This window comes from Coregonus clupeaformis, chromosome 25 (assembly GCF_020615455.1).
Source record: "Coregonus clupeaformis isolate EN_2021a chromosome 25, ASM2061545v1, whole genome shotgun sequence".
NCBI classification, from domain to species: Eukaryota; Metazoa; Chordata; class Actinopteri; order Salmoniformes; family Salmonidae; genus Coregonus; species Coregonus clupeaformis.
This window is the reverse complement of record NC_059216.1, coordinates 31,639,912-31,784,090: the sequence shown is the minus strand read 5'-3', so window position 1 is coordinate 31,784,090 and position 144,179 is coordinate 31,639,912. Positions and strand designations below refer to the sequence as shown.

Sequence of the window (144,179 nt, the reverse complement as noted above, 5' to 3'; positions counted from 1 at the left end):
AAAGCAGAGAGTTAAATCTTCTGACTGAATCTTCCAGAACCTGGTATAATCTCCGGCCAATCTCCGTATTAACACCCAACTTCTGCCTGGCTCAGGCTCTGCCTGCCTTTATTCCCTGTTCCTGCCTGCTCCGCACGCACTCACACCTCACCGTTCACCATCCCGCCAGCCCGTCGCACTGCACAGCACAAAGGTTTTTATAACGGGATAAGCCGGTAAAATGGGGGCCTTGCACATCATTTCCCATCAAAGCCTCTTATTGCCCCCAAAGTGTAGCATTTGTCTTTTTAATTTTGGAAAAAGAAGAGGGGAAAGAGAAATGAAATGAAACTAGGCTGGTGGTGGCTGCTGGTGAACATGGGATGGGATGAGGGATGAATACTGTACTGGGTGGGGGGGCGTGAGATTTTGATACGGGGAATAAGAATGGGAATAATAAGGCGAGACGGGGGGCTCTGTCTGTGGTTTACTGCCCCCTCACAAATCCCTGAAATGTGGAGAAATGTATCGGCCGCGGCGTGCTAGCGTAAGCCCTTTACACCCATCGCTGTCTGATTATAACAGTACATTAAAACGCCTGAAAGTGTGCCAGAAAGACATTGAGTGTGTCCTAAACGGTACCCTATTCCCTATATAGTCCACTACTTTTGACCAGGGTCCATAGGGCAGCTATACCAAACTCTGGGTTATTTATTAGTTGGCCCAGCCTAACAGGCATTGTCCGGCAGTGAATTACAGAGTATTTTTTCTTCCTTCTATACCATAAATTATGTTTTTATAGTGACAGGACAGACAGAAAGACTGCTATGCAGTGTCACTATGCAGTGGCTTGTAATGACCTTATCTTTAGTAGGGAGAGATTAAGAGGCCACTAAGAGAGTCTGTAGACCTGTTCTGCTTTCAATTGTGGCAAGAAAAATACAGAAATACATTAGGTCCGGTCTTCCCGTTTAAGATAGCGTCTTCTTAAGAGAGGAAGAAATAAAAACAGGAAGGGTGTCGAGGTGGGAAGGAGATGGAGGGAGGGAGGAGAGGGAAGGAGGTATGATATCAAAATCCCATCACTTTGTGGTGACATTGCTCAATGTGGTGGTTTATAGACGTTGTGTGCCCAGTAAATCCATTAAACAAATCACGTTAAACAGACGCCCCATTGATCTTGAATTAGCGAGTTGTTAATCGCCTTTACGACGACAGTTCTATCTCTTAGGGGGAAAAAGGTGCAAAAGGGTTATTCGGCTGTCCCCATAGGAGAACCCTTTGAAGAACCCTTATTGGTTCCAGGTAAAACCCTTTTGGGTTCCATGTAGAACCCTTTCCATAGAGGGTTCTACCTGAAACCAAAAAGGGTTCTACCTAGAACCACAAAGGATTCTCCTATGGGGACTGCCGAAGAACCCTTTTGGAACCCTTTTTTCTAAGAGTGTATCTGCATAAGGGAATTACTACCACACTAAAGATATGTCCAAAATGGCACCCTTTTCCCTATATAATGCACTTATTTTGACCAGAGCCCAGGTGTCATGTCCACAATAGAGATACAAGGAGGGTGGGTGTCATCTTTTCTGAGTTCCAGTGGTCCATTACTCTTCTGGCCTTGACAAAAGTAGACAAATGTGTGCAAAATAATAATATATTTTCTTTGCTAAATTCAGTCCTTCTTCCGATGTTGACAACAGGCTACAACGAAATGATTCAACCTTTCTTGGTTATTCACTTGAGGAAGAATGCTGATTCACTGCTTTACTATTAAACTGTTGAGAACTACACGGCAAAACGCAGTAACCTTGCCAATAGTGAAACAGAGAGAAATGGCTTTAAAGTATTTTTGCAAGCCAGCCAAATATGTTGTAGATAGAAAAGTATAATTCACTGATGTATCATCTTATTATGAAGTAATTTTTACGCATATCAACCATGACCACTGATTTGACCTATGACCCCTAAAATGCAGATACAGCACTTTGTCTTTGTATGACCTTAAACAACTATATGTGTAATCCAAAGGCAAAGTGCTGTATCTACAATCTAAATGTGTTTATCCAACTTTCTTGTTGTTTTTCTGTTTGATGGAAACAGTTTGAAAGTTCTAAATATATTTTAACAGTATTTCATTATTTTATATAATTATGTTTTCATGTTTTGAATGTTTTTATTTTAGTAACCCTCAAACATTTTTTCTGCATAAGGTAAGCACTATTTCATCATGCAGAATGTTTATACTTAAAACATTTTTTGGACTTTGTGCAGTATCTACAATCTAAATGTGTTTATCCAACTCTCTTGTTGTTATTCTGTTTGACTTTGTATGGTCATTTATTTGACTTAGGTCAAATCAGTGGTCATGATTGATATGCATAAAAAAATTACTTCATAATAAGATAATACATCAGTGCATTATCACTTATCTACCTACAACAAATTTAGATGTTTGCGTACAGTCGTGGTCAAGAGTTTTGAGAATGACACAAGTATTGGTCTTCACAGAGTTCGCTGCTTCAGTGTTATGATATATTTTTGTCAGATGTTACTATGGTATACTGAAGTATAATTACAAGCATTCCATAAGTGTCAAAGGCTTTTATTGACAATTATATTAAGTTTATGCAAAGAGTCAATATTTGCAGTGTTGACCCTTCTTTTTCAAGACCTCTGCAATCCGCCCTGGCATGCTGTCAATTAACTTCTGGGCCACATCCTGACTGATGGCAGCCCATTCTTGCATAATCAATGCTTGGAGTTTGTCAGAATTTGTGGGTTTTTGTTTGTCCACCCGCCTCTTGAGGATCGACCACAAGTTCTCAATGGGATTAAGGTCTGGGGAGTTTCCTGGCCATGGACCCAAAATGTTGACGTTTTGTTCCCCGAGCCACATAGTTATCACTTTTGCATTATAGCAAGGTGCTCCACCATGCTGGAAAAGGCATTGGTCGTCAGCAAACTGTTCCTGGATGGTTGGGAGAAGTGGCTCTCGGAGGATGTGTTGGTACCATTCTTTATTCATGGCTGTGTTCTTAGGCAAAATTGTGAGTGAACCCACTCCCTTGGCTGAGAAGCAACCCCACACATGAATGGTCTCAGGATGCTTTACTGTTGGCATGACACAGGACTGATGGTAGCGCTCTCCTTGCCTTCTCCGGACAAGGTGTTTTCCGGATGCCCCAAACAATCGGAAAGGGGATTCATCAGAGAAAATGACTTTACCCCAGTCCTCAGCAATCCAATCCCTGTACCTTTTGCAGAATATCAGTCTGTCCCTGATGTTTTTCCTGGTGACACCAGACCATCCTCCAAAAGTATTCGCTTCACTGTGCGTGCAGATGCACTCACAGCTGCCTGTTGCCATTCCTGAGCAAGCTCTGCACTGGTGGTGCCCCGATCACGCAGCTGAATCAACTTTAGGAGACGGTCCTTGCGCTTGCTGGACTTTCTTGGGCGCCCTGACGCCTTCTTCACAACAATTGAACCTCTCTCCTTGAAGTTCTTGATGATCCGATAAATGGTTGATTTAGGTGCAATCTTAATAGCAGCAATATCCTTGCCTGTGAAGCCCTTTTTGTGCAAAGCAATGATGACGGCACGTGTTTCCTTGCAGGTAACCATGGTTAACAGAGGAAGAACAATGATTTCAAGCACCACCCTCCTTTTAAAGCTTCCAGTCTGTTATTCTAACTGAATCAGCATGACAGAGTGATCTCCAGCCTTGTCCTCATCAACACTCTCACCTGTGTTAACGAGAGAATCACTGACATGATAGCAGCTGGTCCTTTTGTGGCAGGGCTGAAACGCAGTGGAAATGTTTTTGGGGGATTAAGTTCATTTTCATGGCAAAGAGGGACTTTGCAATTAATTGCAATTCATCTGATCACTCTTCATGACATTCTGGAGTATATGCAAATTGCCATCATCAAAACTGAGGCAGCACACTTTGTGAAAATTAGTATTTGTGTCATTCTCAAAACTTTTGACCATGACTGTAGTTGCTGCTCTTTGTCTTTGTATGGCAGAGTGGGTAAACGCAGTCATAACACGGTGGAACAAAGCCAAATGTAGTAACTTCAGTTACTGCTGTTTGCCTTGGTTTTTACTTGGATTTTGTAGTTACTGCTAATTTCACACTCCATTTTCTCTGAAACGGAACATAATTGAACCAGGACACTTTCTCACAAGATAAAACAGATACTACAAAGCCTGATTTCAGTCTGCAAAATGTTTACCAAAAGTGTTGTTACTGTGTTTTGCCTTTGTAGGGCAGTACAGTATGTTAATGCTTTTGAAAACTAAAATTATGTTAAACACTCGCACCCTGTCAAACTGAATAGTTTGACCATGTGTTGGTACATATTGAACTTTAACAGTAGCAGTCTGGTGAAATCAATGAATTCACCATGGAAGTCTCTAAAGCCTGAATATAACACAGTGTGTATTCCATAGTGTACTCTACACTAGTAGCCGTTCCAGAGAAACTGACCCCTCCAGGCCTCCATCTGTTAGCACCCATCTACACTTCCTTAGCATTAGCGCTCCCGACAATATTTCTCAACAGAGGATCTGAGGTCAACGAAGAAGGCGCCGCTAAAACTTCAAGCTAGCGCTAAGCCACTAACTTTGTTTTCTGGGACTTAAGCCAGCCCATTTAGGCAGCCTGTGAGAGCGGTAGAGGTGAGGAGAACAAAGAGAGAACCTGATGTGTTTCTGTCCTCTCACTGTCCTCCCATATGGCAGGTAGTGGAGGAGTCGCTCGCTGGTGTTTGTCTGCCGATGTAGAGAGTCCACCGGCAGGCACCACTTGGCAGAGGCTCTGTGGGGACGGTAAGTACAGTGAAAGCTTTGTCTCAAATCGCTGTTGGGTTCTTCCCATGCTAAGGAAAGACACACAGCTATGGGGAACGATGCTTATTCTGTATTTGTCTAGAGGACTGAAGTTAGCTATAATGTCTTGTTAGCAAATGGTGCAATCGTGTGTGTTGTATTTTCTTTAATAAAAAATTGGTTAAGTAAGTCTGGATGTGAAATATGTCTGGGTTATTGTTACTTTTCCAACTTCAGAGGTGTAAAGTCACAATATACAATGTCTTACTGCATAGGAAGATAACACCTCAAATTACTGATGTCCTCAAGCACATACAGTGAGGGAAAAAAGTATTTGATCCCCTAAAGATTTTGTACGTTTGCCCACTGACAAAGAAATGATCAGTCTATAATTTTAATGGTAGGTTTATTTGAACAGTGAGAGACAGAATAACAACAAAAAAATCCAGAAAAACGCATGTCAAAAATGTTATAAATTGATTTGCATTTTAATGAGGGAAATAAGTATTTGACCCCTCTGCAAAACATGACTTAGTACTTGGTGGCAAAACCCTTGTCACCAGGTTTGCACACATCTCAGGAGGGATTTTGTCCCACTCCTCTTTGCAGATCTTCTCCAAGTCATTAAGGTTTCGAGGCTGACGTTTGGCAACTCGAACCTTCAGCTCCCTCCACAGATTTTCTATGGGCTTAAGGTCTGGAGACTGGCTAGGCCACTCCAGGACCTTAATGTGCTTCTTCTTGAGCCACTCCTTTGTTGCCTTGGCCGTGTGTTTTGGGTCATTGTCATGCTGGAATACCCATCCAGGACCCATTTTCAATGCCCTGGCTGAGGGAAGGAGGTTCTCACCCAAGATTTGACGGTACATGGCCCCGTCCATCGTCCCTTTGATGCGGTGAAGTTGTCCTGTCCCCTTAGCAGAAAAACACCCCCAAAGCATAATGTTTCCACCTCCATGTTTGACGGTGGGGATGGTGTTCTTGGGGTCATAGGCAGCATTCCTCCTCCTCCAAACACGGCAAGTTGAGTTGATGCCAAAGAGCTCCATTTTGGTCTCATCTGACCACAACACTTTCACCCAGTTCTCCTCTGAATCATTCAGATGTTCATTGGCAAACTTCAGACGGCCCTGTATATGTGCTTTCTTGAGCAGGGGGACCTTGCGGGCGCTGCAGGATTTCAGTCCTTCATGGCGTAGTGTGTTACCAATTGTTTTCTTGGTGACTATGATCCCAGCTGCCTTGCGATCATTGACAAGATCCTCCCATGTAGTTCTGGGCTGATTCCTCACCGTTCTCATGATCATTGCAACTCCACGAGGTGAGATCTTGCATGGAGCCCGAGGGAGATTGACAGTTCTTTTGTGTTTCTTCCATTTGCGAATAATCGCACTAACAGTTGTCACCTTCTCACCAAGCTGCTTGGCGATGGTCTTGTAGCCCATTCCAGCCTTGTGTAGGTCTACAATCTTGTCCCTGACATCCTTCGAGAGCTCTTTGATCTTGGCTATGGTGGAGAGTTTGGAATCTGATTGTTTGATTGCTTCTGTGGACAGGTGTATTTTATACAGGTAACAAACTGAGATTAGGAGCACTCCCTTTAAGAGTGTGCTCCTAATCTCAACTCGTTACCTGTATAAAAGACACCTGGGAGCCAGAAATCTTTCTGATTGAGAGGGGGTCAAATACTTATTTCCCACATTAAATGCGTTTTTCTGGATTTTTTGTTGTTATTCTGTCTCTCACTGTTCAAATAAACCTACCATTACAATTATAGACTGATCATTTCTTTGTCAGTGGGCAAACGTACAAAATCAGCTGGGGATCAAATACTTTTTTCCTTCACTGTAAGCATAAAGAAGGAGATGAGTACTTCAGTACTCCAGTTTGCAAGTATTTCTAAGAAGAGTGACACTTAACAAACCATTTCAAACCCACTCACTTGTATCCCACTGGAGGCAACAAGCACCTATTTAGTGACTAACTTCTTGGAAGAGAAGTTACTTTTTTTCCAAGCGTGAAAGGAAAGGGCAGTCTGCGTCGTTGTAAACATCCTTAATGTCACACGTACGTTCTAACTGACGAAATAATATGCACCCATCGCTTTTGCCAAAAAAGAAAAAAGAAAAAGGGAACATAAAGGAGAGGACACAGGCAGGGGTGCATTTGGGCTTTTTTCTGTTCCCTTTTTAATCAGCAGAAGAAGAGTGACATGTCCAATCATAACAAAACATCAGCTGTTAAATGGGCCTTCGCAATCACTGTCAACCAGCTTCCATTAGAGACGAGCCCTTCCTGGACATCAATCAGCATTTATAGTCCTGATTTATTTATTCATTATTTAATTATATACATAACTATTTATTTATTTATTGAATAATTGAAGTCTATGCACTTTGTGTTACGTGCGCTTGCTTAATCGTACATTGTTTGCAATCAAATTGCTGTTATGCACGTCAGTCGACGTGTTTTGTTGTTTATGTAGATCGTTTTGGGGAAATAACTTGAATTAAGTTGAGATGTTTTTTTGTTCTCTGATGAAGTATAAACACAACTATCTCAACTTGAAAGTGTAAATGCTCTGTTTTAGTAACTACAAAGAAACATTGGTCAAAGTAAAGTGTCATACAACTTGTCACTTGAACACATTCCAAAAAAATAAAAAATAAACGTAACCCACTTTGTAGTCCAACGTTGAAACAGACAAATATTTATCTGCTTTCTAATTTTACATTGGGTATATTTGATGAATAGCAAAACATTTTTTTAAAGAAATCCTGCTTAAAAGTGGCAACCCCACTGTATAAATTATGTGGCAAATAACTGTGAAAATCTTGAATTATTTTCTCAAATTAAGCGCATTAGCCATGAAATGATTTGCTTTCGTTTAAGAAGCCATGCAATCCAATTTGGGATGCTGCATACATACAGTACATCTCCTCCGATTTGCCAATGATCTGCTGGAACTGAACATGCAGGAAGAAAGTGAACAGGTCACCTAAGTATAGAAAAATAAGACACTTCCTACTGTGAGTGTGATTGGAATGGAAGATTAGCCAGCCTTACTCAAGATATCCATCAACAGCCAACATTCACACAACCAACCAACACTGACTGTATCTTGGAGAGAGTAGAGTTAGCAGTTATAGAAACTTGATAAAAACTGAATGTATGCACACGTGACTGAAGTCACTTTGCTTTAAAGTGTTTGCTAAATGGAAAATATAGCATAGCATTATCATGTAATCAGTGAGATGTTCGGTATCGTTAGATTAACTATGAAGACTTTACTACTTACTGGTTAAAGTCCAGAGACATTTTCTATCCAGTTGTATAACTCAATGACCACAGCTAAAAATCTTGCATTCTATCAATCAATATGTGATACATGTTATGCTATCTTGATGGCAGCAGATTATCACTGAGATATATTACTTACTTAATAAAATCCATCATGGCTATTATCTATGTATGGCAGGGATGGGCAACTGTGGGCCCCTTTCTTTGGGTGTGTGGGGGGGGGGGGAACGACTCAGTCAGGGTCTCAACTTACTGCTGAGAGTTAGAATAATAGAATACACAAGGTGCAATTTCTAAATTTGGTTGTGCATCAACAATCACTTATTTAGCCCATGTGAGCATTTTTAGATTGGTAAGTTAGTCTAGCAGCCAGCTATCTAAACTTGTAGTAAGCATGGTTGACTTACCAACCGGGGTGGGGCCCATTGATCATCAGTTATCATATTAAAAACTGCAAACATTTGCCTACGCACTATGGCAAAATGTGTACAATAGCAGCAAATTCGCTGTAAAACTGATAATTTTTCTCTCCGCCCCATGGCAAAATGAGTAGAATTGCATGAAATGAGTTACACTGACCCACGAGCCAGTGTGGCCCCTTATGATGAGTTTCTGATTTATGTGGACCCCACCTCCATCAAAGATTCCCATCCCAGATCTATGGGATCTTGGGTGTGACACATATTTGGGCACATACAGTGCCTTCGGAAAGTATTGACTTTTTCCACATTTTGTTACTTTACAGCCTTATTATAATTGTTATATAATTTTTTTTTCCTCAGCAATCTATACAAAATACCCCATAATTTCAAAGCAAAAACAGTTTTTTTGACATTTTTGCACAATTATAAAAATTACAAATAGAAATAACTTATTTACATTCAGTTGAAGTCAGAAGTTTACATACACATAGGTTGGAGTCATTAAAACTCGTTTTTCAACCACTCCACAAATTTCTTGTTAACAAACTATAGTTTTGGCAAGTCGGTTAGGACATCTAATTTGTGGATGACACAAGTAATTTTTCCAACAATTGTTTACAGACAGATTATTTCACATACAATTCACTGTATCACAATTCCAGTGGGTCAGAACTTTACATACACTAAGTTGACTGTGCCTTAAAACAGCTGGGAAAATTCCAGAAAATTATGTCATGGCTTTAGAAGCTTCTGATAGGCTAATTGACAACATTTGAGTCAATTGGAGGTGTACCTGTGGATGTATTTCAAGGCCTAACTTCAAACTCAGTGCCTCTTTGCTTGACATCATCGGGAAATCAAAAGAAATCAGTCAAGAAATTGTAGACCTCCACAAGTCTGGTTCTCCTTGGGAGCAATTTCCAAACGCCTGAAGGTACCACGTTCATCTGTACAAACAATAGTACACAAGTATAAACACCGTGGGACCACGCAGCCGTCATACCGCTCAGGAAGGAGACGCGTTCTGTCTCCTAGAGATGAACGTACTTTGGTGCGAAAAGTGCAAATCAATCCCAGAACAACAGCAAAGGACCTTGTGAAGATGCTAGAGGAAACAGGTACAAAAGTATCTATATCCACAGTAAAACGAGTCCTATATCGACATAACCTGAAAAGGTTGCTCAGCAAGGAAGAAGCCACTGCTCCAAAACCACCATAAAAAAGCCAGACTACTGTTTGCAGCTGCACATGAGGACAAAGATCGTGCTTTTTGGAGAAATGTCCTCTGGTCTGATGAAAATAGAACTGTTTGGCCATAATGACCATCGTTATGTTTGGAGGAAAAAGGGGGTTGCTTGCAAGCCGAAGAACACCATCCCAAACGTGAAGCACAGGGGTGGCAGCATCATGCTGTGGGGGTGCTTTGCTGCAGGAGGGACTGGTACACTTCACAAAATAGATGGCATCATGAGGAAGGGAAATTATGTGGATATATTGAAGCAACATCTCAAGACATCAGTCAGGAAGTTAAAGCTTGGTCGCAAATGGGTCTTCCAAATGGACAATGACCCAAAGCATACTTCCAAAGTTCTGGCAAAATGGCTTAAGGACAACAAAGTCAAGGTATTGGAGTGGCCATCACAAAGCCCTGACCTCAATCATATAGAAATTTGTGGGTAGAACTGAAAAAGTGTGCGCGAGCAAGGAGGCCTACAAAACTGACTCAGTTACACAAGCTCTGTCAGGAGGAATGGGCCAAAATTCACCCAATTTATTGTGGGAAGCTACCCGAAACGTTTGACCCAAGTTAAACAATTTAAAGGCAATGCTACCAAATACTAATTGAGTGTATGTAAACTTCTGACCCACTGGGAATGTGATAAAATAAATAAAACCTGAAATAAATAATTCTCTCTACTATTATTGTCACGCCCTGGCTCTGGGGACTCTAATATGTTGAGCCAGGGTGTGTAAAGTCTATGTGTTTTGTTCTAGGTTTCACTTTCTAGTATTGTTGTTCTATGTTGGCCAGTGTGGTTCTCAATCAGAGGCAACGTGATTCAGCTGTTGCTTGTTGTCTCTGATAAGAGAACCATACTTTAGCAGCCTGTTTCCCCACAGAGTTTGTGGGATCTTGTTTCTAGTCTGTTGGGTTAGACCGTGAACTGTCACGTTTTGTTGTTTTGATCGTGTCTCTAATAAAGAGTATGTTTGCCTGCAACGCTGCGCCTTGGTCCTCATCTCTGTTCGACGATCGTGACAATTATTCAGTCATTTCACATTCTTAAAATAACGTGGTGATCCTAACTGACCTAAGACAGGGAATTTTTACTAGGATTAAATGTCAGGAATTGTGAAAAACTGAGTTTAAATGTACAGTGAGGGAAAAAAGTATTTGATCCCCTGCTGATTTTGTACGTTTGCCCACTGACAAAGACATGATCAGTCTATAATTTGAATGGTAGGTTTATTTGAACAGTGAGAACAGAATAACAACAACAAAATCCAGAAAAACGCATGTCAAAAATGTTATAGATTGATTTGCATTTTAATGAGGGAAATAAGTATTTGACCCCTCTGCAAAACATGACTTAGTACTTGGTGGCAAAACCCTTGTTGGCAATCACAGAGGTCAGACGTTTCTTGTAGTTGGCCACCAAGTTTGCACACATCTTAGGAGGGATTTTGTCCCACTCCTCTTTGCAGATCTTCTCCAAGTCATTAAGGTTTCGAGGCTGACGTTTGGCAACTCAAACCTTCAGCTCCTTCCACAGATTTTCTATGGGATTAAGGTCTGGAGACTGGCTAGGCCACTCCAGGATCTTAATGTGCTTCTTCTTGAGCCACTCCTTTGTTGCCTTGGCCGTGTGTTTTGGGTCATTGTCATGCTGGAATACCCATCCACGACCCATTTTCAATGCCCTGGCTGAGGGAAGGAGGTTCTCACCCAAGATTTGACGGTACATGGCCCCGTCCATCGTCCCTTTGATGCGGTGAAGTTGTCCTGTCCCCTTAGCAGAAAAACACCCCCAAAGCATAATGTTTCCACCTCCATGTTTGACGGTGGGGATGGTGTTCTTGGGGTCATAGGCAGCATTCCTCCTCCTCCAAACACGGCAAGTTGAGTTGATGCCAAAGAGCTCCATTTTGGTCTCATCTGACCACAACACTTTCACCCAGTTCTCCTCTGAATCATTCAGATGTTCATTGGCAAACTTCAGACGGCCCTGTATATGTGCTTTCTTGAGCAGGGGGACCTTGCGGGCGCTGCAGGATTTCAGTCCTTCATGGCGTAGTGTGTTACCAATTGTTGATTTCTGGCTCCCTTTAAGAGTGTGCTCCTAATCTCAGCTCGTTACCTGTATAAAAGACACATGGGAGCCACAAATCTTTCTGATTGAGAGGGGGTCACATATCTATTTCCCTCATGAAAATGCAAATCAATTTATACAATTTTTGATATGTGTTTTTCTGGATTTTGTTGTTGTTATTCTGTCTCTCACTATTCAAATAAACCTACCATTAAAATTATAGACTGATCATGTCTTTGTCAGTGGGCAAACGTACAAAATCAGCAGGGGATCAAATACTTTTTTCCCTCACTGTATGTATTCAGACACTGTCACGCTCGTTGATAGACGGCTCGGACCAAGGTGCAGCGTGGTAGGCGAAGATATTAATTTATTAAATGAACACCGACAAAAACAACAAATTACAAAACGAACATAAAGTTCTGCAGGCTACACAGTACCTATACAAAAACAAGATCCCACAAACTAAGACGGGAAAAAGGCTGCCTAAGTATGATCCCCAAACAGAGACAACAATAGACAGCTGCCTCTGAGTGGGAACCATACCCGGCCAACAAAGAAATAGAAAAACTAGAATGCCCACCCAAATCACACCTTGACCTAACCAAATAGAGAATAAAAGGGATCTCTAAGGTCAGGGCATGACAGACACTTTGCTATGAAACTCGAAATTGTGATCAGGTACATCCTGTTTCCATTGATCATCCTTGAGATATTTCTACAACTTGATTGGAGTCCACCTGTGGTAAATTCAATTCATTGGACAATGATTTGGAAAGGCATACACCTTTCTATATAAGGTCCCACAGTTGACAGTGCATGTGATGGCAAAAACCAAGCCATGAGGTCAAAGGAATTGTCCATAGAGCTCCGAGACAGGATTGTGTCGAGGCACAGATCTGGGGAAGGGTACCAAAAAATGTCTGTAGTATTGAAGGTCCCCAAGAACACAGTGGCCTCCATCATTCTTAAATGGAAGAAGTTCGGAACCACCAAGACTCTTCCTAGAGCTGGTTGCCTGGCCAAACTGAACAATCACGGGAGAAGGGCCTTGGTCAGGGAGGTGACCAAGAACCCAATGGTCACTCTGACAGCACTCTGGAGTTCCTCTGTGGAGATGGGAGAACCTTCCAGAAGGACAACCATCTCTGCAGCACTCCACCAATCAGGCCTTTATGGTAGATTGGCCAGACGGAAGCCACTCCTCAGTAAAAGGCACATGACAGCTCACTTGGAGTTTGCCAAAAGGCACCTAAAGACTCTCAGACCATGAGAAACAAGATTATCTGGTCTGATGAAACCAAGATTCAACTCTTTGGCCTGAATGCCAAGCGTCACCTTTGGAGGGAACCTGGCACCATCCCTACGGTGAAGAATGGTGGTGGCAGCATCATGCTGTGGGGGTATATTTCAACGGCAGGGACTGGGAGACTAGTCAGGATCAAGGCAAAGATGAACGGAGCAAAGTACAGAGAGATCCTTGATGAAAACCTGCTCCAGAGCACTCAGGACCTGACTGGGGCGAAGGTTCACCTTCCAACAGGACAACAAGTGGCTTCGGGACAAGTCTCTGAATGTCCTTGAGTGGCCCAACCAGAGACCGGAGTTGAAACTGATTGAACATCTCTGGAGAGACCTGAAAATAAATGTGCAGCAACGCTCCCCATCCAACCTGACAGAGCTTGAGAGGATCTGCAGAGAAGAATGGGAGAAACTCTCCAAATACAGGTGTGCCAAGCTAGTAGCGTCATACCCAAGAAGACTCGAGGCTGTAATTGCTGCCAAAGGTGCTTCAACAAAGTACTGATTAAAGGGTCTGAATATTTATGTAAATGTAATATTTCCGGGGGGTTTTGGTAATAAATTAGCAAAAATGTCTAAAAATCTGTTTTTGCTTTGTCATTATGGGGTATTGTGTGTAGATTGATGAGAAGAAAAAAAAACACTTTAATCAATTTTAGAATAAGGCTGTAATGTAAACAAATATGGAAAAAGTCAAGGGGTCTGACTACTTTCCGAAGGCACTGTACATACAGAAACATTTCGCAGCTGATTCCCTTCAACCCTTGCACCCTACTGTCATAGGATGCTGGAGGCAGTCCAAGCAGGTACAGTTTAACCTGCAGGGCTTACCTGCATGTCATGTCAGAAGGAATCCAACCTGCAGGCCTCAGGTGCTCCAGGCCATAGTGCCTGCCTGACTGTTGCTGTGTTTTACAGTTTTGAGTCGGAGATGATTCAGTGACTCATTAATCAAATAAACCCTTGTATGCTCCTTGGACGACTGTCGCCATGTCTACCCCTACATCCTGGGTTGCATCTCAAATGGCACCCTATTCAATATATAGTGAACTATTTTTGATCAGGGCTCATAGGGTGCCATTTGGAACGCAATCTTGGTCACCATCACGACCTTGCTGACTCTAAAACTGGCTGTTTCCTGTCAGAACCCAATCATGATATCAGAGGTCAGGGAACTGCAGCCTGAACCCCCTGTCCATTAGAGGGATTGACTCTCCTCACAGTCTATAGTAGTATGGGATGGACAAGCTTCTCTCACTCTCTCTTTCTTTTTCTCTCACTATCTCCCTCTCTTTTACTCTTCTTTTTCTTTTATCCTCTCTCTCACTCCTCTCTTAATGTCAGTCTATCACAGGAGGTCAACGGTTCTCATCTCCAGTGACTGTTATCTCTTGCCATGCTCCTACACACACAGCTCTCTCTCTCACACACACACACACACACACACTCCCTTTCTTACACGCTGTGCTATTAAGCAAATTTAGATCCGGTCCGTTATGGCACTCTGAGCTGCATCTCATCCCATAACTCATCCAGGTAGCCCACACCCCACAGACCCCCAGGTCCTTCATGCACAGCCCGCCCTACTCACACACACACACACACACACAGCCCCCTCCGCTCATTTATTGATTAACCACCTTGTACCCTCTGTTGTCGCAGCAGGACCATGAACAAACAACCGCATGGTAAACAACGTTGGCTAGATACATTGTCTTCCATTGGTGTGAGGGTGGGAAGCGGATATGGCTTATGTAAGGGAGGAAACGTGGTGGTTCAGAAAATGTTCTTAAAATATGGTGTGTGTGTGTGTGTGTGTGTGTGTGTGTGTGTGTGCGTGCGAGTGTATATTTCATTTGAAAGTGTTTCCCTCTCCGCAGCTGGCATAGCCCTGTCTGTTAATCACTGCCAGGCCTGTCGCCATGACAGTGTCACTACTTTAATTTTGTTATCAGAGGCGGGCCAGGATGGAGGGCACCTTTAAACCAGATTAACATTTGCCTGAGTATTACATAAACAAACACAGGGCCTTGATCATGATTAAAAGAAAAAGAAAAAGATTATCGCTCCCAGCCTGCCTGCATGCCGCACGATGAGCCCTGAGCAATGAGAGAGAGCAGAGAAAAGGAGAGGGTGAGGAAGGATAGAGAGAGTGATGAGCGACAGAAAGGGAGAGAGAGAGATGTTTCTTTACTGTTTTCAGAGAAAATATTTTTCTTTATAGTTTCTTTGTTCTAAGAAATGTGGGTGACACCCGTGTGGATTCTTGGTGGCCATGTTTTGTGCGCTTGCTCGTAAGTACATTGAGTTTACTTTCCCATTCAAGGTCACAAGGTTTTATTACGGTTTCTTAACTTATCCCAGACACATTCTGTACACGGCTCCTTCGTCCCTCCTGCAATTCAGGAGCCTTTGTACATTTTAGTAATTTAGCAGATGCTCTTATTCAGAGCGATTTACAGTTAGTGAGTGCATACATTTTCATACTGGCCCCCCGTGGGAAACGAACCCACAACCCTGGCGTTGCAAGCGCCATGCTCTACCAACTGAGCTACGGGGGACCTACGTATGTGAACATACATTTAAAACCCACACCATACATACGGAGCAATTGAATGCACCATAATGCCTGGACCATAGTGCATGCTGAATCACAACAGCAGCCTCTTTATTCTGGGGTTTCTGTCCATAATATTACTGAATACCTAACAAACGACTCCCCGTGCTCTCACCTCACTGATGCTGCCTACAGCAGTGAGACTCCCCACTACCTTCCCTAGGCCCAAACCCTACCTTGCATTCCCCCACACAGACCCCACCATCCTAGACTGCTCCGGCAGACACTGCCCCCTCCCTCCATCCATCCATCCATCCATCCATCCATCCATCCCTCCATCATCCACGTTAATGATTACCCGCTAAGGCTCCCTCTTTGTGAATAAAGGGGATAAGTGGCTATCATTGTCTCCCCAGCCCTGGTGTTGTTTGGCGCTGCAATGGTGGAGGCAGTGGCCAGATGCCCGGCAATCACACTCGAAGCCCACTAATTAGAGTGAACCTGAGGACCAGAGCGCCACACAAAGCAGGAAAAGGGCAATTAGTGCTAAAGCCCCCCCTTCCTTCTTTCTCTCTCTCCTTCTCTCTTGATCCCCTTTCTCTCTCTGTCCATCTGTCAGAATGTGCAGGTGAAAGGATGGCCAAGGAGGCTGATCTCCTTTTTCTCACACGAGAGCAAGCACACACACAAAACACAAAGAGAGGTCCATATGGAGAACCTTATGGACAACAGCCCATCTCCACCCTTTGTCACACACACACCGTACACCTAACCACAGCTTAAATGCATTATAAGGTATTAATGTCCCATATCTTTCTAACGTATATACCACATCTCTATCCCATCCTAAATACCCCTTCTGAGAAATCTAACCCGGTGCTTCCTCACTAGTCCCATTTCACAGTATACGTGCTGATATAATTGCTTGGTCAACTCACAAATATGAATTTTGGATGAGTGTGTTACCTGTGTTTGATCTGTTCTAAATCATTTCTAAACATTTAATATAAATTACAGAAGAAATGACCAGTAAATCAGATAACATTTATTAGTTATGTTGCTAGTCTGAAGCATTACTTACAAATGTTTGTGTGTGAGCTCTGTCATGTAGCATGTGGAGGGGCGAGGCCATCAAGCACACTGGTGACCATGGTCTGCTCATTAAGAAGGGATACTCCATTACTAATTGAGGAGAAAGAGTTTCTGCTCTAGTCCAGCTCTTGAAAAGTATTATATGTATTTCTGTATCGTACAGGTTATAGTATCTAAACTGTTATTGTAGTTGTTTACTTTGTTAAGTGTTAATTGGCATTAGTTTGACAAAGTGATTTTAAGAGACCTGTGGACCTTAGTGTGTAGTTGAACACATGAACACACAAATACCACGCTAACAGAAAGATATGTGCTGTCATGAACAGATTACTAATTTGCATCTTACAAATGCAGGGGTACATTAAGTATTATTATGACTGTAGAGCGGAAGCAGGATATGCCTGGGGAATAATTGCTATCCGTGAATTAATTCAAGCCTCCATAAGGTGAATTTACTTAAGCAATTTAAAAGCCATAACAGTATGTCATCAGGTATCAGTGATATTCAAATGACCTGTTTGTTCGTTCTCTTTTTTTTCCACAGAAAGAGACAGAATATTTACATTATTTACATCCATGCTCATTCAAATGCATTTTAGATTAATCTGTAGGAGCGGAGAGAGTTCGCCGTTCAAAAGGACCTTTTAGCATGGCAACGACAAAGCAAGCGTCCTACATGTATATACATTATTCATGAGGCTAGATTTGGATAATGCTGTCCTCGACTATTACTTCTCTATGGTGTGTTAACATGTATTAAAAGCGATTTTTGGGAGATGTGGATTCACAGTGAATGGGTTTACATTTCCCAGTCAGCTAATAGGGTTGAGTGAGCAAATTGCATGAACAAATTTCATGGAGTTCACGGAACAATAATATAATTCTATGGAGGCACAGGACTTTAAAATCCCTCTGTATTTAGCCCTATTGTGTGTAAATCTTGGTAATCCATTTCATTGGGTTTTAAAAGAAGCCGATGAACTGTGCTTAAACAAGCAACAACAAAGTTAATTGACACTACAGTTTCGCAAGTCAATGATGGGTGTAGAGACAACGATTAACAAACCAGTAAATAAGGAAAGGAAGAAGTGCTGATGTGACTTTTAGCATTGTATGTTGTGTTGCATTAAACAGGAAGTTTCACTAACATCTTTAGCAGTTCCAAATCCTTTGTTAATTTTCACACTAAAACTCACATTCTGTATCCGAGAGAGGAAAACGGTTGTAGTGCGTCTGGTTAAGAACTCTAGTGTCTCATTATACCTTTTATACCGGCTTAATGGCACCCTGTTCCCTATATAGGAGTCTGGTCAAAAGTAGTGCACTATATAGGGAATAGGGTGTCATTTGGGACGAAAACTTGTGTGTAGCTTTGTTTTCATCTTCCTCTATAAGTCTTTGTCCCTTTCTTCCTGACATTTCATACCAAGTCAATCAACACCTCACAACGACGGCGTCATGGCAACAGTTTATGTACCAGAAAACAGCAGTCTCTTTGTGACTTGAACAACTTTGCTGCTATCAGGACTGGTGAGATCTGCTGTGGTGACAGACACAAGATTTGAAAACACAAGAAGGTCACCTGTGACACAAGTCAGTATTCGACATCCATCCATGTCTGAGGACGTCAGGAGATGGCGTGGAAACCAGTGAGCGCCGTTACCTACAAGTAGGTTTCGGTGTTGGGAATGACGGATGGGCATTAGCATCTGATTCTGATTCCAAAGGTTGCAGGTTTGAATCCAGCGATAGGCAGTGGTGTGTATTCATGGATGTTAAGGGAAGCCAGGCTTTCCTAAAAAATTACCAAGCAAAACAAGATAATGTATCTTTCTTCTCTCAGCGTTTCATAATTTTCCTTCAATTCACAAGAGGCTGAATGTATCTCACCAGAGAAAGTATCCAAGCGAGCGAAACAGCGCCCCTCTGTCTCTGTATGTGTAGCCCATCTATCTGATGCTGTCTGGTCAAAAATAGTATAATATTGTTGCCGCCCGTAGCAATGAACGCAAGGGAAGCCAGCGAGCATATTACTTAATTCTCCGTACTGGCCAATGATTATAACGGCGATTCTGATCCAATCATAAATTCATGCCTCTGACCTGAGAGGATGGAAGTTCAATATGTAGCTGGAGGTAGTAGGCTAATGTTAACTAGCTGGCTAATCATTGCCTATGAAAGGAAGTTAAGCTAGCGAGCAAACATTTTAGCCAGGTAACCTAGGACAACGAACTAAAAGCATGTACTGTATAACAGAGTTATAGACTGTTTCGGCAACATGAAAGAGAGGAGGATGGCAGTTTCTCTACAAATAGGGTGAGTCAACATGTTTTTTCTACTTACGCACACATACACACACACACACACACACACACACACACACACACACAGAAATCAGTCCATGGACAGCCACTGATATTTAGCTTACGTTGATTGGACTAAATTGTTTTTGGAATCTTTTATTTGTCACTGTATTAGACTAAGCATAGGTGATTTGATGTTGAAATGCTAAAATTGAAATGGTGCTGGAATAGTGGAGGCAGCTCCTGTTTTCTTTGCGACTTGTGGTAACACTCCGGTGTTCTAAATCAATAGTTGTTTAGTAGTCCGAAAATGTCGGAAACATTAACTTGATTGACCATGCTGTAAGTCATGTAACTGTTTGTTACATGCAATATGCTTTGTGGACTCCATATCACAGTGGCAAGGCATATGAACTAACAGGTTACAGAGCAAACAATGGAATTATCACAACACATAGGTAGTAAAATGGCTTTTTTTTCTGGCTTGGCTTCCCCAGTGATTGTACCCACGCACCACTACTGCCGATAGGTTGTTTTTCATATTTCTGTTTTAAGCCTATCCCAAACCTTAACCCTTACCTTAACCATTCAGAGTTAATGTCTAACCTAAAGAATTTTTAGTTAATGCCTAAAGTTAACGTAACCTTAAAAATGTTGAGTTCATTCCTAAATGTAACATTAAACACTTCGAGATTTTACATTTGGAACAACTTAGAAATTTGACGTTTGAGAAACATGGATGAACGTGTAATTCTGACGTGAGATTGTGAGAGCTTGTAGTGAAAACAACCATTTATGATGCAGGTAACTTTAACTCAGTGGGCTCTATTTTAACAACCCTAATGCAATGGTCAAATCTAGCACTGGCGGTAGCGCTATAGGTTCGTGGGTATGTCTGAAATATTTTTGCTATTTTCACCACTGGAAATATGGGCGCAACAGTTGGTGGTGGCACGAAAGGGTTGGGTTTTGATGAATAAAGTTGTATGTGTGTTGAGGCTTGACTCCTCACTGGCCAATCTGAACGTGCTCCTTGGCTAAATATGTGGTCGCTTCAAGTTGTGCATTTACAGTCTTTTATATATTACGTTATCACCAACTCCAATTCGACTGTTAGTCCGTTATAGCCTAGTTTGTTAAATAGCCTACAGAAACAAAATAACAAAATGTACAGTGCATCTGGAAAGTATTCAGACCCCTTGACTTTTTCCACATTTTGTTACCTTACAGCCTTATTCTATAATGGATTTTTTTTTTATCCTCATCAATCTACACACAATACCCCATAATGAAAACAATGAAAACTGGTTTTTAGACATTTTAGCACATTTATTAAAAATAAAAAACAGAAACACCTTATTTACAGAAGTATTCAGACCCTTTGCTATGAGACTCGAAATTGAGCTCAGGTGCATCCTGTTTCCATTGATCATCCTTGAAATGTTTCTACAACTTGATTGGAGTCCACCTGTGGTAAATTCAATTGATTGGACATGATTTGGAAAGGAACACACCTGTCCATATAAGGTCCTACAGTTGACAGTGCATGTCAGAGCAAATACCAAGCCTTTATGGTAGAGCGGCCAGACGGACGCCACTCCTCAGTAATAGGCACATGACAGTCCGCTTGGAGTTTGCCAAAAGGCACCTAAAGACTCTCAAACCATGAGAAACAAGATTCTCTGGTCTGATGAAACAAAAATTGAACTCTTTGGCCTGAATGCCAAGCGTCACATCTGGAGGAAACCTGGCACCATCCCTACAGTGAAGCATGGTGGTGGCAGAATCATGCTCTGGGGATGTTTTTTCAGCGGCAGGGACTGTGAGACTAGTCAGGATCGAGGGAAAGATGAACGGAGCAAAGTACAGAGAGATCCTTGATGAAAATCCACTCAGGACCTCAGACAGGGGGCGAAGGTTCACCTTCCAACAGGACAATGACCCTAAGCACACAGCCAATACAACGCAGGAGTGGCTTCGGGACAAGTCTCTGAATGTCCTTGAGTGGCCCAGCCAGAGCCCGGACTTGAACCGATCGAACATCTCTGGAGAGACCTGAAAATAGCTGTGCAGCAACACTTCCCATCCAACCTGACAGAGATTGTGAGGATCTGCAGAAAAGAATGGGAGAAACAACCCAAATACAGGTGTGCCAAGCTTGTATCATCATACCCAAGAAGACTCGAGGCTGTAATCACTGCCAAAGATGCTTCAACAAAGTACTGAGTAAAGGGTCTGAACACTTATGTCAATTTGATATTTCCGTTTTTATTTTTTATAAATTAGCAACAATGTCTAAAAACCTGTTTTTGCTTTGTCATTATGGGGTACTGTGCGTACATTGAGGGGGAAAAAACAATTTAATCAATTTCAGAATAACGTTGTAACGTAACAAAATGTGGAAAAAATCAAGACATCTGAATACGTTCCGAAGGCACTGTACATCACATTCAGTACCAGTCAAAAGTTTGGACACACCTACTCATTCAAGGGTTTTTCTTTATTTTTACTATTTTATACATTGTAGAATAATAGTGAAGACATCAAAACTATGAAATAACACATATGGAATAATGTAGTAACCAAAAAAGTGTTAAACAAATCAAAATATATTTTAGATATTAGATTCTTCAAAGTAGCCACAATTTTGCCTTGATGACAGCTTTGCACACTCTTGGCATTCTCTCAACCAGCTTAATGTGGAATGCTTTTCCAACAGTCTTGAAGGAGTTCTCACATATGCTGAGCACTTGTTGGCTGCTTTTCCTTCACTCTGCGGTCCAACTCATCCCAAACCATCTCAATTAGGTTGAGGTTGGGTGATTGTGGAGGCCAGGTCATCTGATGCAGCACTCCATCACACTCCTTCTTGGTCAAATAGCCCTTACACAGACTGGAGGTGTGTTTTAGGTCATTGTCCTGTTGAAAAACAAATGATAGTCCCACCAAGCGCAAACCAGATGGGATGCTGTGGTAGCCATGCTGGTTAAGTGTGCCTTGAATTCTAAATAAATCACTGACAGTGTCACCAGAAAAGCACCCCCACACCATCACACCTCCTCTTTACATTTACATTTACGTCATTTAGCAGACGCTCTTATCCAGAGCAACTTACAAATAGGTGCATTCACCTTATAGCCAGTGGGATAACCACTTTACAAAATTTAGTGGGATAACCACTTTGGGGGGTTGGAGTAAGGGGAGCCAGCAGGCCAGAGGTGGATGAACGCAGTGCCCTCGTTTGGGTGTAGGGACTGATCAGAGCCCGAAGGTACGGAGGTGCCGTTCCCCTCACAGCTCCGTAGGCAAGCACCATGGTCTTGTAGCAGATGCGAGCTTCAACTGGAAGCCAGTGGAGTGTGCGGAGGAGCGGGGTGACGTGAGAGAACTTGGGAAGGTTGAACACCAGACGGGCTGCGGCATTCTGGATGAGTTGTAGGGGTTTAATGGCACAGGCAGGGAGCCCAGCCAACAGCGAGTTGCAGTAATCCAGACGGGAGATGACAAGTGCCTGGATTAGGACCTGTGCCGCTTCCTGTGTAAGGCAGGGTCGTACTCTCCGAATGTTGTAGAGCATGAACCTACAGGATCGGGTCACCGCCTTGATGTTAGCGGAGAACGACAGGGTGTTGTCCAGGGTCACGCCAAGGCTCTTCGCACTCTGGGAGGAGGACACAACGGAGTTGTCAACCGTGATGGCGAGATCATGGAACAGGCAGTCCTTCCCGGGAGGAAGAGCAGCTCCGTCTTGCCAAGGTTCAGCTTGAGGTGGTGATCCGTCATCCATACTGATATGTCTGCCAGACATGCAGAGATGCGATTCGCCACCTGGTTATCAGAAGGGGAAAGGAGAAGATTAGTTGTGTGTTGTCAGCGTAGCAATGATAGGAGAGGCCATGTGAGGATATGACAGAGCCAAGTGACTTGGTGTATAGCGAGAATAGGAGAGGGCCTAGAACTGAGCCCTGGGGACACCAGTGGTGAGAGCATGTGGTGCGGAGACAGCTTCTCGCCACGCCACTTGGTAGGAGCGACCGGTCAGGTAGGACGCAATCCAAGAGTGAGCCGCGCCGGAGATGCCCAGCTCGGAGAGGGTGGAGAGGAGGATCTGATGGTTCACAGTATCAAAGGCAGCAGACAGGTCTAGAAGGACAAGAGCAGAGGAGAGAGAGTTAGCTTTAGCAGTGCGGAGAGCCTCCGTGACACAGAGAAGAGCAGTCTCAGTTGAATGACCAGTCTTGAAACCTGACTGGTTTGGATCAACATTCTGAGAGAGATAGCAAGAGAGTTGGCTAAAGACGGCACGCTCAATAGTTTTGGAGAGAAAAGAAAGAAGGGATACTGGTCTGTAGTTGTTGACATCAGAGGGATCGAGTGTTGGTTTTTTGAGAAGGGGTGCAACTCTCGCTCTCTTGAAGACGGAAGGGACATAGCCAGCGGTCAAGGATGAGTTGATCAGCGAGGTGAGGTAAGGGAGAAGGTCACCGGAGATGGTCTGGAGAAGAGAGGAGGGGATAGGGTTAAGCGGGCAGGTTGTTGGGCGGCCTGCCGTCACAAGTCACAAGATTTTATCTGGAGAGAGAGGGGAGAAAGAAGTCAAAGCATAGGGTAGGGCAGTGTGAGCAGGACCAGCAGTGTCATTTGACTTAACAAACGAGGATCGGATGTCGTCAACCTTCTTTTCAAAATGGTTGACGAAGTCATCCACAGAGAGGGAGGAGGGGGGGGGGAGGATTCAGCAGGGAGGAGAATGTGGCAAAGAGCTTCCTAGGGTTAGAGGCAGATGCTTGGAATTTAGAGTGGTAGAAAGTGGCCTTCACCTACTCTGCATCTCACAAAGACACGGCGGTTGGAACCAAAAATCTGACCAATCCACCGGTCGAATGTTCATTGCTTGTGTTTCATGGCCGAAGCAAGTCTCTTCTTCTTATTGGTGTCCTTTAGTAGTGGTTTAGTAGTGGTTTCTTTGCAGGAATTTGACGATGAAGAACTGATTCACGCAGTCTCCTCTGTTACAGTTGATGTTGAGATGTTTCTGTTACTTGAACTCTGTGAAGCATTTATTTGGGCTGCAATTTCTGAGGCTGGTAACTCTAATGAACTTATCCTCTGCAGCAGAGGTAACTCTGGGTCTTCCTTTCCTGTGGCGGTCCTCATCAGAGCCAGTTTCATCATAGCGATTAATGTTTTTTGCGACTGCTCTTGAATAAACTTTTCCGGTTTGACTGACCTTCATGTCTTAAAGTAATGATGGACTGTCGTTTCTCTTTGCTTATTTGAGCTGTTCTTGCCATAAGATGGACTTGGTCTTTTACCAAATAGGGCTATCTTCTGTATACCAACCCTACCTTGTCACAACACAACTGAATGGTTCAAATGCATTAACAAGGAATGACATTCCACAAATTAACATTTAATAAGGTACACCTGTTAATTGAAATGCATTCCAGGTGACTACCTCATGAAGCTGGTTGAGAGAATGCCAAGAGAGTGCAATATTGTCATCAAGGCAAAGGGTGGCTACTTTGAAGAATCTCAAATATAAAATATAGTTTGATTTGTTTAACAATTTTTGGTTACTACATGATTCCACATGTGTTGTTTTATAGTTTTGATGTCTTCACTATTATTCTACAATGTAGAAAATAATAAAAAATAAAGAAAAACCGTGGAATGAGTAGGTTTGTCCAAACCTTTGACTGTTAGTGTACATCTTCCATTTGGCATGTCTTGTGGTGAGGTTCACAGCAGCACTGACAGATGTGTTGACTTGACAACTGCGTCTGATTTTTGAACGACCCTTCCCCCTCTTTTGTTCCATGCTGGCTGAAGACCTAGCTAGCCAGTAACTAGCTAACACCAGACACAGATGAAATGGGAAAACATATAAGTATCTTTGCCACAGAGGAATAGGGTCAACTCTTAATTACACTACAGTGCAATCGGAAAGTATTCAGACCCATTTACTTTTTCCTAATTATTTTACGTTACAGCCTCAGTCTAAAATGGATTAAATTGCTTTTTCCCTCATCAATATACACACATTACCCATAATGACAAAGCAAAAACAGGTTTGTAGATTTATTTTCAAAAATAAAATAAAGAAATATAACATTTACATAAGTATTCAGACCATTTACTCAGTACTTTTTTGAAGCATATTTGGCAGCGATTACAGCCTTGAGTCTTGGGTATGATGCTACAAGCTTGGCACACCTGTATTTGGGGAGTTTCTTCCATTCTTCTCTGCAGATCCTCTCAAGCTCTGTCAGGTTGGATGGGGAGCGTCGCTGCACAGCTATTTTCAGGTCTCTCCAGTGATGTTTGATTGGGTTCAAGTCCGGGCTCTGGCTGGGCTACTTAAGGACATTCAGAGACTTGTCCCGAAGCCACTCCTGCATTGTCTTGGCTGTGTGCTTAGGGTCGTTGTCCTGTTGGAAGGTGAACCTTCGCCCCAATCTGAATTTCTGAGCTCTCTGGAGCTGGTTTTCATCAAGGATCTCTCTGTACTTTGCCCCGTTCATCGTTCTCTCGATCCTGACTAGTCTCCCAGTCCCTGCCGCTGAAAAACATCCCCAGAGCATGATGCTGCCACCACCATGCTTCACCGTAGGGATGGTGCTAGGTTTCCTCCAGATGTGATGCTTGGCATTCAGGCCAAAGAGTTCAATCTTGGTTTCATCAGACCAGAGAATCTTGTTTCTCATGGTCTGGTAGTCCTTGTGTGCCTTTTGGCAAACTCCAAGCGGGCTGTCATGTGCCTTTTAATGAGGAGTGGCTTCCGTCTGGCCACTCTACCATAAAGGCCTGATTGGTGGAGTGCTGCAGAGATGGTTGTCCTTCTGGAAGGTTGTCCCATCCCACAGAGGATCTCTGCTCTGTCAAAGTGACAATTTTTCTTGGTCACCTCCCTGACCAAGGCCTTTCTCCCCCGATTGCTCAGTTTGGCCGGGCGGCCAGCTCTAGGAAGAGTTTTGTTGGTTACAAACTTCTTCCATTTAAGAATGATGGAGGCCACTGTATTCTTGGGGACCTTCCCCAGATCCGTGCCTCGACACAATCCTGTCTCGGAGCTCTACGGACAATTCCTTCGTCCTCATGGTTTGGTTTTTACTCTGACATGCACTGTCAACTGTGGGACCTTATATAGACAGGTGTGTGCCTTTCCAAATCATGTCTAATCAATTGAATTTACCACAGGTGGACTCCAATGAAGTTGTAGAAACATCTCAAGGATTATCAATGGAAACAGGATGCACCTGAGCTCAATTTCGAGTTTCATAGCAAAGTGTCTGAATACTTATGTAAATAAGGTATTTCTGTTTTTTTATATTTTTATAAATGTGCAACAATTTCTACAAACCTGTTTTCACTTTCTCATTATGGGGTATTCAATGAATCAGGGATCAAATGGATAAGGTAGGCTATTCAAAGCAAAGTATCTAACTAGACATGTTTATATATAAGGCTCTAATATTCATGTTTCAGGGGAGATCTATGCACAGCAAGTTATTTGTCAATTAGGCAATTACATGGCTACTGTTTAATAGAGGGGAATCCCAGCTTCCCAACGGTGCGATTTATTTAGGCTATCTACAGTACCTGTTGAAAGGTGACAACAACATTAATGCCTAGTTAGCTATAGTTAACTAGCATGTTATGTTTTGAGTTGGCTATCTAGTTAGTCTGTTGTCTGTCATTATTTTATACCTGCTGCTGAAATGTGGCGCTCTCTCTCCTTGGGCAACCGGCCACTTGCACTAGCACACACAGACACGCACTGACGGGTCATTCCGATTATGGCTAATATGTAGATTTGTAAGTGATTGATCATATTTAAAAGTGTTCCTTCATGAATTACATTAACAAAAATTATTAAACTAATTTCCATGACTTTTAATGACCTTATAAACCCTTATTTGACAACTTGGAATCGCGCATCATGCGCATTCAGGCAGGTGCATTTTCAATCTGCGCAATCTCGAACAGCCTTCTGTCACAAATAGATTCACAAACTAGCAGCAAATAAACTTGAACAAAGTGGAATCAGGAAATGAATGCCCACTCTTCATTGCCATTTAATGCAGATCCCGCTTTCATTCCGGTTTGATCAACCTTTTATGCCTCATTGTGTGAATCTGGGCAGGCAACAGGCTACTTTGTTTTATAGAGGTGCCGGTATAGCGCTCTGAACAGCTCCAGGCCAAGTCAAGCACTGGATACAGGGCAGCTGAGACTGGGTACAGATTTCGCCCAACTTGTCACTTCAAAAGCAGTCAATGATCTCGGAGTCTCTGCACTTGAACTACATGTTTATTGTGATATAGTGTGATATAAGCAGAATTCAAAAAAATTCCAATGCAAGAACTCCCCCCAAAATGTTGCCCACTCGCTGATTTCAACTGCCCCCTTAGTCACTTCATCCTGGTGCCGGGTCTGCAAATGACACTGTATTACCTACATAGTGCACTACTTTTGACCAAACCCTATGGGTCCTGGTCAAAAGTAGTGCACTATATAGGGAGAAGAGTACCATTTGCACTATATAGGGAACAGAGTACCATTTGGAATACAGACATGCCCTCAGGATCATAACACTTGCCTGGACAAGAGCAACTCTTTTAATCAGTCACTTTGAATGTGTGGAGAGTCCCTAGAAAGGACAGTTGTTCCCAGGCTGCATCACAAATGGCATCCTATTCACTATATAGTGCACAATTTTTTCTGGTCAAAGGTAGTGCACTACATAGGGAATAGGGTGCAATTTGGGATGCATCCTAGCGTTCTGTGGTATCAATGTAATCTGCTGCCAGATGCACAAGATCATTATCTTAATAATGGCCATCAAAATTATATTTTAATGCTGAGTTTGGCACTGGCAGGCAGGCAGTTCCACCCCAGGGAGTGAAGGGCTTGGTACAGACAGACATACTGCTCCTAGATGTTATCCACCACGCAGCCAGCGATATCAGATCTGCCTCGGAGGATGTGTGGCTTCTCAAAAAGAGAGCTGGCGAGGAACAAAAACCTCCTAGAGTAACTTCCAGGACAACGAGTAGAGGACACAGACAAATGCAGCATTAATGCTATGAAAACCTCCCTGTCCATGTAGATGTTAAAAATGTATCTCTCTCTGTCTCTCTGTCTCTCTGTCTCTCTGTCTCTCTGTCTCTCTGTCTCTCTGTCTCTCTGTCTCTCTGTCTCTCTGTCTCTCTGTCTCTGTCTGTCCCTCACTGTCTCTGTCTGTCTCCCTCCCTCACTGTCTCTGTCTGTCCCTCGCTGTCTCTGTCTCTCTGTCTCTATCTGTAGTGGAGGGCTGAAGGACTGTATTATTCTTAGGTTGCTAGTTTGGTATGAGTTTGTTTGCCTCCGGGCGTCGGTCAGCGCGTATTGATGGGATGACACAATGAACGGTTGACTTGTAGTTTACTTGAAGATAGACAGTATATAACAGCACAGTGTGTACAGGGCTATGGCTTGATCACTGAGAAGGCTACTGATTGTGCAAGGCACACTTGTGTGTGAAGGTGAATGTGGATGTGTGGTTTTCTGTTCAGTAAAGCAACACCTGTACTAACAGTCAGGAGCGCCAATAACTTCTTGACTACTTGACCATGACTGAGAACTTGTCCGGGCATGCACCAGGAGCATGACTAGAAGGCGCTCCCGTGCGCATTGTGCAAGGAGTGAACTCACATCTAGAGTGAGAACAGCTTGAGAGAGGGAAGCCTTTTGTACAGTATCTCTCTCTCTCTCCCTCTCTCTCTCTCTCTCTCTCTCTCTCTCTCTCTCTGGCAGATACACAGTTCTCTCAGGGACATGGCTTGCAGGATTTACTACTATGCATGCAAATCATAATACCACTTTTTTTGCATGTCTAACACATGAGTCTGATACCTCGGAGGCGATGATACCACAAACACACACACACACACACTCACACACACACACACACACACACACACACACACACACACACACACACACACACCATCATACACTTGCCAAAAACAATGTTGTGGCGTGCAGAGAGATCAGGCCATGGAATAAAGTCATAATTAAACAAGTCTACACTTGATGAGAGCAGATTCCAGATTTCAGGGGTCTCATTACACTATTCTAACAATTTGGCTCTTTTATGACATCTTGAAAAACAAGCAGTAATAAACATATTTAGACATTTTGCAGGTTGAAAAATGAAAAAATTGAAACACAAACAATACTTCGTAACAAGAATAATATGGTAACTAAGGTCTATTAATTATAACAATGAAATTATAATAATTAAAAACAAAAACCATATACCGAAAGATATATATATATATACAGTACTTTCCGAAAGTATTCAGACCCCTTGACTTTTCCTACATTTTGTTACTTTACAGCCTTATTATAAAATTGATTTTTTTAAAATAGTCCTCAGCAATCTACACACAATACACCATCATGACAAAGCGAAAACAGGTTTTTAGAAATGTTTGAAATAATGAATAAAAAAACAGACACCTTATTTACATAAGTATTCAGACCCTGTGCTATGAGACTCGAAATTGAGTTCAGGTGCATCCTGTTTCCATTGATCATCCTTGAGATGTTTCTACAACTTGATTGGAGTCCACCTGTGGTAAATTCAATTGATTGGACATGATTTGGAAAGGCACACACCTGTCTATATATGGTCCCACAGTTGACAGTTCATGTCAGAGCAAAAACCAATCTATGAGGTTGAAGGAATTGTCCGTAGAGCTCAGAGACAGGATTGTGTCAAGGCGTAGATCTGGGGAAGGGTACCAAAAAAATTCTACAGCATTGAAGGTCCCTGAGGACACAGTGGCCGCCAAACTTTTGACTGGTACTATACGTACAGTGAGGGAAAAAAAGTATTTGATCCCCTGCTGATTTTGTACGTTTGCCCACTGATAAAGACATGATCAGTCTATAATTTTAATGGTAGGTTTATTTGAACAGTGAGAGACAGAATAACAACAAAAACATCCAGAAAAACGCATGTCAAAAATGTTATAAATTGATTTGCATTTGAATGAGGGAAATAAGTATTTGACCCCTCTGCAAAACATGACTTAGTACTTGGTGGCAAAACCCTTGTTGGCAATCACAGAGGTCAGAGGTTTCTTGTAGTTGGCCACCAGGTTTGCACACATCTCAGGAGGGATTTTGTCCCACTCCTCTTTGCAGATCTTCTCCAAGTCATTAAGGTTTCGAGGCTGACGTTTGGCAACTCGAACCTTCAGCTCCCTCCACAGATTTTCTATGGGATTAAGGTCTGGAGACTGGCTATGCCACTCCAGGACCTTAATGTGCTTCTTCTTGAGCCACTCCTTTGTTGCCTTGGTCGTGTGTTTTGCCTTGGCCATCCACAACCCATTTTCAATGCCCTGGCTGAGGGAAGGAGGTTCATGGCGCCGTCCATCGTTCCTTTGATGCGGTGAAGTTGTCCTGTCCCCTTAACAGAAAAACACCCCCAAAGCAAAATGTTTCCACCTCCATGTTTGACGGTGGGGATGGTGTTCTTGGGTTCATAGGCATCATTCCTCCTCCTCCAAACACGGCAAGTTGAGTTGATGCCAAAGAGCTCCATTTTGGTCTCATCTGACCACAACACTTTCACCCAGTTCTCCACTGAATCATTCAGATGTTCATTGACAGGGCCTGTGTATGTGCTTTCTTGAGCAGGGGGACCTTGCGGGCGCTGCAGGATTTCAGTCCTTTACGGCGTAGTGTGTTACCAATTGTTTTCTTGGTGACTATGGTCCCAGCTGCCTTGAGATCATTGACAAGATCCTCCCGTGTAGTTCTGGGCTGATTCCTCACCGTTCTCATGATCATTGCAACTCCACGAGGTGAGATCTTGCATGGAGCCCCAGGCTGAGGGAGATTGACAGTTATTTTGTGTTTCTTCCATTTGCGAATAATCGCACCAACTGTTGTCACCTTCTCACCAAGCTGCTTGGCGATGGTCTTGTAGCCCATTCCAGCCTTGTGTAGGTCTACAATCTTGTCAGAGAGAGAGAGAGAGAGAGAGAGAGAGAGAGAGAGAGAGAGAGAGAGAGAGAGAGAGAGAGAGAGAGAGAGAGAGAGAGAGAGAGAGAGAGAGAGAGAGAGAGAGAGAGAGAGAGAGAGAGAGAGAGAGAGAGAGAGAGAGAGAGAGAGAGCGAGCTATTTATCACTCTAATTACATGAGGAAGATCAGAACCCCGGTGCGTTGTGGGACGGTCTGACTCATGGAAACGTCTCCTAAGGAGGTCACAGCCCAGCCAGGCAGCCTGGCTAAATATTAATAGAGGGATGGAGTTATGAGAGAGAGGGAGGCAAGGTGTGGACAGGGGGATGCCTTTTATTAGAGAGGCTAATGATGCACTTGAGTAAACCTCCTTTCCAATATCTGGGCTGTTGCTCTGACCTCGCTCTTTCACTCTCTCTCTCTCTCTCTTTCTGTCTTCTTCTCTTTTCTGTGGTCTGTTTTGAATACAAGGACTGTGAGATGTAGAGTGGACGTGGGTAGGTCAGATAATTCCGATCCTAATATTGCACACTGCCAGGCATGATGCTGCAGCGTTAACCCTTCACATGTCCAGGAGTCTACTGTGTACCAGAGACTGTATTGTGTATCAGGACTGAAATATGCGTCAGGCCAGGATTGTGTAAGCTCTTTCAATGTACTTCTGGTTAATAAAAGCATGTTGTTTGTCTATAGGATAGTGGACATATATGCTTTAAGTTAATACAATCTTCAGAACAGCATCCATCCTTATACTCAGACAGTACTTCAAGGTTGACTAACTGTACTTGGTCTTTGTGGTGTACACACAAAAAAATGTGGAACCATACTGACCCAAATAATCCTTTGAACCCTTCAATGGTTCTTTGCAGTTCAAAAAATGATTATTGTAGGGGCAGTGGCTCATTAGAATATTTTGGGGCATAGTTTGTTCACAGCTCTTTTTGTGCAACTGTGAGTGAGAGTGTCATTCCAGTTTATTGAATTTGTTGTGTTATGCTGTGTTATGCTATTACATGTTATATATGACTCTGGTCAGTGAAGGTGTCTTCTGAAAGACTCACGTGACTAACGGCCCTGCTACACATTAGCCGTCGGGCGTCCAGCATTGCCATCAGCCATTGAGAGAATGCTTCCTTTGAAATCAATGAAAGCTGCAATGAAAGCTGCCATACTGCACATGTGTGCTCGCGTTGTGTCATGTACAATGGCAGCGTCCAAGCTCAAGAATCGCCGCGCTTCAATTCTCTATGGCTCACGCGGGTGTTCATTCTATCTTGTGAATTGAAAAAATCAGAAATAAAGTTGATTTTGGTTGCATATGGCCTCGACTAGACACCTCTGGTTATTTTACTAAGATTTATAAAGTCAGGCAGCTAGCTAGCAGAAACTCTAGCTAGCTAGCTACATTGAATATGTTCACAATGTAAACAAAAGCAACTTGTGTAATGTTATTGAATGAGTGCTTGTGAAAAACTGGACCAAAACTATTGTATTTATGCATAATCAATTAATATGGTACAGTACATTACACGCTCTGTGTAGCAGGTAGAACATCACATCACGCTGATGGCAAAGCAACGCAACGCTTATAGTGGAGCTGAAGTGTAAGGCAGTAGTTCTCAATTCTCTCCTCAGGGACCCCCGGCCAGTCCAGAGCTAGCACACCTGATTCAACGTATTAATAATCCAGGCTCTGTCATAGCCGGCCGCGACCGGGAGACCAATGGGGCGGCGCGCAATTGGCCCAGCGTCGTCCAGGGTAGGGGAGGGAATGGCCTGCAGGGATGTAGCTCAGTTGATAGAGCATGGCGTTTGCAACGCCAGGGTTGTGGGTTTGATTCCCACAGGGGGTATGAAAAAAAAATAAAAAAATAAAAAAATAAAATGTATGCATTAACTGTAAGTCGCTCTGGATAAGAGTGTCTGCTAAATGACTAAAATGTAAATGTAAATGTAATAAACCCAATAATAAAACCTATGGAATTAAACCAGACTTTTAAAAAACATGTATGGTTCTACAAAAAACCTTTGAGATTGAGAAAGGTGCTTTATATAACTATTCTCCATAAAGGTTATATAAAGAACCATTAAAAAAAGGGTTATACCCCAAAAAGGGTTGTAACCATAGCGGAACCCTTTTTTTGGTGATTTATAGAACCTTTTTGTAATGGTTCTTTATAGAACCTTAGGAAATTGTTTTTTATAGCACCATACAGGTTCCATTTAGAACCTCATGAGCATGGTTCTTTATAGAACCTTCAAAAAAAAGGTTCCATATAGCACCAAAAAGTGTTCTGCTATGGTTACAATCCTTATTTGGCACTATATAGAACCATTTGTTTTTAGTGTGTAGGCACTTTAAATAGCAGAAGAGTCTCTCAAGCATTACAGTAAATCGTTTTTTATTAATCCTTTAGTAGCACTGGTAACTGTTTGTTCTCAACCAACAAGAAGACATAAGTTGTGTCCCAAATGGCACCATATTCCATTTGTAGTGCATTCCTTTTGAACATGGCCCATACACGTTTAGAAAGAAAGGTGCTATCTAGAACCTAAGAGGGTTATTTGGCTGTCCCCATAGGAGAACCCTTTGAAGAACCCTTTTTGGTTCCAGGTAGAATGTTTTTGGTTCCAGGAAGAACCCTTTTTGGGTTCCATGTAGAAACGTTTCCACAGAGGGTTCTACATGGAACGCAAAAGGGTTCTACCTGGAACGAAAAAGGGTCCTACCTGGATCCAAAAAGGATTCTCCTATGGGGACAGACGAAGAACCCTTTTGGAACCCTTTTTTCTAAGAGTTCGGGTCAAAAGTAGTGCACTATATAGGGAATAGGGTACCATTTTGGACACATCCATAAGTTTACAGTACAGAGACTGAGACACAAAGAGAGATCCCTGTGAAATGTGTCCAACCTGTCTAGAAAATATTTCACCCTTCAGAAATGATAGTCTCCTGTAAATCACGGTAACATTGTCTGGTCTTGTTCCGCTGGAATGTGGTCGCTTCTACCAGACCAAATGGCAAGCACAGAGGGGAAAGAGGGAGAGGGAGGGAGAGATAGAGAGGGAAAGTGAGAGAAAGAAAGAGAGACAGAAAGACAGAGAGAGAGAGAGAGAGAGAGAGAGAGAGAGGGAGAGAGAAGGGAGAGAGAGAGAAAAGCTTGAGGGAACTCTCCATCTGATAGCATGTAAAGTATGTACAAATACCACAAAGCAGTCGCAAACTGCCCTTTTTCTATTCATCTCGCTACATGGGAATATTGCAATAACCGTTCAATCTGATCGCAGGCCCAGATTTTCAAAAGGTCAACTTATCTCGCCGACGCACATATGCAATCGATGAAGGGAGAGAGAATATGTAATGATAATTCACTGCTCAGACAATGAAAGGGGAGAAAATATGTTATCATTAAATAAAAAATATAGATATTGGGACAGGTTTTTGCTAGACTCGCTCTGGCAAATGAGAAGGGCTTTTGCCCCCCCCCCCCCCCACCCCCCCGCTATGTTAATCTGAACCTTGCTCAAGTGAAGTTAGATGTCTGTAAATCCTATATCAATTCAATTCAATTCAATTCAATTTAAGGGCTTTATTGGCATGGGAAACGCATGTTAACATTGCCATAGCAAGTGAAGTAGATAGTAAACAAAAGTGAAATAAACAATACAAATTAACAGTAAACATTACACTCAGAAGTTCCAAAAGAATAAAGACATTTCAAATGTCATATTATGTATATATACAGTGTTGTAACAAATGGGAAAATAAATAAACATAAATATGGGTTGTATTTACAATGGTGTTTGTTCTTCACTGGTTGCCCTTTTCTTGTGGCAACAGGTTACAAATCTTGCTGCTGTGATGGCACACTGTGGTATTTCACCCAGTAGGTTTGTTTTCAAATTCTTTGTTGATCTGTGTAATCTGAGGGAAATATGTCTCTAATATGGTCATACATTTGGCAGGAGGTTAGGAAGTGCAGCTCAGTTTCCACCTCATTTTGTGGGCAGTGTGCACATAACCTGTCTTCTCTTGAGAGCCAGGTCTGCCTACGGCGGCCTTTCTCAATAGCAAGGCTATGCTCACTGAGTTTGTACATAGTCAAAGCTTTCCTTAAGTTTGGGTCAGTCACAGTGGTCAGGTATTCCGCCACTGTGTACTCTCTGTTTAGGGCCAAATAACATTCTAGTTTGCTCTGTTTTTTTGTTAATTCTTTCCAATGTGTCAAGTAATTTTCTTTTTGTTTTCTCATGATTTGGTTGGGTCTAATTGTGTTGTTGTCTTGGGGCTCTGTGGGGTCTGATTGTGTTTGTGAACAGAGCCCCAGGACCAGCTTGCTTAGGGGACTCTTCTCCAAGTTCATCTCTCTGTAGGTGATGACTTTGTTATGGAAGGTTTGGGAATCGCTTCCTTTTAAGTGGTTGTAGAATTTAACTGCTATTTTCTGGATTTTGATCATTAGCGGGTATCGGCCTAATTCTGCTCTGCATGCATTATTTGGTGTTTTTCGTTGTACACTGAGGATATTTCTTTACAGAATTCTGCATGCAAGGTCACAATTTGGTTTTTGTACCATTTTGTGAATTATTGGTTGGTGAGCGGACCCCAGACCTCACAACCATAAAGGGCAATGGGTTCTATAACTGATTCAAGTATTTTTAGCCAGATCCTAATTGGTATGTCGAATTTTATGTTCCTTTTGATGGCATAGAAGGAACTTCTTGCCTTGTCTCTCAGATCATTCACAGCTTTGTGGAAGTTACCTGTGGCGCTGATGTTTAGGCCGAGGTATGTATAGTTTTTGTGTACTCTAGGGCAACGGTGTCTAGATGGAATTTGTAGTTGCGGTCCTGGCAACTGGACCTTTTTTGGAACACCATTATTTTTGTCTTGCTGAGAATTTATGTCAGGGCCCAGGTCTGACAGAATCTGTGCAGAAGATCTAGGTGCCGCTGTCGGCCCTCCTTGGTTGGTGACCAGATCATCAGCAAACAGTAGACATTTGACTTCAGATTCTTGTAGGGTGAGGCCGGGTGCTGCAGACTGTTCTAGTGCCCTCGCCAATTCATTGATATGAAGAGGGTGGGGCTTAAACTGCATCCTTGTCTCACCCCACGGCCCTGTGGAAAGAAATGTGTGTATTTTTTGCCAATTTTAACCTTACACTTGTTGTTTGTGTACATGGATTTTATAATGTTGTATGTTTTTCCCCCAACACCACTTTCCATCAATTTTTATAGCATACCCTCATGCCAAATTGAAATAAACAAAGCATGAGAAGACTTTGCCTTTGTTTTGTTTGTTTGTCAATTAGGGTGTGCAGGGTGAATACGTGGTCTGTCGTACGGTAATTTGTTAAAAAGCCAATTTGAAATGTGCTCAGTACATTGTTTTCGCTGAGGAAATGAACTAGTCTGCTGTTAATGATAATGCAGAGGATTTTCCCAAGGTTGCTATTGACGCATATCCCACGGTAGTTATTGGGGTCAAATTTGTCTCCACCTTTGTGGATTGGGGTGATCAGTCCTTGGTTCCAAATATTGGGGAAGATGCCAGAGCTAAGGATGATGTTAGAGTTTAAGCATAGCCCATTGGAATTTGTGGTCTGTGTGTCTATCATTTCATTGAGGATACCATCAACACCACAGGCCTTTTTGGGTTGGAGGGTTTGTATTTTGTCCTGTAGTTCATTCAATGTAATTAGAGAATCCAGTGGGTTCTGGTAGTCTTTATTAGTTTATTCTAAGATTTGCATTTCATCATGAATATGTTTTTGCTGTTTGTTCTTTGTTATAGGGCCAAAAAGATTGGAGAAGTGGTTTACCCATACATCTCCGTTTTGGATAGATAGCTCTTCGTGTTGTTGTTTGTTTTCCAATTTTCCCAGAAGTGGTTAGAGTCTATGGATTCTTCAACTACATTGAGCTGATTTCTGACATGCTGTTCCTTCTTTTTCCGTAGTGTATTTCTGTATTGTTTTAGTGATTCACCATAGTGAAGGCGTAGGCTCAGGTTTTCTGGGTCTCTATGTTTTTGGTTGGATAGATATCTCAATTTCTTTCTTAGGTTTTTGCATTCATCATCAAACCATTTGTCATTGTTGTTACTTTTCTTCGGTTTTCTGTTAGAGATTTTTAGATTTGATAGGGAAGCTGAGAGGTCAAATATACTGTTTAGGTTTTCTACTGCCAAGTTTACACCTTCACTATAACAGTGGAACGTTTTGTCCAGGAAGTTGTCTAAAAGGGATTGAATTTGCTTTTTGCCTAATTGTTTTTTGGTAGGTTTCGACACTACTTTCCTTCCATCTATAGCATTTCTTAATAATTTATTCAGTTCCTTTGGCTTTGATGCCTCGTGATTGAGTATTGCTCTGTACAAGTAGACTGTGATTTTGCTGTGATTTTGCTCTGTCAGTGGGCTGACTGTGAATGCTCTGAGAGACTCTGGGTTGAGGTCAGTGATGAAGTAGTCTACAGTACTACTGCCAAGAGATGAGCTATAGGTGTACCTACCATAGGAGTCCCCTCGAAGCCTACCATTGACTATGTACATACCCAGCGTGCGACAGAGCTGCAGGAGTTGTGTTGGTTGTGTTTTCATAGTTGTGCCTAGGGGGGCATTAATGGGGAGGGAATGCTGTCACCTCCATGTAGGTGTTTGTCCCCCTGTGTGCTGAGGGTGTCAGGTTCTTGTCCAGTTCTGGCATTTAGGTCGCCACAGACTAGGACATGTCCCTGGGTCTGGAAATGATTGATTTCCCCCTCCAGGATGGAGAAGCTGTCTTCATTAAAGTATGGGGATTCTAGTGGGGGGATATAGGTAGCACACAGGAGGACATTTTTCTCTGTTGAGATCATTTCCTTTTGAATTTCTAGCCAAATGTAAAATGTTCCTGTTTTGATTAATTTAATAGAGTGAGTTAGGTCTGCTCTATATCAAATTAGCATACCCCCTGAGTCCCTTCACTGTTTCACACCTGGTAGTTTGGTGGATGGGACTACCAGCTCTCTGTAACCTAGAGGGCAACCAGTGGGTCCGTCTCCTCTATACCATGTTTCTTGTAGGATGACAATGTCTGTATTTCCGATTTCTTTGGTGAAGTCCAGGTTCCTGCTCTTTAGGCCAAAGGCAGATGACCTCAGGCCTTGGATATTCCAGGATGAGATAGTGAAGGCTTTGTGTTCCATAAAGTGTCTAATGTTGTTGGTCGTGTGGTTTGGCCTCAGGCCAGTAAGTGTGAGCAGAGCCTGCTGAGCATCTGGTACATGACATTGGCTTGGGCTAGTGTAAGAGTGGGGGTTGGGCCTGTTTGCCTGCTCACGGCCTGGGCGTGTGTGTGACTTTCATGTTGAGGCCCTCTTTGCGGGAGTGGGGGGCATGGGGTGGGTAGGAGGGGCATAGGTCTGATCTGAGGTGGCCTAAATGGGGTGTGGGCATGGTTGACTTGGGGGGGTGTTAATTGGTTGGGGTGGGTGTGGGGGTGGGGATGTCAAATCAAATCAAATCTAATCTAATTGTATTGGCCACATGCGCCGAATACAACAGGTGCAGGCATTACAGTGAAATGCTTACTTACAGCCCTTAACCAACAGTGCATTTATTTTTAATAAAAAAGTAAAATAAAACAACAACATGTGGATGTGGCTGGTGGTGCTGTGGTCTGGATGTAGGTTCTCTCGGCGGGGGTCCTCTATGTGTAGGTCCGGGGGGGGTCCCGCAGGTCTGGGAGAGTGTCTCGCTGGTCTGTTGATCTTTTGCTCCTGTGTGAGGTGTTGGGTCAACGGTTGAGGGCGATATCCTTTAGGGTCCGGGCGAAAGTGGGCACTGCTGCCTTGTATAGGTGGACCTGGTCGTAAAGGCTGTTGAAGTCCAGGGTGGAGTGGTGGGCCAGGGAGACATTTGGTTTTGAGGCACAGTCACGGGAAATACTTGCGTTTACCTGCTGTATGGTAGCAGGGTGGAAGTATTTTCGTGGTAGCAGGGTTGAGATAATCACTTGTGCATTGGGGAAAGTAGAATAAGCTTTTTCTATCACTCCCTTGAGTGCTGTGGCCACCATTTCCTGCTGTGTATCTCTCTCTCTCTCTCTTTCCCTCTCTCTCCCTTTCTTTCTCTGTCTTTTCTGTTTTCCTCTCTCTCGCTCTCTCTCTCCCTTTCTTTCTCTGTCTTTTCTGTTTTCCCCTCCCTCTGTCTGTCTGTCTGTCTGTCTGTCTGTCTGTCTGTCTGTCTGTCTGTCTGTCTGTCTGTCTGTCTGTCTGTCTGTCTGTCTGTCTGTCTGTCTGTCTGTCTGTCTGTCTGTCTGTCTGTCTGTCTGTCTGTCTGTCTGTCTGTCTGTCTGTCTGTCGTCTGTCTGTCTGTCTCGTCTGTCTGTCTGTCTGTCTGTCTGTCTGTCTGTCTGTCTGTCTGTCTGTCTGTCTGTCTGTCTGTCTGCTCTCTCTCTCTGTCTCTCTCTCTCTCTCTCTCTCTCTCTCTCTCTCTCTCTCTCTCTCTCTCTCTCTCTCTCTCTCTCTCTCTCTCTCTCTCTCTCTCTCTCTCTCTCTCTCTCTCTCTCTCTCTCTCTCTCTCTCTCTCTCTCTCTCTCTCTCTCTCTCTCTCTCTCTCTCTCTCTCTCTCTCCACCCCCCTCTCTCTCTCTCTCTCTCTCTCTCCACCCCCCCTCTCTCTCTCTCTCTCTCTCCACCCCCTCTCTCTCTCTCCCTCTCTCTCCTTCTCCTTCTCTGAAGCCTCATCTAAGGTCAAAATCTAAATGTAAAAGGGCTCCACTTTTCTCTGAGAGTAATGAAGGTCTGAGGGGGTGGTGTAGAGAAGGAGGTTGAGTGAGGGTGGTGTGGTGTGGGCGATTGATGGAGGGTGGCGTGGGCGAGGGGGTTGAGGGAAGGAGGGGGGTGGCTGCTTTAAGAGCTGAAGAACAGTTTTAGGACAATACCACAAGCCCCCGCCTCGCCTCTCTTGATGGTGAGAGGGAAGGATATAATGTTTCAGTCTCTCTCTCTCAGGTCCTGTGCTGGTCTAGCTGTATGGCACCGTGAGTTATGAAATATAGAACCTTCCAGAACAGGTCTGAGTGGTTCTGACAAACAGGACAAGCTGGCTGCTTTAACCTCTGGGTTTCTGGACCAGGTGATGACCAGCCAGGAGGGAACCGTGGAACAGCCAGAGAAGAGAGATCCAAAGGAAGGCTATATGACGGCCAAAATGAATGCCAGAGACAGACAAGAAGAGATGGTGAAAGACAGCCAATATACAGGAAATGTCAGGGCAAGGCCAGAGAGAAAGGCTTACGCAGGGCCGAAAGGGTGGCAGATAAGATTGAGAGAAGAGACATCAAAATAGAGTTGAGGGAAAGACAATAGAGGAAAAGCAGACAACAGCCAGGTATTAGACAGAGAAGCCCAGAGAGAATCCAAGGTAGGGCCAGATAGCTGCCGAGGAAGTGACAAATATGGGCCAAGAGGGGGCACTGCAATAGGGCCAGGCCGGAGACAATGGAGAGGTAGAAAACCCCCAGATATAATGGCCAGAGCGAAGTCAGAGAGGAGCCACAGAAGGGCCGATGGCCAGATGAGTACACGATTCTTCCTCCTGTCTACCTCAACAAGAGAACCAATGGTGAAGTACAGTCTGGTACTTGGCATGTGACCCCAAGGTGACCGTGGAGGGGGCAGAGAGACTTTTGAGTGGTGACTATTGCCCTCTGTTTTGATATGATGTGCTGCTCTACAGCCTTTTGAATTATTAAGGTTTGAAAAGGTAAGCAAACCTTACGAGCAGTACTTATAGTAAAAGCGGAGTGGAATAAAAACGGTAAATTGGGGGAAAGTGAGAACAATGAACATAATATCATATTTAGGGGGTTCATCTGAACCTGGAATAATGTGATATACTTCCAAAGATACTTATGTCCTCTCTTTGTCCTTCCCCCTCAAATATTGACTCACGATCCATATCCAACCAGCACTCAGTTTCCCCAGGTCTGTCTGAGTCAGCCCAGTCATCTTCCCCCAGAGAGTCAATAGATCCCCAGCTCCCTGGTCATTTAACCTGAAGTCTCTCTGGTCAGAGCCAGTGGTCACTTAGCTGGTGTTTAGTAACAGGATACAGGTTTTCTCTGGGGCCTAGCAGGGCTTTTCACTGCAGCCAGATGAATCAGCAGAGGGCTGTGTGAAGCTGTGTAGAGGTGGTATGTGGCCGGCCCCACACCGCAGAGCCCATAGAACATTCTTTTCACCAGGGGCCTGGTTTTACCCTGCCCTGTCATTTTGGTGTAACCCCATGCAGTCGCTCCCCTCTGGAGCAAACCATTGATTATGCATTTTAGGGGGGAGTAAACATTTTTTGATACTTTTTCTTTATGGTAATATAGCTGGTTCCTTTTCTTGTTCTTACTGGGTCTATGCATGGGTAGAGGGAGAAAAATGGGTCTGCTAGGCTCAGGGAGGGAGAGTCCCATGGGGATCTGGTTAAAAGTAGTGCACTATATAGGGAATAGGGTGCCATTTGGGATACAGGAAGAGTTTCCCATCAGGGCAAGTGATAGCGTCACCCATCTCCACCCCCGGGAGTTCCCAGGATAATTGTAGGTTACCACAATAAAATGAATGTGTCTGAGTGAGATTTGAAAAGGAGAACAAAAAGAAAAAATACATTTTATATTTTAATTGAGATGGATTTACATTTGCGGACGGCGTAATCTGCATACATTTTAAAGCGGAGGCTAAGAAGCTTTCCCCCGTCAATAACACTGTGCCGATCTGGTGGCATACCTAGAAGCATTCCAATCCCTGACCTCAATTTGCGAACTTTATAAAAAGGTCTGAGGAAATGTAGCCCTTTAGTGCGCTAGGTAATTACTAATGTTAGGATTTCTCCTTGAGGAAGAATGCAATACCTCTGTCACTCGGCTAGCTTCCATACTGCAGGCCAGGAGGCGGGCCAATCTACTCCTGTGGAATCCACAGCATTAACCTCTCGGACACAGACTCATCCGGCTGTAAATTAGAGACTAATTAAAATGGGATCATCTTAACACCTTCACACACACAGACACAGACACACACACACTCGTGCTCATCATCTTAATGCTATCACGCTGATTTCCTCGATGTCCACACCTCTAGGTATCTATCATGGTCCAAACACACCAACACAGTCGTGAAGAGGACATGACAACAACTCTTCCCCCTCAGGAGGCTGAAAAGATTTGGCATGGGCTCTCAGATACTCAAAAAGTTATACAGCTGCACCATTGAGAGCATCTTGACTGGTTGCATCACCAGTTGGTATGGCAACTGCTTGGCATCCGACCGCAAAGCGCTACAGATGGTAGTGCGGACGACCTAGTACATCACTGGGGTCGACCTCTATACCAGGCGGTGTCAGAGGAAGGCCCTAACATTTTTCAAAGACTCCAGCCACCCAAGTCAAAGACTGTTCTCTCTAATACCGCACAGAAAGTGGTACCAATGCACCAAGTCTGGAATCAACAGGATCCTGAGCAGCTTCTACCCCCAAGCCATAAAACTACTAAATAGTTGGTTAAATAGTTAACCAAATAGCTACCCGAACTCATTGTGTATCCATTATAACTTTTATTATTACATGTTTTACTTTCCTATTATTTCTCTATTTTCTTTCTCTCTGCATTGTTGGGAAGGGCCCGTAAGTAAGCATTTCACTGTTAGTCCACACCTGTTGTTTTACGAAGCATGTGACGACAAAAATTTGATTTGATTTAATTTGGAAGACATGGACAGAAACACATGGCTACAGCTAACACAGAAGAGAGGCTGGGGAGGGCACATACAGTGTCATATTTAGTTTGTTGTTTTCTCATCCTCTTAGCCCAGGGCTATTCAACCGGGGATCTGCGAAAATATGTACAGTGCATTTGCAAAGTGTTCAGACCCCTTGACTTTTTCCACATTTGGTTACGTTACAGCCTTATTCTAAAATTGATTAAATATTATTTTTTCCTCATCAATCTACACACAATACCCCATAATGACAAAGTAAAAACTGGTTTTCGCAAACTCCAAGCTGGCTGTCATATGCCTTTTACTGAGGATTGGCTTCCGTCTGGCCACTCTACCATAAAGGCCTGATTGGTGGAGTGCTGCAGAGATGGTTGTCCTTCTGGAAGGTTCTCCCATCTCTACAGAGGAACTCTGGAGATCTTTCAGAGTGACTATCGGGTTCTTTGTCACCTCCCTGACCAAGGCCCTTCTCCCACAATTGCTAAGATTGGCGGCAAGCTCTAGGAAGAGTCATGGTGGTTCAAAACTTCTTCACTTTAAGAATAATGGAGAACACTGTGTTCTTGAGGACCTTCAATGCTGCAGATTTTTTTTGGTTTCCTTCCCCAGATCTGTACCTTGACACAATCCTCTCTGAGCTTTACGGACAATTCCTTCGACCTCATGGCTTGGTTTTTGCTCTGACATGCACTGTCAACTGTCTACTTATATAGATAGGTGTGTGCCTTTCCAAATCATGTCCAACCAATTGAATTTACCACAGTCAAGTTGTAGAAACATCTCAAGGATGATCAAGTGGCACCGGAGCTCAATTTTGAGACTCATAGCAAAGTGTCTGAATGCTTATCTAAATAAGTTTTTCTGATTTTTATTTTTAATACTTTAGCATACATTTCGAAAATCCTGTTTTCGCTTTATCATTATGGGGTATTGTGTGTAGATTGATGAGAAAAAAAAGTAATTTAATCAATTGTAGAATAAGGCTGTAACGTAACAAAATGTGGAAAAAGTCAAGGGGTCTGAATACTTTCCGAATGCACTGTATAATATATATGTTTTTTTTTTTTTGGGGGGGATATATATTTTGTCAATGTTTTTATGAATATCGCTGCCAACAACAGAATAAACAACAGAATAAATACATGTTGAATTACATACCTACAGTAGAAAAGAGGATAATACAGTACCAGTCAAAAGTTTGGACACACCTACTCATTCAAGGGTTTTTCTTTATTGTTGCTATTTTTTACATTGTGGAATAATAGTGAAGACATCAAAACTATGAAAACTATGAAATAACACATATGGAATCATGTAGTAACCATAAAAGTGCTAAACAAATCAAAATGTATTTTATATTTCAGATTCTTCAAATAGCCAACCTTTGCCTTCATGACAGCTTTGCACACTCTTGGCATTCTCTCAACCAGCATCATGAGGTAGTCACCTGGAATGTATTTCAATTAACAGGTGTGCCTTCTTAAAAGTTAATACGTTTGAGCCAATCAGTTGTGTTGTGACAAGATAGGGTTGGTATTCAGAAGATAGCCCTAATTGGTAAAAGACCAAGTCCATATTATGGCAAGAACAGCTCAAATAAGCAAAGAGAAACGACAGCCCATCATTACTTTAAGACATGAAGGTCAGTCAACACGGAAGGTTTCAAGAACTTTGAAAGTTTCTTTAACTGCAGTCGCAAAAACCATCAAGCGCTATGATGAAACTGGCTCTCATGACAACCGCCACAGGAATGGAAGACCCAGAGTTACCTCTGCTGCAACGGATAAGTTCATTAGAGTTACCAGCGTTCAGAGAGTTCAAGTCACAGACACATCTGAACATCAACTGTTCAGAGGGGACTCAGTGAATCAGGCCATCATGGTCGAATTGCTGTAAATAAACCACTACTAAAGGACACCAATAAGAAGAAAAGACCTGATTGGGCCAAGAATCATGAGCAATGGACATTAGACCGGTGGAAATGTGTCCTTTGGTCTGGAGTCCAATTTGGAGATTTTTGGTTCCAACTGCCGTTTCTTTGTGAGACGCGGTGTGGGTGAACGGATGATCTCCGCATGTGTAGTTCCCACCGTAAAGCATGGAGGTGGAGGTGTTATGGTGCGTTGCTGATGACACTGTCTGTGATTTATTTAGAATTCCAGGCACACTTAACCAGCATGGCTACCACAGCATTCTGCAGCGATACCCCATCCCATCTGGTTTGGGCTTAGTGGGACTATCATTTGTTTTTCAACAGGACAATGACCCAACACACCTCCAGGCTGTGTAAGGGCTATTTGACCAAGAAGGAGAGTGATGGAGTGCTGCACCTGGCCTCCACAATCCCCCAACCTCAACCCAATTGAAATGGTTTGGGATGAGTCGGACCACAGAGTGAAGGAGAAGCAGGCAACAAGTGCTCAACATATGTGGGAACTCCTTCAAGACTGTTGGAAAAGCATTCCAGGTGAAGCTGGTTGAGAGAATGCCAAGAGTGTGCAAAGCTGTCATCAAGGCAAAGGGTGGCTATTTGAAGAATATCAAATATAAAATATATTTTGATTTGTTTCACACTTTTTTGGTTACTACATGATTACATATGTGTTATTTCATAGTTTTAATGTCTTCACTATTATTCTACAATGTAGAAAATAGTACAAATAAAGAAAAACCCTTGAATGAGTAGGTGTGTCCAAACTTTTGACTGGTACTGTATTCTTTCTAATATTGTCAACTTTATTTCTCAACTCCTAATATTGACCAAATTACACTAATTGGAGCCAATTACACTAACTGGAGTATTCGACATAGGCATTGAAAAAGCACCCGTGAATGGGCTACCAGTCAATAGGCTACCAGTGCGGCAAGTGCCGCTGGCTGCTGGTAAGCTTTCTTGACTTGAACGTACAGTTGAAGTCGGAAGTTTACATACACTTTAGCCAAATACATTTAAACTCTGTTTTTCACAATTCCTGACATTTAATCCTAGTTAAGATTCCCTGTCTTAGGTCAGTTAGGATCACCACTTTATTTTAAGAATGTGAAATGTCAGAATAATAGTAGAGAGAATGATTTATTTCATGTTTTATTTCTTTCATCACATTCCCAGTGGGTCAGAAGCTTACATACACTCAATTAGTATTTGGTAGCATTGCCTTTAAATTGTTTAACTTGGGTCAAACGTTTTGGGTAGCCTTCCACAAGCTTCCCACAATAAGTTGGGTGAATTTTGGCCCATTCCTCCTGACAGAGCTGGTGTAACTGAGTCAGGATTGTAGGCCTCCTTGCTCGCACACGCTTTTTCAGTTCTACCCACAAATGTTCTATAGGATTGAGGTCAGGGCTTTGTGATGGCCACTCCAATACCTTGACTTTGTTGTCCTTAAGCCATTTTGCCACAACTTTGGAAGTATGCTTAGGGTCATTGTCCATTTGGAAGACCCATTTGCGACCAAGATTTAACTTCCTGACTGATGTCTTGAGATGTTGCTTCAATATATCCACATCATTTTCCTTCCTCATGATGCCATCTACACTGCTCAAAAAAATAAAGGGAACACTTAAACAACATCCTAGATCTGAATGAATGAAATAATCTTATTAAATACTTTTTTCTTTACATAGTTGAATGTGCTGACAACAAAATCACACAAAAATGATCAATGGAAATCAAATGTATCAACCCATGGAGGTCTGTATTTGGAGTCACCCTCAAAATTAAAGTGGAAAACCACACTACATGCTGATCCAACTTTGATGTAATGTCCTTAAAACAAGTCAAAATGAGGCTCAGTAGTGTGTGTGGCCTACACGTGCCTGTATGACCTCCCTACAATGCCTGGGCATGCTCCTGATGAGGTGGCGGATGGTCTCCTGAGGGATCTCCTCCCAGACCTGGACTAAAGCATCCGCCAACTCCTGGACAGTCTGTGGTGCAACGTGGCGTTGGTGGATGGAGCGAGACATGATGTCCCAGATGTGCTCAATTGGATTCAGGTCTGGGGAACGGGCGGGCCAGTCCATAGCATCAATGCCTTCCTCTTGCAGGAACTGCTGACACACGCCAGCCACATAAGGTCTAGCATTGTCTTGCATTAGGAGGAACCCAGGGCCAACCGCACCAGCATATGGTCTCACAAGGGGTCTGAGGATCTCATCTCGGTACCTAATGGCAGTCAGGCTACCTCTGGCGAGCACATGGAGGGCTGTGCGGCCCCCCAAAGAAATGCCACCCCACACCATGACTGACCCACCGCCAAACCGGTCATGCTGGAGGATGTTGCAGGCAGCAGAACGTTCTCCACGGCGTCTCCAGACTCTGTCACGTCTGTCACATGTGCTCAGTGTGAACCTGCTTTCATCTGTGAAGAGCACAGGGCGCCAGTGGCGAATTTGCCAATCTTGGTGTTCTCTGGCAAATGCCAAACGTCCTGCACGGTGTTGGGCTGTAAGCACAACCCCCACCTGTGGACGTCGGGCCCTCATACCACCCTCATGGAGTCTGTTTCTGACCGTTTGAACAGACACATGCACATTTGTGGCCTGCTGGAGGTCATCTTGCAGGGCTCTGGCAGTGCTCCTCCTGCTCCTCCTTGCACAAAGGCGGAGGTAGCGGTCCTGCTGCTGGGTTGTTGCCCTCCTACGGCCTCCTCCACGTCTCCTGATGTACTGGCCTGTCTCCTGGTAGCGACTCCATGCTCTGGACACTACGCTGACATACACAGTAAACCTTCTTGCCACAGCTCACTTGATGTGCCATCCTGGATGAGCTGCACTACCTGAGCCACTTGTGTGGGTTGTAGACTCTGTCTCATGCTACCACTAGAGTGAAAGCACCGCCAGCATTCAAAAGTGACCAAAACATCAGCCAGGAAGCATAGGAACTGAGAAGTGGTCTGTGGTCACCACCTGCAGAACCACTCCTTTATTGGGGGTGTCTTGCTAATTGCCTATCATTTCCACCTGTTGTCTATTCCATTTGCACAACAGCATGTGACATTTATTGTCAATCAGTGTTGCTTCCTAAGTGGACAGTTTGATTTCACAGAAGTGTGATTGACCCTGGAGTTACATTGTGTTGTTTAAGTGTTCCCTTTATTTTTTTGAGCAGTGTATTTTGTGAATATTCATCTCTAGGAGACAGAACACGTCTCCTTCCTGAGCGGTATGACGGCTGCGTGGTCCCATGTTGTTTATACTTGCGTACTATTGTTTGTACAGATGAACATGGTACCTTCGGGCATTTGAAAATTGCTCCCAAGGATAAACCAGACTTGTGGAGGTCTACAAAAAAAAAATCTGAGGTCTTGGCTGATTTCTTTTCATTTTCCCATGATGTCAAGCAACGAGGCACTGAGTATGAAGGTAGGCCTTGAAATACATCCACAGGTACACCTCCAATTGACTTAAATGATGTCAATTAGCCTATCAGAAGCTTCTAAAGCCATGACATCATTTTCTGGAATATTCCAAGCTGTTTAAAGGCACAGTCAACTTAGTGTATGTAAACTTCTGACCCCCTGTAATTGTGATACAGTGAATTATAATTGAAATAATCTGTCTGTAAACAATTGTTGGAAAAATGACTTGTGTCATGCACAAAGTAGATGTCCTAACCGACTTGCCAAAACTATAGTTTGTTAACATGAAATTTGTGGAGTGGTTGAAAAACAAGTTTTAATGACTCCAACCTAAGTGTATGTAAACTTCCGACTTCATCTGTACATTTTTGCCAACACATGGCTAACCTTTGTTTAACTAGCTAAACAGCTGCATTTAGTGAAAATGTGTTTGGAGTTACCTTTTCCAGCTAATTGGCTGTTAGAGTTTACACTTCCTCTTCCAATTACACTTTTCATTACAATGAAAAACGATGTACCAGATCTATTCATTTTAAAATGTTGATTACTTCTCCTTCCCATTATCATTCACCTGATGATAAGGCGAGATGTGATTTTTTTTTGTTTTACCAACATATGATGGGGTTCCCTGGGTTGCCGGTTTGCCTGGGAGGCGGTCTCTGGGCAAGAAAAGGTTGAAGACCCCTGTCTTAGCCAGTTGAGGAGCAGTGGAGATCTAATGCTGTGGATTACTTGGTATAGGGGTATTGGGGACTGTGTGTATTTGTGTGTGCACAGGTGCGTGCACAGGTGCGTGCGTGTCATAGAGAAAGACAGGTGAAGAGGATTAGTTTTATGGTGTGTATTAGTTTCACTGCTATGGTGCTCTACTCACATCACAGGTGTCCCTATCTAGTCACTGGTAAATACCACTGGACGATAGCTCACTATTTCTCATAGCTATAGGGATGTGTCTCAAATGGCACTCAATTTCCTATGTAGTGCACTATACTTTTGACCAGGACCCATTAAGCTCTGGTCAAAAGTAGCGCACTAGATGGGGAATAGGGTGCCATTAGGGACGCAACCTGGGTGTCATAACAAGGCTTTGTACACCAAGAAAATGTATACTGTAAGTTGTGTGTGTGTGTGTGTGTGTGTGCGGTGTGCATGCCTATGTGTGTATAATAGAAATGGACAGACAGAAATATGACTTTGAAAGAGAGCAATAGGATGAGAGAGAGAGAAAAAAACCTTGAAGGAAGGAAAGAAGACCCGTCCTAGAAGATCTAAAGTCATGCTTTTTGCGCGCTTGCCATCAGCCTATGGCAAAATGGCCCCCATGAGTAAAGAGAGAGAAAGAGAGAGAGAATGAAAGGAGATGGACATTGTGTATGTATTTTCTGCAAGACAGGTTTGTGCCTATCAAGGCCATCTGGTTCTAATAGAACATCAATTGATGTGAACAGGAACAGAGACCAATTTGTTTTCTCACCAGGGGGCTGGAGGGAGGGAGGGAGGCTGGTTGGTGAAAACCCCTACTCTCTTCTCCCTCTTTCCATCTCTCTTTCTCACACACAGACAAACACACAGGAAGAAATACACATGCACACAAACACACACACCGAAAGAGATACACATAAAGACACACACACACAAACACACATTGCTCTGTCTTCCTCCTTCAGATGAAATATGCTCCGCATTGGCACTGCTAGGCGACCGTGTCACGTCACTGTAAAGGCCCAAGGCTATCTCTGTGTGTGTTTAGCTAGAAGGAAGAATCTTCCCATTGTGTCTCAATGATAAGGTTTATTTACAGTATATACTTACAGTGCCTTCGGAAAGTATTCAGACCCCTTCACTTTTTCCACATTGTTACGTTACAGCCTTATTCTAAAATGGACTAAAAAAATATCCTCAGCAATCTACACGGAATAACCCATAACGACAAAGCGAAAACAGGTTAAGACATTTTTGCAAATTTATTAAAAAATAAATTTAAAAAAAAAACTGATTTACATAAGTATTCAGACCCTTTGCTATGAGACTCGAAATTGAGCTCAGGTGCATCCTGTTTCCATTGATCATCCTTGAGATGTTTCTACATCTTGATTGGAGTCCACCTGTGGTAAATTCAATTGATTGGACATGGTTTGGAAAAGCACACACCTGTTTATATAAGGTCCCACAGTTGACAGTGCATGTCAGAACAGAAACCAAGCCATGAGGTGGAAGAAATTGTCCGTAGAGCACAGGATTGTGTCGAGGCACAGATCTGGGGAAGGGTACCAAAACATTTCTGTAGCATTAAAGGTCCCCAAGAACACAGTGGCCTCCATCATTCTTAAATGGAAGAAGTTTGGAACCACCAAGACTCTTCCTAGAGCTGGCCGCCCGGCCAAACTGAGCAATCGGGGGAGAAGGGCCTTGGTCAGGGAGGTGACCAAGAATCCGATGGTCACTCTGACAGAGCTCTAGAGTTCCTCTGTGGAGATGGGAGAAACTTCCAGAAGGACAAGCATCTCTGCAGCACTCCACCAATCAGGCCTTTATGGTAGAGTGGCCAGATGGATGCCACTCCTCAGTAAAAGGCACATGACAGCCAGCTTGGAGTTCGCCAAAAGGCACCTAAACACTCTCAGACCATGAGAAACAAGATTCTCTGGTCTGATGAAACCAAGATTGAACTCTTTGACTTGAATGCCAAGTGTCACGTCTGGAGGAAACCTGGCACCATCCCTACGGTGAAGCATGGTGGTGGCAGCATCATGCTGTGGGGATGTTTTTCAGCCGCAGGGACTCGGAGACTAGTCAGGATCGAGGCAAAGATGAACGGAGCAAAGTACAGAGAGATCCTTGATGAAAACCTGCTCCAGAGCGCTCAGGACCTCAGACTGGGGCGAAGGTCCACATTCCAACAGGACAATGACCCTAAGCACACAGCCAAGACAACGCAGGAGTGGCTTCGGGACAAGTCTCTGAATGTCCTTGAGTGGCCCAGCCAGAGCCCAGACTTGAACCAGATCTAACATCTCTGGAGAGACCAGAAAATAGCTGTGCAGCAACGCTCCCCATCCAACCTGACAGAGCTTGAGAGGATCTGCAGAGTAGAATGGGAGAAACTCCCCAAATACAGATGTGCCAAGCTTGTAGCATCATACCCAAGAAGACTTGATGATGTAATCGCTACCAAAGGTACTTCAACAAAGTACTGAGTAAAGGGTCTGAATACTTATGTAAATTTGATATTTCCGTATTTATTTTTTTATAAATTAGAAAAAAAATCTAAAAACCTGTTTTTGCTTTGTCATTATGGGGTAATGTGTGTAGATTGAGGAGGGGGGGAACAATGTAATCAATTTTAGAATAAGGCTGTAACGTAACAAAATGTGGAAAAAGTCAAGGGGTCTGAATACTTTCCAAATGCACTGGTCCAAAAAGGTCCAAAAGGCTTCTCAACAGCTTCTACTCCCAAGCCATAAGACTCCTGAACAGCTAATCATGGCTACCCGGACTATTTGCACTTTATTTTTTATTTATTTCACCTTTATTTAACCAGGTAAGCCAGTTGAGAACAGGTTCTCATTTACAACTGCGACCTGGCCAAGATAAAGCATAGTAGTGCAATAAAAATAAAAAAACAACAACACAGAGTTACATATGGGGTAAAAAACATAAAGTCAGAAATACAACAGAAAATATATATACAGTGTTTGCAAATGTAGCAAGTTATGGAGGTAAGGCAGTAAATAGGCTATAGTGCAGAATAATTACAATAGTATTAACACTGGAATGCTAGATGTGCAAGAGATTATGTGCAAATAGAGATACTGGGGTGCAAACGAGCAAAATAAATAACAATATAGGGATGAGGTAGTTGGGTGGGCTAATTTCAGATGGGCTGTGTACAGGTGCAGTGATCGGTAAGGTGCTCTGACAACTGATGCTTAAAGTTATTGAGGGAGATAAGAGTCTCCAGCTTCAGAGATTTTTGCAATTCGTTCCAGTCATTGGCAGCAGAGAACTGGAAGGAATGGCGGCCAAAGGAGGTGTTGGCTTTGGGAATGACCAGTGAGATATACCTGCTGGAGCGCAGACTACGGGTGGGTGCTGCTATGGTGACCAATGAGCTAAGATAAGGCGGGGATTTGCCTAGCAGTGATTTATAGATGGCCTGGAGCCAGTGGGTTTGACGACGAACATGTACTGAGGACCATCCAACAAGAGCGTACAGGTCACAGTGGTGGGTAGTGTATGGGGCTTTGGAGACAAAACGGATGGCACTGTGATAGACTACATCCAATTTGCTGAGTAGAGTGTTGGAGGCTATTTTGTAAATGACATCGCCGAAGTCAAGGATCGGTAGGATAGTCAGTTTTACGAGGGCATGTTTGGCAGCATGAGTGAAGGAGGCTTTGTTGCGAAATAGGAAGCCGATTCTAGATTTAACTTTGGATTGGAGATTCTTTATGTGAGTCTGGAAGTTGAGTTTACAGTCTAACCAGACACCTAGGTATTTGTAGTTGTCCACATACTCTAGGTCAGACCCGTCGAGAGTGGTGATTCTAGTCGGGTGGGCGGGTGCCAGCAGCGTTCGATTGAAAAGCATGCATTTAGTTTTACTAGTGTTTAAGAGCAGTTGGAGGCTACTGAAGGATTGTTGTATGGCATTGAAGCTCGTTTGGAGGTTTGTTAACACAGTGTCCAATGAAGGGCCAGATGTATACAAAATGGTGTCGTCTGCGTAGAGGTGGATCTGAGAGTCACCAGCAGCAAGAGCGACATCATTGATATACACGGAGAAAAGTGTCTGCCCAAGAATTGAACCCTGTGGCACCCCCATAGAGACTGCCATAGGTCCAGACAACAGGCCCTCCGATTTGACACACTGAACTCTATCTAAGAAGTAGTTGGTGAACCAGGCGAGGCAGTCATTTGAGAAACCAAGGCTATTTAGTCTGCCAATAAGAATGCGGTGGTTGACAGAGTCGAAAGCCTTGGCCAGGTCGATGAAGACGGCTGCACAGTACTGTCTATTATCAATCGCGGTTATAATATCGTTTAGGACCTTGAGCGTGGCTGAAGTGCACCCGTGACCAGCTCGGAAACCGGATTGCATAGCGGAGAAGGTACGGTGGTATTCGAAATGGTCGATTATCTGTTTGTTAACTTGGCTTTCGAATACTTTCGAAAGGCAGGGCAGGATGGATATAGGTCTGTAGCAATTTGGATCTAGAGTGTCACCCCCTTTGAAGAGGGGGATGACCGCGGCAGCTTTCCAATCTCTGGGGATCTCAGACGTTATGAAAGAGAGGTTGAACAGACTAGTAATAGGGGTAGCGACAATTTCGGCGGCTAGTTTTAGAAAGAAAGGGTCCAGATTGTCTAGCCCAGCTATTTGTAGGGGTCCAGATTTTGCAGCGCTTTCAAAACATCAGCTGTCTGAATTTGTTTGAAGGAGAAGCTGGGGGGGCATGGGCAAGTTGCAGCAGAGGGTGCAGAGTTGGTGGCCGGGTTAGTGGTAGCCAGATGGAAAGCATGGCCAGCTGTAGCAAAATGCTTGTTGAAATTCTCGATTATTGTAGATTTATCGGTGGTGATAGTGTTTCCTAGCCTCAGTGCAGTGGGCAGCTGGGAGGAAGTGCTCTTATTCTCCATGGACTTTACAGTGTCCCAAAACTTTTTGGAGTTAGTGCTACAGGATGCAAATTTCTGTTTGAAAAAGTTAGCCTTTGCTTTCCTGACTGCTTGTGTATATTGGTTCCTAACTTCCCTGAAAAGTTGCATATCGCGGGGGCTATTTGATGCTAATGCTGTACGCCACAGGATGTTTTTGTGCTGGTCAAGGGCAGTCAAGTCTGAGGAGAACCAGGGGCTATATCGGTTCTTAGTTCTGTATTTTTGAATGGGGCATGTTTATTTAAGATTGAGAGGAAATTACTTTTAAGGAACAACCAGGCATCCTCTACTGACGGAATGAGATCTATATCCATCCAGGATACCTGGGCCAGGTCAATTAGGAAGGCCTCCTCGCTAAAGTGTTTTAGGGAGCGTTTGACAGTGATGAGGGGTGGTCGTTTGACCGCGGACCCGTTACGGACGCAGGCAATAAGGCAGTGATCGCTGAGATCCTGGTTGAAGACAGCTGAGGTGTATTTAGAGGATATGTTAGTCAGGATGATATCTATGAGGGTACCCATGTTTACGGATTTAGGGTTGTACCTGGTAGGTTCGTTGATAATTTGCGTGAGGTTGAGGGCATCTAGCTTGGATTGTAGGATGGCTGGGGTATTAAGCATATCCCAATTTAGGTCACCAAGCAGTACAAACTCTGAGGATAAATGGGGGCAATCAATTCACATATGGTGTCCAGGGCACAGCTGGGGGCTGAGGGGGGTCTGTAGCAAGCGGCAACAGTGAGAGACTTATTTCTGGAAAGGTGGATTTTTAGAAGTAGAAGCTCAAACTGTTTGGGCACAGACATGGATAGTATGATAGAGCTCTGCAGGCTATCTCTACAGTAGATTGGAACTCCACCCCCTTTGGCAGTTCTATCTAGACGGAAAATGTTATAGTTGGGGATGGAAATTTCAGAATTTTTGGTGGCCTTCCTGAGCCAGGATTCAGACACTGCTAGAACATCAGGGTTGGCAGAGTGTGCTAACGCAGTGAATAACTCAAACTTAGGAAGTAGACTTCTGATATTTATGTGCAAGAAACCAAGACTTTTGCGATTACAGAAGTCATCAAATGATAGCGCCTGGGGAGTAGGAGTGATACTGAGGGCTGCAGGGCCTGGGTTAGCCTCTACATCACCAGAGGAACAGAGGAGGACTAGAATAAGGATACGGCTAAAGGCTTTAAGAACTGGTCTTCTAGTGCGTTGGGTACATAGAATAAAGGGGGCAGATTTCCGGGTGTTATAGAAAAGATTCAGGGCATTATGTACAGACAAGGATATGGAAGGATATGAGTAAAGTGGAGGTAACCCTAAGCGTTGGGTAACAATGAAAGAGATAGCATCGCTAGAGTCATCAATTGAGTCGGTCTCCGCGTGTATAGGGGGAGGTGCAAATGAGCTATCTAAGGCAGGTTTAGCTAGGCTGGGGGTCTACAGTGATATAGTACAATTAGAAATAACCGAAACAACAATAAACTAACCATGTTTGGGCTGAGGCTAAACATAAACAGGATGTAGTACCGTAAAAAAGGAACAGTCCAGCAGATATCAGCTGTATAGCTGAGTTATCATAAGGTCCGGTGGTGAAGCACTAGTAAGAGGCCACGGCTAGCGTGTGCTAGCGGGCCAGGGCTATCAGATGGATGGAATCTTCGTGGTTAACGTCGTAACCACATCAGACGATTTCGCCCGGCAGACCAGTCGTGTAGGATCGGCGGGGCTCCGTGTCAACACTAGGTGGTCCCGTCCGGTTGACAGAGAGGTAGATAGCCGGGAGATGGGCGATGGGCCTAGTTCAGGATGATTAGCCAGACCACAGCGTCCATTTAGTTGAAGCTAGCTGGTAGCGATGAATCCGGAGTTAAAGGTCCAGTGATTCAGTGATTCCGGCGGAAAAACTGATATGTTCTGGGTCGATAACGCGCTGTGCAGACTGGCCGAATATCCGGTGATCAATGTCCAGTGATTAAAATTAATCCCGCAGAAAAAAATCAAATGTTCTGGGTGAAACACCGCTAGCTGTGGCTAATAGCAAATAGCAAGTAGCTAGTTAGCTGGCTAGCTAGTTTCAACTGGAGATTCTAGATTCTAGATAAAAAGTAAGTCAAGGTAAGTCAATAATAGAATCCGTTCCACATTGAGTGAGGCGGGTTGCAGGAAAGTATATCTTGTAGAAGGATGAAAAGTCTGATAGGGAAATATGTACGAAAAAATAGGGTATTTACAGGCTATTTACAGACAGACGATAAAAACACAACTGCACTACTACGCCATCTTGGATAAATCTGCACTGCCCCCCCATCCCCACCCCATCTTTTTACGCTGCTGCTACTCTGTTAATTATTTATGCATAGTCACTTTAACTCTACCCACATGTACATATTACCTCAACTAGCCGGTGCCCCCACACATTGACTCTGCACCGGTACCCCCCTGTATATAGCCTCCCTACTGTTATTTTATTTTACTTCTGCATTTTTTTCCTCAACACTTTTTTGTTGTTGTTGTTTTATTTTACTTTTTTATTAAAAAATAAATGCATTGTTGGTCAAGGCCTTTCACGGTAATGTCTACACCTGTTGTATTCGGCGCATGTGGCAAATAAAATTTGATATGTTTTACCCCTTGGCAGCGTTATCAGAAAGCACAGCATTGGTTTTCATTGCTACTCAGACAATACACAACTTTACATTTCTGTGTCACCAAAGGAGTTTAGCTCCACTGATCAATTATTAGACTATATTAGTGATTTAAATACTTGGATGGCTCACAACTTCCTCCAGCAAAATCAAGACATGACCAAGGTACTTATTATTGGAGCCAAAGCACAGAGAGAGAATCTGGCCGCACATTTTAATTCACGGGCAATAAAGATAAAACACCAGGTAAAAAACCTAGGTGTAATTTTAGATTCTGAACTCAATTTCAAATCACACATTAGGAATGTAACCAAAATAGTTTTTTACCACCTGAGGAGCTGTCACGTTCGTTGAGTACAGGAGTGGACCAAGGTGCAGCGTGGAATGCATACATGTTTATTTATAAAGTCAACCAACGTAACGTGAAGCTCACAATCGCTGCACAAGCCAAACAAGAGTCAAGATCCCACAACATAGGTAGGCAAAATGGCTATCTAAGTATGATCCCCAATCAGAGACAACGATCGACAGCTGCCTCTGATTGGGAACCACATCCAGCCAACATAGAAATACAATGACATAGAATGTCCACATAGAAATTCCCACACATAGATATTCACACCCTGACTAAACCAACTAGCGATTTCTATGTCAGGGCGTGACAGGAGCATTGCCAAGGTGCGGCCGTTTCTCTCTCAGGCTGATACAAAGAGACTCATCCATGCTTTTATTACAAGCAGGCTTGACTACTGTAATGCTCTCCTGTCTGGTCTACCCAAGAAAGCCATTGGTCAACTGCAAAACATACAGAATGCTGCAGCACGGGTACTGACCGAGACCATATGGAGAGCACACATTACACCAGTTTTAAGGTCTCTGCACATGTATTGGGGTGCACTATCGTGGATTGATTTAAAAACCAATTGAAGAATCTTAAAATAAATTATAAAACTCACAGGCAGCCTGTGAGTTTTATAATTTATTTTAAGATTCTTCAATTGGTTTTTAAATCAATCCACGATAGTGCACCCCAATACATGTCAGACATGCTTTTAAGTTATGTACTCAGTAGGTCCCTCAAGTCCTCTGGCACTGGCCTTTTAACTATCCCAAAGCCTAGGACCAAGAGGTATGGAGAGGCAGCCTTTAGTTATTATGCCCCCAGCCTCTGGAATAGCCTGCCAGAGAACCTGAGGAGGGCCGAAACTGTGGATATATTTAAAAGAGATCTTCAAAACACATATTTTTAGATTTACTTTTCCTTAGGGTGCTTTTTAGTTGTTCAGTTTGTGTCATTCTTTAGTTTTTTTTATCTTATGTTTGTTGTGTAGTAAATATTTCAGCTTTTATTTTAATTGCTTTTTATTAGTTTTTTCCTGTAAAGCACATTGCATTGCATTCCATGTCTGAAACGTGCTGTATAAATAAAGCTTGATTTGGTGTGTGTGTGTGTGTGTGTGTGCGCTCGTGCGTGTGCGGATGTGTATGTTTGTGTGTATTGGCTGGGGGGGAGGGGAGGGGTTGGCTGGCATTAGAGAGTGGGGTTGAGTAGAGGGAAGGGAGAGGGGAGTCCAAATAGCCTGATTGGGCCAGCTGGCAGGCTCAGTCCTTTGTACAGCCCAGCATCTCATAATGTCTGCTCAGTTTACAAATAAACATGGCAGGCTGAGAATTGAGCCACCATTAAAGGGATGGGTCAGTCACTGTGATTGGCTGCATTTCATCAGACTGCCTCTGATTGGTGGAATTTACTAACTAACCCTAGCTTCATGTCCACATCCCAGTTCAACCCTAACCCTAGCCTCAACCCTAACCCTGACCCCAACCCTAACCCTAGCTTTATGTCCACATCCTGGTTCAACCCTAACCCTAGCCTCAACCCTAACATACAGGGCTGTATTGTTTCAATGGTGTTTTTGGCTGATTCCATCTCTGATTCTGTCCTGTGTGGCTCAGTTGGTAGAGCATGGCACTTGCAATGCCACGGTTGTGGGTTTGATTCCCACGGGGGACCATTACGAAAAAAATGTATGAAAATGTATGCACTCACTTCTGTAAGTCGCTAAAGGTAAACAGCATCACCTTTGGAATCATTCATTTTTTTAGATAAATAATAGCTGCCTCGTTGCATAAATCCCTCTCACCCGCCCTCCTTCCACCCATGCCCCCCCCTTCCTCCATCCCTCCCTCCCGGCCCTGGGAGCTACTTTGTCTTAATTACCTCAGGAGGAGCGGTTGGCCCCTGAAGCAATCATCTTTGTTTGTTAAAACAGCCGTTATCTGCCTCAGTAAGGTCCATAAATAAAACATGGCCAGACTACAATGCCATGTTCCTGAGGACTACAGGACCCCAGTCTGCAGCTACTGATCACAACACAACCAACAACAACATCCTCCCTGAACACAGCACAGCCGAACACAGTAGTGGCCCTAACACAGAGAAAACGGAGGAGAGGAGAGGGGGAGAGGAGAGGAGAGGAGACCCACTCTCTGTCCTTCGACCTATCTCTTTTGTATATTTTTGTCCCTCCCTCTCACTGCTTTCTCTTTTGCCCTTCTAACTCACTTCTTCTCTGCCCCCACCCCTCTCTATCCCCCGATTCAGAGGGGTTGGGTTAAATGCAGAAGACACATTTCGGTTGAATGCGTTCAGTTGTGCAACTGACTAGGTATCCCCCTTTCCTTTCCCTTCCATCTCACCTCTTCTGTGACCCCTCTCTCCCTCTCTCCCTCCCTTATATCTCACCTCTCCTTTGTGTTGGTAGGACCTGTCATGGCTGAGTGATCTAGCGTGTGCAGATATTACATTCACATATATGTAAATAACCTCTTCCTCTATTTCAAGGTCCACTGTCATCAGTCCACTGTCATTTGTTTATTTTATTACTACCGACGGAAAACCCGTCGCCTGCCGCACAGCCTATAGTGAGGGAAGGATGGAGGGAGAGGGAGAAGGGAGGGAGAGGGAGAAGGGAGGGAGAGGGGAGATCGGGTGGCATGGAGGGTTGTGGAGTAGGGGCGGAAGGCAGAGGGGGGCGAGGTAAAGGATAGGGGACAGTGGCAAAAAGTGAAAGAGGTAGAGAAAGGAGTGAGTAAGAAAAGGGTAGCAAAGAGAGAGAAGGAGGGATTAGGGAAAGAAGGAGAAAGAGAGAGGGGGATAATGGTGGCAGAGTAAGAAAAGGGGGTGGGCAATAAATAAGGAGTGTTCTATAGGAAGTTGAGTCACTGTAGAGTTGCCATGGCTGTGGCGTTCTATATCTCTGTAGTAGTAACCAGCAGGAGTCCATCCAGGCATATGCTGGACATATGGACCCTGCTCCAGCCTGCTACTGTGTATGAATATGCTACAGGACAGCCAGCATGGCTAATACAGGGGCCAGATACAGTGGGCTGGCTGTGGCCTTGACTGCCTCTGCTGCATTCAGATACTGTACATTGTCTGCGTCCCAAATGGCACCCTATTCCCTACGTAGTGCACTGCTCTTGACCAGAGCCCCATGGCCCCTGGTCAAAAGTAGTGCACCATTAGGGAATAGGGTGTATTTTGGGACACTAGGCCAAACACAGCTCACTTCACACTAACTATTTACTCTGCATTAGATTTTAGGTATACCTTCACACAGTAAAATGTTTTTATTTAAAAATTGCATATGGTTAGCTAATACTGTAGTTATCACATTATTAAATCTAGTTATTACATGTTAATAACTTAAGACAGGGATCTTCAAACTGTAAAAATTTGTTTAATCAATATTACTAGTAAGAACAGAATAAACACATTTTTTATTCCATACCTACAGTAGAAAAGAGGAGAATATCTTCTTTCTAATAATGTCAACTTTATTTTTTAAACTCCTAATGCAAATTACACTCATTGGAGCTAATTACGTTCACTGGAGTATCTGACACCCGCTAGCAGTCAATATGCGACATAATGCTTAAGGCTCCGTGTCCGCTAGGGGGCCCAAGACCCAAAAAATGATGTTGTTATGTCAGTCACTGACAGTCACTCAATTAGCCCATGTCAACTAGCATGTTTTAGATAGCTGGCTAGAATAATTTACCTAGCAATCTAAACCTTGTAGTAATCATGGCTGAATTAGCTTAGCAGGGGACCCCCATTGATTTTGTTAGTCACTCTTATTCATATATCATATGAACATGGCATAAGTCATGGCAGAACGTGTAGAATTGCAAGAACTTTGCTTTAAAAAAATCCTATGATGATGGGGGTCCGTTACTAGGTCGCCGGTTTGCCCTGGCAGGGGCTCCCTGCGCAAGAAAGTTTGAAGACATTAAAATAAATAGCGATGGTTATGAGAGGAGTTGCATTTGAAATGGACACAGAGTGGTTATACAATTATTTGTCAAATATACAAACACAATTTCAAGAGGCTAAATAGCTTAAATTACAGAACATTTGTTGCCAAATTGGCCGTAGCCTCTTTACCATAACTGGATGAAATTGAAAACAAAGAGCAAAGATAATCATAAAGGGAGGAAGTGAATCCACAACCAGGTTATTTGTCTACACTCTTAGAAAAAAGGGTTCCAAAAGGGTTCTTTGGCTGTCCCCATAGGGTAACCCTTTTTGGTTCCAGGTAGAACCCTTTTTGGTTCTAGGTAGAACCCTTTTGGTTCCATATAGAACTATCTCTGGTAAAGGTTGTACATGGAACATAAAGGGGTTCTTTCTACCTGGAACCAAAAAGGGTTCTTCAAAGGGTTCTCCTATGGGGACAGCCGAAGAACCCTTTTAGGTTCTAGATAGCGCCTTTTTTTCTGAGTGTAATGATGAATATACTGTAATAAAAATGAAGTTTGAGAGAAGTCTAAAGCGAATCCATGGGAAGCTGAGAGATAATGACATGGATACTGTCTCAATGGTTCAACTCTCTCTCTCTCTCTCTCTCTCTCTCTCTCTCTCGGCCTATAATCTCTATTTTACTCTAACCTCCTCTCTATTTAAAAAGAGAATCGCCTTCAGTGGTCAGATTCTGATCCAATCTGCTGGCTTTAATGTAAGCAGATTCACAATCAGAAAATGGAGGAGGAGGAGGAATCCAATCAAACGGAGGGGAGGGGAGAGGAGAGGAGGGGAGGGAGGCGCAGGGGGGAGGATGTGGTGGGAGAGAGGAGGCGAACCATCTAGGTCAGTTTGGAGAATGACTGCTACAGGCGATAAGATTAGAGCAGGGAGAGAACGGAGAGCGATGCTACGCCTTTCACTGTGAGACGCAGTCAGAGACGCACAACTAAATCACCCAACACTGAATAGAACGCTGCTGAACACTTTCGCCTCTCCGCTTCTGTCTTTTTTCTTACAGACATGCTAATGCTTATTCTTATCCCCCCCTTTTTGGCATGTATTTTTTCTTTTATTTTTTACTACATGACGCCAAAAAAAGAGTAGGAGGGGAGGAGGAATGGGGGGCACATTTGCATCAACACAACACTGGGTGATTTAGAATGAATAAAACTTTATTTTCCTCTTCCCCTCCCTCGCCCCTTCATCTCTTCTTTTAGCTTCCCAATTCGCCTCCTTCTCTTCTACCCCCCCTCCGCCACCCCCATGCCACCATCCTCTCCTCCACCACCACCACCGCCCTAACACTTTCCTCCTTCTTCCTTCCCCATTTCTAAAGCTTAACTTCATTGTCTCAAACCTCCCTTCTTTCATCTTAAGACAAAGATTTATGTAAATCTTTGGGCCCGGCGTTAATGCGAGGCGCCGTGTGAGAAATAGCATCCCTAAATCGCCGTATTGTTGTTGGAAATGACAAGGCTGCCTGTTAATCCTACAATGCGATCATCCAAATGTGTCATAATGCTGTGTGTAGGCAGGCAAATCTGAATATCAAAAAGACGCCGAGCGCCGGCACGCACCTCTCCTCTGCTGCATGCGCCTAGCTTCCTTCATTCCTTTACTTCTTCACAGACACACTTTCTCATCTTTTTTTCAAAAAGAACTCCCCCCGTTTGTCACTTAGGCTAAGAGAAAGAGAAAGCAGGATGTGGTAGAATGTGAAGTTTGACTGACTTGAACTGTGCTTGTAGTTTGGTTGCAGCAGGAATCGTATTAAACACAGTTTTCCTCTCTTTTGTCTTTGTTTGCGCTGAACAGTGCAAGGTTTGATTTGGGAAAATAAAGGAATGTGTGTCTGTATTTGGCTTGTGTCCCAAATGGCACCCTATTCCCTATATAGTGCATTACTTTTGACCAGGCACTTTTGACCAGACACACAATTGTCTCTGTGGGTGTAATTAGAAGAGGAGATAAATTGATCAGTTTTCTGATGTGTCTTTATTTCTTAACAATTGGATGATGCTTTGTAATACAATGACACTGGTCCTGTGTAGCTCAGTTGGTAGAGCATGACCCTTGCAGCACCAGGGTTGTGGGTAACTAATGTATGCACTCACTACTGTAAGTTGGTCTGGATAAGAGAGTCTGCTAAATGACTCAAATGTACAATGACAATAAAACATTTCGACTCATGATTTCAAATGTTTCAACTTTTAAAAATGAGCCATTACCTTGTGCCTACTGTACCACTGTATGTGTTTATAATAAGTTATTTATTGAACATTGTGAGAGGTGGGTAGGTTGAGTTAACTCAGAATGAGTTGCGTTCATTAGTCACATCTGATCAGCCCCCAATGCAACGGGTCAAATGGAACGATCATGCGCTCCACATTTCAGGAATCAAATTCTCTCAAAATAATGTTGCCCCCAATGCAACGGGTCAAATGGACCGATCATGCACTCCACATTTCAGGAATCAAATTCCCAAAAAAAAATGTTGATTAGTCTTGTCGTCATTTGACATGCTTCTGAAACTGTCAGAGAGGATGCGAGAGAGGGAGAGAGAGACAGAGCACACACACACACACACACACACACACACACACACACAGAAGGAATAGTGAATGATACCACTACTGCTTTTGGAAATACCCATGAAACAGGCATGCCAATCAATTGGACAAGGACAAGAGTGGTGAATAATAATGTTAATAATTACCACAGAAGTCTGGGGACTCCTCTGATTCGCCATGACACCCTCATTCAAACACTCTCCACAGAGACAAACTTGTTATTTTACCATAGTTAACTACAGCCCCATCTCTCTACGTCTTTGTTTCTTTTCCTTTCCATCTTCCTTCACCCTCTCCCCCTTTTCCCCAGCCTTCACTCTAGGTGTCTGACACTGACACCATCTCCCACACCTCCTTTTCTCTGGCTGCTCAATCCCTCGCTCCATCCCTCCATCTCCTCCCCTCCCTCCCCTCATTCCAGTGCCATCAGTGCAGTCCCCCGTGGGGGGTTTTGTCAGAGAGAATAGCTATGTTGATCTTGAAGCCTTAAGACCTACTGTACCTGTCAACACTGTGGCTTTACGCTGACGACCGACCGGGGCTTAAGTCATTTGAAGTTGCCTTGTAATGAGTGGAGGAGAGAGAGATAGAGAGAGAGAGGGGGGAGGAGGAGGCCTGCCCACCCTGACAAGCAGAAATAATTCCTCTATACCTTCTGCATAACCCAGGGGTGTGTGTGTGTGTGTGTGTGTGTGTGTGTGTGTGTGTGTGTGTGTGTGTGTGTGTGTGTGTGTGTGTGTGTGTGTGTGTGTGTGTGTGTGTGTGTGTGTGTGTGTGTGTGTGTGTGTCGGCTGTTTTAATTCCTACAGTAGTTTTCGGTAATGGAAATAACCAGGCTGGTTATTGAGAGGGAGATATTGCTGCTCTGTACTAAGAGACATCCACATCCCACATTTATATTGGGATGTCTATAGTTGTACCCAATCAGTCAGTCCACTCTACTACCAGGACATGTCTCTCTGAAGGGATGGGTTACATCCAGTCTTCAGTTCTGTTTGTGTCAGTGTGCCTGTCTGCTTCCATCTTCAGTTTGGTAAGGAATACTCTTTACCATTTTAGAGAGGAACAAGTTTTAAATATCATTTTTATTTATAAGTAATTATTGTCTTTCTTTCTCCATTGCACTTCCCGTCTCTCATTCCTTTAACCCCCCCTCTCTCTCTTTCTCTTTCTCTCTCTCTCTCTCTCTCGCCACCAGTGATAATCCCTCCTGTAGGGGACGTCAAAGTGCGGGCCTGTCAGGGATTGGTTTAATTAGCCTTTTGCCTTGAAACTGATGCCAAATCACAACCAGTCGCCCCAACGCAGTCAGTCAGTCCCACTCACTCCGCTCTCCCTACACCACTAATTGTGAGGCTACATTTATCAGAAACAGCATAGAAAGGGGCAAATTAAACCAAAATAAGATAGAGAATGTCAAACTCTCATTAGGGTGACTACATGGTAAAGGACCCCATCTCTGAGTATTGATCTGGGTCTCCCTAGGTCTCCTTAGGTCTCGGTGTTTCTAGGTAGTGTGTACTGTATATCTGGTATGGTCATGTAAGGTTATGTGATGTGGCAAATGTTGCCTAGTCAAAGTAATGTGGTTTATGAACGCAGACCTTTTGATTACCTCCGTTTTGATGAGCTCTTGTTGGTTCACTGTCGTTTCTTGAATAATAATAATGATGGTACAGAACGTTCTTCTTTTTCTCTGGTGGAGGAGGTGAAGGACTTCTTTAGTAACCTTGTAGATTTTGCGTGTGAATAAACAGCAATATTTTTTATCAAATAAATGTTTATTTAACACCAGTTAAGTGTGTGTGTATGAGTGTAGAGAGAGAGAGAGAGAGAGAGAGAGAGAGAGAGAGAGAGAGAGAGAGAGAGAGAGAGAGAGAGAGAGAGAGAGAGAGAGAGAGAGAGAGAGAGAGAGAGAGAGAGAGAGAGAGAGAGAGAGAGAGAGAGAGAGAGAGAGAGAGAGAGATTTATATGTGTGTCTTGGTATTTGAAGGTGTGTTGATTTAAGTGGCATGTAGAGTTCTTGATGACGACTCAGTAGAGTCAGTAGCCGAGACGGGAGCTAATTCGAACTCAAGAGCCCTGCTCAGATCAGGCACCCGTAGAGCCAGCCCGTCAGTCAGTCAGCTTAGACACCCTCCTTAGGACCCCAAGAGGGAGACTAAATCTGTCTCTGTACCCCCCCCCAACCCCCCCCCCAAAAAAAAAAATAAATAATAATAATCCAGTTCCCTCCTCTCCCCGACCCCCAACATGCCAGCAGGGAGCAGATCCACTGACAGGGATCAGTGTGTGTGCAGTGCATAAAATGTGCCACCCAGGATGCCTTCATATATCCAGGCATTTGTGTATGTATGTCCAGAAGTGGATTTTAGTGGTTTTGGTTGAAAATATTAAATCAGTGCGATGGTATTTTATTCATTTTAATGCACATGGAATTGCAGAGGGCGAGGAGGGAAAGTGTTATTTTGGAAGGGCTGAATTAAATCTGTATCGCTGAAGTATCGCGGAAGATTCGCATTAAAATGCAAAGGTAATTTCCGATTGAGCCGGCATATGCAGCATTTACCGTGAATGCAGTCTCCGTGATCCCAGGAAAATTACCTTTATATTTAAATTGAGCTATAACACAGATCTTCCTCAATACTTCTGCAATACGGATTGAATCCAGGCCTAAATGTAATGTCAGATTTCTTATTTTCAATGTATTTATCAATTTCTAAATTGCAGAAGTTGCATTACTTTTAATTAAGAGAGTGTGTGTGTGTGTGTGTGTGTGTGTGTGTGTGTGTGTGTGTGTGTGTGTGTGTGTGTGTGTGTGTGTGTGTGTGTGTGTGTGTGTGTGTGTGTGTGTGTGTGTGTGTGTGTGTGTGTTGCATAATGTGGTGAACATACATTTCAAATAAACAGAGTAGAGACAGGCCATGTGATGTCTGAATATCATGTTTACTGTAACGAACCAATGGCATTGGACTCATCAAGCCTGAGAACGACGGAACGCTGTCCTCACCTCAGTGACATCATAGACAACACAGCCAAACGCAGCCTAAAGAATCAGTTAATGTATTTAAATAAATTGACATCACACACAGCATAACATCCCTACTCAAAGCCCCCAGCCCTCCCCCTGTATGTCCCGATCCGGACATTCTTACATATCAAAAATTACAGATTTCTCCATGTCTTCATCCCAACCCTGTATTATTCTTTAAATTCAAACGTGAAAAAAAATTCTGAAAGGAAATAGTCAAATTATGGAATGTGAAACCTAAAGAGTGGACAGCAGCAAAGCATTATTTCATAATCAGGACCTGCGTACTAACGTCAACTCTGTCTCTCTGGTAGAGGGGCTATTTGCATAGCCTATTACACCTGAACCTCTGTGAAGGAAAACTAAATGAATACACCCACAGACAGGGCAGTGTTCCATGAAGATGTCTTTACACAAAGTGAACACAATCAACAGCCTAGCTCAGCTCTGCTTGGTGTTCTGTCTACGGTGCCCAGGGGCAGACAAACAGTGCAGCCAACAGGACATAGCTCTTAGCACATATCAAAGCACCAATATTTGAAGGGAAACATAAAAACTTCAAAAGAAGATAAAGCACAGATATGGGAGTTCTGTGCTGCTAAACAGTTGGAGGACAGTTCTATACATCTAAGTGAGCAGGTTTAAAATACACACCCTGGTTCTGACTGATTGATAGGTGTCCATATGATTGTGGTGAGGTATGGTAGCTACTAACTGCCTGTAATTATAGCTTATGGTTTGAGGCGAATGCAGCTTGTAGCTTTGATCTGATCCAGCTTCGGCTGCTCTGCGTACACTACATGGTTCTGTGAGCCGTATGTGTAGGAGTCGAACTAAGGTATCCAGATATATAATGTCCCTGCACTTCATTAGAGACTTTCCTCTTTTTTTCTTCAATATGTGTGTGTGTGTGTGTGTGTCTTTTTCTACACGCTATATATGTCCCTTCTCTGACTGATGGCCAGGCCTGTCTGCCTGCATCTCTAGCATGGCCACATCAGAAGAGTTAGCATTTACAGGAAACAAAAACAGACAAAAGAGCAAAAAATTGGGAATTGTAACAGTTTGTATTTGTGCTCTATTCTTCTCATGCTGAGAAACCTGTGGGGAGGCAGGTCAAGTGCCTGTACAACTGACACACAGGTCACAAAGGTCAAGGGTCAAAGGGTAGCTAGATGACCGCAAAGAGGGGAGGTCACTGCCAGTGCCAGTTAGAACACAAACAAATTATAATAAAATGAAATAAAAATTTAAACAAAACATGTCAGGGTAATCATAGAACAATATGTACAACCAATACAATAGTAAACAAAAACATCTACTTGTGTATTTTTGTTGCTAAAAGGATGTCAAACAACCTTTTATTTCCCTTCTGTACAATAAGATTCATTTCAACAATACAAATTCATCAGGGTTTTTTTGCACTATTTTATCCTGCCAAATGAAAGAAAATATATTGTGGCAGCCTGTGAGTTGTATCTTGAAGTTGCAATGTTGTCCCCCTCCCCCAAATAAGATAATGACATACAGGTACTTAAAGTACCCCTTTTCACAAAGGATGCACATACAAGTTAAAAAATACAAGCTTCTGTAGAAAGACAGCAAGTGCCTACACATGTATTTCAAACCAGCCATGAAGAATATCCATTCCAGAAGAAGAACAATAGATACAGATCAGGAATGTCAGTATTTTCCTGCAAAGCAATAACAATGTCCCATAGTTTCTACGAGGGAAACTTCCATACTTTATGCAGCTGCCCCCCCACCCCCATCCCCCATCCCCCATCCAAGTTTGTTACAGTTCACTTTTATTTTTTCATTTTTTTTATTTTTTATTATTACACCCAAGGCAGAATAAAAGTTACTAAAACTTAAGACTTTTACAGTTACAGTGACAAAAACATTTTAAGAGACCCACAATTTAAATTGGACTGCAAAATAAAATTTAAAAAAACAACATTTTTTTTATATTTTTGTAAAATGCCCAGGCATTCTCCAATATTACAAATACTGGTATACTTTTACAGTAAACAAGAAAAATGTAATATATATTCATATACAGTATATTTATATATATATACTAAAACCCCGTCACCAAAAAAACAATATACACATCGCCACTATGGCATTCAGAGAAACTGTATAAGCAAACTTGAAAAACAAAATACTTTTTTAAAACACACATACACACAATTATTATTTTACCCTTGTACTTGTTTCAATACTGTAAACGTATTTTAAGACAGAGTGCACTAAATAATTTTTTGTTTTGTTTCTGCAGTTCCTGATTTTTTTTGTCCAGTCTCTTCCTTGACTATTGTGTGGCATAACAATCCACTCTGGCCATGTTTCTATCTAGGGACGCAGTCTTGTCCTGAAGTGAAGAATTTGATATATATCTATATATAGGTATGTGCCTTTATATGTACATATGCATACATATATACACACACAGACACATCAATGTTGTGCTGGGTAATCCTAACCTAAATGCAGCTTTGTAATTTTTTTAAAGTAATCTGATATTCTGTTGAAATGTCATAATCAAATTAGAAACTAAGTTGACACATAAATTTGATACATTGTTTTCATTTTGTTCAATTCCTTTGCTTCACAAAAGTGTTGCATTTGTCTTGAGAGACGGTGAATAGGAAGATCAGTATTCAAGGCACACTCATGTCAAATTGAATGGCAGTACAAAAACTGTCCCAATAAATTAATTTTTCTTTTTTATAGTGCCAGCATTGGAAAAGCCACGCCTATAGCAATGCTGGCACTTCAATCTCAGCTGATTCCAAACTCTAGAACCTGTTACCCAGGCCGAATAAATCCAGTCAAAGTAATTTCTTGCTCAGAAGCCGTATTTTCCATTTTCTTTTTTCTTTTTTGTGTGTAAAAAAAAAAATCATGAAGTGCGGGTCAACTGCAAAGAGCTGTTTTAGGTTTTTCTCTTTTTTTCTCAATGACAGATTTTTACCTCAATTCTAAAAAATAAAAAAATAAAAATACTTGGATGTCAAAGGTCAACTTGAGGGGGATTGGAACAGGGGGGTAGGACGGGGTACATTATTCAAAATAACAGGGAGTGGTGATTTGGGCAAAGGTTGGTGCTTGCTGAAGACCGAAAAATCTTTCCTAAAAAGCTCACTCAGCTGTGCATTCTGTGTGTGTCAGAGTTGCTACTTCTCTCAGAATGTGTTCAACTACACATCACAGGGAGCCCTGAATGAGGAAAGAAAGAAAAAATAGTCTTACTGTTTGGGCACACGCTCAACAGACTTCTACAGACACTGTATGTATCTATAACTGTGCAATTTACTGGTCTGCATATCACTAACTAACTGCCACTGGTTCTGTCTTACAGGGGACTTAACAATATTAACCAGAAGAAAAAGTCAACATCATAAACATTTTGACTATGGCACACTATACAATCAGAGTTTTTACTATACAGTATAAATTCATTTTCAAAATGATTGCTAGATATTTCTAGAAAAAAATGCATAGGGCTGTTTTCAAGTGATATCATAAACATTGTCACTGAATGTAATAGTTATTAATAATAATGTTTAAATCAATTGTATGTAATTCTAATCTGGTTAAAGAGGTGACATCCGCTATGGCTGTGACTACCACTACCCAGTCCCATCCTAAACTGAACAATGCAGTAGATGACATATGGACTGATTACAAAAATTATTACCAAGAGTAACATTAAATATGAATGGTGATCAAAACAGAAAAAGAGGACATTTAAAAGATACACCTTCCCTAAAGTATGCGTCTATTTTATGCAGTTTGAAATGGCTGCCAAGTACTGCACCCTGAGTGAGACTGAAGGTGATAAGACTCTCTGTAATGCTACTCTGTACTAAGTGTCCGACAGGGAGTTTGTAATAGTACTGGGAGTTTTAATAGTTAGCTGGCAGAGGAGTGAGAAGGAGTGTGTACCAGAGACAAGGGACAGGGGATTGGGGGAGGGTGTAATCTGTGGGCATGGGCAATTGTGTTAAACTCATCCGTGGAATGATAATGAGGGGGTGAATGGGAAAATAAAGGAGAGGAAAGAGGCCCTATAGCTCACCCTAAGATCTCCCTGCTCTCTCTCGTTATAAAGCTGCGCAGTTTAGCCCGACGGTTTAGCCATCCTACAACTGTGTGATAAAAGATAAAAAAACATCAGTACTTGCATTGTCATAGCATGTATGTTGTGTTCAGGATGAGTTATGGTGAGTTTAGGACAGGCTTGTTTAGATGTAAACAGTGTGAGAGTACTGTGAGGGGCTTCTATAGAAATACACAACCAATATCTCTGTTTTTCTACCGTTGTCTGTCCGGGTTGGTACTAGGTACCGCTAAGCAGCTGCCTTTGTGATAATCTGTTTCTTCTTCTTCTTTCTTTTTAATAGATGTATTTACTCGAGAGGAGGCAGGGTTTGTACTGTCATAATTGACATTAGATGTACTGTCATAATTGACATTCAGTGCTACATATCTAATTAGATTGACATGTTTAAAGTCAGTTCATGCTACAATGCCAAAGGATTGTTGTCCGCGTACGTATATCCTATCATGTATAACAAACAAAAAATAGCTTTCTCAGTTATGCTTTTAAAAAATTTTGAAGATTAAATGTGGCTTCTCTACAAGAAATTACATGTGTAGCTTAAATATACAATTTCCTATGAGCAGCGGCCTAAAGAGTATTCAAATGTTTTTTTTGTCTGCAAAAAAAAATCTCAGGATATCCTCTGGGTTTAAAAAAAAATAAAAATAAAAATCCCAGCAATTAAAATAAAATAAAAACAAATTTTAAATGACTAAATAAAAATGTACCTGCACATGCCAAAATATTACAAAATCCAATAAATACAGAAATTATTGCACAGTTAAAGGCTCCACATATGCTATCATTTAATTCAGCCTCTGACCGACCGCTAAAAAGGATCTGTAGCCAAATGAGGCAGTTAAGATCGGCTTCAATTGGTGCTGTTAATATTTGTTTGTTTGTTAAATTGTTTTTCTCGGTTGGCAGTTTCTCAGGCAAAAACATGAAATTAACCCAAAATTCAATATTTAAGAAAAAGAGTATCCAGCTACCCCTTTTTGTATTTATTTTTAAAATATATAAGTCAATGTGTGGCGAAAGAGGCAAAATAGGAAAATCTGGCTTAGCTTCTCTCGGCTTGCTCAATTTTGACCTCGTTGGTCATCAAATGTTCCCCATGCCACTTTTTCATGTGTTTCTCGAGAGTGCTGTACACGCTGAAGGGCATTTGGCAAATGTCACAGCGGTACACTTCCTTACCCATCTGCCCGTGGGTCTTCATGTGGCGGGTGAGCTTGGAGCTCTGGGCGCAGGCGTAGTTGCACAGCTCACACTTGTAGGGCCTCTCTCCCGTGTGGCTGCGCCGGTGCACTGTCAGGTTGCTGCAGTTCTTGAACACCTTGCCGCAGTACTCGCAGGTGTCGCTCCGTCTGCTCTCCTTGGAGCTGGGCCGGCCAGGTCCCGGGCCCCCCAGGTGAGGAGTGCTGCCCCCGCTGGCTGTGCCGCTGCGCCCCGACAGGCCGCCATCCAGGAGGTCTCCGGGAGGCGTGGAGAAACGCAGGCTGCCGTTCTCAGATGAGTGCTCAGATGAGGTGCCAAAGGGAGATTGTCTGGAGTGGGTAAAGCCCAGGAAAGGGTCTTTGATGAAATGTCGTGAGGCAGCGTATCCCACCAGCCACTGGGAGTAGACGTTCTCAGAGGGGATGAGAGGCGCCGGGGGCATTTCCAGGTCCTTCTCAATCTTGATCCTCTTGGTGGAGGAGTTGGACAAGCAGGGGCTGGTGATGGGCGTGGGTTTGCGGGGGAACAGGCCTGAGAAAGAGTCGCCGGAGCCACAGTTCCTGCCATTGACCGTGGGCTTCTGGTGGTCCCTCTCCATCTGGTGGTGATGGTGCTCCCTCTCCATCTCTCCCACCACAGAGTCCTCGTCCCCAGTGTCCCGTTGCCCGTCGGACCCCCTCTTGGAGAAGTGCATTCGATTTTTACGATTGTCAACTATCAAGTTATTGTACTGCTGTATAGTGCTCAGGCCCACACTCTCCACCATCTTGCCCAGGGAGAGGGCATTCTTCTCGTCTGACGGCGGCTTGGAGCCGTTCTCACGGTTACGGTAGAACTCCATGTTGTCCATGCTGAAGTTTGACTCCGGCCTGCTCTCGTTCTCCAGCTCCTCTTCCTCCTCCTCCTCTTCCTCCTCTTCGCCCTCACCCCTGAAGTCTCCATCTCGGTTCTTCATGCCCTCTCCTGTCACGTCGCTGGTGCCAGGCTCCGGCGAGCTGGTGGTGGAGAGACCGTCGTCAGACCGTCCTGTCAGGGAGCCAGACTTGTGCATGTGTGTCTTCATGTGTCTCTTCAGCTTGCTGGCCTGTGAGCAGGCATGGTCGCACAGCTGACACTTATAGGGCTTCTCCCCGGTGTGGCTCCGCCGGTGGACCACCAGGTTGCTCTGGAACTTGAAGGTCTTCCCACAGAACTCGCATGACTTGCTCTTGGCCTGCGTCTGGGGTGGGGTGGTGCTGTTGGGGGGCATGGGCGGCAGGGGCGGGGTGCTGAGAAAGGGCGACTTTGGGCTGGGCTGGAAGGGGTTGGGGTTGAGCAGGCGGTGCATAGGGTTGGCCCGGCTGGGCGACAGAGGAGGGGTGGCCACGTTGTTGTTCCCCGCCAGCTGCCGGAGCCGCCTGGAGAAGTCCATGGACTGGGATTCAATGGCCATCGGCGTTAGCCGCATCACCCTCTCGAAGGCACTGGGGTGCTGGGAGATGAGCCCCATTTCTTCGGCACTAAGGCGTTCCAGCCGGTGGGGGTCCAGGTGGTGGCGGGGCGGGGGGCTGACGAAGGGAGGCGTGTTGGGGAGGCCTCCACGGTTCTCCATGAAGCCTGGTGGGGGCTCCCGGAGCATGGGCCCGGTCATCCTCAGCAGGTGGAAGGGGTTGTTCTCTCCCAGGAAATTGGTGAGGGGGGACTGGGGGATGGAGTCCTGGCCCATGGGGGGCCCGGGGATGGTGATGCGGGGGGTGAGCGATGCGCTGGAGGGGTTGGACTCCAGGTAGATGCGGATGCCATGGGTGTTCTGGGCGTGCTGTAGAAGGAACCAGGCACTGGGGAAGTGCTGCTTACACGTGGTGCAGATGTAGCTCGAAGGCTCGTCTCTGCCTCCTGCAACACAGGAGAAACACACACAGGAAAGAAAATCATTAAAACATGTTCTTCAAAACAAAATATTTTACAATTAATTAAATGGTAGTGACTTCACATCTATCTGAGGAATTATATTTAGATTTTAGATTTGTTGTGTGTAAAGGTATTCGGAAGTCAGTACAAATCAAACAAGTGTCACCTGTCAAATCATCATGATGGTGCAAAATGCATCATCATGATGATGTGGCAAGTGACAATTTGCTTCTTGAAAGTCCATATCTTGAAAACTTCACTTCTGACATGCAAAATATTTTGGGACTGTATCAATGGTGGACTAATGAAAAAAAATACAAAAATATCGTTTTTGAGTGGTGTTTTCCTTTAAATGGATTTGTGTGTGCATGTATTTCAGTTACCGTAGCTCTTTACAATAAACATATTTCATATGCATGAGGATAATAGTGTGACAGAGTAAAACAGCTGAAACACAAGTGGATATCTGACAGCTGTATTTGCAGGATTTAAAGTCACCGCTGATAAACGTAGTTATCACCCGGTCATGTGTTGATTTATACAAAGAGGGGAACTTTGCAGAGAAAGAGCTGTCGGACACACTTTTGTTATCCACATTATATTTGCCTAATACCTCTAGTAGTGGAAACATCATGTTGTCACATAAATGGGACATACTTATCAGGCTTTTGACAAGTGCATTTCCATAGTCACTGTGGATTGGCCGCCGAGGTGGAAACACTGTATCCACCGGTTTAAATGCTCTTTAATCTCTCCTCCTTACAAATCGCTGAATTATTACACCATGCAAGTGCGTGTGTGCACGTTTTTGTGTGTGAGTGTGTGTGTGTGTGCATCTATAAAACCCGTGGAGCCCTCCAAGCAGAGGGATTTTAATCGTCACGGAGACAGAGACGCCAAAGTAATATGGCTCTATACTAAGAAAGTACAACTTAAAGTGTGATTTAAGGAACTCTTATCACTTTCTAACCAATAAAGGCAATGTGCCTCGAGGAAACAAATAAAAAAGGAAGAAAAAGGAGGGGAGGAAAATAAAAGCTAAGATGGTGGTGCATCAAGATAAATGACTGCTAATAAAGAGGGAGAATACGGATGGAGAGATTGAAACATAAATGTTTACTGGTCTTGGGGTTGTTATTTGGTATTTAAGTCATTGGTATTGAACTGTCATCCACAGGGTGCTTTGTGTCATTCTAGACACACAAATTGACTAAATCATAGCAGATGATACTTCACAGCTTTTGAGGAAAATCTTTTTTCCATGTTTCTAATGTTACAGGTCTTCTTCGTAAAAGAGGTATTCTGACCTCAATGGGAATTCCTGTATAAATATAGGTTGAGTAAAATAAAATAACTCCTTTCGCCATCTCTATTGCTCAACATTGCAAAGGGAGAGTCACTTAATTTAATAACTCTCCACACACATTAAGACGAGGGCTCAAATATTGACTCTGTCATGAGTGACTGTACAGTATAACTAAGGCCTCCCTGGTTCACAGTCGTGAACCTGTGATAATATGGCCTGGGTCCATTCCACCCACACAAAGTCAGGATGGAAATTTGACAATTCAACCTGCACAGACAGACATCTATCAAAGCACATATCTTAGGAACTAAACCCAAAAGCTGCTTTGTCCTGATTCCTTTAGTGATTCGTCTAAGATCAATAAGGATTGGAAAGTGTAAACAGAGCTTTGGCTGTGATGAAACCCGCACTGCTGTAGGTGAGAGAGAGAGAGAGAGAGAGAGAGAGAGAGAGAGAGAGAGAGAGAGAGAGAGAGAGAGAGAGAGAGAGAGAGAGAGAGAGAGAGAGAGAGAGAGAGAGAGAGAGAGAGAGAGAGAGAGAGAGAGAGAGAGAGAGAGAGAGAGAGAGAGTGTTCTAGGCCTGGTGCTTGGCATAGCTCTGTACCTTTAACCAACATGACTAATTGAAGGCCCAGCCTCTGAGTTACACATGCAGTTTGGGTAATGCAAAGGGGACTCGTTACCGCAGCGACACAAACAAGCAGAATATCCAGCACATACAGTGGAGACGGATGCTAAACACAGACTGCCACACTCCTAGGGGGATTGGTGTAAAACACACACACAAACATACCTACAAAGTGGGAAATGGTAATTGTGCTCTTGGAAACGAGTTTCATTTATTTATTAAATGAAAGCTTGTTGTTTTGACCTAATGCGCCAAATTCAGAATACAGAGGAAAACATATGCTGCTGTAATTGTTCAGGTATTTGAGAGGTTTGTGCCTGAGTGTATGTACATTAAGTATGAAATACTCTATACACAAAGGCTCAATAAACATATTTCTCAGATCAAACACGCCATTTGAGTGGCCAGAGTATGTCCCATTGTTCTACAATGTAGTGTGTCCAATGTGTTTAGCCTGTCATTGGTCCACAGGGTAGAGAGCTACAGAGAAAGGCCACATAGGGAGAAGAATAGTGAACACTGGGACACAATACAGATGTAACACAGATGTTCAACCGAGAACACAAAGTCTATTCAGGTCACAGAAATGTGATGCCATCTTATTATTATTTGAATAACAAAAACTATTCAGGAGTGATAAGCAAATACAGTAAATTCATTTTGTTAGAATAAAATGTTATAGGGCTGCTTATTTTCCTCATTTCAAAATGTTTCATATTATAATTTCAAAATGAAAATTGTATTGAGCTTTATTGCATGTACGTTAAATTGTGAATCATGTGCATTTAGAATATACATCCATTAACAAATACTCACGACTGTATTTGATTTCAGCGCTACAGACCGAAGGAAATCTTCAAAATCGTACGATACACAGAACTACTTGTTTTCTACATTATTGTCCAAGAAAACGTTTATTTTTTATTTTTAACACTAACATTTGCATCCTATCAGTTATCGTCATCTGTGTGTCAGCTCAAAGAATGGCTCAATCACTCTGGACAGAAAACCTTTACACCTGCCATCTCTCCTTGCACTTAGAGGAAAGCTGCATTGAAAAGGCCTGAATGTATAAGTGCTTTCCCCACTATACGTGGAGCTGTGTGGGGATGTTATGATATGTTAATGGCTGTCTGTCTGTCTGACGTGTGTGTGTCTGCATCCGTGTGTTACTGTATTGGTGTGTGTGTGTGTGTGTGTGTGTGTGTGTGTGTGTGTGTGTGTGTCTGACGTGTGTTAAGGAGGACAAGGAACAGCTGCTCACCTCAGTACTGAAGCTCTGGCCCTGTAAACCCTTTGACATAATTATAGTGGACACAGTATGCACACACACACACACACACACACACATACATAGACTCCCCTTCAGGCCTCTCAGGACTCTTAAAGGGCTACACATTAACCTACCCCCCACCCTCTGTCAACACCCAGCACTGTTTGTCCCTCGCTCCCCTTCCCCATTCCCCCAACATTAAACTACCCCCCCACACACACACACTCCCAATCCGCTGAAGCCCCCTCACACACACAAATACATTCTTCCACCCCCATCACACAAACTCCTCAAGCCCCCCCAAAACACTTTCCTTACTTCACTTTCCTTACTTCACCCCCCCCCGCCCCCCCGAATGCTCCATAAAGGAATCACAAAACATTGGAAAACAACAAGGGCCTCTGCTTTCTACATATCTCTCTCTCTCTCTCTCTCTCTCTCTCTCTCTCTCTCTCTCTCTCTCTCTCTCTCTCTCATTAATTTCCACCCCACAATTAAGGAAGAATGACTGTCTGCCTCTGTCCGGCATCCACTCCCTGGGATGGTATTAGTGCCCTGTGACGGAGGGAGGTAGTGGAGTTTATTGAGGAGTGTTCACTGTGTGCCCTCCCGGGGGGAAGGAGTCCGACGCAGATGGCAAATAAAGTATGCAGCCCGAGGCGAGAGCACATTATGCTAATTCTCATGTCAGCTGTACTTTAATATACAGCTCTATTTAATCACCCCATTATTTCACATTTCCATATGAAAAAAAGGGAGAGAACGAGGGAGTGGGAAAGAGAGAGAACCTGCGGCACTGCATTGCTCCTGACATCTCTCTCTCTCTCTCTCTCTCTCTCTCTCTCTCTCTCTCTCTCTCTCTCTCTCTCTCTCTCTCTCTCTCTCTCTCTCTCTCTCTCTCTCTCTCTCTCTCTCTCTCTCTCTCTCTCTCTCTCTCTCTCTCTCTCTCTCTCTCTCTCTCTCTCTCTCTCTCTCTCTCTCTCTCTCTCTCTCTCTCATATTCTGAACAAACTGATAAACAAACATTTTATAATTGTCCATCCACAAATGTTTGGACTTGGATCGTGACTTGAAGGAGACCTGCTTCACCTCCAATAAAGATAGAGGAGATCCTCTGTACTACCAGTCTCCCTGCATATCAACCAGACATACAGACAGATACCACTCTACCATAACTCTCCCAAGAACAGACTCCCATTTCACCATGACCACTTCTCACTCTACTACCAAGCCCAAGAGAGTCAAGACTACAACTCCACACTCCAAGAGAGAAAAGTTCCCTAAGTATAATGAGAAGAGACTGTGGGCTTCTTCTCCCTGAGTTGGTGGGAGTATTAAAGAAGCAGTAAGGGAGAGAGTAATGATCTTGTTTTCCATGAGACAAACTCCCATTGTGAAACAGCTGCTGCATGGAGAGGAGAGAGAGGGAAGAGAACACAGAGCGAGAGTGAAGAGAGTGGGGAGAGAACAGGGAGAGAGAGGGGAGAGAACAGGGAGAGAGAGGGGAGAGAACAGGGAGAGAGAGGGGAGAGAACAGGGAGAGAGGGGAGAGAGAGGGGAGAGAACATAGAGAGAGAGGGGAGAGAACAGGGAGAGAGGGGAGAGAGAGGGGAGAGAACAGGGAGAGCGAGAGTGGAGAGAAGAGGGGGAGAGGGAGGGGAGGAAGAGGGAGAGAGGGGAGAGAGAGGGGAGAGAACATGGAGAGCGAGAGTGGAGAGAAGAGGGAGAGAGGGGGAGAGGGAGGGGAGGAAGAGGGAGAGAGGGGAGAGAGAGGGGAGAGAGAGGGGAGAGAGAGAGGAGAGAACAGGGAGAGTGAGAGTGGAGAGAAGAGGGAGAGAGGGGAGAGAGAGGGGAGAGAAGAGGGAGAGCGGGGAGAACAGGGAGAGAGAGGGAGAGAGTGTGGGAAGAGAGAGGGGATAGAGAGGAGAGAGTGTGGGAAGAGAGAGGGAAGAGAGAGGGGAGAACAGGGAGAACAGGAAGAGAGAGGGGAGAGAGAGGGGACACCACAGTGTGTGTCATCCACGGACGCTGCCTCACACCACGCTAAGCCCCTGATTCAATTAGGCAGAAATGATGGCTAATAACGATCTTAGGTTTCCAAACAGGCCGTGTCAAATGCCGCATGCCAATCTGGGCTTTAGGAGCACACACACACACACTTGCACGAACGCACACACATGCATGAACGCAAACACACACAGGCATACACTTATACATAAATACATACACATACACATACACGTACACATACACACACACAGCAAAGAGACAGAGGTCCCAGATTCCCTATAGTCTCAACACAGATGAGTTGCCAAGGAGACATGAGACATTGACCAATCACTGTCTAGGCTGGGACCCTCGTGTTATCCAAAGCAGGTGATTTATCAAGCCTTCTCTTCTCACACAGCTAACTTCCTCTATTGTGACATATCTAACCAATCACGTCTCAGTAATTTGCTCTCTCCAAGCACTGAAAATGAGGGAGAATGCAGTAAATTGGTCTGTGTTTGTACGTGAATCACACAAAATAACCGCGACTGCATTTCACCACTGTTGGGTTTTCATTGTTTTCCGTCCGCATTTAGGAGATTAAAATAAAAGCTCAGAATCATTACTCTGTATCATTTTAGTCGTAGGAGGGAGAGAGAAAGAGGAGGGAGACAGACAGAGGGTGAAAAGAGAACAGAATACTAATTTTCATTCATTTGGCAAATTTGCATTCACTTGTCGTTATAAGCCTTGGTTAGTGTGGTGTTTTGAAAAGCAAAAAGATACAGAAAGGGACACAGAAAGAGAGAGAGAAAGAGAGAGAGAAAGAGAGAGAGAAAGAAAGAGAGAAAGAGAGAATGAGACAGAGAGAGAGACAGAGAGAGAGAGAGAGAGAATGAGAGAGTGGGATTTTATTCCGAACTACCGAACCAAATTGTAATCGCTGTTGACAAATGGGGGGCCACCATCCGCCAAAAAAATCTCCTGGAATTTGAGAGATTTTCTTCGACAACACAATAAAAGATCTAGGTGCTAAACTGATGAGGAAGCTGCGTAGGGAGGGGGAAAAGGGCTATAGGATCTTCTAATGAGGTGCTCATTTGCTGACATTGGTTTTTACAGTGGGGACTTCGTTTAGGCTGTCATTAAGCCATTATCCAGCGTAAAGAAGTCTGCCGTCCTGTAAGAGCCCTGGTTGGTTCTGGAAGCCCTTTCTCTCTCTATTAGTGGAAGTGTGCCGTGTTGGGCTGGCCCAATGCCTGTGTTTGGTTTGGCCAGCGTTCACACACATCTTTGGCAGGAGGGCTGTTGGATGGCTTACAGAGGGAGAGGGATAGGGAAAGCTGGAGACAGGGGAAGGCGCAAGAGAGGAATGTAGAGAGAGACAGGAAGGGAGGGGAGAGAGCGGGAGAGGAGGAGATATGAATAGTGTGTAGTGTGCTGGCTGCTGGATCTATGGGGGGGGTTGTCCATCCATTGAATAAAAAAAGTGATTGAAGTATACAAAAACCATAATTTAAGTATACAAACTCCATAATTCTTATTTACTCTGACTATTAAATTTTTTCATAATTTAATACTTTTTCAATAATCTTTTTTTAATATTTAAATTATAAATATGGGCAGGAAAGCCCTAAAACTGAAATTAAATAGTATATATTTTATAATACTTTCCTAAACTCTGGGGGAGAAGCTAAATATTACGGAACCTCAATGTAATAATGTTGCATTTAAAAAAACTAAAACGTATATGTGTGTGTGTGTGTGTGTATGTGAGAGTGTGAGTGTGAGTGTCAGTGTGTGTGTGTGTGTGTGTGTGTGTGTGTGTGTGTAATAAATATAATATTTTGAAAGACGCCAGAAGAGCACATCAAACACATGTAATTGTCAGACATAATACCCGTCTGTCCAAATAGAGTGGATTAATCAAGGTTTTTGCATGCTCCACTGCAGAGGGACACAGGGAGAAGTGTGCACAGGTGTGTGTGGGCAGGAACACCACATGTGTGAGCACCACACATATAATACTTTCCTAAATTCTGGGGGGGGGGACGAAATGCTACGGAACCTCAATGTAATTATTTTGAAGGTGTGTGTGTCTGTGTGTGTCTGTGTGTGTCTGTGTGTGCCTGCCTGCATGCCTATGCCTTTAGTCTGTGAATGTTTGTGTAAATTCAACTTCACCTATAATTACCTACATAACTATTCTGAATTTAAACTCTCTCTCTTTCACACACACACAGGCTGAGTTCAGATCTGTGTTTGCGACAGTGTAGCCGACGTCTGGTTTCCTCCTCAGAGACTGGTGGTGGGCAGGAAACAGAAACAGAGACAGAGGGAGAAGGTAAATGAGGACTGTATGCATACTGTTAAAATGCATCCCAAATGGCACCCATTCCCTATATAGTGCACTACTTTTGACCAGAGCCCTATGGCCCCTGGTCAAAAGTAATGCTCTATATAGGAAACAGGGTGCCATTCGGGACGCACAAAGAGACTCTGCTCCAGCCATGCATCCTGCTATGATTAATACCATTGTATAGCTTTGCTCTGCTCTGTTCTGTTCTAACCAGGCAGGCAAGAGGTGGGTGGTGGGTGGCTGGTGAAAGGAGAAGGGGATGGAGTTGCCTGCCTGCCGCACTGCATTGTGGGAGCTCCCCTGCTGTTGGTCCCTGGAGTGTTGTGATGTGCGCTCTTCAAAAAGCCTCATGTCAGCGCCGCTGTCTCATTTAAAGGCAGACTCCCCCCCATTTGCATCTCCCCACGTCTAACAGGACCAGCCATATGTCGTCAAGACAAAAAAAAACACAAGACAATGGTGACAAATAAATTGGCACACTACCCTTCCCCCATCACATTTTTATTTATTCCAGCCTGTCAAAAAAACTAAAAAAAATAAGAAGAAGAAGAAGAAGAAGGGAGAAGAAGGGAAGGAAAGAAGGAGAAATAGATGGGGCGGAGGGGTTTTGAGAATGGCCTTTAGGCAGCCAGTTCCATCCCCCCCTCTATCCAAACAAAACAAACAAACCAACAAGCAGGAGAATGGTCCGTGTGGAGGGGGAAGGCTCAGGCATGATGATGTGAAGAGAGCAGCATTCAGTAATGATGGCATTTATCTGGAGAGGAAGCATGTAGAACGGAAACAGGTTGACGCAATTCTCTCTCTCTCTCTCTCTCTCTCTCTCTCTCTCTCTCTCTCTCTCTCTCTCTCTCTCTCTCTCTCTCTCTCTCTCTCTCTCTCTCTCTCTCTCTCTCTCTCTCTCTCTCTCTCTCTCTCTCTCTCTCTCTCTCTCTCTCCTACACAGCCCTGTCGGCCTTAGTGTGCAGCAACAAATAAAAATGCTCATTACAGAATGATTTCAGTTTTCACTATGATTCAATTTGCAGTAATTACTATGGCCGGCGCTAATAAAAAAACGGCTACAAAACGCGAAGGTCAACTACCAGTTAGGAGTGTTCATTTTCATCTCAATGTATTCATCCTCGCCCGGCTAATGGCCCAATTTTCTCCCCTCGCTCCTCAATAAATATTGCTGGAATTACAGGTTAAATAGCTAAATTAAATCACGGCTATTATAGTAGGCTGCAGTGCACCCGCTTGGCTCGGCTGCATGTGGCTGAGGGAGGGAGCGAGAGAGGGAGGGAGGCGGACGGGGGCTAGCCTCTCCATGTACAATTACTGGGGAAGTGCCAATCGCCAGACAGTGCACGATTAATGTCACGAGTGCTGGGGCCATCAAATTATTACATTCATTCTCTCACCAGGCCTTTTGCGCTAGCCTGGAAAAAAGAAAAATGTAGAGAGAGGCCTGTGTTATTGAGAGACCAACTTGGCTCTATTTGCTACGCATTGTGAGGCGATTGGGGAGGAGAAGGAGGGAGGAGAGGGAGGGAGGTTATGGGGGAGGACAATAATAAAGCTAATTATTATATGTATAACAGACAATTCCCAGCCCCTTATTTTCGGGGTAATTGATTATGAATTGTTGTCATGGTGTACACTCCACAGTATATGTTTATTGCATTGGTAGAGGTGGAGGGAAAAGGGACGAGACACCACTGGAGTTTAACAGAGTGCTCTGTAATAGTAGACATGAGTCACGGTAGTATGACTAAGGTACTAGACCCAATAGTCCCCTGTAGCTCAGTTGGTAGAGCATGGCGCTTGCAACGCCAGGGTTGTGGGTTCGTTTCCCGAGGGGGGCCAGTATGAAAAATGTATGCACTCACTAAAACTGTAAGTCGCTCTGGATAAGAGTTTCTGCTAAATGACTAAAATGTAAATAAACCGTATATAAATCAGATCTGAGAGGAAGACTCTCTGACTCACTCAACACTGCTGTTATGTAGCCAACCTTTCACACTTACACACACATACTTGGAAATGTTCATACAGAGAACTATAAGTCAATAAGCAAATATACTACACTCTTAGAAAAAAGGGTTCCAAAGGGGTTCTTCGGCTGTCCCCATAGGAGAACCCTTTTTGGTTCCAGATAGAACCCTTTTAGGTTCCATGTAGAACCCTCTGTGGAAAGGGTTCTAAAACTCAAAAAATTAGGGGTTCAACAAAAGTTATTCTAAGATCCTCAAAGTTCTTTGAAGAACCTTAGGGTTCTTGGCACTGAAAATTGCCCCCAAAAGGTTCTTCCAAGAACCCCATAGGAGGTGGGGTTCATCGAGGAACCTCCTTAGTTGGTGGGGGTTCTTGCAGGAACCTAACTGCCCAACTGAAACATTTGGATTTGAAAGGACAGCAGGTGCAGGCACTTAACTAATTTTTTAAAGATCTCCTCAACTGAAGGTAAGGTTTGTCCCTTGTATGATCTAAATTGATATTGTTTTATGATGATACCATGTATCTTTTCATATTTGTGCAAATCTTTCTAAAACAGAAAATGGACATAATTCAATGGATATCAATCAACAAAGAGGTAACAATATGTATGCTATAAGAATATGCTGAAGGCTAGCTTTATTGGGTGCAGATGAATGAACTGCTCACTTTTGTGTCTGCAGGTATACAGACGAGGAGGCATACAAAGGTATGTCAATTGGTACTGGTATGTTATGCAGATCACATGTACCATCCCTCTCCCTTACCTCTTCAATGAAAATCCCATAGGCCTCTACATTATGGACAAGGTATGTGTATGAAAACCATTATCAAACCGTTTTTTTCATTCACATTTACCACAAAAACCAAGGTATGAATACTGTTGTGTGCATGTTGTTAAACATATGTATAATTACTATTTTTGGGATTCACAGACTTCACCCTCCCAACACCTATGATGAATATAACAGGAAACCTCTTCGATCACCATACACTGCAAAATCATTATGGCTATGGATACTGAGAACATCAACACATAACATCAACACGCCAGAGAATATACCCATTGGACTTGGGGCTCTGCTGGGAGTTGACCTCATATTTTGATTTCTTTATTCTGCTTTGCCACTAAAATCATAATAAACACTGACAACTAAAATATTGTGTTATTGTTGTTATTGTTATGCGTATTATTATTAATATATCAAAAATTAACCCCAAAAGGTTATTCAAAAGGTTATTTGAGGATCCATTAAAAGGGGTTATTTGAAGAACCCTTTTAATGGGTTCTTCGAAGAACTTATAGGGGTTCCCCCACAGTTTCAATTTGAAGAACCCCTAAAGGATCCTCCAGGAACCTTTACTTTTTAGAGTGTACAGTACATGGAACCTAAAAGGGTCATACCTAGAACCTTAAGGGTTCTACCTGTAACCAAAAAGGGTTCTTCAAAGGGGTCTCCTATGGGTACAGCCGAAGAACCCTTTTAGATTCTAGATAGCACCTTTGTTTCTAAGAGTGTACAAATGTACACTATATACAGTACGTGTTCCAATGATCACATAAGAGATCAACCAAGGCAGTGTGTCCGTGTGTGTGCACATTTGTGTGTTTGCTTGCTCACGTCTATGAACTGTGTGTGTTCGTGTGGGAGAGGTGCGAGAGAGAGGTTGTGGATGATCAGGGTGATAGGTCACAAGGGAAGGTAAATCCCACTTCAAACCTGTCCGTCCTGTTAACCAGGGCTTAGAGAGATAACCTTGGGATCTTCATGCTGTTTTAACCTGGCTCTCTAAAGCCAGCCACGGCCCTTTGAACTACACAAGGTTCTCACACTAAGATGCTTAAATTATGAAGGCTCCAGATTATATTCATTTTATTCCCCTTACTTTCATACTACACTCCTTACTATGTTATTTTTTCGCCTTCTCTCCCTCTCTCTTTCTCTCTCTCTGCCCTTCTCCTTCTCTCTCTACCTTCCTCTTTCCGTCTCACTCCCCTTCCTCCTCTATAGCTTTCATTCCACTGAGATACCTTAATCGCAGCACGGCAGACTAAGAAAACACCAAAGAACTCTGGTAACTGCATCAATAGGCTGACTACAGTATTATCCTCAGCCAACCAAAGGCACCATAAGCCCATGTTCATTTACATACAGGAAGTTGAGCCGTCATAGCCCTAAGAACCGGGACACAGTCAGCCAGCCAGGCCTGTGTGTATGTGTGTTCCCGGGGCGTCCTCTTTAGAACCCCCTCCCTCCTCCTTCTCCACTAGAAGGAGTCAATGTCACCACACACTCATTTGCATTTAGAACAAAGATGACACAGGGCTGGGGGCGCGAGGTGGTGCCTCCCAGCCGTCCGCTGCGCTTGTCGAAAGTTTCCTGACATTTCTTGCATTATTAAGCCCTGGGCTTCATTACCATGCCTATGATCTGGAGAGGTCCCCAAGCCCCCTGGTTCCTCACCTTGAATCACTAATATCTTGTTTATGACTATCATAGCAAATCGCATAGAGGCAACAATTACATGCAAATCAGATCAGGCCATGTGTGTGTGTGTGTGTCTGTGTGTGTCTGTGTGTGTACAAAGCTAGGAGGTTCTTGCATTGATACACACACCCATGCAGAACAGTTACCTAGGGTAGTAAACATATGCTGTAGTATGTATGGCGTAATCCTAAACGGAATACAATTGTTCCTGTATTTACTGTCACAGTTCCCAGAGAGAGAGAGAGAGAGAGAGAGAGAGAGAGAGAGAGAGAGAGAGAGAGAGAGAGAGAGAGAGAGAGAGAGAGAGAGAGAGAGAGAGAGAGAGAGAGAGAGAGAGAGAGAGAGAGAGAGAGAGAGAGAGAGAGAGAGAGAGAGAGAGAGATAGAGAAAATAAGAAGAAAAGACAGCATTTATGTGTGTGAGAAAGATAAATAAAGAGAAAGAGAGGGAGGGAGGGTATATCCGTCCGGGATATACGGCGGCGAGGGGAGCAGGGCATCATGGGTGAAATCATGTGTGATTTACTAAGTGTAAATGAGGCAGGAATCTGCCAGCAGCTGTTTTTTACTGCCTGTTTGACACACTCATCTCTCTCTCCGTCCAGAGGCTGGGGTGGACAGACCAAGAGAGAGACAGACACACACATGGATACACATGCATACGTACATACGCACACACACAGACAGTAGACATCTGCTTCCCATTCTCTAACCCAGACCAGGCCAGACCAGCTAAATCCTCCTGTGGATTGCTTCACTTCAGGGGGATCAATGCACTCTGCACTCACACGCCCTGTCTATTGCGGTCTTCCTTCTCTCTTCCTTCTCCCTCTCTCGATGCAGTTTATTCACCCCTTTCGCTCTGTCTGTCTATTGCCCTCTACCCCTACTATTCATGCCTTACTCAATCTCTCTATGTACCCTCCTCCCCATCTTTCCCTTCTTTCATCAAAGTACTTTTATAGTATGGGGACAGACGAACGGTTCTGTGTGTGAAGTTGTACTATAAAAGCAGTCTGTTTTTGTTTGTTTTAACAAAGTGGTTTGAGTGTGTTAATTGCTTAATATCACTAAATCGGCATTTTGAAATGGATGTAATGTCTCTACAAAAATGAAATAGAGGACCAGACAGAAACTTTAATTAAAAAAGCTCATTTGAGGAAATGAAAAAATATAACAATATCCACCACTAATTTAATTTGAGCACAGTAGCTCGGCACTCAGCGAAACATTTAGCTAACAGTGCTGTGAATAAATGTAGTATAATGTAGCTGTTGGTAAACTTGAATGTAGACTACATTACATTCCCACAGAGACAAATTATTCCTTGGAAAACCCAGTCAGACATCTACGCAGCTAGCCTCACCGCAGAAGCTTGAGGCTTCAAACCAAAACAAGCTTCACACAACAGGCAACCCTGAAACTCAGCTCCTTTAACATTAACATTACCCATAGATGCTCTATTTCATGTCAGGTCATACGTTCTTTAAAAGGATCATATTCATGTCCATTTCTCTGAGCGGGGGAGTCTGACAATTGACATGACGTCTATGTGCCTGTCAAAGATAAATCCCCTCTCTCATTCTCTGACAAAGTGACAAAGACACCCTTCGCTTTTTCTTTTTTCCTTTCTATTCTTTTTTTTTTTGGGGTGGGGGACGACACATGACATCCCCATGTCCCAGAGTGCACTGCAGTGGCTGGTCCCCATCTCCTCACGTGAGATTAGTTGAATAAAGGATTAACAGGGTCGGGAGGAGGGGAGAGGAGGGGGAGGTGGGGGGAGAGGGGTTAGAGGGGGGTCTGCTTCGGTATTATTTCTTATGAATTTTAAACTAACACTGAGCAGCTTAGCGAAATCAGAATGAATTAAATTAATTAGCTGAGCCTGGTGACAGTAAGTAACGTGGCGGAGGACTGAGGCTGAGGCTGGTGACAGTAAGTAACGTGGCGGAGGACTGAGGCTGAGGCTGGTGACAGTAAGTAACGTGGCGGAGGACTGAGGCTGAGGCTGGTGACAGTAAGTAACGTGGCGGAGGACTGAGGCTGAGCCTGGTGACAGTAAGTAACATGGCGGAGGACTGAGGCTGAGCCTGGTGACAGTAAGTAACGTGGCGGAGGACTGAGGCTGAGCCTGGTGCAGGCAGTAGTACTAAGCCTTACGTTCCAATAAAGGGCCGTCACTCCAACCTCAGCCTGGGGGAAGAAAGGGAGGAGAGGTGGAGAAGAGAGGAGGAGGGGTGTCATGGGTTAGACACCTATGGCCTGAAGGCCTAGAATCACAGATGAGGAGGAGGAGAAGAGGAGGAAGAGGGAGAGAGAGAGAGAAAATACTTATCCTGCCTCTCCTGTCACATATGCTACACTGTGGAAGGGTAGGTAACCTATTGCTAACCTATAGCACAATGCAAAGTACTCTGAGGGCTCATAATAGGCCCTATATAAATATGATACATTTTTATTTCTAATGGTAGAAGGAACATAAAAGTAGTACCAATGTTATGGTAGATAGGCCCTGTATCTGTGGCCTGTTAACAAATTAGATGGATTAACAGAGAGCGTGCCAGAACGCTAATCCCACTCCTGGCCCTGAACGGACTTCATGCGGGGGGAGAGGGGATCGAGGAAGAGTACAGGAAGGGGCCCAGTGGGGGCGTAATCCCCCCGCCCCCCGGTGTCGCCCTAATCCTGCCACACACAGGACAGGAAAGGAAAAGTGGTACATGGAGGGAGGCAAGGAACACCAGGACACACCTGCTACCTGCTAGGGCCCACCTGGGTGTGCTGCCTGGTAAAGAGGCTGGGGGAAATATGTGTTATATCAAATTAAATAGTATTTGTTGGGAGTTATTTTTTGTGAAATCAAAGGTGTTCTTTTACGTGTACAGATTGTGCTGCAATTGTAGTGGTTTGATTTTTAAATGAAATTGAAATACTGATGGAATCGGTCTTACCAATAAAGATTTTGCATTATCCGTATCTCAATCGACAAATCCTGTGTAAGATTGAATGAAAACATACTTTTTTATAACCTATTGTCAGGTTAGGGAAGAAAATAAAAGGGGTTTGTCTGTCTGGAAGTACTGTGTGGAAGCAGCCATACAGATCGTGCCATAAACCTGATTTGCACAGGAGCACAATCCAACACATTTTTGGACAGTCTCTAAAGTCCGTCCCTCCCGCCAAACCCCCCCTTTAGGAAGACTGTCCAAGTGCTGTCGGCCAAGTGGGAGTCTCCTGGAACACACACACACACACAGCAAGTCCTTTCCCAGACTGTGAGGTAACAGTGTACCTCTCCTCTGAGTAAGACGTATTACACTGCGGACTGACAGAGAGCCTTCCTCCACAGGAAGAAAACATTCCTTCTTTTCATTTTTTCTGCTTTTCATTTCCAATCAATTCTTCTTTCATTTCACCATTTTTTGTCCATTATCAGGAATCATTTCGGATTATTTGAAGAAAATGTGATGGCACTATAACGTTGGAATTCTTATAGTTTTATACTAATTAAGATGGTTTTATGTGAATGTAGAACAAGATGGATGCCCGTATTAGCCTTCCCTCTCCCTCCGGTCCCAACCTAGCGTGTTGCTTCGTTGACCTCTCATACACCAAGTGTCTCCATAGACCACCATGTGAAACAAATTAGGTGGAGAGAGACACTCTTCAGATGAGAAACTGAAGAAAAAAATGTTATGGCAAGCTTATTTGCACAGTAGTCAGTGGAAATACGATACAGCGGCGGAATTCGAGAAAATTCAGGAGAGGAGTCTGGGGAACAGGGGGGAGGAGAGGGGAGGGAAGGATGGTGATGTCATAGCCAGAAATAAAGCAAACGTTTCCCTCCTGCTTCCAGGTGCTTCCTGGAACCCAGGTTAAAGGTTTCCTTTTACCGGGGTTACATTATTACTAGGGCCCAGAGTTTTACAGGAACCCAGGTGACATTATTACTAGGGCCAGAAGTTTTACCGGAACACATATGAAGGGAATGCGATGGAGTTTTCTTATTGGTTGCAGGAGCTATGGTGGAGGTATAACATAATGTGGGGAGAGTAGAGACAGGGAGAATAGGACGGGAGGTAGGGAGGAGGGAGAGTGGATGGAATGGGAGAAGAGGGAGGGGGAGAGAGAGGGAGGTGGGGAGAAGAGGAGAAGGGTGAGTGGAGGGAATGGAGAGGGGAGCCAGGCAGGGTCGGACTGTTATGGTCAGGCTCTGTGTGTTTATACAGTGATGACAGAAAGAGAGAGAGAGAGAGAGAGAGAGAGAGAGAGAGAGAGAGAGAGAGAGAGAGAGAGAGAGAGAGAGAGAGAGAGAGAGAGAGAGAGAGAGAGAGAGAGAGAGAGAGAGAGAGAGAGAGAGAGAGAGAGAAATGGTCCGCTCTGGCCTGGGAGAGCAGATCCAGACCAGATGAGGGTTAGAGCGGGGCATGGGGGGGAGAGGGAGGAGAGGAGAGGGGGATGAGGGGACAGGTCTGTTCCAGAGGACCGTATAAGGTTTGGATCATTACAGAGGTCCCTTCTGACAGGAGACTATCAGAGGACCAACTATGCCAAAAACCTCCATTCAGACCGTACCAGAGGACTGAACAATACAACCAACACTAAACGAACACATATAATGGCTACGTTCAACATCACTGCCCATATAGGAGTGTTTAAACCTGGCTTGGACAATTCTTGTTCAATCAGAATTTCCTTTTTGGTCAGGGCCAAGTTTACTCAATTAGACTGATGCCAGATCATTCACAAAACAGGCCAGAACGAACATAACATAACAGGAGAGAGCTCTGTTTGCTATCAGCAGACGTTTTAGAGGTGTGAAAGGCTTCTTTTAACAAGCACCTGTAAAAGGTAATAAGGCGTACCAAACACAGTCTAATAGTGCCAGCCATTGTGCCTCGCATTTTAGAACACACAAATCCCATCTCTCTCTCTCTCTCTCCCTCTCTCTCCACATCTCTTCCTCAGCCTCTCTCCCTCTCTCTCTCTCTCTCTCTCTCTCTCCCTCTCTCTCCGCATCTCTTCCTCAGCCTCTCTCCCTCTCTCTGTCTCTCTCTATCTCTCTCCCTCTCTCTCCGCATCTCTTCCTCAGCCTCTCTCCCCCTCTCTCTCCCTCTCCCTCGCTTTCTCTTTCTCTATAAACAAAGGTATTTAACAGACTGTGTAAAGGAGAATAAAACCCACAGAAGCAGGGATGGAGGGAGAGAGGGAGAAAGAGAGGGAGAGAGAGAAAGAGAGAGAGAGAGAGAGAGAGAGAGAGAGAGAGAGAGAGAGAGAGAGAGAGAGAGAGAGAGAGAGAGAGAGAGAGAGAGAGAGAGAGAGAGAGAGAGAGAGAGAGAGAGAGAGAGAGAGAGAGAGAGAGAGAGAGAGAGAGAGAGAACTGAGAAAAAAGGGAGGAATAGAGAGAGAGAGAGTCGAGTTCGTTTGAGTACTGCCACAAGGCTGTACTGTACTGTCTGCTCTGCTATGTAGTGAGGGAAGGGGAGGGAGGGAGGGGCTGTGTGTCTGGATAAGATTACACAGACATCTTAACACATACAGGCAGAGGCTCCCACTTCTCTAAACACAGCCAGTCCCCTTTTGGTCAAGGCCACGATCACTCCACTCACATGAGGTACTGCAGATCAGGCAGGCAGATCTAAAAGCAGCTCCACACAAAAACACTCACTTTGACTTCACAGTGAAAGCTTTACAGTGCTTCAGGACCTTTGATGGATAAATAGATGGATAAATAGTTGTCATTGAGTATTTCAATGGAGTATTTACAGTTTGGAGAATGCCATGTTTGGGTGTGAATGGTGTGTGAGGGAGGTTAAGTCTGTTAACAAATAAAGGGCCCTACTCATGGCCAACCAGAAAATTCCTCTGAGTTTCCCTCTTGGAGGACAGTGATCGTATGTGGCCTTCTTAGTAGTAAACGAGGCAACCTCCTCTCCATCACCATCTCCTTCTCTTTCTCGGATGATAAAGACTAAGCGTTTAAGATCACGATCGGGATTAGGTTAGGAATGCAACACTCTCCTTCTTGTATTCCCATGCGAAAAAAGAAGGGGGTAGAAAAAAAGTGAGAGATAGAGAGAGAAGGCGTGACAGAGAGAGAAGGTGGGAGAGAAAGAAAGAGAGAAAGGGAGAGAGAGGGAGGATAGAGAGAGAGAGAGAGAGAAAGAGAGTGAGAGAGAGAGGGAGGGAGAGAGTGACAGAAGGAGCGAGAGAGAGAGAGCAAGAGAGAGAGTGAGGGAGAGAGAGGGAGAGAGGGAGAGGGAGGAGAGAGGGAGCGAGAGGGAGAGAGGGAGGAGAAAGGGAGGAGCGAGAGAGAGAGAGAAGAGAGGGAGGAAAGAGGGAGAAGGAGGAGAGAGAGAGAGGAGCGAGAGAGAGAGAGGGAGAGAGAGAGAGAGAGAGAGAGAGAGAGAGAGAGAGAGAGAGAGAGAGAGAGAGAGAGAGAGAGAGAGAGCGTATGGTGGAAAAAGGCTGTCAGGCCTGTAAAGTGTGGAGAGGCTGGTAGTAGTGGGGGGTATGGCATTCACACAGCACGGCTGTCTCCATGCTAACTCAAACCAGGCCCACTCCCATAACCAGTCCAATCTGTTTTCGTTTGTAAGAAACAGTCCCATACCCCCCAATCTGACACACACACACACACACACACACATACTGACACAGACACATACACACATACACACACACACACACACACACACAAACTGCTCACATACTCACACACCCCTACCCTACCCACCGGCAACAGAAGAGGGACTTAAAAAATGTAGCCGGCCGTCTCTTAAAGAGACAGTGTAGCGCTACCAGAACCTACACACACACATAAACACACTGAGGTGAGCAGAACAACAATTCTACTGGGTGGTATGGAGTTTAAAAAGAGAGAGAAAAACCTATATCCAAATATATTCTATAAACTTGAGGTGTAACTTCCTGGTATAGTAAACAGTCCCGGGTCTAGAAACATGAGTCTCTGGTACAGGACAACACAACATGCTAAAACATGCAGAGACAAGACCTCTCCTCTCCCCTTGTCAGCCTTTTCATTAGTGGCTTGTGGGTCAGATTCATAAGAGGAAAAATACGGTGTAGTGTAACAAGTGAAAAGGTGAAACTACAAAAGGAAGAATGCACTTTATCCTGCCAAATACGTGAGCGCTGAGGAGGGGAGAGCGTGGTGAGGAGGGAGTGGGGAGAACGGGAGAGCAGGGGAGGGGGAGAGAGTGGGGGTGAGGTACGGAGAGAGTAGGGGTGGTGAGAGAAGGGACAATGAGAAAGAACTGGAAAAACGTCTGTCATCTAAAGCTATGACTCTTGGCATCGCCTCGGAAGAAAGAGTGAGGAGAGAGAGAGAGAGAGGGAGAGAAGCAGAGACTGGATTTGGAGAAACCCTATCATGCCCCTCTCACCGCAGTAAAAACAAATGACATTTGTCTGAGGGGACCTCAGAGTCTAGCACAGGGGAGGTGGCACAGAACAAAGACCGCTATAAAAAAGAGATTGAGAAAAAGAAAATAAGAAAAAGAGAGAGAGAGAAAGAGAAAGAAAGAATACGTCAACAAAGGACGTTGGGTGAACTCAGTCCATCATCTCTCAAACATTAACTGTAAATGTTACTGTATGCTTCAGTCAACTACTGGTCTTTGATTGTTGATCGAGGCCTGTCTACACACATATACACGCACATACACTGCCCCCACTCACATACACACACACACACAGACTGTACAGGTGAAGCCTAGCCCAGCCAGATCTCTCTGTGTGTTCGTGTGTGTGTGTGTGTGTGTGTGTGTGTGTGTGTGTGTGTGTGTGTGTGTGTGTGTGTGTGTGTGTGTGTGTGTGTGTGTGTGTGTGTGTGTGTGTGTGTGTGTGTGTGTGTGTATGTGTGTGTGTGTCAGTAGACGGTATTAATTACGTGTGCATATGGATGGTCTATACCATAATAGTCCCAAGCTGGCCTCGGCATCCTACTCCCCTTAAACTACCCTATTATTAAAAGCTGCCTGGGTATTCAGAAACACAGGGCACTATAAAAGAACCCTGTGATGTGTGGTAAGGAGTGTGTGTCTGTGGGGGGGGGATATGTGTGGGTGGGTGTATAGCAAGACAGCAGGCACCAGTGTATAGGTACAGACCTCTGCTCGCCATGTAGACTAGGGGGATTCAAACCTACCTTTACCAATTATTTTACCTAAAGACCGTGAAGTAACTGCCCTATTCCAGAGGCCTTCACTGACTGATCATTCCTTCACTCTATTCTTCTTCTCCCTCTCCTCCTCCTTCTCACCCCTTTCCCTGTGGACTGGATAGGGGCCTGTATCGGGGCAGAGTCTATATGTGCACTAAAGGCCTTAAGATAAACCCTAACACACACACACACACATACCTGTGTCGTGTGTGTCCCGGCTGGCTAACATCACTGGTGTCTGCTTCAGAGGTCTGGTCACCCAATGAGACTCATCCACCATTCATCCATCACTCATTACACTTAACTATGCCCATTCACATCTGTGTGTGTGTGTGTGTGTGTGTGTGTGTGTGTGTGTGTGTGTGTGTGTGTGTGTGTGTGCGTGCGTGCGACAAGCAGGAGATCTCTCTCTCTCTGTCTGTCTCTGTCTCTCTCTCTCTCTCTCTCTCTGTCTCCCTCTCTCCCAGTCTCAGCTGCTCCAATTAGGCTGGGCCGATGGGCCAATGCTCTGGTGCACTGCCCTCAGTCTGATTAGATTTACCATGCTACCTCTCACTTTACAATTAGGCAGATGGCCAGCGCAGAGCCAGAGGCCACAATGCATGGCACACAGGCCGTGAACCAGACCATGGACTGACTGAGGCTGAGAGAGGGGCACTGAGAATGGGTGGGTACATACAGTACATTCACAGACTTTCCAAACCTAGCACCATGAATGGTGATGGTGATATTAATGGATTGTGAACAATAAAAGTGGTAATAGTCAATTGGATTTATATAGTTCTTGTCCCGACAATCAAAGCATAATCAAACCAAGTCCGTGCACAAAGAAAGGAGGCTCTGTATGTGTTCTGTCACTGCGGGTGGCCTGGCTATATTGTGCTGTCCTATATATACCTAGCTCAAGTCCACAAGCCTCTCCTAATAGTATGATCTGGGTGGAAGGAGGAAAAAATGAAATCTCCAATTGTAATTAGGTGTGGGGAGAAACGCTCCCCAACCTTCAATTTAGGTATGTCTTTTATCTCCCTGCTGCCTTCAACTAATGCCAGGTGTGTTAAAACACCTCTCTGCTCAGACAACAGGGGTGCCCGCTTGAAATAACAAGGCTTTCTTCATCTCCTTCTCTCTCTCTCTCTCTTTCTCTCACTCTCTCCCATTGAGCAATGGAGGAGGAGATGCACAGAGGGCAGGGAGAGATGAAGAAAAAAAGACAGAAAGGGAGAATTATTCTGAGAGATAGAGTGAGCGAGAGAGAGAGAGAGAGAGAGAGAGAGAGAGAGAGAGAGAGAGAGAGAGAGAGGGAGAGAGAGAGAGAGAGAGAGAGAGAGAGAGTGGCAGATTCTCCCGTCCGTCTCTAATCAGGAGGATTTGTATTGGAGTATTGTGATTGCCTGCCGTTGGCCCAGCGCCAGCATTGTTTAACACTGAAAGGTCCTCCCGCTAGCACACACATTAGCCCGCCAAGGGGCCACTGCACTGCACTGCAGCCAGACTTTTTTTTTAACCTTTATTTAGACTACAGGTAGAGACTAGGGCCTGGTGTGTGTGTGTGTGTGTGTGTGTGTGTGTGTGTGTGTGTGTGTGTGTGTGTGTGTGTGTGTGTGTGTGTGTGTGTGTGTGTGTGTGTGTGTGTGTGTGTGTGTGTGTGTGTGTGTGTGTGTGTGTCTATATGTGTGTGTGCGCGTGTAAAGCATGTGTGTGTAATAGGAACACATATCTAAGCTATAAATACAGACCATGATATTGTAAAAATGAAAATATATAGCCTGCTTTTATTTTCTAGGGAAAGAGAGAGAGATGCTTTCTCAGAAAGAAGAAATACACATTGTATTGATTCAGAGAGAAAGAAAGCCTTTCTTATCTGTGATGTTGTATAGATAAATCAATAGAACTACTGTAGCTAGCCATGCGCTAGCCATGCGCTGTGTTTGTTTTCTTTCTGACTGGATAACTCTGGATGCCTGATAGGGCAGAGCTAGGCTTTGATAAGGGCTGGGATTAAACCAGGTCTCTAGTGTTGTGTACCCCAGCCCCAGCCCCAGCCCACAAACCCCGGGGACAGGAGATGAAATTGCGTCCAGAGTCTGGTTCTCGGTAAAAGGAGACACACACGCTCTCGTTTTACAGCGCTACCACCCAGAATGTCCCTCACATAAAATAAATAGAAAAATACAACCACTGAAGTCAGTGGCACCGTCCCGTCAAAAAGGTTATGCGTGTGGGAGGGGGACTGCTGTGTTGGCTAAACCACACTACCCACGGCAGCCTGGGCGAGAGGGGAGAGTGAGTGATCTCACAGGAGTGTAAACAACATGAAGCTATTTTGCTGACTCCAAGGGAAGGGGTTAACAGTGTCCCAGAGGCCTATGAAGATCACGCCATCCCCAGCCCCAATGGCAGTCCCTTCCTCTGCCTCTTTCGTGAAGACCAAGTTCTAGACATAGCCCCTAAACCCATCCCCTGCCTGTCATACGAGTTCTTCTCCCTACTACTGTACCTTCCCGCAGACGAGAGCAATTATGGTTAGAGAGGCCTGATTATAGTCCTGCCATGTCCACAGCCCTAGCTGCCACTACCTCCTCTACATACTGGGACTTCTCAGAGAGACAAGGAGAGAGGGAGATGGAGAAGGAGAGAGCGAGAGGGGGGGTGAAAGAGGGGGGAGAGCGAAACGGAGCGAACGTAAACAGAGGAGACGACTGAGGAGGACAAATATCAATACTTCTGTCCGCATGGGGCTGCTAAGTGTTGAAAGCCGTAGCTGTGCCATCGGTGTGGCGTGAGTGTAGCGTGCGCTGCGACCGTTAGCATGTGAAATTGGGCAGGCTTAAACCCTCCTAAACAAGGGGATCAACACACATTCGTCAGGCTGTGCCGCCCTCGGCCGCTTACACACACAGAAATTCATGCACACACACAAACACACACGCACTCTCAACAGAGTACCGGTCACAGATGACAGAAACTTCACCTACTGTTCTAACAAGCAGCCTCCCTCGGTTTCTTGTAATTGAGGTTTAAATCCTCTCCTAACACCTTCTCCTGCATTCCTCCATCCCTCTATCCCCTACACCACCAAACATGCATTATTCCAGTGCAGGGCCTATAATCCTCCCAGTGGTTAACAGAGTGAGAAATTAGCTTTAGTTAAGTGGTGATTTCAGAAGGCTAAACGGCAGCGGCCCTATTGTACTGTCAGGGCTTCTCCAGGCTGGAGAGGAGAGGACCGGGCTGAGGCTTGTTAGGTCTGGAGGATTTAAACCAACACTAAGAGCTGGACTAATTCCTGGGAACGCTACATGAAGAATGAACAGCGTTCTGGCATTACATTGTTCCGTCCCAGGAGAGGAGCGCGACAATGGGCAACCGATCAGAACGAGAGGCACGTGGTGAGACGGGTTATCCCATTCTGTCCAACACGCCGCAGCGTGGCCTAGAGAGAGACACCATTGTGTGCCGCTACGCAGACAACTCTCTCTCTCTCTCTCTCCCCCTCGCCTCAGCCTAGGCCCTTTTACCGGAGCCCGATTGGCTTACCGTGTGCATTACCTTCCCCCGAGCTCTCGCTGTGTGTGTCTATGTGTGTGTGTATATATACACAGTGTGCTCTTTCCATGTCATAGACTGACCAGGTGAATCCAGGTGAAAGCTATGATCCCTTAATGATGTCACTTGTTAAATCCACTTCAGTCAGTGTAGATGAACGGAAGGAGACAGGTTAAATAAGCCTTGAGACAATTATTGTGTATGTGTGCCATTTAGAGGGTGAATGGGCAAGACAAAATATTTAAGTGGGTTTGAACGGGGTATGGTAGTAGGTGCCAGGCGCACCGGTTTGAGTGTGTCAAGAACTGCAACGCTGCTGTGTTTTTCATGCAAAACTGTTTTCCATGTGTATGAAGAATAGTCCACCACCCAAAGGACATCCAGCCAACTTGACACAACTGTGGGAAGCATTGGAGTCAACATGGGCCAGCATTCCTGTGGAACGCTTTCGACACCTTATAAAGTCTATACCCCCACGAATTGACGCTGTTTTGAGGGCAAAAGGGTATGTGTGTGTGCCTGCTTACCTCCCACCTCACCCAACAAATATTTTACAGAGACTACTTGGGAAAACAAACACTGTAAGGTTGATACACTCAGTGCAACCACGGCTGAGAGAGTGGAATACATGGATATTGTTGTGGATTTAGCTCTCAAAGCCACAGAGAGAGACATTTCTGAAGCTGTACGTCTGCATGAAATAAAAAAAAATACCCAACTAGAATATATCTTTAAAAACCCTCAGAGACTGGTTTCAATTTCCACTAAAATTCAAAAAGCCTGTTACCTTTAAAAATTCCTTAATACCCAAGTACTTGTGACATAGTTGGAAGGGTCGCACTCTGCATCTGTACACCAACCTACACAATTAAGGACGAAGAAAACTCCAAGAGGAGAGAAAGAGGGCTACCAGCGTGTGCCGAACATTTTCGACGGCGTTCACAGTCCAAATTAGCGTCAACATTATCCCACTGCTGCGGTAGGAAAATACAAAATCTGTCACCATGTGCCATGTGACTACCATAAAGTGGCATTCATTCAGTAGGGCGTTTGATGTCTTCATGTGGGAGACTTGTGCTGTGTGTGCGTGCGCCTGTGCTTGCGTTCGTGAGTGGGTGTGTATGTATAGCCACAATTCAGCATCCCACTCCACCAAAAGAAAACAAGTCCCTCCCAAAAACACTGCAAACCAGATGGGACCCCTTCCATCCACAAAGGAATTAAGGTGAAAAGTTTGAAAATAACACCTTTGTTAGCAAGCTACCTTTTGAAATACACCTTAAGCAATATGTGCGGTGTATGGAAAGGTGAGTTTGTGGTTCGCTGGGTAAATGTGCACATAACATAAATAAAAGGCTCAGGTGTTTACAGCCTGTCGGGCCAACCAAACACTTACACATAGTTTCTCTCCTGTACAGAGTGTATACAGAGGTGTGTTTCTCTAAAGCTACACAGTTTCCTGCTCTCAGTGAGACAGGGCTGGGGAACCTCGCTCTGCAGCTCTACTCAACCACCTGACCTGAAACTGACAGAGAGAGAGAGAGAGAGAGAGAGAGAGAGAGAGAGAGAGAGAGAGAGAGAGAGAGAGAGAGAGAGAGAGAGAGAGAGAGAGAGAGAGAAAATGAAAGGGAGGGAAACAAGTATTTCAACAAGTCAGGCGTGTACTCTCCACTGGGCCTGTTTTCGTTTATTTGTTTCTGTCACTCAATCGCTCTCTTAAATCAAATCAAATCAAATGTATTTATAAAGCCCTTTTTACATCAGCAGATGTCACAAAGTGCTTATAAAACACAGCGAGGAAAAAAGAAACGGGAAGTACATGGCCATAAAGGCCAGATTGTACTTACACATACACACACACACACTAAGGATAAAATATCACAAGATATCATTTTCAAATGAACACGGAAGTATTATTTCCTTAGTTAGCATACAGCCATTGTCACCCTGACAATGCTTTCAAAATCAAGTGTTTTTTTCCTATTCTCACTTATTTTCACAGCAACAACAGCTGTTTTACTCCAATCATCTCCATCTGTCACATTCATTTTGTGGCCGACAATAAAACAATACAACATATGATACTGTATTATATTAATACGTCCAGGCGATTAGATTTAAAAAAGAGGAACAATATTACACTCAGAGGTCGTTCTATTTTACTATCTTTCAGGGATAAAACTTCCTTCGGCACAATTATCTCCGGGCTGATGACAACGCGGCTCGAGTGAGGCCCTTTTAAAATCTCCAAGCCCAATCTCCCATCACTTGCCAGAGCTGTCAAGCACGCCCTGGTTCGCTGCCTTACTCCACTCCTGTGTTGAGCGTCTGTCGGCTCTAAAATATCTTTGTTTTGGCCGCGGCCCCAGACTCTCCATGCTGGTAAAAGCTCTGCATTTAATTCTGTCATTATTTTCAAATGACTGGGAGACCACCAGATTCTCTCTCTCTCTCCGAAGAAAAACACACACACTCTTTCTCTCCCTCTCTCTCTCCCTCCCTCTCTATTTCGCTCTCATCTCTCTTGCTTTTGTGCATAAGGAGAAACACACACACACTGCTGTGTGAAGCCTTTGCCAAAACCACAAGTGAAAGGCCAAAATTCCATGAGCAAATGCTTGAACTCAGAGGGGCTATGAACAAAAAGTTTGTGCTGAGGAGTAGAGTAGCTTCAGTAAAAGGTGTATTAACTGAGCTCTACACCCAGCCGATGGGCCCCGTGGGGTAGTTAAATGGGCTCAGTCTGCAGGGAAAATACCAAAATACAACAAGGGCACTTATACAACGTTTGTTAAAACGCTGTCTGGATAAAAGACTGTTGGCTTTATCGAGTTACCACACCAAACAAAAGACTCTACATCAGTGATGTCACTAACAATGCCCCGAAGATAATCTAAATTACCCAGAGTTCACTAACTCTAGAACTAGAACTCTGAGATCAAAACAATCAAATCGCTGAAAAGTTGAAATATTGACCCAAGACAAGATTCACTCATAATGATTCTTATACAGCCAGAGAGGCACAGCCACAAACCATGAAGAGAAAATAAAATGCACGAGAATAAATAAGAGCCTTGTGAAGTATAATACATTTTCAAGACAATCTTCTTTTTTTTTGGGGGGGGGGAGATATTATTCAACATTGACAATACCCTCCATTCATTTTTCACGGAGCCTGTTTCGTCTACATATTGGTCCAAAATAAGTGGCTTGCTTTCAGATGAATAAGTGAGGTAAACAATAGATTTGAAATGGCTGTCTGCAGCATTTAGTCTGGCTTCTGTGTATTGTCTCATCACACTGAGGCAGGATTCCTTTGGAAAGGCGCCTTCTTATTCCTCAGCAATTAAAGCAGATTTTTGGGAGAACAGTAAGAGAGCAAAGCAATGAAAATAAGCTCTACAAAACACACAAATGTCTGTGCCATCCATCCATCCATCCATCCATCCATCCATCCATCCATCCATCCTCTGCATTCTCTGTCTCTCAATAAAACTATTACCACCTCCTCTCCCTCCTTCCCGTACCCTCTCTTCATCTCTACACCGCCCCCTCTGACCCCCCTCCCTCCTCACCCCGCCTGCCTCGACAATCGCCCTCTCCCACCAATCACATCCCTGACGCCAGGACATCAATTCTCGCAAGTCGCAGAAAATTAACATGCATGAATGCAAAAAAGCCTGATCAGGAGTAATTAACACGGCTTCATATGCAAATTTTATTAATGCAGAACTACAAAGTCATTATGCAAATGTAACTTTCGTCAAGCCTCTTGACAAATATTCAGAGCTCCAGCCAGAGAAGAGGTTTTTCTCTCTCTCTCCCTTTTTCCCTCTCTCTCTCTCTCTCATTCGCTCTCTCTCAAACTCGCTTTCTCTCTCTCTTTTTCTCTCTCTCATCCTCTCTTTCTTTCATTCCCATCCTTCTCTTTCCTAGCAGAGAGAATGTATAATAAGTCTGTTAAGTTATTTTAGACTTGAGGGATGGATGGGCTTGTAGTGGAGTTACAGCAAGTTAGCACGGTTAGTGTGCTGATGACCAAGTGTGTATGTGTGTGTGTTTGTGTGTGCATGCTTGTATGTGTGCGTGTGTATGTGTGTGCATGGATGTGTGCTTGTGTGTGTGATTAGAGAGCTGGCTGAGGCTAATGGCTGTTTGGCTGTTTGGCTCTGGAGCGAGGTAATGAACCTGTGATGTGAGGGGGGTGATGAGAGGAGAGAGTGAGAGAATGTATGAATATGCATGAGGCTCACTGGCTTTGATGATTAAAGAAAATTTTAATATTTAAATGAGTGCATGCAAAGTGATTAACTCGAAAAAAGGCAACGAGGCAAAAATCTAAAAAGGATTTTGAAGATGCTAAGAAGTACATAAGATGCAGCTTTCCTTTTTATGGTCTATTAATGACTAAAACTATTTTCCCTGCTTTCTCTCTCCTCTTTTTTTCATCTGTCTTTGGAGCCGGTCCAGGAGGCAGGATTTAGAGACCATTTCAAACCCTGTATAAAGGTAGCACTTTCCTGGGTTTGGAAGTAGTGGATTAAGGAGGTGGAGAGGAGAGGGTGAAGAAAACAACATTGAAAAAAGAAAAGCAATCCGAGTGCATCTCACCAAAGGGGTCTTCCATTGCAGCGTGTAAGGCCAGCTAATCGCTGCAGGAGCAAGTCTCTACACAAACAACACAGCCCAGGCTGGCCAATCCATTACCGATTAGTGCAGGCGTCACTTGCAACAGCCGCCTATGTGTAAGCATGTTTGAGTGTGATTGTCTTTGTGTGTTTACGTGGGCTACTGCAGGCTTATACTGAGAAAACACAGGCTGGCTACTGACAAGAAACAAGCTCTAGAAAAGATTGGCTCATTACAAAGACAACTAATACAGCAGACATGGATGGTAATTGGAGATTTTGATCAGAGTAAAATGAATCCGCCCTAGCATCTCTGAAGATGTGTGGGTTATTGATACCACCATCGGTATTTTAGATCAATCATACAGAAGACTAAAGATTCAGGCTGACGGTTAATGTTTGTACATGCCTGAGCGTGTGTGTGTGTGCGCGCGTGTGAGCATGGCACTCTGAGCCCGAGCTTGGCAACCCCAGCAGCTGATTAAATATGCATCAGGTCTTCATCTGACACTTTATTTGAAATGCATGTGAACAAAACCCCACTCATCACAACTTCGCCAACAGCACTACCTAACGAGGGAGGAGAAATGGAGGGAGAGAGCGAGAGAGAGAAAGGAAGAACAGATAAACAGTGTGTGCGAGCGTATGTGAGTGAACGGCTCGCAGAAGAGAGAGAGGGAACGGAACGAGACAAAAGTGGGCAATTACCACTTCAAAAAGGGGCAGCTCGGTTCCAGACACTCGTGGCTTTATTGAAACAACAGAACAACAAGAGAACCAGCCCTGGTAATGGCTCCAGAGCAGTGCATTAAATCAAACACACATTGACTCCCAGGCCTGATTTCCACACATCGATCCTGGCACAGCCACAGCTCCACGCCACAACGTACACAGCTACAGTACGACGTCAAGCCTTAATTAGTAAAAAAATACAAACATGTGTAGTGTTATGGAAACAGGTTTTTAATGTTTTACTGTGCGTGTTGTGTCATTATTTATTTATTGTAGAGGTGTGTGTGTATGAGGGTGTGTGTGCGTGCGTACATGCGTACGTGTGTGTGTCCTCAAGGCATAGAGGACATTTGATGTATCATCTAGAGACTCTGTCCCTGTCATCTTTGAGATTATACTGGCCTTCCTACCAACACTGTAGTACAAGTCACTCAAATACTGTTGCCTTTTCCAATATCCACATTCACTCTATGAATATTGCACTAAGATATTTAAATACATGAATATGTATTTAGAAAAAAAAGGGAGTGAGTGTGAACAGGTGTGTCTGTCCTTTGAAAAAGAAAAGGAGAGCTGCACACTCTAGGAGCTCAGATGCAATCATTTAATAACCTAATAACCAACGTTTCGACAGACAAGCTGTCTTCATCAGGGTATAACCGCTGTGTGTTTGCACAAGTGACGCAACAAAACCACATAGCCCATCTGTGTGTTTGTGATTGAGAGAGAGAGAGAGAGAGAGAGAGAGAGAGAGAGAGAGAGAGAGAGAGAGAGGGGGGAAAGGAAGAGAAAGAAAGAGAGCGAAAGATAGATGTGCATCAGGATGCACCCACAAAACTCCACCCCTCCACTCCTCCCTCCTGAAAGAAGAAGACGTAGTCTGAGGGTTAAAACAGCCAGTGAACACATCAGTGAGATGAGCAGCTGAGGTGTGATAGGAGGCTGACAGACCGGGCAGACAGCTGGCATGGGGAGCATTTCTGATGCAACACCACTCTCTGGGCATGGTCTCAAATATAGGTAGGCAGGAAGTGTGTGTGCATGCATGTTGCCAGGTGTGTGTGTGTTATTGCGTAGCCATCAAACTGAACTGTGTTTGAAGTGAACCAGCCCTTGGAGACGTAGTGTATGGCGGCACCAAGGGAGAGGTAGCAGCCGTGTCAGAGCTAAATATCTTTATAAATTTAGCATGTCTTATGAAATATTCAGGGGGGGGATCTGGTGAGAGAGAGGTCAGATATAACTCCCACCAGCACCTGTTAGCCTGTGAGTATAAACCTCTCAGACTGATTCCAGACCTGCTTAGAGGCCAGACGGAGGAGGAACACTGGACCAATGTGTGTCTGTGGTGAGACAGACAGACTGTAACTCAATAACAGCAACTCACGTACCAGATATCTGACGAGTGAAACGTTGTGGTGTATACTATGTGTATCAAACCTGTGTGGTAGAATGCTGTTGTGTGTGGCAGCACTGGAGTGTGTGTGTGTATACTTCACATACATGTTTAGGGTTGATCTTTCCATTGATTGCACTGCATGAAAGACAGCTTTTGTATCAGACACCTTAGACAGTCCAAACAGTGATCTCTACAGATACAGTACAGGGCTTCTGCCATCTCTCTCAAAGCAACAAATGGGACACTATGTGCTCTCCATTTCCCCATAACAAAATCCTGTTGGTTCCAGGCCAAATCCTGTTCCTTCTCTTAAATCTTGGTGTGCCACCAAAAGTGCTCCCCCTTCAATCTTGGTGCGACACCAAAAGTGTTCCTAAAAGCTTGCCTTTGCCACTCTGCCAAACCGAAACCAAACATAGCAGGTAAACACTCAGTTAAAAACATCTACTGTACAAACACACACACAGTGTGTGTCAAGCAGCAACACGTCAGCCTAAGAAGGTAGCTAGCTAGCGAGGCATCTGACTGCTGAGAGTGGCTGTGGCCCATTTTCACAGTGTGCTTTTCCTCTCCTGTCCAACTGGCCTTAGTTAAAATGTCTGAATGAAACCCTGGATGACAAGTGTTTAAGAGCTGCACACCACAGTGTCAGGTGCTGCTCTACCATCCGCTCTGATGAGGTGAAAGTAATGGAGTGGGAATCTTTTCTCTCTCTCTCTACCTCTTTACTGCTCACACCTTCCATCTCTCACTATTGCTCTCCTGCTCTTACTTGATCCTTCTCTATTGCTCTTGTGGTCCCTCCTTCGCCCTCTCTCTCGCTCTCTCCTCTGCTTCACTTTCTCTCTCTCTCTCTCCTGCTCTCTCTCTCTCTCCTGCTCTCTCTCTCTCTCCTGCTCTCTCTCTCTCTCCTTCACTCTCTTTCTCTCCTCTTTAATCTCTCTCTCTTTCATAACTGAGCTTGGTCCTTACCTACCCAAACTGTCACAATGCCACAGCCAGGGGCTTATGGGTAAAGTGACTCTGTCACCTGAATGTCTCGGAGCTATGACACCTCCTCACGGATCTCACAACTCCCAACGTCCTCAACTCTCCTCAACACTCTTACATTCTCAAGTTTGGTGACTAAGCTGCAGTACAGTCCCTTAGCTCCGGGACGGAATATTAACTGCATGACACTTTCATCCTTATAGTATTAAATATGGCCTTTTGAGACTAAAGTCTATTAAGACCATATAAGCCTATTCAAAAGGGCCACATGAAATGGTATGAATGCATAGCACACATACCATGAGGCTGATTAGTTTGGAGATGGGGTAATTTGGTTCCCTTATCCAATGGAACGCCCATTGATTGTACTTACGTCAGAAGAGGTAAGAAATAGCGCCACTCCAATCTCCCCTCATCACTCTCTCCCCGAGACCTCCAATTAATGTGCAATTAAATAACGACAGGACAGGAAGGACTTAAATGCTCTCTCTCTCTCGACAACTCACTCACTCATTCACTCACTCACTCACTCAAACTATTAAGGGGTGGAGGTGGAGACGGTGGGGACTTTATATAATTCTCTCAGCCTCCCTCCCTTCCCTTACATTGTGATCGCTTAATGACATACAATTGACCAGCTCAGTGCAATCTGACAATCGGGGTTATTTCCACTAGCATTCCCCAGGCGAGAGGCTCTCTCTCTCTAGGTGTTGACCTGGTCGAGCGACAGGGTAGGTGGCTGTGTCCCAAATGGCACCCTATTCAATATATAGCACACTACTTTTGACCAGGGGCTCTGTACACTCCCCCAATCAGCCTCTGTCTCACACTGTGTTCTCTCTCTCTCTCGCTCTCGCCCATAGCGGTGTCTCTCCTAGCCCCGAGCTATAGTGGGAATGTCATATTTTGTTTAATTAGGGTCTATTAAACATAATTAAATTGCGCTGAAATTGAAGACAGCTAAGTGGCAATATAAGGTGGTCGCTGAGCAAGGCTCCGTGTCCTGCTGATACCGGAGCGTCAGAGAAATATTGAATTAAACCCTGGAGTGGTTCCTCTTCCATGGCTGTCCTATATATTCATAGATAACATTGACTTTCCTTACAGCAGGCCAGGGTAGGGGAGGAAGAGAATGCTCACTGTAAAGGGAATGGAATATGAGGTGTTGCAGGTGTGGAGGACATTTCTCTACTGTAAGCGTTTTTTTCTTTTACGTTTTTTTCTCTTCTCTATCTTTCTTCCCCCTTGATATGTATTTTGGAGATCAAAGCGGTTGCGTTTTGTTTTTTTAATCAACAGCCTGAAGGGAGGAGGCGTTGGGTTGTTGTGTGTAATACTACGCTCTGCTTTCGGATATTCTCAGTGTTACGTTTCATCCCCAGGTATACTAAATAAAAAAGAACAGGCTAGGTCTTCTCAGCCTACTGTACTGCAAACACACTCAAGATGGATGGTGTTTATCACAAACACAAGACAAGAGAAGAGAACAAAAGAAGAGCCGTGATGTGTCACATGACAGGAAGTGATCACTAAGACCTGGCCCCTCCCCTTCCTGTGTGAGAGCTGTCAGTCACAGGGCAGGTAGTGTGGTGATGAGATGGGGTCTGATGGCTGGGTGAAGCAGGGGAGTGTACAGCCTGTCAAAACAACCTTGCTTTGTCTGCTAGGAAGTCTCCTCTCTCTCTCATCCAGACACACAGGAACACATCAAACTGCTGTTTGGACGTGAAGACTCAACAGAACAGCGAGAGGAGAGGTCCTCAGAGCACAGAGACTGATAATGTTGTTCTGTTCACAATCAGCTGCTACTATCACTGTGGAAGCTGGAAAACCTCCCACACTCCTCTTTTACGCTCTCTCTCTCCCTTCTCTCACTCCCTTTTTCACCACTAGAAGATGACAGATGGATATATTATATTAAAAGAGAGAGAGAAAAAAACAAATTCATAAAAAATGATCAGTGCTTGGAGAGCAAAGATACCACTTCTATTTTTAAAAAGCAAGCTCGCTGAGAGTATGAGTGTGTGTGTTTCTTCCTTTTCCATTTCACGTTGAGAACAAATGGAAGTGGAAAGGTTTAGCATAAAAGAATACTTTACCCTGCTGGGAGGCAATTATGAATGGTGGTCGGCTGCAGGCTTGTGTTTAGCCCCATGCACAAGCTGACATTCAAGCTTCTTAATAACTTTCTGAGGACACCTCCTCCTCTCCTCCTCGCCCTGCTTTCTATCCCTCACACCCCATTCTCTCTCTCCCTCTTTCTCTATTCAAATGTATTTATAGAAAACCTTAATATGATTTACATAGGCACATTTCACCTGGCCTTATTTTAATCCTCCTGTTATAATTTATGGGTTTGATTTCTAAAATATGCTTGAAATTAAATGCTAGCTAAAATAACTCATTTTTTAAAATAATACTTTTAATATTTTGCTTTGAAATATTTAATGTGTAAATTGCAAAAGACTGTGGGGGGAAATTAGAAATATTAAATGTTATTGCTGTAGTTTAATTTACTATTGGTGATATACACATCCAATTTAACCTCGAATATGTTTTTCCCTTTTAATGTGAAAATTAGTTCTGTTACTAAAATAAATATTGTGCAATTTAGATTTTTCACAAGCATAATTGAGCTGATTTCACAAAAAGACTACGCACTAAGATAGTTGTTTATAATATATGTATATAACATAAAATAAACAGTGTATACAAATATGAATATTAAACCCCCTTAACATGACCTCAAATTAACAATACCAATCAATTAGTGCACATGCCTGAGTTCACTTCCCAAGGCATGCTGTACGCACCAGCTGTGAGATGTCATTAAGTAGTGGCCTATTTGCAACCTATCATGTTTTGCTCCTTGGAGAATAAGAGTATAAAATGAAAAAATTAAGATCAAGCTTCAATTTAAGACATATTTTGAACAAGCCTCAAATTACCATATCAAATATGAAATTGCTGTAAAAAATAAATAAATACATATCTAAACAGTTAAATTGCACAGGGAGCTGCTGAGGAGTGCCTTCTATGGCAGAGAGGAAGGGACGTTCTCAGAGGTGTACAGAGACACGGTGGTAAAATATTGATAAAGTTCCAGTAAACACTAGTGTTTTACTGCACCGGCCAAACCGCAGAGCCACACACTTTGGTGTGCAGGAGTACACACACAGTCGCAGACTTGGGAGTGCAGGAGTGAACATACTGAAGTCTCGCACTCAGTGCAGAATAGCATTGTTGAGTTCTAAAATATTACAGAGTAGCTATCAATCCTTTGTTTTATTTATTTTTTAAACTGCATTTGAGGCAATATGAAAATATTCAGATAAACCTTTACATGTGTTCTTTGTCTCCAATGAATACCAGTCTGACTGAGGAAGCAGTGTGGAGAAGCATGGTGGCTGACGGGTCATTTAGCCACTTCCTGATTATTAGGAGACGTGAGGTATCGTGGCGATGGTGGTGAGGAATAAATTGTCTTTGCTGCCTCTGGTTAACTTCACAAATAACGATTGCAGAAAGAAGGAACGGAGAAGGACGACAGAAAGAAGAAACTGAGGAAAGACAAAAAGACAAATAAAAGCTGTAATGATGAAGACTTAGTGAGTCGGTGTCATAAGCCGCTCCCCTGCGTTGGTTTCTCCCGGTAACTTTGTCCATCCCAGAACATTAATTTATTTTATGAGACCCATTTCCCGCTGGGTTTCTTTGTGGAGGACTTGACTTGGCTGTTGTGAAAGATAACTATCGAGGAGAGGAGCTCCCCCCCATGCCTCCAGCTGGTCTAAACTAAACTGCCTCTTTACCCCACTGAATAGGAAACTAGCTCTGTTTTTCCTTTTTTTTGCCTATATAAATCTTAATGAGCTTTTCACCTTTTAAGCAGATGGCTTAGGCTGGATTTCTCCATGAGAGTAGGGGTGAGTCTCTGTCACGTTTTGCACAATTTGTTTCAACTAGCCGAGTCCTTGAGGGGGTTTTAGGGCTTTGAGTGGGTAATGTGCTGTTTCTCCTCTCTCCTCTGTCCTCTCTCTTCGCTCTGCACGGCACCCGCTTGCCCTAATGAAATCAGCTGAAGGAAAAAACATCTCTCTCTCTCTTTCTATCTCACTCTCTCCCCTTTCTCTTTCTCTATCTCTCTCTTTACACTCTCTCGCTCTCTCTCATGAGGGGCTGAGGACTATCACAATCTCAACAGGAAGCCCCTGTCTGACTGCTACAGAGGTAAATGAGAGGAGAGATAGTGTGTGTGTGTGTGTGTGTGTGTGTGTGTGTGTGTGTGTGTGTGTGTGTGTGTGTGTGTGTGTGTGTGTGTGTGACCTACCTGCCAGAGCACTCTCCTGCTTGGGGCAAATTCCTTTGGTGGGCGTCACCATCAGCCTCTCGTCCTCTTCCTCCTCCGGTGTCACCTGGATTCCGATTTCCACCGGTTCCACCACTTTCCTCAGCTGGCTGTGGCTGTGGCGACCCTGGTTCTGCTGCTGCTGGTGGGGCGGGGAGGGGCTGCTGCGGTCGGCGGCCATCTTGTCGTAGCAGCCGGGGCCTTGCAGCAGGGCCTGGCACTGCTTCTTCTTGTGCTCGATGAAGAGCAGGATGTCTCCCAGGGGGAAGTTCATTTGACACTGGCCACAGGTGAGCAGGTCGTGGTCTCCCGGCCCCATGGCCAGGCTGTCGGATAGGCTGGGGTCCAGCAGGGCCGGGTGGGACAACAGGGGGTGGGGGTGAGGTTGAGGGTGGGGGTGAGGTTGAGGGTGGGGGTGAGGTTGGGGTTGGGTGAGGGAGTCAGACACGGACAGTCCGCCGTCCACATGGTCAGCCTCCGCCGCTGAGAGAGAGAGAGAGAGAGAGAGAGAGAGAGAGAGAGAGGGGGGGGGGTTATTATAGATAGTTTGATTTGTTCTGTGGAACTGTAGAACAGAGCTCTGGGTTATAGCAGGGCTTCCCAAACTTTTTCACGCGGGGCCCCCCTTCCAGCATGCACGTGTCACGTCTATTTCTATGGGCACAAGCACTGTTCATGACACAAATTGTTCACACCGCTCTAATTTTGCAGGTTTATAGCTTATTTCCTGCAATTCTACAAATGTTTGTCATTGGCTGCAAAGAAAATGTTGCACGTTTTAAAGCAAATTTCCTTGCAATTCTATACATTTTGCCATGTGTAATGTGAATTCATGTGATATTTGAGTGACAAAAAAATTACAACGATATCTATGGGCTAAAAAAACCTAAATAAAAAAACTTTAGATGACATGGGCTAGTTGATCTGGACATTTCTGACAAGTTATAAATAGCTCTCTAATGTATGGAATGACTAACATGACAAGAGGAACTGATGATGCACTACCCAATTTAGAAATTGCACCTTGTGCATTCCACTATTACAACTTTCAAGAGTAAGTTTAAAGCCGGACTGAGTTCCTTTAAAAAATATAAATAATAAACCAAATTTGGAAGGGGGACTTCCGCGTCCCCCTTGCCGACCCCTGGGAACCACTGGGTTATAGGACTCTGTCAGCACTGCTGTGGAGTCAGTGCTTTTCTGTTCTCCCTGATTACTACAACAACCACACACCTGGCAGAGCCCTCCCTGAGTGTGTCAATTCACACTCACACACACACACACACACACACACACTCACAGAGCAGCGAGTGGAAGACATTTTGATAAATCTGCATGTGTGGGTCTGGGGGGCCAAGTAGAAAAGTCAGAGCTATTAATATACAGCAGAGAACTGGAGACGATGGGAGAGAGAGAGAAAATGAGGCATTGGGATAAAGAAAAAGAGAAAGAGGAGAGAGAAAAAAGAGACTGAAAGAGAAATAAAAGCAAGATAATGAGAGAGTGGGAGGAGAAGTGAGGGTGAGACATATCCACAGAGGGGGAGGAAGAAAAAGAGAGGGAGCAAAAGAATAAGAGACAGGGTGATGGAGAAGGAGAGAGAGAGAGGGGGGTGTATTTGCCACGACCACGAAAGCCCTGCAGATCTTCTGGCTGATTCTGTCACCTAGATAAACAGAGACTCACAAACCAAACCACAGAACCCTGCCCTCTACTCCCTCTCCCCCTTCCTCTCTCATTGCCTACATTTTGAAATATCATCCTCACCTTTCAACAAGCGACTACAATCGCCTCTTTGTAGTCCGAGGCTCTCGCTCGGTGTTGCCACCTTCCATTCTTACAATAAGCCAGAGATGAAGAAAACCTTTCTGACTGCCACTTTTCGCTGCGCCTCTTCGTCGCTCCCTGCTTCCTTTGCCTGTTTCTCTTCACCCCGCTGACCTTAGCTGGCTAGCACTTCTCTCAGACACATGCCAACTTCAGCCAGCGCTGTGCTGTTGTTCGTCAGGCTTTGAGCTGCGCTGAGCAGAGCGTCTCTCTCCTGTACTGTACTACTGTGCTGTTTTGTACTGTGGTGCTCAGGTTCAGGTTCATGTGTGCAGAGAGCATGTTTGTAGATACGTGGGGCTGTATATAAACTGTGATGCTATCGCCACGGCAATCATAGCTGAGATGTTATCCTCACACACACACCAGCGGCGCAGGGTAAAAGGGAGGGAGGGAGAGAGAGAGAGAGAGAGAGAGAGAGGGGGAGAGAGAGAGAGAGGGAGAGGTCTCATGGAGAGAGAGAGAGAGAGAGAGAGAGAGAGAGAGAGAGAGAGAGAGAGAGAGAGAGCGGAGTCAGGGAGAGACATAAAGTGGTACGCAGAAGAGAAGCTGGGGATGAGGACAGAGGTAAAGACAGGTTGAGAGAGAGAGAGAGAGGGGGAGAAGGAGGGATGGGGGGGGTTGAGCCACTGATAAAAAGAGGTAGATTTCAAAAGCAAGGAGAAAAGATTGAGGTAGTGTGAGCCCCTGGCACGCTGCTCAGGTATCCCTGTTTACATGTCCCCCAGGACTCTCACTCTCCTCCACTAATTTTAGATGATGGATCACCAGCAGGCTGTGCATCCTTCTGCCATTTGTATAAGCTCCAAATTATAAATGCAGACAGATCTGTAATGTCAAACTGAGCAAAGGCCTCTGGATATATGATCGCACCTTTAGCATGTGTTTATTTTGCTCATGTTTATTTTTAACAGAAACAGCCATATTGGGCTAAAAACATCATCCTCAATTATTACCACAGTCAAAGCGTATATAGGACATTCATTGAATGGAAATTCAGTGTTTGATTTCATTAAATTGTATTAAATATTTATACATTTAATATTATACATTATTATTATGAACTAACATACCTATGGTCCCTGTAGAAAAACAATTAATTTGTATTTTATTGCTTTCCTGTGATGTAAAATAGCCATTGCCTGATCAAGGAAGGATAACCCTGTAGTGGAGGAGATGAGGACAGGAGTGACACTTTGCTTTGGCTTCTCTTTTCCAGCATCATATCTAGATGCATGTAGCATTACTGTTCACATGCAACCATTGTGTTGTATGATCATACTCAGGAGGATAACATCAGCTGTCTGTCTGTGTGTGTGTGTGTGTGTGTGTGTGTGTGTGTGTGTGTGTGTGTGTGTGTGTGTGTGTGTGTGTGGTGGCCTGATCATAACGTCCCCCCCCACACACACAGAGTGCCGAGGTGCCCTGCAGGCATAGGCAGGCCATCTGTGCATCAAATTAAGCTGCAGTGGTTATCCTATGTAAATGAACAGGCCACAGAGATCAGCATTCACACACAGCTATAAACAATAGTGCTATCAGGCGCTCTACAGACCCAGTTGACCATCCCAGGCCTCAGCTCCTCAACACTCCATATGGAATATGACGGCCTGTTGCTTAATGATGTTTGGTGAATTAAAAAAAAACGAGCAATATTTGGACATTGAAGACAATTGAAGATAATGTTGTATTTAAATCCCATTTTCCTTTCAGTGACTAAAGGTGTGCTAAATGCAACACCTCACATGAAGTGAGTCTCAGAGTGGTAGTCACAAGGATGAGTGAGACAAACGTGCGTAGTGTATGTTGCGGTCCTCACTTTGCATTGCATTGTGGGGAACTGCGGTCAATTTCCTGCTGTGAGGAGAGAGGTGTGTGTGTGACATCAGGAAGTGACTGCAGACAGCCCAAAACACCGATCAGGGTCTGTGAATGTTGCTCTCTGATTTACCCTGAGAAGGTATGTGTCAGAGCACTCTAAATATTGCTGCCAGAAGGGTTTGGGTCTTATAGACTACAGAAGGACATCAGTGGTGTTAAGACTGGGCTGACCAGGCCTTACTCTGGACTCTAGAAGATTGGCATGAGTCAACAAACGGACACTGTCAGATTGTGTGGGATTGGATCAGTGAACTGTGCTAAGATTCTAGGACAGTCTATGATGCCGTCTGCACACACACACACTGTTGTCCATGGCACCCCTTTCCTACCACACCCGATAACCATGCTGTCACCTAGGTAACATTACGTCTCATCATTCTCTCTGATCCCTCAACAAATATTTCCTATAATTCCATTAGAGCCGCAGAAATGTCAAATGTTATTCATCTTCATCCAGCACACTCCGCAGAGAAAGGAGGGGTGCGTCGCATTAGCACCCTATTCCCTATATAGTGCACTACTTTTGACCAGAGCCTCGGGCTCTGGTAGTGCACTATATAAGGAATAGGGTGCCAATTTGGACACAGCCTACAGATTAAGGGACACGAGGGAGAGAGAGAGAGACAGAGAAAGAAAGTCAGAGAGCGAGAGCGAGAGCGAGAGAGAGAGAGAGAGAGAGAGAGAGAGAGAGAGAGAGAGAGAGAGAGAAAGAGAAGGTGATATGTCCATAGTGGGGTTGAAATATAACTTCTACCTGCAGTATAGAGCATATACTGAGATATATACAGTTGGCCTAATGCAAACTGAAGACTCAATGTATTTGACTTGTATTGAAGTCAGTGGGTTTTTGAGAAGAAAATGTCAGTTTGTTTTCTATCTGACATATTCTCTGTGGTTTTTCTCTCCGAGACGCATAATTAGCAGGTCTTGATGAGGTGGGTAGGTTGTTGCTCAAGATGTGGTCTCTATGCAAATGACAGATGTGAAGGCAGGAAGGAAGAAACTCCTGGCCTAATTGACCTAATAAGGCTAGTTGAGTCTGAGGGGACATTGGTAAAAAGTAGAGCTATATACTGTAGGAAATAGGGTGTCATTTTGGGACATAGCCTGAGTCAGAGAACCTACTAATGGGGTTTCTGTTAGCGGGTGTAAAGCACAAAAACCCAAAGCAAATTGAGCGTCTAAGAATGAACGACAAGCCAAAATGGGACGGAAGCCTTCACTATCCAGCAATCAGTCAGCTCATCTTTTTTAATTTCAGAGAAACTCCATTCAAAGTGTTTCTCCCAAAGGAGAGTGAAATTGCTGCTGACAGGTATCTGGCCAATCAGATTGTCCGTCTCGCTGGCGAGCGGCGAGCCCAGAAAAAAGGCAGAGTTTGGTTATATAATACAGCCCGAGGAGTGTGTCGATATTCTACGCTAACTTTTGCCATGGTCATCATCAGGCAGAGGAGAGAAGAGGGATTTCATGTTAATATCTTGGGGTAAAGCGTTCCGCCGCTTACCTCCTCCATTCCGTTTGCCCTCGCTCCTCGCTACAAACACACACTTTTAATAAAGTGAGACTGTTCACATTTTCCACACTGCAAATAAAACCCTGAAGATAACAACTCCCTATTCACACACAAATGTGATAACGTTTAAACTCTAAAATGCATTTCAACTCTCTCTCTCTCTCTCTCTCTCTCTCTCTCTCTCTCTCTCTCTCTCTCTCTCTCTCTCTCTCTCTCTCTCTCTCTCTCTCTCTCTCTCTCTCTCTCTCTCTCTCTCTCTCTCTCTCTCTCTCTCTCTCTCTCTCTCTCTCTCTGACAGTCAGAGGTGGCTAATTAGAGAACACACGTAACTTCTGACTGATTTCATATTGTTTTTTACTGCCGCCATATAAATCATGAAAGCTCCTCTAATTCTGTCCAGATAGAAAGATCTGCTCTGTGCCAATTAAGACCATTCATAGTGGTGCTGCTACATGTGCAACATGGAGAAGGAAGGAGGGAAGGAGGGAATGGGTCTAGGGTAGGAATGAAAGCCGGGGAAAATACCTAATCAAACTATAAAAGACAGTTTACTGTTTGTTCACTATTTCCCTCCGTGCCACGCTATGCCACGCTATGCCACACCGTGGCAGGCGGCTCTCAACAAGGCTGCATGTTTGCGGCTGAGACTGCAGACAGTGCCACCACACACACACACACACACAGACACACACATACGCAAACACACACAACATGCCAACACACACGCCAACACACACACACTCTCTCTCACAGAGACATAAAGCACAAACACATTCACACACAAATACAGACGTACAGAACGCACACCTGCCTGGCATACGCACACAGAAAACAACTCTTAACTCACATACCTCCCCTACCCCAACGTATTGTCACCCTAACCAATGTTCACCCAACCTCAATAAAACTGAGGAAGAGCCCTGTCAAACTTGACAGTTATTATAGACACACACACACACGCTAGGCCTAGATACACATACAAACACTTAAGACAAATATTCACACTTCTCCTGTAAATATACACACACACAAACAGGCCCAGAGCGCTTTGGCGAGGTCCACAACCAGACACCCAGGCCTGGGTTCACACACTGCTTCGCTGGCTCCACAACCAGACACCCAGGCCTGGGTTCACACACTGCTTCGCTGGGTCCACAACCAGACACCCAGGCCTGGGTTCACACACTGCTTCGCTGGGTCCACAACCAGACACCCAGGCCTGGGTTCACACACTGCTTCGCTGGGTCCACAACCAGACACCCAGGCCTGGGTTCACACACTGCTTCGCTGGGTCCACAACCAGACACCCAGGCCTGGGTTCACACACTGCTTCGCTGGGTCCACAACCAGACACCCAGGCCTGGGTTCAAACACTGCTTCGCTGGGTCCACAACCAGACACCCAGGCCTGGGTTCACACACTGCTTCGCTGGGTCCACAACCAGACACCCAGGCCTGGGTTCACACACTGCTTCGCTGGGTCCACAACCAGACACCCAGGCCTGGGTTCACACACTGCTTCGCTGGGTCCACAACCAGACACCCAGGCCTGGGTTCACACACTGCCTGACTGGGTTAACAACCAGAAAGCCACTCTCTCTAACCAACCATAATCACACAGTACATATCTGAGTGGGCTTCAAACCAGAGGGTACATATTAAACATCTCACAGAGTAAATAGCTCTCTCTCTCTCGCTCTCTCTCGCTCTCTCTCACTCACTCTCAATTTTCTTTCTTTCCCACAAACACAGACATACACAATTTCTCCCTCTTAAACACACACAAGCACACTTTTACTGAAGCATTTGTCACCAATGAGCGTGACACTTTAAGTGCTTCTGGTACAAGTCTAGCAGGTATGCTACTTGGCCTGATATTTCAATGCTAAATGGTAACACATACACATAAAGCATAAAACCTACATCGCATGGTTTAAGGTTAGCTTAAACATTTATGTGTCCAGACCAACTAGCTCTTGCAGCCTCACGTCAGAAGTTGTTGCAAACGTCACATTTCAAAGTGTTTCAGGTTAAGTTTAAGCATTAACTCCGAACGGTTAAGGTAAGGGTTAAGGTTTCTATCGCTGGATTTGAACAGAGGCAGATGCTTACATCCATCCGCCATCCCCGTCAACAACACCCTATCAAAACCGAAACCTACTTGAAGGTAACAGCTCTCACTGTTGCCCCTAGTGGCCAGTCTCCACATCATCTCCCGATGTCCACAGACATGGATGGACTTCGAACACTGACTTGCATCACGGGTGACCTGGCTGGTCCAGACACAGCTGCAGCCAAGATCACACACACGGTAAGAAGTGTGTGAATGGAGTTGTTAACATTAAGTTTTGAATTGGAAGTATTCTAGCAGTGGACTTTGAACACACACACATGCACACACACACATAAGTAATGAAGGTTTGATTTCAAGGTGTGTATGTGTGTATGAGAGAGAGTTTGAGATGCCGTAGTAGTAACGCTTTCCTCTGCTCTTGCCCAGCCAAGCCTGGGTTAAGAAAGAGAGAGAGAGAGAGAGAGAGAGAGAGAGAGAGAGAGAGAGAGAGAGAGAGAGAGAGAGAGAGAGAGAGAGAGAGAGAGAGAGAGAGAGAGAGAGAGAGAGAACGAAATGAAAGGAGGAGATGAGTTTCTTTCTTTCCTCCTCACAGGTAAAATGAGATTAACATAGCATAGTCTATAGGGAGACAGTGTAAGCAAGGCTAACCCTTTATCACAGCAACCTCACCAGGGAAACACTACCTCACTGAGAGAAAGAGGGATAGAGAGCGAGAGAGAGAGAGGGGGAGAGGCCTTTACTCTATGACATGTATTCACTTGTAGGCGTAAAGATAATGATGATATATTGGATATGGTATACCCCAGGACTGACACCTTGAAATCCATGCCGTTGTGGCATAGGCTGGAGAAGGAAAACTGAACACACAAATATACAGTAGACACATTTATATGTGCAGTCACTGCCATATACAGACTGCAGAAGACAGATAACTCGCAGAAAGACACACAGGCACACACACGCACACACACACAGAGAGAGAGCTAAGAGACAGGAACTTTACACACTTGTCGGTATGTTGTCCAGTGGATCCAGCCCAGCTGTGGACGGAGCAGAGCGTCACACACTGTTAGAGCACTATAGAGACCCAGGGAGTGTTGTAAATCAGTCTGTGAAAACTCTGCATGGAGTCACGGACACGGCTGAGACCTAACCGGAACACTACACTACAGCCTGAACCCAGCTCTACAGCCTTCTAGATGGTGTCCCAAATGGCGCCCTATTCCCTGTTTAGTGCAATGGCCCATAGGGCTCTGGTCAAAAGTAGTGCACTATGTAGGGAATAGGGTTACATTTGGGGTGCAATCTCTGTCCTCTACCTTCACCCAACATCAAAAACACAGAGAGAAGGAGAGAGCGGGGAGAGAAGAGGAACAGAGAGAGAGAGAGAGAGAGAGAGAGAGAGAGAGAGAGAGAGAGAGAGAGAGAGAGAGAGAGAGAGACAAAGGCACAGGACACGCAGGAGGAGGAAGGAAGAGAGGAGAAGAAAGGAGAGAATATGCGAGCGTATTAATCCAAGGGACTAGGCAGACATTTTGTTAAATTTCTCTGGCGAGAACGCCTTGTCTGAGAGAGGAGAGGAGCACACCTTATGTTTATGCCTGCTTTCATTGGTTTATTTACTGCATAATGACATGCTTTCTGGTAGATACATACAGCATCTACCTAGCTAGCTACCACAATTATCTTATCATCCATCTACATTGTAGTACATACTATACGCATCTAGGTTTATACCAAATTATTCTGGAATTGGAAACATGGTGGCATCAACTGAAAACAAAACTTAAATTTTGTGTTCTTTAGAAAAAATATATAGCTCAGTAAAATAATCGAATTTGTACATTTATAATCAAATTGTGTATATATGTCAATTATCTCTTTCATCTGCAACTGAAATGGGGTTAAAGATTTTTCTCATTACTTTATAATTATCTTATAAAATGTAGATTATTAGTCATATTTGAAAGAGAGAGAAAGAGAGAGAAGGAAGGAGAGGAGGTTTGCGGATGTTGTAGGGCCAGCTGCCAGAGAGAGAGGTGTTGACAGTTGGACTCTAACCGTGGTGTGTGAATGCCGATATCATCTAAAACATCCACACTGAGAGTCGTCAAAAGGCTCACTCTAACTCCTACTACCTACCCCCATCCCCCCACGACAACACACACACATTTAGGAAATATGGTTTTCTACTCTCTCAACTCATACTACAAGTGCTGCATGCCACCCGCACACACAGCCTGAGAGCTCCCCCTAGCAGGTGGAAAGAAGCACGTCTAGAGAAAGAGTGGGAGAGAGACAGAGTCAGAGAGAGGGAGGGAGGCAAAGAGCGAGACTTTATCCCCCATAGAAAAAGGAGGTATTGAAACAGCTAACAACATGAAGTCAGACAGTGTTAAGAGATCCAGTGATGACAGACAGACAGTTCACCATCCCTAAAGTAAGCAAAACCAGGCCTCTGGCATGCAGGTTATGGAAAGAAATAGAAAGTGGGGATGGAGAAAGAGAGAGCAAGAGAGAGAGAGAGAGAGAGAGAGAGAGAGAGAGAGAGAGAGAGAGAGAGAGAGAGGGTGGAAGAGGGGAGGTAGTTTCAGTGACAGTTGGTGCTCTTCAGATGGTATTAAAAGTGGGGACATGGATGGTACAGTATTAGTAGCCTATTGAGGACATGGATGGTACAGTATTAGTAGCCTATTGAGGACATGGATGGTACAGTATTAGTAGCCTATTGAGGACATGGATGGTACAGTATTAGTAGCCTATTGAGGACATGGATGGTACAGTATTAGTAGCCTATTGAGGACATGGATGGCTTTTGGACAAGTGAACCAATGGCCATCTAATCGGGAGAATAAGTTTAGGTATGCTGCTTTCTGAAGCTATTGTCTTTTACTGAATACTGAATTATTCACTACTCTCAAGATGCTTTTTGTGTTTCTCTTTTACACACACACACACACACACACACACATGCACACACGCAGAACAACAACGCCCAGTGATGTCAGGCTTTAGAGGTAAATAGCAACACCTTCCCTAAACAACAACTAGGGATTCCTGCTCTTTCTGCTTCTAAGTTATGTGAATAATATGAATTGATCCACATAAAATAATAGTATTCACGCCTTTGTCGGAATTCGTAAATTAGGGCCACATTATAATTATTTCCAAAAACACTGTGGCCCATTATCATCATCTTGCTTTAGAACGGTTGAACAAAATGGCCCGTGGCATTCATTTAAAAAAAGTGTGTCCAGTTATTATTTTAGGGGAGAATGTATTTTTTATTCCAAACAGACCTATTGAGCTCAATGCAGATGTTAATGTTCACCGATACACAGAGACAGGCAGCAAAACCTCTAACACACCTCAGAATGAACATTGGTCATTCCTCTGTCTGTCTGTCTGTCTCTGGGTTCTCTACGGAACAAAGACCAGCACAGTGGGGTTCCCCTCTGGTTCTCACTCGCTCCCAACCCAATGGAAAACGTGCATCTCAAGTGGTCTCGGCTGCAATTTACACAATTTCTCGCACGCCGGGCCGACACAATGTGTGTGTGTGTGTGTGTGTGTCTGTGTATGTTGTTTTTCGGTTGCCGTTTATATAATGGAAATATATAGCTTAAATGTTAATGGTTTAAGTTCAAACCATATAAACTGATTGGGAATAGTGTGTTGAAATTATTAAATTATTGGGATTAAATTGTTTTTACTAATCTAAAAAACTTTAAAATATTTAAATCAGATAATTATAAGGCACAAATAATATATATTGGACTATGTAGCTATATAGACTAAACACATAATTTACATTAGCCTCTATCAGCTGAAAATAACATACCACGGCTGAGGCGCAGCTTACCAATGATAGTGTTCTAATTTCCATGTGTGAAAACATGCTTAAATCCACATTTTCCAAAAAGAACATATTCAAACAGATATCCATGCAGCACTTGGAAATGTTTAAATGTTTCACACATATTGTGCGGTCGGTCGGTTGTTAGAACGTAATGTGTTGTGTTATAATGTAGCACACACAACCTCAGGGCTGCTGCCGAGCCAATAAAAGCATTGAAGTGCAACACTGCAAAGTTTGCAGTTCTCCCTGCCTTCCTTCGCTAAGAAGAGCACATCTGAATGAACTAGTGCAATTGAACCTTTGTAGAAGCCGGCTGTCTCAAAGGCACTCACGGGGCTAATCCAGAGGAAGACCTTCAGTTAACTACGACTGAATGCCATAGACGACGTGTTAATTAGTAGGCAGACGCAAACACACACTTTTTTACTGCCTTCTTAAGACCTCCCCCTTAAGTTAAAAAGGAGGGGAGATAAAAGCAGACATAACACATGGTTTCACCATCGTATATCACAATAATATAAGACATTAAGTAATTAAAGTAAACATCTGCAGCAAAGACATTTTAGTGACTGCAACAGAATGAAGAGTTAATTTAGTTGAATAGATAAATCACTTCTTTATTTTTATCTACACAAGTTCTCAACAGTCAAATGAAAAGAATGTGAAATATTGGTTGCTTCAAATGGATATATTATCTAATAGTGCATGAAAGACTTATGCACATTTTGCTGATGCCATATGTGCATGTGAGATTCTGCATTCACTTGTGAATTTGCATATGCATGCATGTACTGTGTGTGTGTCTGTGTGTGCATTCAACCATAAATCCAAAAACCATTGACACATACGTTACGAAATGTACTAGTACCACACCACAGGTTGCAGCCAGCTCTTCCCCTGTCTGAGCACCCATAATTTAGAACTGAACATCACTTATCAGACAGGTTTGACCTGCTAGAGATTCTGACTTCCCCTAATCATCCTAGTCATGGGGTGTACTGTACTATTCTACTGCACCATTCAAAATTCACTGAAAGCCGACCAAATACCAAAGTTTTTATGTTTTATATGAAAATGTGTTCTGCATACACAGCCACACAGAGACAAACACGGTAATGCAGAGTTAAGATTGTGTTAAGATTGTGCAGTGTCGTTAGGGTGTGTGTGTGTGTGTGTGTGTGTGTGTGTGTGTGTGTGTGTGTGTGTGTGTGTGTGTGTGTGTGTGTGTGTGTGTGTGTGTGTGTGTGTGTGTGTGTGTGTGTACTATGACAGGGAGGCAGGATACACTAAAAGGCTTTGTGTGTGTGCACCCTCATGCCAATCTAAGGGTTGCCTCAGAAGTAGATTGACACTCCAATTGTCAGTCAGTCACCAGTTTCCTTCCAACATTAGCGTGGTCGCCATATTATTAAATTACCACTGTTATAGTCTACATTGGAGATTGGATTTGGAGACTCAGACAACACTAAAACAGGCCTGTTCTACCTCTGCTGTAACCATAGCTACCTCTCACTCACACACACACAAAGACACACGTCTTTGCAATCAGCTCTATGTCTAATAACTTCTCGAATCTATAGGTTCCAGATCAACAAGGTATATTAATATATATGACACATGCCAATATAAGGTGTGTATCACAGGCCAATTTTAAACATTTTACTGTCTAGTGTTCTGCAGAGTTTAGTCAGAGTAGGACGGCCGTGCTTACCCCTCTGCAAGCGAAACAAATCATTGCTGTTATTTGAATCAATTTGAAAGTCAATGACAGCAGGAGTGGATGAAGACAGGATGGGATTACTAGCTAGAGGAAAAATCTGTGTTTGATAAATGATGGTAGGCTGACTGGAGCTGTAGCCATCATAGACAAACCGGAGTCCAGAGGACGGACTCAGGAGCCAGACTGGTATACAATAGATACACACACACACAGAGAGTTACAGGCACACATACACCCACGCACAAAAAACGATTTTGCCAGAAAATGGAGTGGTGTGTGGGAGAGAATGTGCAGAGTGCACAGTCCTAACCCTGAACAACACAAAACACATTGGACTCAGATGACATCACCATGGAGGGCCTCTGTTCTCAGTTAGCTGGCTGGATTAGACTCTGAGACTACTTCAGAACCCCATAGAAGAAGAAATGATGGATGGATTTAATTGCTTTGAACTTGGACTCTCATATGCCTTAAAAGTGCTCTTTAAAATTTGATCAGGCTATCTTTGTTTCTTCATATTGGTAGTTTTCAGGGTAGCTAGACGTTTATAAATGTTTATGTGTAACACAATGCTACTACTACCACATTGTACAAAAAATAAATGTATAATGAATGAATGAATAGGTGTTTCATACACGTTGATGCACGATATAAAATAGATATAGGGTAATAATTTTTTCGTAAAATGTCAGTGTTTCCTGCTAAATCTTTTCTCGGCTCTCATCTACCTTGCCACGACTCAGCGGTAGCTCTGTGCAGGCAGCGCTCCGAAGACACTGGCGCTCCTGCTCCTAACTGCGCTGTTTCTGCCTGCCAATATCCACTTGTACATGCCGCATATAGCAGTCTATATCTACCTGCTGTACAAGTCAAAACCTAAAACCATTACAATAAATTAATAGGTAATAGACATTTAATCGCCTACAAACACACACACACTATTTGAAATTAGAGATGTTTGGGGAAACACATGATGAATTAATTTTGAATATATTGAAGACTGAATTTAGAGTAGCTGGACAACAAGGCAACGGAGGAGAGGTCCACAAATCATACGACAAAAAAGAGAGGATGAAAAGTGGACCGACCCCACAAAACAAAACCTTATGACGAACATAAATCCGGTAAATCCATATAGCTTGCCAAAACAGAAAGTAGGCCTAGTCACTTTCAATTATCTCACCAAATCGTGAGAAATCTGTATAATTGAAATATGAATGTAGGCTATATACACCATGCCAAGCTATCATTAAATTAATTCACCTGTCAACATTCCTTTGTAATAATACAATTCGGGTGGGGGAAAGGCGTCAAAGCAGAGACTAAGGGCAGTGGCGTACGTTGGCTTACAGATGGCGGGAGGATATCTGACTAGTGCTCGATCAAGGGGAGGAGAAAACTGTACAATATTTATATATTTAAATGTTCTTATGAAATTAAAGATATATTCGGTTCACTGCTCTCAAAAAAATAACAGGGATACCGGCTTTGGATGTTTGATAAAAGTTTGGAGGTTTGGTAAAAATCAATGTTTTTTTATTAGACTACATTTGAAAACGCTTTAAGATGTTCTGTTTGGGACACACACGTTTCCTCGACTTTCAATCACATGTGTCATTTATCTCAAGATTATGTGTCAATACATCACTATTAGGTTGTTATTTTTATTATTAGTATAATTACATTGTTGGGAATGCATGTATTCAAGTAAGAGTACAAGTGTATGTGAGTGGACTACAGGATCGTGAAAGCGTGTTGAAACAGAAAAATGTAGGCTATAACACATGATACTTATAGTTAGCCAATTGTTCAGTCTATGGAATATAAAGCGATATTCATTATCTATATGCCTATAGAGTGAGAAAGCAATTGTCCCCAAGATGTCAGAGGTCCATTCCCTGACTCCAGGTATTGTACTTGGTTCTCGACTTGGCCCTGAAGGACTTTGTGCAGCCAGATACCTGACGCCCTATAACCTGCACCAACAATAGCCTATACACTTCATGCACAATTCAATTATCTGTTTGGGAGAGAAGAAGTTGATGGTGATATACCAGTATAAGAACATACTGTATATTTTATAGACATTTAGACCTTATAAGGGAAAGCTGTTTTTGATAGTTATGCAGCTTTCACAAAAGTAGTCTAAACAATTAGCACATGCATAAAGTATATTTAATTTAATGTAATGTAATGCGTAAAACGAATAGAGTAAGGGAAATATAACATCTTTACTTGTGAAGCAAAAAAATATTTAAAGGCAATGCCATTGCATTTAATATTTAATTTATCCAATTAATTATAACGTCAGATGCCATTCTTTATCAACTGGTGAAAACGTGCTACATTCTGTAGTTCAAAACTATTTTTCCCAACCCTGGTGTCACGCACTAAAGAGTTCAAAACCCTCACTTAAGTTGATCAAATTAGCCAAATGTGTGAGTAAAGATAGGAGTCACAAAATGACACATGAACTTCCACTGAATGTAAAAAAAACAAAAGAAAGCAGTAACCCAATGAGTTGTGCGATTCTGAGTGAAATAGAAAAGCAGGTACTTACGTGCTATTAATTCTCTCTGTGACACGTGCTGTGGGTTCCCCTGCTTGCGACGGGACATTGCCCTGGCATTTACACTGGCATTGCCCGGAGACCAGCACTCTGAAGGATGGGCTCGCTTCCCTCCTATTGCCTCCTCCTGCTCGGCACTCAACTTTTCCCGGGTTCTCCACAAGACCGAGGCTCCTGCGCTCGGACCGCCGGCCGGGGTGGGTGGTTGGTCGGGCGTCGTGCTGTAGGCTAGTGGTCCCCTCGGTTGGAGATGCGAAAGTGTCTTTTGCGTTTCGCCTCGTCGGTCCACTCTGCCCCTGTGTTTGTGTGTGACGAGACCGTGGATAGCCTGGGCTATAGCCTACCTTCAATTCTATTTCACCTTCTCTCTTTAGGCTACTCACACCATTGGCAAAAGGTGTGTGACTGAGATCTGTCCGAGTAGAAAAAAGAAAGAGATCAGAAGTGGGGGAAATATCCTTGGATGTTTGACGGTTGTTGTGAGTGACAGTTGGGATCAAACACCGGCAAGTGTCCCTCCACCTTGTGAGAGAAAAAGAAGAATCAGAACGCTATGGTCAGTGCGCGCGCTGACAGCTCGGGTACCCTGACTGTGTGTCCAGTCAATGGCTCAGCCTTATTTCGTTTCTTCTTTTAGAAAAAGACGAAAAACGAAAATAAAAAATCGCAAACACACACAATTACAATAATTGATGATAAAATTTTACAAAATTATGATTCCAATTTTTCTTCTTGGGCACTTGGGTATGGCCAAGTGATGGGCACTTCTCTTAGTGCAGCCTTGAGCATGCAATGCCAGGTACTTTTCAGTCTCCTCAACTCCAAGTGCTCTGTCCCCTTGTACCGCTCTGTGGAGACCGGGCATACAGGCTGCCACCTCCTTTCTCAATAAATCAAGACCTGCACGCTTTTCTCTCCCCTTTCTCTGTGTGAGTGTGAAGATGGCGGAGTGAGTCCTGCTTCCCCCGAGCTCTCTGTCTCTCTGTGGCTAGAGCTGGCTCCGTACAATGGGATAAAATTCAAGTTCAAGTGCGGACGTGACGTTAAGTCTACAGTGAGAAAGAAAAATTGGAGACTGCAAGAGCACTGGGGGCGACTAGTGGTGGCTTTTCACAACTATCGGATCACCAGCAGCAAGCGGTGGACAGCGCACTGCCGCCGTCTCTCAGAGAGAGAGAGAGAGCAGCAGTGGACGAAGCCGCTCGTTCTAACTGCCTCACAGACACACGCGGAAGGGGAACTCGCAGTGTTCAGTAAAAAGTCACTTTATTCTTTATTCATGTTATTCAGAAAAGTGTTAAAATATATTTTTTCAATTGACCTTATGACCTAAATAGATTGTTTGTTGATTTTTTTTGCTCAGACCTGCTGGACAGTTTGCGATATCATTTATATCTAATGCATTCATTGTCACCAGTCAAATATAATTTATTAGAAATATAATTAAAGTGGTGATTTGTTTACATATAAGGTCAATTATTTTATACGTGGATGACGCTTGTTAAGATGGGGTCAACAAAATGTGTATTTTATACGCGCGTATTTCTGTCTGCGCTTTTGATGTCCTATTCTATTACAGTAGGAGCTGATAAGGAGGCGGAGACACTTGTCAGGCGAATAGACATTCATATAAAGTATGTCCTCTTACATTTTCCATAGGCTATAGACAACATTAGACCCGTTTTCTGAAAGCCTTCCCTTTGCGTGGAAATGTGTCGGTGGAATAAGAAACATTTTAACAGAAATTAATTTGTTCAGTGATTTTATCATAAAATACCAGAACATCTTTACTCACTGTAAATTATCAAAATAAATACTGGATGTCATTTGATGTTGATTAGTCATAACTGTCTGCAATATTTGTTTGATGTTTCAACAAAAAAAGTGAATCCTACTGTAGGGAATCTTATTTCTCTCTGAACATTAGTTATCCGCAGATATTCCTTGATATACATTTAGATTTATTCTGAGGTAGATATTCTGTGATAAATGTATCATGACCTAGTAAAAGACGCAAAGCAAATTCCAAGCTTCAAACACAATTCATCAGATGTCGATCAAATGCATAATGTGCTTAGGCCATCTATGAACCTTATTAAAGGGTTATAGACCACCTTGGCTACAGCCTATCATCTATGTGTCTTATTCATTATTTACATGATTTACACATGTTTCGGACTCACACGTGTAGCCTAATGTAAAAGTGTCCAATGTTGAAAGAACCGGAAAAATGAACCGGAGTGCCAACTATTGATACAACTATGTGACTGTTCGATTTGTCATTCCTGCGGTCCTAGTCAAAATCTATTTATCGGCGGATTTCAAGATAGTTATTGTGAATATGATAGCCTACCAGGCAAGCATTTCATATTAAAGAACCTCCTTTGCCCTAATTCTGCACACTGGAGTTCAAATCCATCATCAGGGCCTTATCAACATCATGACACCCATAAATTAGAGAAATACACTTCCAAGTGAAATTAATGTCAAGCTGAAAATGAAAAACGCACACTGGGGCCCAGAATGGGAAACAGATCCTGATTGCACAGTGTCAGCATCATCTATATTGTACAATGCAGATGATCCAGTCCCCATTCTATGCTCTGCTCTGCACCCCTACTGCCTACCTGCCTGTGTGTGACTGCTCCAGTTAATGTAAGACTTGGAGACACAGGAGAGCATGGCATTTAGTAAAATAGTAGGTTTGAGCTGAGCTTCTCCCTACTTGGGTCTGTGCTGGTAATCTCCTGCATGTTTTAGTGGGAGCTGATTGAGGATAGAGGCAGGCAGGGATGGCAGGGAGGCTGGCAGGGAGAAAGCTAGGCAGTGGTCACAGTGACAGAGAGGGGACATGGATAATGGTGTGTGATCGTGTGTGTAATAATAAACTTATTCATTTGAACATGCTTGATGCTTGATGCAAATTAAATATGTTATTCGACACAATGTAGAGTGGGTCTGTTCTGGTCAAAAGAAGGGCACTATGTGGGGAATAGGGTGCTATTTGAGATACTATGTCTGTGCTGTGGGGCATCTGGCTTTGATCTAGACTATGATGCTGAGTGGTAATATTTCTCCCAATACTCCCACTCAACTTTCAACCCAGAAGTGCTATCTATCTAGGCTTTTTAAAACTTGATCTATATTAATGGGCTATATATGGTGTAAGGGATTCTCTTTGTCCCAAAAACTTTTCATAGATGTTTCCTAGTGGAGGAAATCACAAGGCATCAGAAAGAGAAGTGGGATTTTTTGTTTCACTAGACATGCATGAAAGGTCAAAAGTCAAAAGGAAACTTGTCGGTCATCCTTTGCTCTCCACGTTTTTATTGGCTCATGCCTCAAGATGATGCCTACTCTTCTAGCTAGTTAACACCCCTCCACATCTCACCAGCTGGATTTGTGGCCAAACACCCTGCAAACCCCTTTCCTCAACTTCCATTTTCTCTCCCTCTGGTTGTGTTTTAATCCGTGCATCACGGCTTCACGCCGCTCCGTCTCAAGATGTTTTTTGCATATTTATCTCCAAGTGGTGCCGGGTCAGGTATTCATCTCTTCTACATCTCTCCATCTCTCCGATGATCGCAGGGGAATCCGAAGGCCTGCTATCACAGGGTTTTATTCCCGGTGCGTTCACGACGCGGCCCACTGGCTGAGCCTCCATCTCGCATCTAGATTAGGGGGAGAGAAGGGTTTGTTCCCGTGCCAGGAGTTGTCAGCCCCACGGATCTTCTCATCTAGTGAGGAACCATGAAATGCGCCTCTATGCGCCTTAGTGGTCCATTGCTTACTGAGACAGACTGCCGCTACTGCAGAGCGATGTGTAACACCACCTCCGCGCTGCATTGAATGGACTTTGTGACTTTGTTTAGTCCTCCACATCGCCTTGAGTGCTCTTCCCTTCTTCTCTCTCTCTCTCTCTCTCTCTCTCTCTCTCTCTCTCTTTGTCGATACCGGTCCCTTTCCTTTCCTTTCTTCGCGGCTAGTCTTGGCTGGGGCCCCGAGCTTCAGCTGTCTTCAGTAGCAGCTTGACAAACTCGGAGCCAAGCGCTTTCCTCCTTCCCTCCATAAACCAGCACCAGTGGGAGGATATAAGTAGACATTTTCATGCTCATTTACAATAAAAAGCGGGGATTGCAGGTTCTTCCAAATGATGTCTTTGTCATATGTATAACAGAACACCCACCACCTATTTGGAAGGATATATCCAACCGCTTTGTCCTTGTATTACTTAGCTGAAGGCATTACGTTGAAATGTAAATCATTGTCATGTTTAAGACTTTAAGTATATGCCAATGGTTTTAGGTGTTATGGGAAGTAACATATGAGTGTATGATTAGTACTGATTTGTTGGTGAATCACTGTAGTGGAGGCAGTGGTCAGTGAAGGGGCCTATGTTAGTGGAAAGGAATGGAATGATAGAAACACTCCTGTTGTCTCATTAAACGGTGAAAGGTCACCAACTGACAAATCTTCCATATTTGGGCATCAAACTGTAATCACAGCAGAGCAGAGTGAAATGTTATCATCAGACCATTTCATCATAATCATCCAGATTAAGAAGAAGTGAACTGTCCATTTGTGACTTGGCTACCATGCATGGCTTAGCGGGACGCTCAGAATGTGCTCCTCGTCCTTCTGCTCTCTGATTGGTTCATTACTCAGACCCACGCTGGGCAGGTGCAGTCAGTCACCTTTCTATTGCATCATTTCCTCCCTATTGAAAGTTCCGGGGCCCAATTCCTTTCTGAGCTGAGGACCATCAGTGTTGTAAATTATGGGGATGCCGACACTTCCGGGATGTAAATGTCCTGTTTTTCCCCTCTAATTTCATTTGCATATATAGTATATGCAGTGTTTGGGTTTTATGCTAATGCTAAATAAGCCATTTCTCTGGGCTAATGATTCTAGCTGGTGATTAGAGGATCATTTACGGGACATAGAGGTGTCCTTAGGATTCTTTTGATCTCTTCGTTCCTAAAGAACAACTGTTCAGGAACTTTCCCGCTAATATTTATGTTTATTTGTCCAGATGCAAGTTGAAAGTATGGCGAGACGTGGAATGGGAGACTCATTTTACAGAACAGTGAGAGGAAATTCAACAGAGCATCAGTCATAGGATTTTATAATCACTCGTTTTCACCCATTGTCATTTATGTAATAAGAATGGATCATCGTCAACTTTCAGTATTTTCCACACTCACTCAGAGGACTTGATGCTTCCCTCCAGAATAACATATAAAACAATTCAATGTTAGCAGACAGAGGGAAAGAGAGGTAGAGACAGGGGGAAAGAGAGGTAGAGAGAGAGGGAAAGAGAGGCAGAGAGGGAGAGAGAGAGAGAGAGAGAGAGAGAGAGAGAGAGAGAGAGAGAGAGAGAGAGAGAGAGAGAGAGAGAGAGAGAGAGAGAGAGAGAGAGAGAGTATAAATACTTTGGAATCCATAGTTCCATAGCTATAGCTAGAGTGAATGCTTAAATATTAGCTCCTATTATATTTTTTATTGAACTGGTAACAGTGCTGGGAGATATGAATGTGATAGTGTTAATTCCTCTATAGCCCTGTAATGTCTCCCAGACAGACTTTTTATGCAACAGTACCCTCTGTTGGCTAGCAGCTGCCACATGCAAATTACAGTCCTCTATCTACGCACCCACTGCTCAGAGCAGGCTTAACTTACTAGCCACAAATTGGGCCCCCTTCCTCCTCTCCTCTCTACCACCATTCCTGGTACCCCACACCCTTCTCTATGGATGAAGGGGAAGAAAAGACAAGAAGAATAGTCTTGTTTCTTGTCTTCAGTGGAATACTACAGTCTCTCTTGTTCCAGAACTGTCTGACAGTCTGAGTCCATTTAAAAGTAAATGTTAAGTATGATTGATCACTTTCATTTCTCTGTGTTCGCCTGTCTGGTCTGTGTTACAGCTACATGGCTTTGCATAAGCTCCCATATAGTGACTATACTGTAGCCAAATGAATAGATAGCAGGTTGATTTTAAACATTATCTGCCCTGAAATAATATTCACTTTGGATGTCCTCCTTACTGCGTGTGTATGTTAAATGTTTCATTAAAAAGGTGCTGGTGTTTTTTTTGTGTTTTTTTACACCGTTTCCTATAATAGACATTGAGAATTAAAAGTAACCTTTAAAGTGTTAAAGCATGCTCCCAAGACGTTCTCCACATGAGTCTAAGAGACTCTCAAGTGTTTGAGGGGGAGCGAGCGAGCAGAGAACAAGCCCTTAAGCACAATTAAGAATATCAAAGTTGAAATTAAAAATGCTAATGATAGGTTTATTTAGAACAAGTTAACACATTCCCCAGCTCTGCTCAGCTCTGCTGAATCCCAAGCTCTCATTATGAGCACTCCAATTGACTCACACACACACACACACACACACACACACACACACTCTCTCTAATCTTAATCAAGAAGGTTTGTGGTGTTTTTCTTTTCTTTCAAAGATACATTTATTTTAGGATTAATTAATGGTATTAAAATTAGCTAATCTGGATCGGATGGGGTTGGTGGTTAGTTAATATATGTGTTGGTCATTTTCACTGATGCATTATATAATGAGGGTAAAAACACCCTAAAGAACTATGCATTTTGAACTCATAGAGCCGGATGTGTCTTTACGGCGTAATTTGATATCCATTCAATACCAGCTTTATTTATGAGACTGCCTTGTGATGTCATAACGTGTTAATGTGCTCATTTTGTTGTGTTTTTTCCCCCACTTTCTTTTGTGTGGAATGGAACAGAAATAGTCAAGTTTTTATTGTTGTAACCTATTGTATCCATATAGACTGATCTCATTTGAAATAGGCTGTTTGATTGAATTGTTTACATATTTTGACAGGGATCCTTCTCTGTCCCTCTCTTCATTACCCGCACACACATGCACACATGCAGTGAGAGAGCAAGAGAGAAATGGCCCATCTCTCCAGTAAATAAATGTGCCCTTTAACCCTCCCGTTGTCCTAGGGTCAAAATGACCCGCCACTGTGTTGAACCAACTTTATTACATTTTTATATTTTGGGGATCATTTGTGAGAAGGAGGCAGTGAGACTTTAAAGAAAGTATCACTGCCTCCTTCTCACAAATGATCCAAAAAATATAAAAATTAAATAAAGTTGGTTTAACACAGTGGCGGGTCATTTTGACCCTAGGACAACGGGAGGGTTAATTCCCTTTTCAGCTAGAGAAGGGAAATAAGTTCAAGACTGCATTCTAAATGGTACTCTATTCCCTACATAGTGCACTACTTTTGACTATAGGCCTCTTGATTGCATATGTTTTACCACCCTAGAGTTAATACTTGGTGGAAGCACCTTTGGCAGCCATTACATCAGTAAACATTTTGAATACGATTCTACCAACTTTGCACAACTCTTAGGGCAACACTTAATGTACAAAACATTAAGAACATCTTCCTAATATTGAGTTGTGCATAGCTTTCAACTGGATTCACCTGGTCAGTCTGTCACGGAAAGAGCAGGGTTCATAATGTTTTGTACACTCAGCATATATCCATTGATTTTGTCAAAATTGCTCAAGCTCAGTAAATTGACGTACAGCAATATTCAAACCATGTCATTGATTTTCAAGCAGATTTAAGTCAGGACTGGACCATTCAGGAACACTCAACACCTATTGGAAAGCCATTCAGGTGTATCTTTGGCATAAACATTTGTGTTATTGTCCGGCTGAAAAATAAAACTAGCTCAGGGTTATGTATTCAGAAGATGAGGCAGGGTTTCCTCTAACTTTTTATCTGGGCTTTGCTGCTTTTATATTTATTTTTGATCCTGACAAACTCCCAGAGTCTTCCGGTGACAAGCATACCCATAACATGATGCTGCCACGACAATACTTGAAAATACAGAGGGTCAACAACATTGCATTCACTCCACATTACTGGCCTGTATGACAAAGTGAAAAGAGAGAGAGAGAGATGGCCAATCCCTCCAGTAAAGGAATGTGCCCTTTAATTCCCTTTTCAACTAGAAAAGGAAAATAAAAGTTAAAGACTGAGTCTTAAATGGCACCCTATTCCCTATATGGTGCACTACATTTGATCATAGGCCTCTGGGGCTCTGGTCAAAGTAGTGCATTATATAGGGACTAGGGTGTCATTTGGGACATAGACCATGCTGTGGTAATAAAGATGTATGATATAAAGCTGTCTGGATATTTCAGGATGCTCCATGCTTCCAGCTTTGTGTCAGTATCCAGACTATCCACGCCGAGACCAGCAGGCCTGGGCCATGCGCTCTCCGACCCTGCTAAATGAGAAATAAACCATGTTGGGGACGCCAAGGGGCCAGGAGATCTCTTTAGGAAGCCCCTCTCCTTCAGTGGAACCCCAACGGGACGTGGTCGGCCTGGCCAGTGGATACGGCGGGACTAAATGTGATTGTTGGAGAAGAAAAATGGCAAAAGAGTGTGACTAAACCAGTTAGTTTGGCAGTCGGGTGGTCGGTAGGGCAGGCATACTTCCACTGCACCCAGGAGGGGGGTTGGCAGTCAGATGGTCGGCAAGGCAGGCATACTTCCACTGCTCACAAAAGAGAGAGGGGGGAGAGAGGGAGAGAGGGAAAGAGGGAGAGAGGGAGATAGAGAGAGAGACTGAGAGAAAACGGATTTGTGCTCAGTCCTCAAAATAACAAAAACACACAAAACCCTGGCATCAGATAGAGAAGTTTAAAGCTGCCAAAGGCCCCACATTCCCAACAATTACCTTCTTCCTCCTCCTCCTCTTCCTCCTCCTGCTCCTTCTCAGCCCTCCTATTCAGCCTCTATTCCTGCATGGTTATCCCAGCTTTTCCCTTCTCCATCTCAGCTCTTCTATTACATGTGGGTTAGGCGAGAAACCTCTTCATCGTTCCAATGTGACAAACTTAACGGAACAGTTGGGACAAGTTCAAATCACCTCTAATATTCCCCCAGAAAGCCACTCTTCTCATTTACATAGGCCTGAGCGTTTGTAATAAGTTCATATATTTGATAAACAGCTGAATGTGTTTAAATAATATAGGCCTATTTGTATTTGTATTTATTATGGATCCCCATTAGCTGCTACCAAGGCAGCAGCTACTCTTCCTGGGGTCTGGCAAAATTAAGGCAGTTATACAATTTTTAAAACATCACAATACATTCATAACAGATTTCACAGCACACTAAGTGTGTGCCCTCAGGCCCCTACTCCACTACCACATATCTACAACAAAAAATCCATGTGTACGTGTGTGTATAGTGCGTATGTTATCATGTGTGTGTATGCATGTGTCTGTGCCTATGTTTGTGTTGCTTCACAGTCCCCGCTGTTCCATAAGGTGTATTTGTATCTGTTTTTTAAATCTGATTCTACAGTTACCTGATGTGGAATAGAGTTCCATGTAGTCATGGCTCTATGTAGTACTGTGCGCCTCCCATAGTCTGTTCTGGACATGGGGACTGTGAAGAGACCTCTGGTGGCATGTCTTGTGGCGTATGCATTGGTGTCCGAGCTGTGTGCTAGTAGTTTAAATAGACAGCTCAGTGCCCTCAACATGTCAATACCTCTCATATACAGTGAGGGGAAAAAGTATTTGATCCCCTGCTGATTTTGTACGTTTGCCCACTGACAAAGACATGATCAGTCTATAATTTTAATGGTAGGTTTATTTGAACATTGAGAGACAGAATAACAACAAAAAAATCCAGAAAAACGCATGTCATAAATGTTATAAATTTATTTGCATTTTAATGAGGGAAATAAATATTTGACCCCTCTGCAAAACATGACTTAGTACTTGGTGGCAAAACCCTTGTTGGCAATCACAGAGGTCAGATGTTTCTTGTAGTTGGCCACCAGGTTTGCACACATCTCAGGAGGGATTTTGTTCCACTCTTCCACTTCTCCAAGTCATTAAGGTTTCGAGGCTGACGTTTGGCAACTCTAACCTTCAGCTCCCTCCACAGATTTTCTTTGGGATTAAGGTCTGGAGACTGGCTAGGCCACTCCAGGACCTTAATGTGCTTCTTCTTGAGCCACTCCTTTGTTGCCTTGGCCGTGTGTTTTGGGTCATTGTCATGCTGGAATACCCATCCACGACCCATTTTCAATGCCCTGGCTGAGGGAAGGAGGTTCTCACCCAAGATTTGACGGTACATGGCCCCGTCCATCGTCCCTTTGATGCAGTGAAGTTGTCCTGTCCCCTTAGCAGAAAAACACCCCCAAAGCATAATGTTTCCACCTCCATGTTTGACGGTGGGGATGGTGTTCTTGGGGTCATAGGCAGCATTCCTCCTCCTCCAAACACGGCGAGTTGAGTTAATGCCAAAGAGCTCGATTTTGGTCTTATCTGACCACAACACTTTCACCCAGTTCTCCTCTGAATCATTCAGATGGTGCTTTCTTGAGCAGGGGGACCTTGCGGGCACTGCAGGATTTCAGTCCTTCACGGCGTAGTGTATTACCAATTGTTTTCTTGGTGACTATGGTCCCAGCTGCCTTTAAATCATTGACAAGATCCTCCCGTGTAGTTCTGGGCTGATTCCTCACCTATCTCATGATCATTGCAACTTCACGAGTTGAGATCTTGCATGGAGCCCCAGGCTGAGGGAGATTGACAGTTATTTTGTGTTTCTTCCATTTGCGAATAATCGCACCAACTGTTGTCACCTTCTCACTAAGCTGCTTGGCGATGGTCTTGTAGCCCATTCCAGCCTTGTGTAGGTCTACAATCTTGTCCCTGACATCCTTGGAGAGCTCTTTGGTCTTGGCCATGGTGGAGAGTTTGGAATCTGATTGATTGATTGCTTCTGTGGACAGGTGTCTTTTATACAGGTAACAAGCTGAGATTAGGAGCACTCCCTTTAAGAGTGTGCTCCTAATCTCAGCTCGTTACCTGTATAAAAGACACCTGGGAGCCAGAAATCTTTCTGATTGAGAGGGGGTCAAATACTTATTTCCCTAATTCAAATGCAAATCAATTTATAACATATTTACATGCGTTTTTCTGGATATTTTTGTTGTTATTCTGTCTCTCACTGTTCAAATAAACCTACCATTAAAATTATAGACTGATCATTTCTTTGTCAGTGGGCAAACGTACAAAATCAGCAGGGGATCAAATACTTTTTTCCCTCACTGTATACAAGTAGTGATGAAGTCAATCTCTCCTCCACTTTGAGCCAGGAGAGATTGACATGCATATTATTAATGTTTGCTCTCTATGTACATCCAAGGGCCAGCCGTGCTGCCCTGTTCTGAGCCAATTGCAATTTTCCTAAGTCCCTCTTTGTGGCACCTGACCACACGACTGAACAGTAGTCCAGGTGTGACAAAACTAGAGCCTGTAGGACCTGCCTTGTTGATAGTGCTGTTAAGAAGGTAGAGCAGTGCTTTATTATGGACAGACTTCTCCCCATCTTAGCTACTGTTGTATCAATATGTTTTGACCATGACAGTTTACAATCCAGGGTTACACCAAGCAGTTTAGTCACCGCAACTTGCTCAATTTCCACATGATTTATTACAAGATTTAGTTGAGGTTTTGTCATGAACCCTGCGTCCTGAGTCGGTTCCTGCCTGTGTTGCCGTTTTTCTGCTCTGAATCTCCTGTTTCCTGAAGGTTCTTGAACGCTCCCTGCCTGGTTGCCGGGCGACGTTGCTAGGCGGGAGATCTCCCGATTACCCGCACCTGCATCTCATCAGCTATCTGCACACCTGGTCCTGATCATCACCCTTCATAAGCTCTGACCTGACATCCATTCCCTGCCGGATCGTTAGCCATGAACAGTATGTTTGTCAGCGTATCAGCCTCTGAGTTACTAGCGTTAGTTTTGTTGTTTTGCACCTTGTTGGCTTGCCGTGTACTTACCTCCGTTTGTTTCTATCTACAGTCATTCTCCCGGAACCTTCACCCAACCCCTGCCTGGTTGTCGGCGGCTGCCGAGCCATCATTGGATCTGCCACTTCACCTCCACCAACTCATCTCCGCCACCCGCTCTGTCCCCTGGATTATTCTGCATCGTTTTTTGAATCTGTTAATAAATACTCACCTTCGTTCAACTCACCTTGTCCTGGTCTGCTTCTGGGTTCTGGCTTAGAAAACCGTGACAGGTTTAGGGTTTAGTGAACGATTTGTCCCAAATACAATCCTTTTCATTTTTGAAATATCTAGGTCTAACTTATTAGTTGCCACCCATTCTGAAACTAACTGCAGCTTTCTGTTAAGTGTTGCAGTCATTTCAGTTGCTGTAGTAGCTGACGTGTATAGTGTTGAGTCATCCACATACATAGACACACTGGCTTTACTCAATGTCGTTAGTAAAGATTGAAAAAAGTAAGGGGCCTAGACAGCTGCCCTGGGGAATTCCTGATTCTTATGTTGGATAGGCTTCCATTAAATAACACCCTCTGTGTTCTGTTAGACAGGTAACTCTTTATCCACAATATAGCGTGCTGAAAGTCTGTTGTCAATTTGTTTACTGTAAAATAGAATTGTATCTGGTCAAACACAATTTTTTCAAAAGCTTTACTAAGGGTTGGTAACAGGCTGATTGGTCAGCTATTTGAGCCAGTAAAGGGGGCTTTATTATTCTTAGGTAGTGGAATTACTTTTGCTTCCCTCCAGGCCTGAGGGCACACACTTGAGCCATGTCTGTGTATGTGCATGTAGGATGTATGTGTCGCTACTTTACATTAACAGAAGAGTTCCCCATGGGAGTTTGATGAACTAAGAGGAGAAACAGCGATCCTTTACCTTTGACTCTTGACATGTTGTCTTCTAAGGACAGTGGCATCCCTAATGGTTTGTGTGTCATGACCCATCTTAAGCCTGTTCAGTTACCAAGCCAACAACGTTTCCCTATTATTTTAAAGGGCCAGTGCAGTCAAAATCCTCCTACTTTGAAGGGGTAAGTGGCGTAGGCTCTAGAGCAGGGTTCCCGCGGGACAAATTCGGCCCAGTGTACAAAGTATTTTTAACTATGTTCCAGCCCCGCGACCATCCTCTCAAAGAAAAATCTACCCACGGCTGAATGTAATTGGGGCCCTCTGAGTCTAGATGATCCTATCCACCAATCAGGGCTGTGTATGTAAATATATTTACATTTGTATCAACACGCCCACACGATCAGACTGAGCATTTCAACGGAAAAAGGAGGCTAAGGAAAATAACTGATAGAAAATATATTTGGAGTTATTTTCATTAGAAAAACTGTGATTTATTAGACAAACAGTGATGATTTAAAAATAACATAAAAAAGACTACATGAAATGAGAAAACAAATAAGGCTCTCTTGTTGTTACTCTTGTGGCTCCCTCATCCCTCTAACATCATTACCCGACCTATACTGTAGCTTTTTGAGTTTTGTTGTGAACAAAAGTAGCGTTTCTGTCTGTGTGTCTACGTGATGTACGTTTCTAACAGTTACACAAACTAACTCAATATCGGATTAATGTGTGTCATGCATGTGTAGGTGTGTCTTACCTGTGACTTCTTCAATTTGTCACTCAGTGGTTTGTCATGGTTTGTCATCTTGACGTTTGGAGTTTGGAGCCTGGAGTTACAAAGTAAATGTTGCGTCCATATTCATATTGAAATGAGAAGGAGATGGACCTCTTGTTTTCACTCTTAGGTCAGGACAGTGGAGGAGAATTCTCGACAGGCATTTAACCGTTTTTTTGCCTCGAGTCAACCTAAAGCTTATAAGGTTACCAAATCAAAGTTGTTACCATATTATTTCAACAAATATTTAAATTAGTAGAAGAGCAAGGACCTCTTGTTATCACTCCCCTGATGAATATCCAACTAGGTTGGAACTCGGGTTGTCTGTGCGCCACAATACTGTGTGAATGTGTGCGTGTGAGTGCTTGTGTGTGTGTGTGTAGAGAGAGACAGAGCTCTGCATCACAGGAACTTGTACCGTGATGGATAGGGTTGGCTACATCTGTGGCTGGCCTAACAGAAGACTCACCTATAGTTCAACCTGATAACAGCAGCTAACTGTCACCTCAGAGGTAAATATGGCCTTCATTTACATGGAGCAGCTCTGTGTGTGTGTGTGTGTGTGTGTGTGTGTGTGTGTGTGTGTGTGTGTGTGTGTGTGTGTGTGTGTGTGTGTGTGTGTGTGTGTTGTGTGTGTGTCACCAGACAGTTTATACTATTGAGGTGAGTCATCATGATGCAATTACAAGCAATCCACTTCCATTTAAATCCATCAAATCCACACACACACACACACACAGTCTGTCAGGAGGGCTTTGTAGCTACACTAAAATATCAAGGTGTAATTTCAGAGCTAAACTACTGTATGTTGTTGAAAGAATCAGTTTCTCTAACAGGAAGATTTAATTGGCTGTGTATCGGACGCTGGTCCATGGGCGGGGGTTCGATCCCCACTTACGCCCTAACTTGATTTCTATCTGTACTTCCCTCTAAAATATATCCACTTTCTTCCCAATGAAGCATACAAATATGAAACAGGAACAGAATTGAGGGGATAAAGGGGGGATGTGATTGGTTCAGTGTGTCACCAGTGGGCAGTGACTGTGTGACACCCAGCTGGAACTGGCCTCCCTGCTGCTTCTGTTTGGACAGAAGGATTACTACCTGGGGGTCAGTGTTAGTCAGGGACAGTTTACACACACATACACATAATAACACACACACACAGATCTGATGGTGAATAATGGCGTTGCCATAGGAGACAGCAGTTCCAGCGCTCTCCGAACCCCATCCAGCACCATCAGCACTTTGGAAGATTAAGTCTTCATACCTTTCCTTATCTCATCCCTCCCTCCCTCCCTCCCTTTCTCTCTCTCCCTCCCTCCCTCCCTCCCTCCCTAACTCTCTCCCAGGTTACCCTCCACCCCATCAGCCCATCCCACGTCCCCCTCCAGTCCCTATCTGCTTGTTTCACATTTCCCCCGCTCCACTCCCTACCCAGTTTCTCGCTGGCCCCACGATTCATCACTGGCCCATCGGCTGGCGGGACACGGACAGCAGCGGCGCTACAGCGAAGAGGCGAACAGCAAACGGCCTCTATGTCATTGAGCCTTCTCTAACATGTCAATGTCACTCCTACACAGTTACAGCCCACAGCACACAGTCTGGATGCACCAAGCAAACAACCTACCTAGACACACACACACACACACACACACACACACACACACACACACAGCCAACCAGCCTGGAGAGACCAGAGACTCCCCCTCTCTCTGGGCGGTGTGTGTGCGCGTGCGTGTGTGCGATATCCGGGAGGAGATTAGATCAGTTATCCTGTGCCTTAACCCAGGGTTTCCCAAACTCAGTCCTGGGGCCCCCCTTGGCTGCATGTTTTGGTTTTTGCCCTAGAACTACACAATTATAATTCCCTTCTCCCGGCTGCGTGATCCAAAGCACCTCTCACTTACGCGACTCTCTCAGATATGTCAATTCTTATTAGTCAATGCCCGTCACGTGATCGGGTCCTTCTCACAGGCATTTCAGCTAAGAAGTAGGCTACAAGTGAAGACAGACACATCGGGGACGCAAATTTGCCACTGATCGAATTCCGAGGCGTATATTGAAGATGTTAGAACTGTCCACATTTTGCATACTTTTCGTCAGCCAACAAGATGAGTAGGCCTAACGAACTGCAAAAGCACTAGCCTATGTCAATCTACTATCCCACATAGTACAAAAGTTGACCTATTGTCCTTCTGTGAAATAAATACTCCAAACATACTCTGGGACAGTTGTGAGATGCAATAGATCCCAAATTAATACAACCACTAGCATCTAAAAAACACATTTTTAAAGCAATGAGGCTGTTGCAACAGATCCGAACTTTTAGCTTAAAATGTTGATAAGCTATTAGGCTATTTCTTCACATTATAAGCGCAGCAATGAGCACACGGCAGTGGGCTATAAGTGCGAATGTTCCAAAATGCAATCAATTAGCAGGAAAACACTGTTCTCAAAAGTGCCCGCAAATACGACTATGCATGTAATGCTTTATTACAAAGGTGCATCTTTATGGTGAAAATTATCTTCCCCAAACTTGAAACTCACGCGTCCTCTATGTCTGCCAATTAGGCTCCACACCCGTTGTAAAGCAGATTAATGTGCTTAATTTTAAGAAGTTATTTGGTCACTTTAGTTGTGATACAAACCTTATCAAAACATATAGGCCTACGGGCTAGGCTACATGAGGTGTAAGCTGTTTCTTGCCTTACTGTTCACAAGTGATAATACATAATTCATAAGTGATAATATATCATTCACAAGTAATAGGCTAATATTGTCACCCATCAGACTATTCTTGATTTAATCTTGTCTTTACATATACTAAATAATATGTGTGAAATTAGTTTTGATTTAGAATGGACCATTATAATGCACCTGTCTCGAAACAGGGGCAACGGTAAAAAAAAAGACATGTCATCTATGCACTTAAATAGCGAATGGAGAACACTTTTCCCGTGGTTCATTTTCATGCCAGCCAGGTAGGCTATACTCCTGTTGTAAAGCGAAGCAATGTGCTTTATATAAGGAAAGTTGATAAATAAATATTGTAAGCCTATAGAAAGCTGATGGGATCCTGCTCTTTTTAATAGAGGCCATCACTCTGTTTTCTCACGCAATTGCATAGCCTATGGAAATGTTGCGCAACATGAGTTCATGAGCTCTCATGAAGTGTTTGATTTGATTTTCTAAAACATTTGCATTGATGTCAGAGTGATTAGAGGGACAATAGAGTGCTGAATACCAGGCAGTCAGCAAGTTTGGTAGGCTACTAATGACCATCAGCAGCATCAGAGCTTGGACAAGAATAGTTACCCTCACTGAACGGTCACGTGGAATTTGACTGTGGTCATGACTCGTGACCGCCGGTGTGGCAGTAATACAGTCACCGTAACAGCCCTACTCCCTCTCTCCCTCTTTCCTTCTCTCCCTCCCTATTTCTCTCTGTCACCCCTTTCTCAATTCAATTTTAATTGGCATGGGAAAGTTTATTGGCATGGGAAACATACATTTACAGTGAGGGAAAAAGGTATTTGATCCCCTGTTGATGTTGTACGTTTGCCCACTGACAAATAAATGAACAGTCTATAATTTTAATGGTAGGTTTATTTGAACAGTGAGAGACAGAATAACAACAACAAAATCCAGAAAAACGCATGTCAAAAATGTTATAAATTGATTTGCATTTTAATGAGGGAAATAAGTGTTTGACCCCTCTGCAAAACATTACTTAGTACTTGGTGGCAAAACCTTTGTTGGCAATCACAGAGGTCAGACATACATTGCCAAAGCAAAATGAAAAAACAAACAAAAGTGAAACACCCTCTTTGACTCCAACGCTGCCCTCTCCTGGTCAAATAAACCCTTCTGGTGATTTCACAGTCCTCTCTCCGTCAAGAGAATAGAATTGAAACAAATGTATAACATACCAAATGTATAGACACAGACATGGGCTGATAGGCATGCCAACACACACACAAACACACACACACACTGTTAGAGTCCTCCTCCAGCTCTGTGAGTTTACTGCTGGTCTCATGTCTCTCCTACTGAGCAGCATAGGTAACACCGTACGGTACGTTCCCATAGAAAAGGTTAGGATTCAGCCCATATGAAAGCACAGTTAAATATGAATGACATAGTGAATAATAGATGGGTCGTGTGTGTGTGTGTACAGTTCAGCAGCCTGCCTGGTAAAGTAGTCTTTAATCAAGCAATAACGAGCGCTAGGCTATATGTCAACAGGGCCTTGTAATGCTGCCATATAAGCAAGTAGATACTGGGAGAGAATTACCAAACAGCTCTCTGTGAAGAGTCTGGATCACTTAGATCAACTCTCAATGTAATTACACTTCAATAAGAACAATTCAAATATGAAATGAAGACACTGTAGCAAGAGTGGGTTGGCATCGATTATCATAATCTTAATCAGTGTGTGAACTTGCGGTCCTCTCCAGTCCCTCCCTGGGCGATCACCTCTAGTCTGTCCGTCCAGCCGAGTGTACCCCCCTGGCTGCAGAGCGTCGCCCCGCTCCACACCCTCTCCACTCCCTGCTCGTCACTCTGGTAGAAGTAAAGAGACGACAAAATCACCTCATATCAGGCCTGATCCCCTCACATCTCCACTCCTCACTCTGCGCGCACACACACACACACACACACACACACACACACACACACACACACACACACACACACACACACACACACACACACACACACACACACACACACACACACACACACACACACACACACACACACACACACACACACACACACACACACACACACACACAGCTGGGCGGTGTGCTGGAACGTTACGGGGCCAGGCCCACGGTAAAAGGCCAGCGCTGTCCTGGTGTCCCTTCTCATCTCCATCAGTCCCCAACCCTGGTCCCTGACCTAGAAACCACAGACCTGGCTGCCACCACCGTATAGCACCGTGTATGTGTGTTTGTGTGTGTGTGCGCGAGTGTGTTTGTGCGTGTGTGCACGTGCTCTCCTCTTGCCTCTTCCCTCCTGCCCAAACCCCAAACCCCACCTTTCTGTCACCGCTGCCCCTCTGACCTGTTCGGGGGCGAATCGAAACGCTGTTAGAGTTACCGTGGTGACAGGCGATGGTCATGGCTGCTCAGGTGGACGGAGAGTAGCGAGGGGGAAGGGGATATGCGTGTGTGTTGGGGGCCGAGGAGGAGACGAGATGGCTTGTGGCACGGTGGCTCTCCTGCCTGCCCAGCAGCCTGACTGTCAGGCCCAATGTCTGCACCAGAGGAGAGGGATGGAGGGATGGAGGAAATGGAGAGAGAAGGGAGAGGGGGAAGCAGCAGAGGATAGGTAACACGGGAGGGATGGAGGTCAAAGAAGGGATGAAGAGCGAAGGTGATGGAAGGTTCAGAAGATTGGAGGAAGGTGGAATGGATAGAGCGATGGAGTGGGGGGAGTAGTAGAGGATACCAGGTCTACCAACCTGACATCAACCCCTCTGGGCAAATTCAGACCACAAGCCCATGATCCCTCCTCTGTCCCCTCCTTTCTCGTTCTCCTTTAATACCTATCTCTCTATTTTACAGGGCAGTAAGGTAGCATGGCCTCTGGAGAAGCACTCTCAGGAGAAGGCTGTGGCCTCGTTAAGAGTGGACACTAAGACACTAAGCCTCTAGCAGATCCATGGGGACCTCCATGGGGACCTGTCTGACCCGCTTCCTG

The 144,179-nt window shown here is 43.9% G+C and overlaps 1 protein-coding gene across 3 annotated transcripts; it reads right to left on the bottom strand.

Moving 5' to 3' along the window:
* Nucleotides 1-68,726: 68,726 nt before the first annotated feature.
* Nucleotides 68,727-126,928, bottom strand: bcl11ba (BAF chromatin remodeling complex subunit BCL11B a). Of its 3 annotated transcripts, XM_041848123.2 has the most exons (5): nt 124,957-126,927; nt 109,503-110,003; nt 71,757-73,652; nt 70,533-70,602; nt 68,727-69,670 (listed from the first exon to the last, which is right to left on the bottom strand). In XM_041848123.2, the coding sequence occupies exons 1-5, from the start codon at nt 125,012-125,014 to the stop codon at nt 69,652-69,654; spliced, it is 2,544 nt and encodes an 847-aa protein (XP_041704057.2). In that variant the 5' UTR covers nt 125,015-126,927; the 3' UTR covers nt 68,727-69,651. The 3 variants fall into 3 exon arrangements, with proteins under 3 accessions (XP_041704057.2, XP_041704058.2, XP_045063491.1); XM_041848124.2 differs by lacking the exon at nt 70,533-70,602 and having other exon boundaries at nt 124,957-126,925; XM_045207556.1 differs by having other exon boundaries at nt 68,727-73,652; nt 124,957-126,928.
* Nucleotides 126,929-144,179: the final 17,251 nt, after the last annotated feature.

Excerpts from the sequence above, each read along its gene's own strand:
- bcl11ba (XM_045207556.1), bottom strand. The coding sequence starts at position 125,014 with ATGTCCCGTCGCAAGCAGGGGAACCCACAGCACGTGTCACAGAGAGAA. Across the intron at positions 110,004-124,956 it reads ACAGAGAGAATTAATAGCAC|CGGCGGAGGCTGACCATGTG; the intron begins GTAAGTACCTGC and ends TCTCTCTCTCAG. Across the intron at positions 73,653-109,502 it reads GCAGGAGAGTGCTCTGGCAG|GAGGCAGAGACGAGCCTTCG; the intron begins GTAGGTCACACA and ends CCTGTGTTGCAG.